The sequence below is a fragment of the Balearica regulorum genome, chromosome 2, assembly GCF_011004875.1.
Source record: "Balearica regulorum gibbericeps isolate bBalReg1 chromosome 2, bBalReg1.pri, whole genome shotgun sequence".
NCBI classification, from domain to species: domain Eukaryota; kingdom Metazoa; phylum Chordata; class Aves; order Gruiformes; family Gruidae; genus Balearica; species Balearica regulorum.
The window spans coordinates 14,653,090-14,797,268 of NC_046185.1; the positions used below are offsets into that span (position 1 = coordinate 14,653,090).

General features: G+C 41.3%; 3 protein-coding genes and 1 long non-coding RNA gene across 14 annotated transcripts in view; 3 read left to right on the plus strand and 1 right to left on the minus strand.

The window, feature by feature from the left end:
- Positions 1-229: 229 nt before the first annotated feature.
- Positions 230-75,399, minus strand: DEPTOR (DEP domain containing MTOR interacting protein). 3 transcript variants are annotated; one of them, XM_075743431.1, is made up of 10 exons: positions 75,116-75,399; positions 74,842-74,937; positions 47,346-47,524; positions 45,209-45,332; positions 39,125-39,303; positions 25,278-25,463; positions 24,533-24,667; positions 21,326-21,396; positions 20,555-20,659; positions 230-1,663 (listed from the first exon to the last, which is right to left on the minus strand). In XM_075743431.1, exons 2-10 carry the CDS (start codon positions 74,925-74,927, stop codon positions 1,535-1,537), a joined length of 1,194 nt encoding a protein of 397 aa, XP_075599546.1. In that variant the 5' UTR covers positions 74,928-74,937; positions 75,116-75,399; the 3' UTR covers positions 230-1,534. The 3 variants fall into 3 exon arrangements, with proteins under 3 accessions (XP_075599546.1, XP_075599548.1, XP_075599547.1); XM_075743432.1 differs by lacking the exon at positions 230-1,663 and adding an exon at positions 17,334-18,318 and having other exon boundaries at positions 75,116-75,251; XM_075743433.1 differs by lacking the exons at positions 24,533-24,667; positions 25,278-25,463; positions 75,116-75,399 and having other exon boundaries at positions 1,395-1,663; positions 74,842-75,076.
- A 9,041-nt stretch (positions 75,400-84,440) lies between these two features.
- Positions 84,441-88,695, plus strand: LOC142600707 (uncharacterized). 2 transcript variants are annotated; one of them, XR_012834267.1, is made up of 4 exons: positions 84,441-85,174; positions 86,746-86,909; positions 87,322-87,412; positions 87,977-88,695. It is a non-coding gene; the product is annotated as an uncharacterized LOC142600707 (long non-coding RNA). The 2 variants fall into 2 exon arrangements; XR_012834266.1 differs by lacking the exon at positions 87,977-88,695 and adding an exon at positions 87,518-87,662.
- A 2,438-nt stretch (positions 88,696-91,133) lies between these two features.
- Positions 91,134-107,206, plus strand: DSCC1 (DNA replication and sister chromatid cohesion 1). 4 transcript variants are annotated; one of them, XM_075743426.1, is made up of 10 exons: positions 91,492-91,648; positions 91,747-91,873; positions 93,355-93,523; positions 96,815-96,949; positions 99,343-99,433; positions 101,952-102,090; positions 103,052-103,104; positions 104,292-104,449; positions 104,990-105,138; positions 105,927-107,206. In XM_075743426.1, exons 3-10 carry the CDS (start codon positions 93,419-93,421, stop codon positions 106,033-106,035), a joined length of 939 nt encoding a protein of 312 aa, XP_075599541.1. In that variant the 5' UTR covers positions 91,492-91,648; positions 91,747-91,873; positions 93,355-93,418; the 3' UTR covers positions 106,036-107,206. The 4 variants fall into 4 exon arrangements, with proteins under 4 accessions (XP_075599538.1, XP_075599541.1, XP_075599540.1 ...); XM_075743423.1 differs by lacking the exons at positions 91,492-91,648; positions 91,747-91,873 and adding an exon at positions 91,134-91,384; XM_075743425.1 differs by lacking the exons at positions 91,492-91,648; positions 91,747-91,873 and adding an exon at positions 92,150-92,235.
- A 2,845-nt stretch (positions 107,207-110,051) lies between these two features.
- TAF2 (TATA-box binding protein associated factor 2) overlaps positions 110,052-144,179 on the plus strand; it is a 63,184-nt gene continuing 29,056 nt past the window's right edge. For 3 of the 5 annotated variants that reach the window (XR_012833730.1, XM_075743428.1, XM_010308194.2), the window contains exons 1-17: positions 110,052-110,254; positions 111,734-111,788; positions 112,613-112,773; positions 121,813-121,931; positions 123,293-123,434; positions 123,786-124,017; positions 124,879-125,063; positions 125,638-125,751; positions 127,024-127,123; positions 128,894-128,979; positions 133,626-133,761; positions 135,185-135,339; positions 137,290-137,404; positions 137,505-137,614; positions 138,402-138,467; positions 140,384-140,636; positions 144,056-144,179. The exon at positions 144,056-144,179 is cut by the window's right edge and continues 17 nt beyond it. Coding sequence is in view for 4 of the 5 variants with exons in the window: in XM_075743428.1 (XP_075599543.1) it covers positions 110,202-110,254; positions 111,734-111,788; positions 112,613-112,773; positions 121,813-121,931; positions 123,293-123,434; positions 123,786-124,017; positions 124,879-125,063; positions 125,638-125,751; positions 127,024-127,123; positions 128,894-128,979; positions 133,626-133,761; positions 135,185-135,339; positions 137,290-137,404; positions 137,505-137,614; positions 138,402-138,467; positions 140,384-140,636; positions 144,056-144,179 (2,206 nt within the window). In the remaining variant the exon portion in view is untranslated. The remainder of the gene's footprint in view (positions 110,255-111,733; positions 111,789-112,612; positions 112,774-121,812; positions 121,932-123,292; positions 123,435-123,785; positions 124,018-124,878; positions 125,064-125,637; positions 125,752-127,023; positions 127,124-128,893; positions 128,980-133,625; positions 133,762-135,184; positions 135,340-137,289; positions 137,405-137,504; positions 137,615-138,401; positions 138,468-140,383; positions 140,637-144,055) is intronic. The other 2 variants (XM_075743429.1, XM_075743430.1) reach the window with 1 other exon arrangement.

Consider the following 144,179-nt stretch of genomic DNA (forward strand, 5'->3'; position numbering starts at 1 on the left):
CAACCACAGATATACTGTATCAGAAACTTCTACCTACAAAGCCGCAGGCATATGTGATTTTGAAGACTTGCTGTATCTCTGATGTAAAAGTGTTTGAGTGAGTGAAAAACATACTGCAAGAGCAATGTATTTACTGAGAACAATTTTTAATATAAAACATATTTCAAAATTATTTGAGGAAAAAATACTTTCCCCACCCCATAATTGAAGGATTTGTGGTATGCTCATATAGAAAGTCAAGCTTTAATTGTAAAATTTAGACAGCAGAAAAAGTCTGCAACATATATTTATAATTTTGTGGACAAGGGTGTATTTATTCAGTTCAAAGATCAAAGAAAGTCCATGCAATCCACTTACCATTGAGTTGAGGAGTCACCTAACTGCAGAATATGGAATTTGTATATACATTTTTTAAAAAAAGATTTGTTTCATTAATTCGTCAACCAAGAAATCCTACTGTTTGAAAAAGATTAAGAGTCAGTTAAATACAATGTTTTATTAGTCATAGTGTCAAATGCAGCTCATGTGGCAAGTCTGTAGTTTGCAAAACATTTGATGATTGGAAAGTGCTAACAAGCTTAATGTACATTCAAGTACATTGCTTCAGCTTGAAGTGTACTTTCTCTACTGGAGCATCTGGATGTATCATTGCTAATGCTAACACTGTGAACTTCCCACTTCAAGCCACCAATTCTTCTTCTTCTTCTAGGAATAAACGTGTCCAAAATTTCTCCACAGTGATGAACAGCAAGGCTGAGACACCTTTCCTTTATAGATAAGGAAAAAACCCCAAATCAACGTTTTATACTTCAGCATCTAAACCGGTACGTAGGCATCTAAACAAAAAGCCCCATTTTCAAAGGCAGATTTTGTAAAAGTACCGCACGCTTTTAAATTTGATTGGTTATTCTTTCTAGACTAATCCGTGTATTCGGTCAGGCCCAAACATTCATACCAGAGTATCCTCTACAGAGAATGGACACCTTTTTTTCATGCATTTGCAGTTTGTTTGTGTTTGATTGCAATCAAACCAGCATTTAGTCAGCTCTCCTTCGGCCCAGGGAGAGAGCAACTGCGACAGCACGTGCTCCTGGGACAAAGCTGGACACCAGGAGGATGTTTACCAACATAAATATGTCATGCAAACCATCTGTGACATCCTGACCCCACAGTGTTTGGTTCTTTCATCTCCTGAAGTGCTTTGATCCAGTGGTGGACTGTGAGGAAGCCTGCACGGCCTCTTAGGTTGGAAAACATTCTGACCAATGCAGACGTGGCTGGACAGACAATTAAAGGCTTTAACCTTGTCGCTGTCAGGCAAAGAAAAGTCCTTAGTGAAAATATGCTGGTATCTATTGTTCACTTCTTTGCATAATCACCACTGTTATTATTGTTAAAAGAAAGAGAGCCCCCCTCCCCTAAAAGCAAAATAATCTATTTAGACACAGCAACATTCTGCCTCCTTGTGTCATGCTGCTCCACGGTCGTCGCTATTTCTCTCACAAAAATGTCCACTAAGAAGGATTTTTTCTTCTCAAGACTCTATTTCTTCCATCACTTCCATCACAATTGTTCGAGGGCCAGTCAAGATGAGGTTGCTCACTGTCCTGTAATCCACGTGGAGAACATTGAGGCCGTTGACAGACACGACAAATTGGCAAACCTGAGGAGAAAAGCAAGCAGCAAAAGTTATGCATTAGACGCTTTTGGTAAGGTTATTTACACAGATGTACTATCACCTCCTGGGCATGCAAACCCTCCAGAACTCTTCATACCATCTCATTCAGCACTCTTAAGAAAAACACATTTCTCAGAATTAATCTGGCAAGTTAATTTTCCATAAAGTCTTTTTAAATATCTCTGAGATTTTCAAATCTGTGGAATTTTGAAGTCCTACATTAATCATTTTTCTTATAACAATGGTATTTTCTGATATCAATTGTGCTTTGCAAACAATATGAGACAAGACAGCTCTGGCCATTGCAAAAAGTCTGTTATCCTTAGTTTGTCTTAAACACTTTCATAGAAACCAGTGACTTCACTAGATTCCGTGCCAGAACTTCCACTGGTACAAACTGAACCCAAAGAATCCAAATTCTAGGAAATAATATCATGAAAGATGAAGTCAGTACTAGGACAGATTAAAATGCTACTGCCATTTGCAGAGATATATCCCTACACAGATTTAGTTCTTTTTACTTTTTGTGTGAACAGTTTTTTGTTTTCTTCAGCAAGTATGGCTCCTTAATTAATTTCAAATATGCTCATATTTTGTCTTTAAAAGCCATAACAAATCCAAACGTTGAAAGTCTTGTATCATCAAAGGCTGTTTTCTGTCCAAAAAGTCTTGATAGAAATATTCTGACCAATGCCACGGCATGTGGTAAAATAGTTAATCAAAGAAAAGCTCACATCAACATTGTAAAAAACTGAGGAGGAAAAGAAAGATAACAATACTGATTCCTCAAAAACATGAAGCCTTCTCTGTATCTAATCATAATATTAGAGTATTTGGTAAAAAGGCCAAAAATATGTAGTGTCTAGATCTGTGTTTTTAATGACAAAAATATGGAGACTAAAGTAACAATGATATTGTCCTGATGTTTCAATGAAAACCATACATTCACGAGAAGGTAATCTTATAAGTGATCTTGAGTCTGTAGAAAGAAGCTATGAAGCAAGTATCACTAGAAATCTTCACACTTTATTGTATATTTTTACTTTTCCTATTTAGGCAGAAACACAGTACAGAAATGTATGTAGGAGAGGTGGGAAGCAGCTCTGGTGCCTTCCAGTGCTAGCTCTACAACAGACTTTCTCGCAAGCCAAGCCATTTAACTGTTGTGCACCAGCTACCTTCCCTCTCAAGTACAACGTGCGGTGAAACTCAATTTGTGTTTGTGCAAAATGTACAGAATGTAGCTATCGATGTTCCATTTAAGGAAAATTATAGAGGAAGCAAAGCCAATCCACAAATGTAACATTTCATCAAAAATACCACCAATGATTTTAATCTTTGCTCTGTAGAGTTTCTGCACAGAAACAGTGGTGGCGGCAGCCCCTGAAGAGAGGGCAGACCTCTCTCTTGCACCTTACCCCTTCAGACTCAGAACTCCTCTGCAGAGCTGAAGATCCTGGAAGTTGGCCTTGCTGGTAGCCTAAACGATCATCGACGTATGGCAATCAGCAATACCACGTAGCCAAATTCTGTGGTAGTATGGATGTATCTTTCCTATACATTCATATGCTGTATTTTAGCTGCAAGTAGCATTGGGAAAACAGTTCAGTTTTCGCATGCAGACAAAGCCTTCTGAATTTTAAGGATTTGGGTTGAAAAGGTAACCATCATCCTCTGCAGTGTGCCTCGATTAGTATTTAAGAGGCATGTCTATTTAGTTTAAGATGCAGATTTTTGCAGTATCTATAGATCTCTTAACTCCCAGCAGTATTTCCTAACACTTTCTATGGTTTTCCAAGATTGTATCAAGTTTTACTGAATTATAGCTCTGGCTCCAGAAGAATATTTGGGTTGATTTAAAACAGACCTGCAGAAATAACATTGTCTCTTCTGGCTTAATGCAATTTTTGGAAGTTGAATGGCTCATGTTTGTTTTACCGCTGCGTATTCTCAGACTTCTCGAGTTACTGGAATCCCAATGCATGGGATTTGTGTTTGGCCAGGGACAGGCATGCAAGCGTGTGATGGATAGATCTGCATGCTGGATCATGTCAGGGGCATTCAAGGGCCTCCAGGGAACGACCCTGGCAGAGGAACAGACTTTCCAGACCAGCCCGCCACTCGCACGAGGGCTGCAATGGTGGAAATGCGGATTGTACAGGCACCGCAGTAGTGAACAGCAATTTGGATGCCAAAGAGTGAGTTTCTTACGCAAAAGACAAGAGTGGACATGTCTGCGTTCTTGGTGTGTTTGTTTCAATGTATGCCCTTGGCGGTATTATTAATCAGCAATGTGTATGGGCTGAGAACAGTCCCCTTCATGCCGTCCTTCGCACTGGATCCAAATGGCTTAGTAGTTTCACCATTTACAGAGGGCAGGATTAGATGCGAAACGTCCACCCAAGCCAGATGAGAAAAGAAATGTAGAGAGGAGGACAAGGCACAGAAGAGAGTACTTCTGTCCTAAAATTGCATGAAAAGACCTGCGAGGAACAGGAGATGATAATAAAGAGCCAGTCAGCCTAGGGGCAGAAAGCTCCATCACTTGGCCAGTGCCCCCAAGGGCTGAGTCTCTGCAAACTCCAGATCCAGCTCCCTCAGGGATAAAGAAATGTGGAGCCATTTGCTGCATCCTCCAGCCCTGCCGAGGGGAGAGAGGTCTGCACAGACCTGAGCCCTTTGGTATGCTGGGGGCTCTCAACTCACCCAGTTTTCTTCTCCCCACCCCATTTTTCCACCCAGCCAGGGGAAATGAAATGCAGTGCTGCTTCGTGCATTTTGGCCATCATCAATCCTGCCCCAAAAAAGCCAACATTGTGCGTTGCTCTCTCGGTGGAGTTACAAAATGAGCGAGAGCAAGCGAGTACCCACAAACCAGCCCTGACTGAATATATCAACCCACATATTATTATCTCAGGAATTTTCTTAAGGAGACTGGTTTACAAAATCACAATGATTTAATGTTACATTTATAAAAACACATTTCAAAAAACTGTAAGTGCTCAACTCATAGCTACAGCTGTTAAGGGCTTTGTAACTATAAACATGTAAAATTTCTCTGTTGGTTTCCACACATCAGTAACTATTATAGACAATAAACTAAAGCTAAAAAAGCCTCAAAGAGGCTTTTATTGCTCATTTCCTCATAGCTCTCCAAGGAACTTGACAGGAGATAAGCATCCATTTCTTTCTCTCAGACTTCAAGAAATGACAAAGCCCAGAATAAATTCCAACCATTTTGTTGGTGGCGATCTAAAAACCACAGAAAAAATAACAGTTAAATAAAGGAACACCAACGTGAAAAGACTCCCTTAATTAAATTCCAACCATTTAAAAGTTACAGTAATAAACATTTATTGTGAAGTATTTCAATTTCCCACCCTGGCACACCGCAGCCCACAGAGGTAGGGACAGCAGAAAAGGCACCTCTGTCTTTCTGCGGGTTTTCACTGGCACATAGAGAAGGTTTAACCAAATCCAGGTGTTCCCAGGGAAAGGAAAACTTCGGCTTTGGACAGAAAGGATCTGGGAACCTATTGCTTAAAGAAGTTAGCAAAGATTTGTCATGCCATTTATCATCAAACTGAAGATGGTGAGAAGAGGAATTATTAGTTCCCATAATGTTTAATGGCCAAAATCAGGATTCTGCTGTACTTGGAGCTGTACAACTCCCTCCTACCCCTCACTAGTAACTGTCCTCTTCCCTCCATGTCAAGCTTTGGCTGCCCTGGAGATGTCCATCCACACATCCCGATTTTCCTGCTGGGAGAACTGCCCACTGGCCAAAGCAAAGTCCCGCTCCTTCGCAGGGGGCTGCCTGCACCGGGGCTGGGCGGTGAGGATGACTGTGGGATGGTCCCGAGGGATGTTAGAGACCGGCTGCAGGCATGGGCATGGAATTGTACAACTACCTTAAAGCCAGTTATCGAATAAAAACATAACCAGCAATGTGCCCCCGTGGCCAAGGCAGCCAATGGTATCCTGGGGTGCATTCAGAAGAGTGTGGCCAGCAGGTCGAGGGAGATTATCTTCCCCCCTCTACTCTGCCCTGGTGAGGCCACATCTGGAGTTCTGTGTCCAGTTCTGGGCTCCCCAGTTCAAGAAAGACAGGGAACTACTGGAGAGAGTCCAGCGGAGGGCTACAAGGATGATGAGGGGACTGGAGCATCTCTCGTATGAGGAAAGGCTGAGAGAGCTGGGGCTGTTTAGCCTGGAGAAGAGAAGGCTGAGAGGGGATCTCATCAACGTGTGCCCCATTTCAGTGGCTGTGTGTTAAGGCTCTTATTCTCAATGCATTTATAATTTCCATTTTGGCCTCAGGATCAATGTCTGGAATCCACTCTGCTTTTTTTTTCACTAACTTTTATTTAAGAAAGAGAGTAGAAACACTTGCAAATAATGATCTAATAGGCACCAAAGAAATCAATGTTACCTAATACAACATAGGCTTGAAATTCTTGAATACAAAGCTACATTATGCAATGACACATTAAAGACAGTGGCAAAAATACTGTTTTTCAGGAGTACTGATGCTTTAATTATCTGGGCAGTGATGGGACCGTTCAGGGTCTAAGACTGCAATACACAAAGTCGCTACCAACACACCGGGAGTTTTCTCCTCCACCACCACCAAGGGCAACCAGCCGTTGAGGTTTGTATGGGTGGTTTGACACTCATACCTGCTCTGGCATCAGGTGCTAACAGCATAAAGAGATGCTGAAAACATTGTGACCAATGCATTTCCATTGAAGGTGTGACTATTATTGTACATGTGGCAAATGCGTGAAGGAAAATCTTAAAAACTGCTGGAGAGAGAGTGAAATCCAGCCTTGCACTAATCTTTCACTCCAGAGCAGCCAGGATTTCGCCCCTGAACTCTGTGCAGATCTGAAACAGATTTCTAGCAGCTGCCAGCTCAAACCAGGGCCTCGTCCTGCTGCAAAGCAGATCCCTTTGAAACCAAGGTACTCCAAAAGTTATTAGCACATTGCACAGAAACATACAGTTGTTGGGAAAGCTGTGTGCGAAGCAGGGCTGGCTCAGTCGTCCACCAGGAGACAAACTGGATTTAACCCTTCGCTCAGTTCATAATTTGGATGCACACCAGTTTACATATAGTTATCGGATAGTTTAGGACACCCTCCCTTGACTATTATTTCTTATCATCTGATGTGATGCCAAAGTCACACAGATAATTTTTACTTTAAGAAGACAAGCCATTCCCAAAATACATGGAAAAATGTATTGGTTTCTCTTTGGTCTTTTAAAAAAAATCTTATTAACATCAAATAGAAATGATGAATACAGGCAAATGTAGGAGTTATTTTCAACCTTGGAAAGTTCTTCAGCAATTTGCCTAAGAACTAAAATAAAAGCTTCTAAGTGTAACTTCTTTCAGACCTGTCTAAAGAAAAGTAAGAAGTAGCGCTGAGTAAAATTTTGACAATTTTACAGAATAAAATTGATACCAGAATTGCAATATAACTATTTCAAAAAGAAAAGAATAGTCCTATGTTAGTAGTTTTGCTTTTCTTCTCACTAATGAAAATTAAAATGAAATCCATTACAGAAACAGCCTGCTTACATTTCTGTTATAGAGATATCCTCAATAATTACAAATAAATGCTTTTTTCATGTCCTACTAATCCTACAGGGACAAGGATCAGCTGGCCAGTTTGAGTAGCTCAAGCTTATAATTGTTTCATTATGGTATTCTGAAACTCACTGTGATTCTTCACGTGTGGTTAGCAAACCCATCATTTTCTATGTGTAATCTGCGTGAGAGACCTGTGAGATCCTGATTTCTATTAAATATCAGGCCACGGTGTCAGTAAGAACCCTTCCTTATGGGCACCCATGCAAACTGGGGCTGAAGGATTAACATTTGCAATTGTCAGTGACCTGGAGATGTCTTAAGCAGAATAATCAAGAAATCAAGCTCTTAACATTTTATAGATGCTTTTTTAAAAACTCTGGCCCAGTTCTAAGATAGAAAACTTACTGGTTGATTCTTGTGGCATGTCCACAGGTCTCACCTGTGAAGGTTACTGAACTGCTGATACTGAGAAGGAAAAAGCAAAGCAAAAAAAAAGAAAAAGTCTTCTTTATCATCGCTTGTCTAAAAAGGTCATATAGCTGCTTTGGCTTTTCTTGTCTTGCTGACAGATTTCAGCAAAATTTGGAGAAGGCTCGGTGCTACAAGAAGGTAACATCTGAAAGACAGCTTTCCAGCCTTCAGCAAGGAGGAAGGGGACAGCCAAGCTTCCAACATTTTGAAGGAAGAGTTCTGCTTCCAGTGAGATTTCCCCTCCCTCACATTCCCCTGGCTCGTCTGGGGATGCTGGGAACCGCTGCTCCCGTTCCTGCCTCCCGAGCACCACTGCGCTCTCAAGCAAACAGATGGACATCAAGGCATCATTTTTTTACATTTAATTTAAATATGAAACATGAAGGAGTTGAGGAATTAGTGAAAGTAAACACTTACTCCCTTCTAAGGCTGTCATTTTGTCGCTGAGGAACAAAAAATGGCACTGCTGCTACTTTTTATTGCAGTTACCATTGAAAAAGAAGATATTCACAAGCAGGTAACCACGCGGGTTTGCCATGCTGGTGGTTACGTCTCTTGAATAAATCTCCTGAGCTAATTGCCACATCATCACCTTCTACCTCACACACCACGTCACAGGTTGGTACACAAAACACCAAGTGACAACACCAAGAAGAGGGTTTCCCTCTCCTTAGGGATTAAAGAACTAATCTTACTTTTAAAAGAAATGGGGGGGGCGGGAGGGAGAGGTTTGTTTATTAACAGCTGGGTGAGTATCCTGATCTGGGACCCACAACCCCTCCTGCCAGCAGACAGGGACACCCTCGGCCTGAACCGCCAGGGATTCTGTGGGTGCAGACATCAAACCTCTTCCAAAGGGGAGGAGGGCTCGTAGCAGGACTTGGTGCCTGCACTCCCCAGAGGTGCTCCTGTCCCTTCGTGCCGGCTCCGGGGAGCAACGCGCCAAAGCCAGGCACCGCTCCCTTTTAATCTTGTGCCAGCAAAAATAAATAAATGAAAGGACTTGTCTCCAAGCAAAATAAGTTCCCTGATGTGCCTGACATGGTTGGAGGAAGGAGGCAATAGATACGTATCTGGGTGGAGGCAAAGGGAAAGAGGAAGGTGAAAAGGAGGTGAAGATAGGATCAACCTTTCTGGCAGCAGCTCCCACTCAGATCAGTAAACTGCAGCTTAAGTTTTCAGATAACTTAAAGTCCGATGAAATCAATGGCAAGATGGATGTTAGGGTAGAAGGAACAAGCGCAGAGAAATCTGAGGCAGGAGAACGGGGGAGGAGAGACGGCACAGGGCTCGACTTCTTGTACACCCTTACACACACAACCTGCATTTATGCTGATACAGGGACTCTTCTATTTTAATAGGTAACCCACAGCCAGAAAGCAGAGGAATCCTCGTGCTCAGCAAAGAGCCCAGGCCACAGGGATGCTGAACGTGCTGCCACAGCAGAGCCTAAGACACAAGACTAACCGCCTAAATAAGAGCAAACATGGGCAGCACTGAAGTATTTGCTCCCGCTCTGCTAAGCTTTACATTGTCACGCTGGAATGAGGAAAAGAGATCAAAATCAGAGGTCCTAAAAGCTATGTTTCCAGTTAGATTTTTATCTTTTTTTTTTTTTTTTTTTTTTTTTTAAGAATTCATGCAATCTTGCTAGAATTAGTAAATCAAAGCTGGAATCTAACAATTCAAAACCTACTGCATGTCGCCAGAAGGTTAAAAAATCATGCAATGTCCTTTTCAACATAACTGAGGTTGCTGGATGAAACAGAATAAATTGCAGCTGTGTGTTCAGCTCTGTAACTATCTCTAGCAAATGTGTAATTGGCTGTAGAGTGGGTGGTGTGGGAGTAGGCAAGTATCCAGGTCTTGCATAAACACAGGATTTTCTCTCTGGAGGGACGCATTTCTTGTTCAATCTTTACACCCGTGTTAAGCTGGCTCACGGTCCCGTCAGCGGGCTGGAAACTGGGTACCAGCAGAGCATGGTACAGCGCATAGCAGAGAAAACCAGCTCCACTTCCAGCATTATAAACATAAGCGTGTAATTCTGGTGCTCCACCTTGGTCTGTGGCTGCAGTCTGGTATGGATGGTTTGCCTGAGCAAGGCTCCAATACATACTTTCATTACATACATGCATGACATACTTCTTTTTTATTTTAAAAAGGAGCTGATTTTTTTATAGTATTCCAAACTCATAGGCCTCTAATTAAAAAAAAAAAAAAACCACAACAAACCCCCCCCCCGAAATTAAACAACATAATATAAAAACTACATGATATGAAAATAACAAATACATCTAATAATGTTTTTAACAACATAATATAATAATTCACATAACATAAAATTCAGTCATAGATTCTCACAGGACCTCATCATTGGTTCAGATAGTGTCTCCCTCCCTCCCCACTGATGGGAATCAATGGAAATTTAAGTCTATTTTTTTCCACCAGGAATAGAATGAAACCATTGCTGTCCAAACTCCACAAATAGAGTGGATAAATTAGAGGAGGGAAAGAGCTGACCTAACAGCCCACGAGAACAACTCTTGTTCTGAGGTGGGCAGCTTTCCGTCTGTACGCAAGTCTCAGCTCTGCGGCGGCAGAGGTTCCCCAACGGATTGACTGAGCGGTCAGACACAGCAAATGGGAAATACGTAGGTAAATTAAAGCTATCCGTAGATACCTGGAGGGTAATAAGGACCTAATAGCCTGACATGCAAACCTTCCATAAATACGAAACAGGGAAATATAGGTCACTGCTGCTCATGGCCCTAATTGGGAATTGGTGTGTAAAATGGGTGACTGAATCTGAGTCCCACGAGAAACAGCCACAGGTAAAGCTGAGCCGGGCTGGGCCGCGTCAGCAAAGGAAACCAGTGCCCGCGTACTTAACTTCATCAGCGGTTTTATTGTATACTGCAGTGTGATACCTACCACAGAACAGCTCTGAAAATGTTAAATAACTCGAACGGCTAAAGGTGGCTCTGGGTGAAATACTGCATCAACAGCAGAAAAACATGGTGTCTTAAGTCAGAAATAACGTCTCGTTATGCTTGGGTTGACCTTTTAGTGTTCTTTTTTTGTTCTTCTGGTACATCTATACCTAAACTAGAGCTGCTAAAAGAAAAAACACACATAATGAATAAAGAACTTAAAAAACTATACATCGGTTTACTTACAAGGTCAAATATAATTAGGTTTAACTAACTAAAGGTCATTTGTTTAGGTCCCATATTACTTAAACAAAAATATTCCCTAAAGTAGCCCAAACAAGGGAGTTCGGAGGGCAGTAGCTCTATGCAGGGCACCCTCAGCACCCTCCAGAATCAAGACTGTAAGGAGCAGGAACGGTCTGCGCCATTGGAGACAAACAGCTGCTCTCTGTTTGCACAGACAAAAGTGCAATTGTTTTTCCATGTGTTTGACTAGCTAAACAGAGCCTTGGCTTTAATGCAACATGTTTCCCGAGTCATTCACTTATATCATGAAAGGAAGCCAGCTTGTGTCTTGAGCAGCAGCAAGAAAAGAGCCGGAGGAGCACGGGGAAGGGTCTGTCAAGCGGGCAGCTGGGGAGCAGCAGCATCCCTGAAGCGCTCAGGGCAGAGAGCTGCAATGGCCACGATGCTGTAAACCCAAGAGCACCTGGGGATCCCTTCAAGGCTTCCAGTGAAATGGGTATTGCAACTAAACCTAATAATACAAAGTGCTTTCCATGCTCTGTTGAGAGCAAAAGCAGTTCAAAATGTCGGAATTTTGCTGTGCTGACCTCTAATTTTCTGTCTTTTTTACAGACACTGAGGATCTTCTTTTTAAGATTGCAGCCATTCTGCAGATAAGTTTTGCAGATGACAGTCCTCTCTTTAGAGAGCCTGGTCTACCTAAGAGTGACCTGCAATAGCCTAAGAAAGCTCGAGCAAGGGTAAGATCCCAGCTGTTCTGGCTGGCACTAAATCTCGCCGTTCAATGGGCTATAGACCACGCTGGAATTTGGAAGCTGTATCAAAACACAGGCGCAGCCCTGTTTTACACTGCAGCTGAAACCAAGACTGCTTTCTCTCCTTCTGAATGGCTACAGCTGTAAGACTTCAGAAACAATCAAGAAAGCACTTTCATATATGCAGTGTGTTCAGATATCTGGGTTATCCTGCCATAAAACTCCACTTACTCAAAAACAATTTTTAAACTTTACTTTTTGTTAAAATAATGTGACTAAATTGAAAAAAACACCCAAATGCTGACCTCCAGTTACGAAACTGCAGACAAATTTTTTTTCTGAATTGTATTTGCTATTGATGAGAAGGAGCCAACGTACAGACACAAGCACAGTAGGTCACTTGTTGCCCAACAGCATTTTAGGTGACTGGCCTACAAACAAGTTCAATTCTAATGTCAACTATACTGCTGCGATTGCAGAAAAAAGAGCTCTGAGGTATTATGAAACTTTCTGTATTTGCATAAGGTTTCAGTTGTTGCAAAGAAAAAAAAAAAATAAAGAGTCATTTTATTGCCCAGTAAAACTCTCTCTCTGTTAAAAGAGTCTTTAGGAAAAAAAATCACACAGAGTTATTGGAAATGTAATACTGTTCTGCAGGCCAAAATTCAGGTCTGGGATAAGCAAGTAAAACCTTGCTAAACATGTCCCCTATAAGTTTTGGAGGGAAAAAAGGAAATTCAGTGTTAAAGGTGAAATTCATACTCAAAAAGCTAAACCCACTCCTTTTATATTTCCGTAGGAATTCCCACTGCCTTAGTTCCTTTCTCTTTAGTGAATAACATGGATCCTGTTGTTCAAAAACAGGACTGAAAATCAGGAAAAGATTTTTTTTCTCTGTTTTCTTTTGTGTGTGCAGTTTGCAGTTTACATCCTGCTGGAGTGATGTTTGAGCACTGCGCTGCCCGTCTGCACGGGAGTGGGTCTGTCCCATGCTTTTGCGGTGGGTTGATCAATTTTCTATACTTCAGAGGGGTGATTTTTCACATGCGGAGTTTTGATTTCTTTATCACAAACCAGCCCCTGATAGCCACAGCAAGCACCTAGTCTCTAGTCCAATACAAAGCTGGCTGGTTTTTTTAGGTGATTTTACGCCCACCGACTGAGAAGAACAGAAGCCCATAGTCCACTGAAGCACGTGCAGTCCCACACCCCATCTACTTGGTGGTGACCGTCCACTCAGAGACATCTGCACAAGGGTGGAGTTCACTTAACCACCCAGAACAACTTCAACAGAAGTACTGGGGCCTCGGAAGAGATGTCTCCAAAACAAACTGATCCTTAAACAACTCTGTGGGGTAAGCAGCAAGGCAAACCAAGGGAAGAAGCAGAAAAATGGAGATCCACCGAAAAAAAGTAGGAATGTAGGATGAAATGATGTCTGAAGATGTCTGAGCTTTATCATGGCTTTAAAAGAACCAGAATGCCATACTTAAGGGTCTAATGATTTATTAGTGGAAAACAGAGCAAAATAGAGGAGAATTTTGGTAAAGATTAGCAGAGATTAGAATATGGTAGTGCTGGAAATAGAAAGTCTCTACTCCCAGAACAGTTACAACCTGGGCAGGGCCGTATGTCACAAAGAAAGTATTTGGGGTGAATACAGACAGAAATTTGTCATCAGGAGCGGGAGGAGGATGGCTTAGAAAGAGGACAATTGTACAAACTGAAGCTTGAAGCTCAGTGGAGCCTGTGCTGGTGTAACATTGCTGCATGGGGGTCGGTAGATCCAGTCTGTAAATTTGGATCTATGTGTTGCTCTGAGACTGGAAAACCTGGACCATACGCTGTGAACCACAGCCCCAGAAGACACAAGGAAATGTTAGCGAACCTGGAGGTTTTTTCATTCGTACTGGTACCAAATTGGATCTATTCATCAAACTTTTTCATTACGTCAGCTTTGTTGGCATTTTTCCGTCTGTCTAATCCCACAGTACTTTACAAGAATACCTATGTATTCTGGTAGGAAAATGGTCAACGTAGTTGTACAGAGGGTTTGTGACAGGGTAAAGAAGAGAATCCAAATCCAAATTGTGTCTTCCATGTGGCCACCATGGGGCAGGTTCCACCAGAAGGCCAGTGGTACAGCAGCACTAAGATAGTCTCCTGTAACTCGGAGAGGTCCAACAAGGATAGGGCTTCCACCATGGAAGAGGAATAAAGCAGACCGAGTTGCTGGTGCAGCAAAGGGGCAGAAGAGAGACAGATTCACAGCTCATCCAATGCTGCACTGGGATTCCCAAAGGCAAGGGGAAAGGGGGACTGCTGAGAAAACATTTGATGATTTCCATCAACCTAAAGGCACTGTGCTAATGCAAAGGATGATCAAGGCCATAAGGACTCCGTTGTTGCACTAGTAGTATTCTGTAATGAAAGCAAAGGGAAGATTTGCCAAACCTGGTCTCCTTTTGGCAACCAAAGTTCTGGCAGTGACACACAATGCGATCCCAAAATCACATCTGCCTTCAGTGAGAGAAGACCCTAGTTGGTGAGAGGGCTGAATTCACAAAATCTCAGACAAGAGGAGATGGGTACGATGCAGCCCGCTGCCCAGTACTCATAGAACTATGTTATTATCATAATTTTGATGGGAATATAATAATCCCACTATTGTTAGAGTACCGGGGTTTTAGGGTAGGTCCAACCTATTGAAAAGTGGTGACAGGACTCACTCTAAAAAATCTGGGACCTACTCAATGAGGTTAATTAAACACACCCACTGGAAACGGAACCTTTGGGACAGTTACAGAGGCATCACCGCAGCTCACCAGCAAACTCCTTGAGCAGATGATGACCACAGACCAAAAAGAAAGGCAGGCGCAGAGTAGGAACACCCAGGCACAGATTCATGCATCAATCAGGAAAGCATGGTGATTGCTATACATGCTGTTAAATGGCTGTCAAGGACAACCAACCACTATTCCATTTTTCATGTTGATGGCAGAGTTGAGTATTTTCACATTCACAAATATTTGATCTCTTCCAACTTCTGTTGAATCATCATTCTACTGACTAACACAGCTGCCTTACTAATTTTTCTTTAGAGTCTTTTAGAAAGATTTCTGCTAGAGATTAAATGAATAAAAAAAATAGTATCCAAGGTGTTGACCATTATGTTCTTACTACACTCTTAACATGTCTTAATGTGACAACCACTCTTTTAAGCATGACTTACAAGATGGTCAAGGCTAATGGCTCCCCTCCTCAGCTCACTCTCTCCAATCTCTGTGATGGATAGTAGCATAGAAAATCTAAGGTTCTGGTTAAAACTACATAAAGACAAAGACAGAGCTACTACTTGTTTGAATTTTCTTTGGTTTTGCAAAACCAGAGTTGATTTTATGGTAAAATATCAAATCTAATTTCTTAAAATTAGATTTCTCTGAAGTCATAGGTGCTTGAATACAGCTTCCATATTTCTGTGGAGGAGAATGGACATTTATGTTATAGTTTATAATTAAATACTATCAGAAAATGAGGCACTCACTTACGGAGATGTGTTTGAAACTTATATACACATTTATATCCAAGCCCTACAGTAGTGGCAGTCATCGCATGCAATACTATGCACATTTAGTTCTGCTGTTTCTCTATTTATGGACAAGCTATGAAAGCAGTTTGTCAGCAACTTTTTTTGAGTGTTCACATTACCAAGTACATTCATTCTGAATTCACTCTAATGTAATTATCAAATTCAGCAGTGAGCTGATAACACAGCTAAAGGAAAATACCAACCTGCCCCTGTGTTTTCATGCTGTAATTGAAAACAGATGGCAACTCGCGTAATTTATGCTTTTCTACATTCAGTAACATGTTGGTATAAGATAAGAATTCTAAGACTGAATTGCATCTGCTTCAACAACACCATATGCTAGTGCACAGTATAAATATTTATCCAAACCTCCTTCATCTTCTCATTTAAAGCTCAGTCACAGGAAAGAGTGAAAGTACCCTTCGGATACCTTCAATTAGCACTGGAGCATCTCCCCAGTGCTCTGAAGAGTTAGAGTGCCAGCACAAAACACTGAGGGAACTTCCCTTTCCTAAGCTTCATGGAAAAGGTTAAACAGAGGCATGTTTGTTGTGCCTTATTTATATAATATAAATCCCAGTCTTTAAGCTCCTACTAGGCTGCCTTTAGCTTTTCTACTTTTCCCACTATCCTATAAAACATTGGAGATTTGCCACAGCCATAAATGGGATATTTTTTCCTGGGTGAATAATCTATTTTATTTAGGATTTTATCTTGCTTGTCAAACAGTTGAGCAATCACCAGTTTTGAGGTCAGATTGGCAAGGACCATGGAGTGGGTTTTGCATTTCCCTGCAGCATGGTTCAGCCTCCCGAGAATTTCACAGTTCAAATTCTTCCTACTGCAGAAACTGAAGGCACTGGCAATTCCTCTGCCATCACATGCTCTTGGGTTGCTTTTTCCCCCACTTGGCACCTTATAATGCATAGTTTTCAGTCCTTTATGTTACAAGCCTGTAATATTTTGTGACTGTGGCGGTATTTGGACTTTGAGGACTAATCAGATGGTACTTAGGTTCCTCTGATTGCAGGGAGACTGGGCTTGATGACCTCAATGGCCTGATAATCCACTCCATGAAACAGTGGCTACTCAATTACACTTGAGATTTGGCTCTTCATCATTTGAGAACCTGGACCTGAAATAATAATTTGTGAATGCAGAAGATGATGGCACAGGCAGAAAATTTATGAGGCTGACCTCCTCCCTGCACCAGCTTTTAAAGATCAGAAGGAGAGCAGAACCACACTGAAATGATCCTGGGTGTATACCATAATCCCCAGGCAGAGCTCGGAAGGGGTTGGTACCAGTGATCATGCGTGGTCCCCCAAAATCCCTGCTACTCATGGAAAGGAGGAAGAATTAGAAAAGGGTAGAAAAGCTTGAGTGGCTGTTGGCAATTTCTATGAAACAAAGACCTTAGGTGTAACAGCTATAAATACTAATTTGCTCAAAATCAGTTTAGGGAATGAGATACTCTTTAGCATTCCTCAATAGTTAGAGCTGGGCACTGACTTGTCCAGCCAAAGGGAAGAACAGATAATCGGCAAAATGGGTGATTAATTTGTTTCCTTCACAAGCCTCACAGTAAGCTAGGTCTGCCTGTTTTGTTGCAGTGATGTCACTGTTGCAGTGATGTCACACTAAATAACAACATGTGAAGCATAATTTAAGTCATTAGTTTGAAGTCAAGTTGCGTAACTTTTCAAAGAATACTTGTACCTTAAAACCAGAAATTAACTTACAGAATAAAACACTGAAAAAGGGGGAAAAGCATTACCCTGACAACAAGTGGAAACATTTAGCAGTGTCATCTGCAGAGACCTGAATTTTGCAGCCAGTCAGTACTGAATATTAGAGCAACCTGGGAACTTCAAAATCCTGCTGTTCTTGTCTTCCACTGCTGATGACAGCAGACAGCAAAACAGAGCTGCAAATAACTTAGAAGTACGCATCGCAACACTGACTCCTTTCATAGCCCCGTGTCGCCTCCAGCTCCCACTCGTTAATGTGCTTACAGCAACCACGCTCTTCACAACGCTGTCACAGGCAACCGCACTTCAACAAACCAGGTCTAAAAATACTTTAATAAAGCTAATTGACAAGATATTTATTAAATTGTTTGCTTGGATTCATACTTGAAACCTCAGAGTGTAAATGGTAATCCTGTTTACCAGCCCCAGAAGACTTGAAGCCAAAACCATTACACCCTCTCACACGTCTTCCGCAGACCATGCTAGTAGGGATTTTTTCACAATTAAATTGAAAATTCCTCCAGAAGAGGATGTATAATGAGATGGCAAGCACTGCCATGCAGAGGTGCACGTGTGCGACGGAGACCCGTGCATCCCAGGCGCCCAGCGCCGTGCCCACCACACAGTTGCTGCGTGTGGCCAGAGCTCTGTCCCAGGCTCATTGAGATTTCTCCTCAGACTCCCAAATTCACAGCGCCTTGGAGCCAGCCAGGAACCCTGCCAAGGTCCGACTGAAAGCAAGACCTCACAAAGCCCTTCAGGTAGGTTGAGCCTGTAATCTTTACCGCTTTATATAATATGTGATAGAGTTTCAAGCGCACAAAGTGAGCTCCTACAATGAGATTGTAGGCAGCAGTCCTCTTGCAACAATTTGTCCAGTGTAATGCAGAGATGGGAATATAGTCTTCTTCAAGAGAGATAAGCGTAAAATCACAAGCTTTACAAATAAAGACACTTCCAAAAATGATTACACTGGATACATCTCCTTAGCAGGAAAAACCCTGCTGCTACTGCCAAGAACTTCTCTACAAACTGCAACGCCAAGTCTTGGCTCTTCCTCAAATTCTTGCCCTTTTCATCATAGCCAACTTTCCTTGTTAGCGCTTCTTTGGTGTAGCACTCAGAGCAACGCTGGCAGACAAATGCCTCTTGCACCAACCCACCAGAAGTTACCGTGCCCAACAGTCTATTTTCAAAGTGCCCCTCCTGCAGCTTCCACACAGGGGAAGGTTTATTTTCAAGGAGCTGTCATCTAAAGCCTGTCATACGATTCCTTTAAATTTGCCAGATTGAAGAATTCTGTAAACAGATGGATTAAGTGACATAGATTTTTAAAAATTTCAAATACTGCACTATAATTTACATACCTATTGCCATGGGAATACCTCAACAAAGCCCCTTATTTTCAAAGAAAACTGGCATTTCTTCACCAGAGGAATTCAGCATTTCTGAAACCGGAGTGACAATTTTGGTGTCTAAACGGGGACCCTACTAATATATGGCCATAATGTTTTATGTGCAATTCTGCTCTGAAAAGCGATGTTATATAAAGATAGCATCTTTGTAAATAATCAGATTTGTCCTTTGTGCAAATGCAAGGCAACAGATCCCAGTTTTACTGCCTAAAAAGACTGTTTGCTCCCCTCAGCACAGCAGACTATTTTACATTCCTATGTCTTAAATGGTTTAGGTAAACCTCTGTAACCCCATCAGAGTACATGAACACATGGAAGACACGAGGACATCATTTGGTCCATAAAACCAGTTTCAGAGGTGAAATATGAAAGAACCGAATGCCCTACTGTGTAGACACAGGGCTGTCAGCATGAAACCAAAAGTAAGAACAAACCAAAGCCCCACCATATTCAGCTCTAAGCTCCTGAGTGCAGAAGTGAAATCTCTAAGATTATACATATGACACCACAGTGTTATTTTTACAAGTCAGGTTTCAGAATAGATCTACTTTATTGCTAGCTGCTATATTCAGAGAGTAAAAGATGCTGCAAAGTACTAAACTCCCAAGTTCAGGATCTAGAACATATAAATGAATAAATTCATTATTTTTAAATTTAAGTCCCTTAAATTTTAAGCAGGATTATTATTTGGAAATTATACTCATCATATAAAAATTGAAACTGTATATTATATTTAGGTATTGTATGAAACATATAAAAAAATTCCAGCTCCCTCATGAATCAAGCTGTTTGCCAGCAGGATGTGTCAGGGTGCTGCATGCACCAACAGGCTCTGCAGCTGCCGTTCCCCTTCCCTGAGGTTTGCCTGCCCATACTCAAAAAAAAGTAAATGTTTCAAAGACAGGACATTCTTGCAAGTTTCATTTAAAAAAACCCCAAACCAGCCCAGCAGCAGGAGATGCGAAACCCTTGTATTGCAGTTGCTAAGGAGGGTGCCACGGCAGGTCTGGCATCAGGCGGTGGGCAGGATCGCATCCCTGGAGTCGTGGCAGCGCACGCTGCCTCTAGCTTGGTGGGTGTGAATATATGGGTGAGAGACACCTGGCTGAGTGTGATGGGAAAGGGAGACGAGTCAGAAGGCAGGACAAAATCTGTGGCAAACTAGGCTGCATGTGGAATACATCTGAAACCTTCATCTGTGTTGTTACCGTACAATAAAACATGACATAAGCTGATAATTTAATCTTTGTGTCTGGCCCAGCCTGGACATTGGAGTAGGTGTAGCAGCTAGTTTCCCCTTCTTGCTTTTATCTGTAATTGGCATAATGCTTTGCTTTTATTTTCCCCACAGTACAAGACAGTGATTAATTCACAGATATATGCAGGATGTGATCCAAACCTGCAGGTAAGTCCATAGGCTCTGCATTAGCAGTACAAAAGCCTTCACGTGGAATTTGTATTTATTTATTCTTAAATCATGTATGAAACTATTTCAACTCTTTATGAAATATGAAAGTATCATACATTCCTCTTTCCAAAATGTTTCGAATCTTAGCTGCCTTACAGTGAACAATGGGTTATGCTAGCTTCGCTTGCAATAGGTGTCTGACTTTGCCCTTTGCCTCTTCCTATATAGGCAAAGTCCAGAAGCTGTGTACCAGCAGCCACATAAATTGCAAAGAGGGAAGCTAAAATTGTGCAGAGTTGGAAAAAGGTGAAAATACAAAAAAAACCCAAACCCCAAAACCAAAACATCACCACCACCAAAAGCAGCCAACCAACAACAACAAAAAAAACCAACCCAAAACAAAACAAAAACCAAACCCCAAACAAACAAAAATACCCCCAAAACAACCAAAAAAGGGAAAGGATCAAGAAAGCAACTTGGAAAGGATAAATGAGTTTCATGTGGAAAAGGGACTTGAAGAATCTCAAGGACAGAAGAAAAGACAGAGGAGGGGGGTGAGAGGCAGCAGAACTCACTGGGCACAAATGCCTGAAACTGAGACAGAGATAATCCTGGAGACAAAAGCACCTCTCCCTCCCCAAGCACGGGCAGCCCAAGACCTTCACGAGCAGCACAAATACCTCCGGCAAATCGTCCCAAATTGAAAACCCACCTTCATCCCAGCCGCAGCTGCCGGCCCGCTGGGGTCCACGGCCTGGATGTGGCAGGGCTTGCTCCCCCGCACCACAAAGCCCCAGCCCACCGCGTCGCCGACGATCTGGAAAGAGAGAAGAAGGACGTGATCACCTTCAAGCAGCTCGGTGAAATTCAAGCGGATAACATCTAAATGGTTCAAGGCATAATTTCAACATCTCTATACTTCCAACACATAGTAAAGGATGTTGTGTAGAGGCTGCTGGATCACTCATGGGAAAGGTTCTATCCAAATGACTCCTCTTGCTTTTAATGAACTCTTTTTGTCGAACTAGGAGGCTGTAAGAAGCAATGCTTCCAATGACTAGGTTAAAAAAGGTCTTTACAGACAGGCTGTCTCTAATAGTGAATATGAATCAAAATTTATGTCCCATCATAGTCTAGATAGTCCTAAGTAGAAAACTTCAATTTGGGCAGGTAATCCACTCCTGCAGTGCACATACTACCAGAAGCACAAAGTCTAGATGAGTTTGTGTAATACAAATGTTATTGGCTTTATGTAATTTTACACTCCATTTAAGTCAGCAGTACTACATTGGCATAAAGACAGGATAAACAAGTGCAGAATCAGACCTCAAATGTGTGGAAGTACTGATAACGGAGTTTGGGATTTTAAAGTACAACCCTTAGCAAATGCAAATAAGCCCTAATTATCCCATCAGAGAATGTCTGTTTGGATTACCTTATGCATACAACATGCAGAAAATAAAGAAAAATACTGGAGACATACCGTAAAAGTTTTTCTTACGTATGGGGCTCCAGGCATCAAAAGCTCATCAGCAGTCACGGGTCTCTTTAATACTGTGGAGGTACATAAATGAATATTCAATATAAACATTCTTCTGGAGTTTCTCCTAATAAATAAGATACAGCGTTGGTATACAACATCTTTGTGTTCCCACTTCCTATACACTCTTTCAGTTCTTGCAGACTTGCTTGAAAGTAGTAAAAGAGCCAAGGAAAAGCCTGCGGAATAACTCTGAGTGCACATGGTGAGATCTTTGGAAAATCGGGGCATGTAGCAAACAGACTTTGTTGTCTGCAATCCACTAACCACTATCAGAAACATCAGAAATGGCTGTTCCCATGTCCAGTGTCGAAACAAGTGACCAACCTTCCTGACATGGAGCAGCTTTTCTTCCCGGCTCGCTCTGTGCATGTTGGGTGCTCTCTGCTATTTCATCTGAGCTTGGCTGGAATCAGAGAATTAAGTAATAATAAAACTCTACTTGAGTCAGGGATTATCCCCCACAAAGAAATTTCTGCAATTGTAGGCACAGACATCTAACTCCATCCTATCCAGGGACAGCCTACGTAACCTGTAGCTGGCTGGGATTTTACATGAAAGGAAATACCAGTGAGTTTCTGCAGGTGATTCCCCATTGCCTTGCAATGCATTGGGATAATTTTCCTCTGAACAAAGTAAATGTAAAGTTCTGCCAAATCAAATTGTTACCGTTCTGTGTACCGTCTTTTATCTGCCTAGAAATGCTTCACAAGATGGAGGACAAGGGAAAGATATATGTTTTTCACTGTATTTGCCTGCTTCACTTCTAAAATTACGGCTGCTTTTCTTTTAGTGATAAATAATTTTGATGTTGTCTGCCTTTTCAGTCACAGGTGGAAGACAAAATTTCCCACAGATGGTATTCGAAGATGTTCATGAGTTTCTTAATGACATTCATGGGATCAGGGAGAATGCTAGCATACAAACCAATAAGTACTTTTTTTTACTTTCCCATGGATTTTGTCAAACTGTCGTTTAGCCAGCATTACACTTTGCAGAGCATGCCTGGTCAACATAAAAAACCTGAGTGAGTAAGCTCCTTCGACGAGTCAGAATCAGGTAAAATCATCTACGTGGGATTCCCTTGCATGCCTCCCTTCATTATACCTCCAGAATTATTTTTTTTTGCTTGATGATTGTTTTTCTACATAACCGGTCAAGTCATGACCTGGGTTTTTTTTAAGTGTTTGCCTGCAAGAGAACTCATCTGACAATAAATATACCTCTGCCTTGTGTTTATTAGCACGCAGTTCGGCAACATGCTCTGGGTCTGGATAGCAGGAAACTATTTGTGAAAAAAAATCACTTTATAGTCCAGCGAAGGATTAAGAATTCCTCTGTAACATTTACATCGGATGGCCTTATGTTAACCTAAGCGAGATGACGTGTGGATCTGTACTTGTGCTATGGGAGAAATTACCCTACGTTGCTGGTAATTGTGTAATTCTTAAAAATAAGTCTGTTTATAAGCCCATTGCTGTCTTCTTTCAAATATGAGTCTGTTAAAGCTATTCAGAGTTTGAAAACTAAGGGAGAATTTCTTTTAAAAAATAAAGAATTTATGCAAGGGCAACATCAGCCTATCCTTTTTCTTCCAGTAATCAGCTGCATTAAAATAAACTTGTTCTCACTACTCATGGGTTGACACTCCATATAAAATCAGAACCATAAATGAACGGAATAGTTGGCATACTTCAGATAACACACACGTTTATGGACAGCGCATGAATGCTGTTTCATCTGTCCCAGAAAACTTTCCAGGATGTAATTAATGATGTACTGGGGCCAAAGAGCTCCTCATACAAAACCTGTCAGAGCGTTTCTGGGAACTATACCTGAGAGATAGTTTGCCAAAACATGATACCGTGGCAGTCTTCATATAGAGGCAAACCCATAACATATGGGGGTAAACACATCGGAAGGTGGTGCCCAATACCCAACAGCAATGTACTCCAAGGATGCCATGACCACCAGCACTGAGAGCGTTCCCCCAGGCTGGACAGCAGGTCTGGTGTAGGGAGTTATGGCTTCTGGGCATGCGGTCCTGCTGAGTCCTTCAAATTATTTTAATTTAAAGCCTCATACTGAATTCCCAGCAGAGCCTAAGGAGAAGGAAGGAAATGTGCCAAAAGGAGAGAGAAACAAAATATCCCCGTAACTACACCTCTCCTTCTGATGGCCGCTCTGCACAGCAGGACTGAGATGCGCTTTAGCTCGCTCATCTCCGGAGTAAATTCTCCATGTTTTGATGAGGATTCCTACAGTGCTTGAGGCACTCTCTAGAAATCACTTCAAATGCCAGCATCCCTTTGAAAGCAAAGCTTACACAGATCCACCGAAGCCTTCCCCTGCTGCACAACACTCCCCAGACCATCGGCAGAGACCCGCTAAATTTCAAATAATAAGGAGCAGAAAGGGCAGCGGAGACTCTGCTCTGAAATTCAGGGCCATTTCTGAGGGAAACAGAGAGGCTGAAACAATACCTATCCTGGTCTGTTTTCCCCTTCCCAGATGTACAGTAAGAAACAATTTTAAGTGAGCTGTGGAAGAATGGGTGTGTTTAACCTTGCGGCGTGGGATAGGAAATCCTTTCAAAAGGAAAATAAGCTTCAACCCTACTTTTACCTTCCTAAACAGACCGGTGTAAGACCTAAACAAACAAAAACGTTGAAATGGTCCCTGACAGGCTGAAACAATGCCACCTCTTTTTTTAGAGGCTGCTGTTTTCTGAGCTGTGTTATTTCATAGCAACTCAAGCGGCCACTGGATAGTTAAAGTCTCCTCTGACTTGCACTGAAGGAATGTCTCTAGGAGGAGATTTGAATCGGTTCAGAGCTTGGCAATGAAGAGGCAAATCTTGGTCTCTGACTGCATGTCCTCCTAAGAGATAAACTGCAGCTCAAACCACAATTATGGGCTTGATGCAGAGATTATTGGAGGCAGACGCCTGGCTTGTGTTCAGCAGGACTTCAGGCTAAGGAGATGATAATAGTCCCATCTGGCCTACAAAACCTGTGACACTGTGAATTTTTAATGTATCCTTGAAAAGATGAACTTAGATGCGATGCTAGGCATTCTTCACGTCGTCTTCTCCGCAAACAGATGTCTGCGCCCTGGCTCCTGTGCATTGTAAGCGACCCTGGAGCTCACCAGATTTGGGGTTGCAGAGCACGGGGGGGCTGCTGCTGAGCGTTGGGCTACTGCTGAAGTACCCGCTGCTGCCACAGCTACTCATGCTGCTCCTCCGTACTGCCGACACGATCTTTATCTCCTTGGTGGGACTCACTACAAACAGAGAGAAAATACAGAAAGGGAACTGATATCAATTACTGAGCCCATTTCCTTGGTTTCTTTCGCTGACAACACAGACAAGGGGTTAGTGTGTTTTCCATAGTTAGAAGTGTCATTGCATGACTATGATATACTCATGTATACTGTAGCTAACATGATGGTTGCACTGGTCCCATGGCAGTGTCTTCTATTAGGCATTTCAATATAGGGAAATAATTTTTTTCCATTTTTCCTACTACTTCCTCTTTATTCTTTTGGTTCTCGCTTGATATTGCTGTACAGCAAATGCTGCAGGACCTCTTCCCCTCACTTTTACTCTTCTTGAAAACTCCACATAAAATATATGTCTAATTACTTTGGGCTGGGGGGCATTTTAACCTGTTCTGTTTGTTCATGGACACTGATTTTTGATCAGCATCTGACATGTTATTGATATAGGAGCTAAAAATTTGATAAATTGAGTGAATGGACAATCCTTATGAGCAGGGACACATGATACCCTGCCCTGCTTTTTTCAGATAACCACTACAACCCCTCGTCTGAAAAGGATTGTTTAACATCCCATGGAGTCGCCCTACCGACAGCAGTATAGTTGATGAGTCACCTGAGAGAAAACTGGTGTGTTTTCTGTTGTCATGGTTCTGCTTGCGCAGGCAAAACGGGCTGTCGTGGCTTTCTGGCATCAAGCGAGATTTCTCAGTGAGGAGCTCCATTAATCGTCGCCGGCGGCGGAAATTCATTCTGCACTGGTAGAGCAAGGTGCTGTCCATAAAATGGTGCTTGTTGGACACTGGGAAAAGAAATGGATAGAAAGTCCATGCCTGGTAGGACTGAAATGAGAGCATACCTATCTGCAATGTGTGCACTGCCCGCCTTGGTGCAAGGAAGCAAAACCCAGAGCTCCCCCTCTGCAGACTCAGAAAAAGGAGGAAGGTGGTCAGCTTCATGCAGGTAGCTTCAATATACAGGCTTTTATAGCGTCGATAACAAAGTAGAAACTTTAGTGGCCATTGCTGAGAGGAAGCTTTTACACTACCTTGATTAATGGCAAGCACTTCTTTCTGTCAAGTGGAAATGGAAGTACTTTATCTTTCCGTGACAGGTTGGATAACGGTCCATCTCCAGGCACACTCCCTCTGTATGCCGTTAGGTGCTGCCGGTCACTACAGACCAGACTCAGCTCCTTACATCGATTTTTTTTTGTATGTTCATCAGTCTAGGGCAGCCCCTGGGAGCTCTGACTGACTACCTCGTTCAGAGCTACGAGACCTGTGTATTTCCTCTGTCTTGTTCACCACAGACACCGTGTCCCAGACACTTCCTGCAGGCCACTTCCTCCCCTTCACACGGATACGCAAGGTTTGGGAACAGGCACCTGGCCAAAAAAACATTTCTTACATAATGAACAGAAGTCTTAATTACAACCTGTTTTGACGCTGAGAGCAAATCCCAGGTTGCCAGTGTGAGAGCAAGTGCGCCGAGCCAACCCGCAGACTGCAGCATCGCCGTAACATCTGCGTGTTCGCTGCCGCTGATGCTGCATCTTAATAGCGATGAAAAGTGCAGCAGTTGGACGGAGCTCCATGCCAGGCCCCAAAACTGCTCTGTCTCCTTCAGGGCTTGATCGCAGGAACTCGCTGCGTTAGTACTGCAGGATCTTAAATTGCTGCAGTAGATGTTTTGGCGGCGTTTTCTCTGTCTTCATCTAGCTCCTGTGATCACACTCCACAGAAATAATTTCCCACAGTTGACCTTCTCCATGAAGGATCTGAATTCTGGATTTACCTAGTTTATAAACTGCATTTCTTCCAATACTGAATCATAAGAACTGGTGGGTTATACATATTTATATGTAAAGTGTAAACAACAACATAGATATGCACTCAGACATCAGCCAAGTCTTACACTTGATTTGGCCTCAGCCTCCTACCACAGACACGGAACTTTTGCCTTGCTCTTGGCTCTGCCCGGCACATGAGGTCCAAAAGCAGCAGAGCCCAAGGCGTTGCAGCAGATCCGGAGCCTGGAGCCACGCTGGCCCCCTCTGCCTTTGTCCTCATCCCCAACACACTCTTTCTAGCTCTCATCCCTTCGTAACGCCTCTGTGTATCTCAGACTGCTCTCCATGAGCCCCACAGAATTACACCACGTACATGATAGCCTTGCGAAAAAGGCAGTATTTAGACATGAACTTCCAGGATGTGATTTGATACGTGAGTTGAAGGAATAACTTCAAAGAGGGAAAAAAGCTCAGTCACCTCCTGTAGCAGCTGGTGGTCTCACAGAGAATATTCATGCCAGGGATGTCAAGTAAGTTATCATGATCTAGACAATAAAGAGACGATGGTCCTAGCCACGGTCCTCAGGACACAGCCCTCCGTATGGATACAGAAACCGCCATATGGGTCAGACTGTAAGTCTACCTTGCAAGGAAGCCTGTCTCTTGCTTGCCTGTGCCACTGTCAGAGAGGGGACACTCTCTGTACAAGCGGACTTTTGCCTTTGGGACACAAGGAATAAGCAGGACACAGGAGCTCTCTGAACTGCACGTGCTTGTGCCCGAGCTGCCAGGCAGACCATCTGCCCCAGCGTCCCACAGCGTGGCCCAGGCTGGAGGGCATTTCTTAGAGTTTTGGAAAAAGGTAGAGTTTTGAAACACAACCTTTTTTTCATGAATAAAGCAGAAAGATCATGCCAGTCAGCCAAACTGTGATGTTTCAAGTGCCATCTACACAAAAGATGCCTGTTACCTCGATTGCCCAATTCTGTTGAAGAATTTCAGGAGAGCCAGTGCCACTTGGCTCCTCTCTGCTTCACTTTGGTGCTGAACCTCTTGTTTCCTCAAATCGGCTGTATACATCCTCCATGAGCAAAATGGCTTTGCTAAGTCAAATTTAGCATTGCAAGCAATTCATTACTGTGTTCTGACCTGCTGCGGTGCTCGGCATTTTGGACACATATAGTACGCAATACTATTAAACAACGCTTCCTAAGGATCACTGTTTTTGAAGAATGGAAATACAGGAGGAGAGATTTGGAGACGTGCCTATATCCACAAAAGGATTTGTTATTAGAGGCAGAATTAATACGTAGGTGTTCACAGCTACTAGTTTCATTTTCAGACCACTGACACATTAAGTAAAAGCAGCGATAGCTAGCAATATCCTGTGACATTGTTAGAATAACCTGACACAAATACAAAAACCTTCCTTTATTATTTTTAATGACATCTGAAAGAGTTCCCTGAAACTTAAAAAGACAAGCTCTGCTTATTCAGCACGGTACTGGGATTCATAACGTGGAGTGAGAAAGGGCCCCACAAAGACTCACTTGGAAGCAGAACTACTGTTGCCAACTGTTTACAAAATAAGAAATATCAGTATGGTTTCTGATTCAAGTTAAATATTATGGCACTACAGTTCTTAAGTAAAACTACTCCGTTCTGTTTGTGTCATTAACTGAAGTGCTCTGCCAGTCTTCAGAAATTATGATAATCAGAGATCAACAAACAGCCGCGCTGCAGACATTGCAAAGCACTCTGAAATTCTGGAATAATCATTGACCATGAAACTACCTAATATAAACTTTTTTACGCCAAGATACAGACCGTATTTTAGAATAACAATACTTGTTTTGACTGAAATCTTGTAACATTATATACTTAAAATAGCGAAGCTTAGATCTTACATTGAAGTAGTTCATCCCTGCTGGAACTATTTTAGTGCATGGAAGGGTGAATTTTTATACAATAAATGAATACAAGTGGAAAAGGTAAGACCAATGGCTGTATGTTGTAAAATATTTGTATATGATTTACACATCAAAGGGTTTGTAGCCAGAATGTTTATGACAAGTAGTATTAGTACAGACACTGGAGTGCTCATTGATTTTCATAGTTTAATTTCTCGTTTCTACTGAGAGTTCACATTTCATGTGAGTGTTAGAATAACAGCATGCATCCTCAGTTTGAGCAAATAACTTATTTGTAACACCATGTATCTTTTTGCATATCGCTTGACTAAAAGGTAATATTTACGTGCATTTAAGGAGAAGCTAAAAAAATAAATAGGAGTAGTTAGCTCCAATGCCTCCTTGTACATACATCAAATAAAATATCTCACCAAAATTACTGGTGTGCCCCATGGGGCTTTTTTTTTTTTAATCATCAACTTTCTGACATACGCATGATTTGGGATGAAATTTCCATGCAGGGACTCTGCCTAAGGGCAAGCATATCTGGAACAGTGTGGAAAAAAGGGTTTTCCACATCACGGATCAGAAGGCAGAGGTTGGGGAGCTCTCCTCAGGTGCAGTGGCTGACTTCCAGCATTAACCAGGAGGAGCTACGCGTGCCCTCGCCCTTGATAAATCACAATACGTGAATGCCAGATGCAGAGCACGGGCAGAAGGTTGTTTTTGTTACGCTTGGAACATGCCAGGTGAGAGGTGCCAGCGCAGGTGTGGGTGCTCAGCGCGGCTGCTTTAACAGTCCGTGTCTTGCTGCAGTCAGCAGAGAAAAGTGGGAGTGAAAAACTTTTCCAAACTGATTGCAGAGTGCTGGGAGGACTGCACAGACTTGCTCGGGAGGGATTTCTTTGAAGGTAATTCAGAGGTTGTTATCTCGAGCTAACGTGGAGTGTTGACTCAGAGGCAGCAGCAGATAAACTCGTGGCAGCTGGCAAAGCTCTGGCTCCAGGTATCTGTCTCTCTCATAGAAGTTGCTGCCTCCAGATAGGGACTGACTTAACTACTCCTGAATTAGTTCACTGTGCTTCATAATGCAGCATAGAAAAGCAAACTGGCACCCATTTCAGTTTGTCTTAGATAGTCAAGCCATGGCTGACAAGTATCAGGACCTGTATTTGTACGTGAGGGATGTAAAGAGCAAGGTGGGGTGACTTCATGGGTTTCTCATTCCAATTTAATTCACCGGTGCTCATGCGGCAACATGTTCAGGTTACGATGTGCACCTTATGAAACAGAAAGAAACTGTACCAATGAGAGTAAAGAAAATATATGGTGACTGGCAATTTCCAAAATCACAAAAGTGAATTAAGAGAATTTCTGGTCCTGGAGGGAAAGGCACCGACATTAATTCATAGTGACAGATGTCAAACTTTGGAGGTACGGTCACAACCCACTGGTCTAATCTCCCACAAACACAGGCCACAAAATTTCTCCCAGAAACAGAATTAAAAAACTATCTCTTAATCTTACGTAACCACAGTTTAATCTTCCTTTAAAGCAGCCCATAATGACCACTTTACTCTTCCCCTTACGAGCTGTTCAAGCACTCTCCCTGCCAGGCAATAAAGATTTAACTCAAAGCTCAATGTGTTTAACTTTAGCAGCTAATCCCTGGACTTTGTCACCCCTTCATCAGAAATCTGGTCAAAAGTCTTTGTAAAAGAAGTCTGTGAAGTGATGAAGCCAACTCTCAAACATATCTTTGATCAGCTGAATAAATAACACCCCTTAAATCCTGACTTTTTTTTAACCCTCCTCAAATTCTCTTCAGACTTTATCCTTCCTAAAATCCGGCTCTCAGAACTGGATGCTCACAGTTACAACCTCACTCCCCTTCTCTCACTTGCTGTTGCCCTTTTTGTACATCTCAGGCTCACAGTAACAGTTACTCCAACTGTACTGCAGTAAAAGCGTAAGCTGGGAACTATTTGTGGCCTGTACATCCTCCTTTCCCTGCGCAGCGTTACTTCATGCTGAGGAGCGGAGCCTGTGTTCTCATTTCCTAGAGGTATTGCCTTCTAGTTATACCATTAGTTATAGGAAAACACACCTCTTCTGGGGTAATGACCATTTAATTAGTGGAGTTCAACTGTTTACTGTGTCATCTATCCACAGAGTTTGCAAACTTCATCGGCAAGGATTGTAGCTGGTCATTCCCCATTTATATTACTATTAAGAAGAGAAAAATCAGACTATTTATTTTGGAAGTTCTTTGATCGGGAGCACCTAATGTTGTGGCTTCGGTGCTTCTTGTGCCTCGTTGCTTCACAGTTCCTGTCCAGATACATAAAATATAAATTGCAACGTCCGCGCAAATCTTCTTTCAGCTTCTGATTCTGACACAAAACCCGGGGACCTGCACGGGCCTCAGCCAGCCTTTTCTTTTTTCTTCTTTTGCAAGGAGGCTGATGCACAGCAGAGATAGAAACATTAGCTTTACATTGATTTCATAGAACTGAGGAGGCTTTAGAAAGTACAAAAGCCTATTTTAATAAATGGTGTGACTCATGCCTTAAAAATCAGGCCATTTTCATAACTGGCTTTTCCCCTAAATCCTTCCCACCACTTCAATTCCCCATGATTTTTAGCGCTGATAATCTGTGTACGTCTCCACCGCGGTGATGAATGCTTTCTACCAGCTGAAAGCCGCAGTTCCCAGTAGGCCCCAGGCAGCGATGAACTCCAGCTGCTCCGCACGTCCCCAGAAACACGACGCTGTCACCAAGCTTGCCCGTGGCTGGGGCCGGGGAACGGCTGCTCCGTGTCGAGGGGAAAGAGATCAAACCTCCCCGAGGAGCCGGATGAGAAGCTTTTCTCAAGAGAGCGGAGGACATGCTGAAGTGCGCGCTTGTTTGTCTGTGTGAGCGTGTGCTGGTGCCGGCACTAAGAGGAAGAGGTTATAAAAGCATTAGCAGAGTATATGGAGTTCTCAGCGCTGATATGTCTTTCCCCACTTACAGACAGAGGCAGCACTGGACGCTTTCCAGCGGTGCACAGCACATTCCCGAGCCTTTCGCCGCACGAGGCAGCGGCCCCAGTCTATTCGCAACTATACTGCATCTTTTTACCGAGGTAGTTTCCTCTATTAAAATGATGTGAAACCCAGTTTGAAGCTGCAGGAGATCATTCTGGACCTTCGCTATTACTGGCCGCAACAGTCTGTGTCTTCACATAGCAAGTCACAGACGACCATACCAGTTTTGACCTCTGAAGTAACAGGACATTGCCCCCACAGAGTTGACGTCGTATTGAAAACAAATGCAGGGTGAGAGACACACTGGCGGGCTGCAGGGAGTGACGGGGGCTGCTGGTTCATCTGAAGGAGGGGATGGCCCGAGCTGCTCCCGCCAGCTCCCAAAGCGTGCCCAGGGAAGGGTCTGGCTCCAGTCCCGTGGCCTTTTGCTTCCTTGCTGCCCTCTCCTAAGCAGAACCGGTGTTTAAAAGGGAAGGAAACAAATCAATGCTGTAAAATAATGCTTGCTGCGCCCATCTCCTCTGTGCCTCAGGCCTTTTGCCAGCTCGGTCTCGGTCCCTTGCCAGAGAAGCGGTGGAAGTGTGCGTGTCCACTTTGCCTTTTGCAGAGCGAGGGTGAGCCCACGAGCTTGGAAAACACTGACCAGCTGCTGAGACGCGCGCAGCGTGGCTGCTGGGCTCTCAGCTGATCCTCGCCCCGGCTTCATGCTGCCCACCGCTGCCGCGCAACCCTGCCACTCCTGCTCATCTCTCTTCCACTCCTGCCTTGCACCAACGCACGTGCAGCCAGAGAATAACCAACACTTTATTCTGCATTGGACAATGCTTTTCCCACTCCTTTCAAAGCCTTCCTGTTTTTCTAAAGCTAATCTGGCATCTGCAAATGCATTTTAATAATGGCACCTATTCAGATTTGTTTCCTTTTGCACATTGATGAATTCCACCTGCTTGGAGCTCCCTCAAATCAAGGAAGAGAGACTACAGATGTTCAGTGAGCACAGGGCCTTCATCTTGGATTCCCTGCACCATGTAAACACAACACTTGCATTTCCATCTTTTATGAATGTATAAATGCTACGTAGAGTGTAGATAAGCCCACCTGCCAATGTACTCAACTGGCATGTTGAACTCTTGGCACTGCAGCTGCACTAAATGGTCTTGTTTTCTCATTCGGATTACAAGGAATTCGCTTTGAACGGACAATGGATCTAAGCTTGAACTGCTTTCATTTCCACTGACCCTCTCGTATAAAACTGCAAGGCAGATCCTGGCCTTGAAGTACGAAACCCAGAGAGCTGTTCCAGCTCATCCTAGCTAAGGGTGAAGCCAGTAAGTGTGTCCAGAAGTAAGCAGGACCTGGACCTGTAAGTAAGTAAGTCCAGAAAAAAAGCTGTGGTATAATCAGAGAACCATGTCTCCCGAGCTGTTTCAATGAACTGTGGCATATTCATGTAGCACAAAAAAAGTCTAGACAACTTCTATACTGCCTTTAAAGCATTAGGATTGTGATAGACCACTGTCAAAAGTTCCTTGGGAACTGAAATACAGAGTATCGCATTAAAGTGGTATGTTCTGCTCAGTGTATTAACATTTTATTTCAACTGCCTTAAAATAGGTATATAGATAAGTGTTTCTATATACGTTTTGTCTTTCCATTAGGTTTGCCATCTATTTTCAGTTTATTTTCAAACATACGCGACTTACTCTAGCATGAAAAGCCAGCGTTGAATCACATGCATTTCAGCAGTCTTTTCAGTTTGTATATGAGGATTTATTGTCTTTAATTTAGCAAGTTTACAGAACATAGCCAACTGCTTTTCTTTGCTTCCAAATAAAGTATGGAAAGTACAGTCTGTGGCAAGGGAAGCAGAAGATGAAAAGGCTCATCTGGGTATCTTTTTTTCTGTTGCAGCTGTTAAAAACTGAAACCCATTCTCTGTCAGAAAAATAGAATTCGGTAGTTAATATGAAGTCTTCATATGTTATTTACGTAATGCATAGAGCATGTGGCTCTTTCAAAAACCAAGCGCATTCCTGCTTTAGATAAAGACAACTGCAAGAAGAGCACAATGAGAACTTGACAGAATACGAAGCTGGAAGATTATACAGTCACATGCCAAGTTCTTATTCTCCTACTTTATTACCAGGGCAAAATAATGAAAAACATGCAAAGCGGTCTTCAGATTTAGCGTAAGTAGTTGAATTCCGTCAGTGAGGTTACTGTTCCTATGCATGGGAACTGTCGAGGAAGAACTGCCACACAAGTAAACAACCAAGTTCCTCGGCATGGCATAGGCTCAGGGGGAACTGGGCTTGTAACAAAAACAAAGTTGTGTTGCAGGACTTCAAAGATGAACTGAAGGCTTGTGTTTTACTGAGTTAAATCAAGGCACCATCTGTAAAAATGGGGCGGTTTACAATTTTTTGCATAGAGCATACACAATGAATGTTTGGATATATCCAACAGCTGATGTGATCCAGGTGTTAGATCAACCAGAAAAATTATATAAAAAAATCTATGGGTTAATTTTGGAGGAGAAAACCTATAACCATTTAAGTCAAGGATTTATGGGATGGTTCAATGGCACGTATACATTGGTACCTGCAGTTGATATTTCCAAGAAAAGGGGTTCCAAAGAAAAACCTTAAATTAAGGAAGAAGTGTATATTTCACATATATAGCAAGTTTTCACTTACAAAGTAAGAATTGTCAGTTAATCATAATTGCTATTGGACATCTAAAGTAAATGTAACAACACATACTTTACAATTTTCAGAAATTTTAGATGAGAGGAAAATTTTTTCAACAAAAGCAAAAGAAATAATACTTTGTTAGATACTTAATCTACTTCCACAATTATAACAAACTTTCAACTGCATCATGCATCTTGATCTTAAAACTAAATGCACTGATCATCCTGTTAAAGGAAATTTTGCTGTATAAATTCTTTGCAAGTACAGAGTCCTTGCAAAGAACAAGGAAAATTAAATACAGGTTTTAAGACTTTTCTGCAGAGACAGGGAGATAGCATATGTCAATATTTACTGTTCTCACTAAGTCATTACAAAATGTTTGTTTTCATCTCTGAAAGTAGTTTGCACAGTGGAGTTTTGCTGATAAAAGATTAACTCTTGAGAGGTAGTAACCACCTGCTTCTGCGCTAAGCCAGCAAAACACGTCCCTACCTTGAACGCACCAGGTCTGGCCAAGTGCAATTAACTCAATAAAACTTATTAAAATTGAAAGCTGTTCTATGGAGGGTGGGGCAGAAGACACATATCATGCCTAGGACATCTTACCACATATTTACTATCATAAAATCCTAGCGCTGATAAAAAAGGAAAATAACTGCTAGCCAGACATCTCCAAAAAAGATTTTTCCACCCCTAGCTCATTCAGGAAAGCAAAGTCTATGGCCTTTCCAGAACCCATCACAAGTGTTCTTCTGCTGGCCTGAGGTTGGGAATCTGCATCCCGACCTCCCTGGAGCAGAGTGGGCAGCCATGCAAACCACCTTGTGCTGAACTCCGCTGTGCTCACTGCCTGGGGGCGGTGCTGGAGGGATGTCAGAGAGGAAATAGCACCAAATACATGCACTTGAAGGTAAGCAGCAACTTGGAAAATAGCAACAGAAAAGGAGAATGTCATCTGGCACGGGAAGGCGAGCGCTGCTGCTCAGACTCTCATTTCTCGTAGGCTCAACCGGGAAAGTGGCACACACCGTACTGTCTGTGGTACAGGGCAATCGGTACGCGTTTACACTCTACAACATACTGAAAAGTATTTCTAAATGTGCTATGGTTTGGTCACTGCCACAAAGGAAATGCAAATATTCATCTTGCAATGCACAAGATGCCAAAGAAGGCATAGGTTCCTCTTAACAGTATTAACCAGATTTTAAAATGGAAAGTATTTACCACTTGAGATTCCAGACCTTAAACCTTTCTGCAAAGCAGGCAGATGTTTCTCCATCCCCCCAGCTTCTGTACCCACCAAGTCCTCGGAGGAGGACAGGAGGACTTACCCTGTCATGTCAGTGGTGCTCTGCTGCTGGGGCTGCAGGTGCAGGGTAAGCGCTGCAGCAAGTGCCATAAGGAAGTATGAACGAAAAAATTATGCCAGGAAGGGCTGTGTGGATACCCTCTTTCCTTCTTGGACATCTCAGTACCTCTGTTTTCCAGACTGAGCAAGGGCTGTGACTGTGTGTGGATGCTCCGGCTGCCCTCTGCCTGCCCTTAGCGCATCCTTGCTTGGGTCTGATCTGCCCCAGAGCTGGCAGAGAACTTCCTCCTTCTCTTGCTGCACATGAATTTAGACCACAGTAGCTAATCTGTCTCACCGTTTCCATATGGAGAAGAACTAGGAGAGATCCAGTCTGCTAGAGGAAAGTCTTGTCTGTTAATACTACAAAGCTCTACATACCTCACCGTACTAGAAAAAGGCTTTCCTACAGCTCAGAAATGTGTTTGGTGCACTTTTTGTCCCTGCCCTTACTGGATGCGCATCACTGTGTTTATAATTCATGGTACAACCTTTATTCTGGGGAAGACCATCAGTGTTCACAAATGCAAAAAAAACCTACTGGCAATTTCACTGCCGAGACAAGCCTTCAAGAAATGTACAGTGCATAATACCCTGCTGCTTTTTTTTTTTTATTATTATTATTCCATAGTACCTGGGGGTACCGTCCATGGGAAAGGACATCTGGCTCCTATTTGTGAAAACTGGTGGTTTGTGGGTTTCGATTTGCATGCGCCAGTGGGATTTTGGAAGGAAGCAATTCAGCACTTAAGCACGTTTCATCATTTTCATGTATGGCAGGGGAAATATGTATAGTTATATATGCCCAAAGAGATCAGGAAGATTATTTTAAAACTGAAACATTTGATGTTTTTACAGCATTTATGCAATTCCTCTTAAACCGCTGTTTTCCTTTTTAAAATTAGCATCGGTGTTTGTTTCCTGTGTGAAACCTGGTTTGTGTCTGACCAATTAAAGTGAAGATAAATGTGACAGGAAGCTGTTTTGAATACAGTACCTCAGCTGCAGACTACAGCTTCTCTGAGTAATTGAAATGAAAGTCAGTATCAGTAAAAATAAATTGCACAATTTGGTTGTGGCTGGAAAATTACTACTGAGATTGGCAACTTGATGCAACTATTTCTATTACTTTCTATTGCATTAGGTAAGGCAATAAATACTTCATAAGAATAGTACAGCAGGCTTTATTTTGTTCCATATTGTGGATATCAAACCATACTGCTAGCAAAAGATTGCCTTTAGGGTAGGAAAATCTTTTATTCTCCACTCCTGCACAGTTGAGAGTCTTTCTGCCGGTTCTGCCAACAAGGATGTCAATTAGTGTCAAGTAACATTTTGGTACTGCTGATGAGATCCAAAACAAAGGGAGCATAGTCTGATGAACTTAATTCACTGTACTAAGAGATAGAAAAATACCTTTTCCTTTTTTTTTTTAATTGGACCTAGAATTCAGTGAGATGGGGGGGTGGGGGTGCGAAATGAGAATACCATTCCTGCCATTTTACAGTTTATATCCCCAATTCTGTACTGGGAGTTCTCATTTTGAGCTCTCTTCTTAGAAGAAGCCAGCATTACATGAATCTTCAAAATGCACAGATTGTATCTAGTTGCTAAGGTGAACCCCAGACCAGTTGTGTGTTAATTCTGCCAGTACTTTCATCAATATTCCTAACAAAATCTAGGCAAATTGTTTCAGTGAAATTCAGAGGAGAATGGAATCTCCTGTTTAGGAGTGTGCACAAAGCGTGTCCACTCATAAAGATAAATCTCAAGGACATCATTCAGTTTTATTTTACTTCCAGCTTCCCCATCAAGTCCGTGTGAAATCCCCACTGAGATACCTTTGCCCCAATAACAGCTGAGTGAGGAGGATGATGGTACCTTGGAGTGAGAAGGCCACTTCCTCAGCAATCAACCAATTCCCAGCGCCCCGTTTGCGGTCACTTCATGAGTTTCAGTCTCTTTCTAACAGGGCGCATCGCATGTCTTCTTGACTGCTAGAAGAGGATGTGCAGGGAAAAATCTGCAAAACTGGCCAGAGCGATCCATAAAGGTGAGCAGGGCCAGCGTCGCTCAGGAATCCTCCCAGAAACCCGGCTTGACGGGGGCAAAATTATTTCCCTGCCAAGGCGCACTGCTGAGCATTTGCCTTAGTTCCTGAAACAAAGGTTGATCTGCAATACAAGCCACATCCTGACTTTCTTAGCTCTGCAAAGATTTCAATAGCAAAGTAAATCCAGCCTTGCACCAAATGTCAAGTCCTGACTTTACTTCCTCTGCAAAAACATCAATAGCAGTGTAAATCTCACTTCCGTCTTTTTTTTTTTTTTTTTTTAAGGAAGGTTTACCATGTAAATAATACACAGAAAATTCTTGGGTAAAAATAGGAATGAAGTCATTGCTACTATGAAAAGGAGGAGTTGCATACCTTCCCTGTCCATCAAGCTCCAAGCAGTTGGCACCCTATAAATCATAGGAAGCAGCGGGGTAATTATAGAACTGGAAGCTGATTACTGTAAACATTCAGAAGTAGCTCCTAGTAATTGGAAGCTAAAGATAATGTGAGCATGATTACAACCACGAAGGAACGGTACAGGTCACTTATACCCCCTTTATCCTCTATTCCTTAAAACTAGGTTTTTCACAAAGCAACAAGCAACCTCGTCAATCTTGCACCTTGTATATTAACAACCTGTTAATATCGTGAATTGTTTGTTCTCTGTCAGAATTAGCGTTGATGTGACAACACTCGGATCACCAGGATCTGATTACTTTCCCCGTTGTGCATTAAGCAACGTAGCAAACAGCTTCTGCCAGCTTGTTCTGTCATCTCCTGGCACCCCTTCATCACTCTCAGAGGCACTGCAACGCTTTCAGGGTGGAAAATGCCTGGTCACAGAAGGGAAACTTGCAGTGAGAGTGTTTATAACAGAGATGATGGCAACATGTAAAATGGGTTTTAGCGCCAGCAGTGTTCATTTCTTCACCCTTCGGGCAGTATGGACAGAAAACTCTTGTCTCCTTCACCCTTAACAGAGGGAGCTCCTTGGTAAAGGTGCATCTGCCAGACACATTGGACTGGACCATGAAGAAATATTCAATTCTGGCCCCAAAGAAGTTACACCACCAGCACAAATAGAATAACACTTCAGCTGAAAGTGATACCCTCTTTCTTGCCCAAACATACTAGAATGACTCTGGAACATGACCAAGAGGGAAAGCTGCTTTTCTGGCATCAGATTGTGCTCCACTCCTGTCCTCAAGAAGGAAAATACACAGAACCTGTCATTTTTATTCTACATAGAGAATTTAGCTTATTTATGGCTTTAATCCCTACTTGATCCTTGCAAAGCTATTTACCTCAATTACACATATCATTGATAACAAGTTCTACAAGTTAATTACCACAAGTGTAGGAGTGTTGATTTTCATCCACATCCTTATGTAGTTATTCTACAATCCCAAATTCTAGCAGTATTCTGCATTTGAGGCAGAATTTTCAGAACTAATACAACGAGCTTTTGAAAAAGCCCCCCTTTTATTAAATAAAGTTACCTAGACTCCTATTTGAAATTATTTAGAACTTGGATATATTATGACCAAGAAAACAAGAGCCCCTCTACATGATTTGACCTGAAGAAAGTGCTACAAAAAGTGTAGCTTTTGCTACCTGGTAGTAAATTTCTCACCGTGCTGTATAATCCCGTGCTCCAAAAGTCTGCGGCCGAGCTGCTCTGCTTCAGTCCGTGTCGTGGCCTCTCCTTCCTGGATCAGCCAGTCAATGAACTCCGATGCCACGAAGGTCCGTTCGTACTTGACTCCTTCCTCTTCCCTGGCTTGCAGAAGAGTGTTTTCAGAACTCATCAGCCTGGTATGGAGGGAAAAAAAAATTGGTAGGGAAAAAGATTCTTCAGAAAAGCAACTCCAGATCTCTTCTGGCAAATCTCACTGATATTAAGCAAACATATGTGAACCTTTCACTGACTTACTAAATCTTTCCTCAAGCTATCAGTCTAAACTTAGGATGTGAATTATAACTGCTTAGTCAAGAAATTTAGGCTTTATATCCCTGCGTGAAGTTAATGCTTTCTTGTTTTTTTCCCTAAAAGAAAACAAGGGTTTCAGTTTCACATTTCCCCTATTTAGTTCTTTAGCTTCTTTAAAAGTTACTGTATAATCAATTTTGAAACAAAATTAGCCTAAAAGCACCAGGTTGTGACTAATGTGTTCAAAAATTCCTACTTAATTTTTACAGTTAGCAGGACTATGCCCCAAAGTCATTTAGATGGTTTTGAAAATTCTCCCCATTAGCTCTAAAACAGCTGCAGAAAAATTCAAGAGGAAGAAAAAAAAAGGTAGTTCTGTGGTTTGGGTGGTTGCTAAATATTTAGTGCCCAACACTTAGTGATGCAGCTGCAATCAGTGAGTTACACACCTGAACACATTTTGACATCTGAGTCTCAGAGCCTCAGTGCCTCAGTTGGCTCTGTGTAACACCAGAGTTCAGAGGAACATCGTGAGGTGCCTGTAAATCTCCCAGCAATTGGTATGTACCTAGATTAAAGATGTTAATAAAATTCTTCTCCATTCAGGTAACCTACACAAATGACACAGTATTACAAAAAAAAAGAATAAAAAAAACCCCCCTCAGTATTTTGTTAATGCAAAAGTAAGGTTGACGGTTCAAAAGAAGAAATGAGAATCGCTCCCTTTTAATACAGAATCCCACTTTTTTTGTTTTGTTGGGAGACTGGGCACCATAGGCTCCTTATTTACTAATTTCATTTTTCTTCAGAATTATTTTATTTATTATAGGCTAATAATAGGACTAGTGCTAAGACTTTCAGAACAACAGCTCAAGAATGGCATGGTTATTTCTTCCATGTAAGACTAATAAATCCCCTCCCTTCACCAACTATTTTGAAATTAAGGGCACAACTGAACTACCACAGGAATATTCTGGAAGTGCTTAATCTTTGCCTTTCTGATCAAAAATTTGAATTTCATGTAAATCTGTACATGAGCCATCTCCTTCTTAAACCGCCAGCACGTCCAGAGATCATGGAATATAACTTCACCTCCTTTGGGAGGCATCAGAAAAATCAGTGCCATAAGGACACAGAGAGAAGTTTCATTTGAAATTACAATGAAGAAGTTTGACAGGATACAGCCCCTGTTATTCCACCTGAAAGATTTATTCCCTTGACTTTGAAGACAGCTAACCAGAAGCCTGAACTGACTGGATCTGACCACCAGGCAGCAGATGATCAAACCAGGCATGGCTGCTCAACCACGGCTGTATGTCAGTGGCAGATATAACGAACCACTTGCTTAGGTGTTGGTGCAGCATTGCCAGCACCTCTGAGCTGAGTAAGAGCTAAGTCAAAATCAGCTGAACTCAGGGATGAGGCCAAAAGCAAGAGTATGTGCCACAGGGAACAAGGTATTGACTCCAGAACTCTTGCAAAGGTTTATTCTTTTTTCATATTTTGATTTACAAGCATCTGCATGCAAAGGAACATTGTGTCCCACACTAACCACTTCTAATACAGACAGCATTCTGAGGGGCCATCTTTAAATGTATCTCGTTCTCCAGGATTTTTTAACCCAGAAAAAGAATGCAAACCCAAAGCTCGTGTCTTTTCGCACCATCTGCTGCATGGTTACCCAGAACTGGTTACCCAGGCTCTGCAGGCACTAAATAAAAAATCCTTGGGATTGTGTTAATTGCTCTTTGATGAGTCTATAATTAGTTGACCAGCTCATTGAAGTCGCAGATAGAGAGGTCCTTGAAAAAGAGATGCTAATCATTAGATTTTTACAGAGACACAAAAGAAATTTGGAAAAACATCAAGTGGAAAAACACTCAGCTTGACATTTCACACCCTTCTGCATGCGCCCAGAATAGCGCTGCAAAGGATTTGGACTTGTGAACAAACAGACACGACAAATTGACAGTTTAACAAACCCAGAAACAGCAATCCATAGACTTACATCGCTAACTGAAGTAAATCACTGTAACTCCATGGCTGTCAACAAAGCTGTACTGATTTACATCAGGCAAAAACCTGGCCTTTCATTAGCCAGAATTGGAAACTCTCTCTATTTCTTCCATTTTCTCCTTGTTTCAAAAAAACATGAGGCTACTCATGTCAAAACATATTATTTGCTAAAACTGGTGTTATCCTGCATTACGAGAATGTGTTTAGCCAAACACTGAAATTCAGATTCCTTTCAAAAGAAAATTTTAACCTTGTTTTATCTAAATAACTGCACCGAAGGCTAGATAAATTTGACTTAACCACTGATGAGTTAAAATGAAAGTGATTCAAAGAATGCCGTCTCAAAATTATCTGAACGATTTCCTGAAAATAAAACCATAAATCTGCGCTTCTTTCACTGTGAAATTTGGATGAAAAAATCTTAGTTGAAGTCAACATCATGAGATGACTTATAGCTCCTAAACCCGACTGCACCAAACCCAACAATCCTGTGTGCCTGACCAAAACCTACTGAGAATTGCAAACATCATAAAAATGGGATGCCTGCACAACTTCATTTTTTTTAAAGGCCATGAAAGGTCTGTGCTGGATTTATTTAAGATTTGCAGGGAGGGTTTTGTTGAACAGAAAACATGTTTATCTCATTCGATCTACTTGGCAAGTCCTGTAGAGTATAAAAACTGATACCATCCTTGGACCTAATAAACTATTCAACAATTTTCAGACAAGTCTGTAGGAAATCCAGTAGGTTTCATGTCTAGTTGTAAACTTGAACCTCAAAGCACCTTTACAGAAAGGATTACCAAAGTTTGCAATGATGTGCAGGGAATCTGAACTGATTTACGATTTTCAGTCCAAATGAAGGGAGAATACAACCAGAGACTGATTTTAAATCTTCGAATCGCACAGGTACAGCCACCGAAGATGTCCACAGTAGGTGAAGGAGGTAATGCCACAAGAGAAGACAATCCAGGCTACAAGGAGCTTTGCGGACACACAGAGGGAGACAGGGAAAGGGAGGTCCTCAGTGGGGGGACGGTCCTAATGTCCCTGTGTCCCAGGGGAAAGCACGGGGCATTTACCCAAAACAGCTGTCTGAATGCAGGGAACCTGCCTAACACATCCATTCCTCCGCCCATGCAACAACCTGCTGATCCTCCTCAAGCATTTTGCTCATTTTACCCATTGAGGGTACAAATCTGCGTGGACTGCTGGTGGATAACGTGTTTGCAATTTTGGCAAGCACAAACTACATTGGCTTCTGAATGTAACGGTACTCCAGCCCTAATGTGGTGGGTGGAGAAGAGCAGGAAATAGTATTATAATGTCTATCTTAAACTAGCAAAGCCTAGTGAAGATCAACAACATCTACAAAATTAGACAGAGATTTTTTTAAATATATTGGATTCAGACAGATTTCCTTTGGCATAGTTGCATTTCTCTTGAAATTAAGCCTACAGGCATTTTGATAAACAGGTTGAATATACTCGTAAGTGACTTCACATCTGTGCATGAATACTTTTCTCCAGCTGTTGCCATTTAATAACTATTTTAATTGCAGTGAATTAATATTTTCTTTATCAACACTATCAGCAAGCTGATACAACAGATATATTACACATACACACATTTTATTGCAGAACTCTTTCTGTAGTAGTCTGACTTTCAGTATTAGATTTTGAGTTTAAAATGCATCCAATTAAACTGTGAAGGTGTTGCTAATTAGCATGTATGGACAAAGGATCTAATGAAATCCAAGTGCTCCGCACGCTGGATTTGCTCAATAAACAAAGTGAAGCCCAGATAGCCCAGGTATGTGTTCTTAGCTCCCATGAATATAAAATACTTCCAATGATCCATGGAGAATTTTGACTAGCTTTGACTGTCACAGACTGGTTTTGAAATACCATGTATTTTTAATCTATACTATATTTAGCACTCAGGGCTGGTTTTAAAAGTTTCTGAACCCTTTAGATACGTTGCCTAGGAGCAACCACTTCATGACGATGCTGTTATATTTAGATATAGGTGCTGCTTTTGGCATTAAATCCTTTTCCAAGATGAACAATCTATACTGTTATGAACATTTTTCTGCTAGTATTGTGTTGGACAAATGGACACTAGACGTTGGTTTGGGGATAATTTTCCATGCAGAGAAATGGGGATGGAAGCAGACGCTGGTAAAACAGAATTCTTCCCACCATAGCTCCTTTCATGCAGAGGACTGTTATCAGCCTCACCAACAAAAACTTATTTTTCTCACAGAAGAATAGAAATAGAAATATGGAAACAAATAGAAAAAAAGGTTTGCTACTGTAGACACACCAATCAGTTCTTCATAGTATGGGCCAGGCTTGCAGGCACCGAGTGCTACAGAGTCTAAATGTACAAATGCTGTGCTTAGTAAGGCACGGGAGATTTTGGAGATGGGTGATCACGTTGCATCCAATGAAGGATTTTTTCCCATGGTGTATTTTCTTGTGTCTTTTTTTTTTTTTTTTTACTTTAAATAGTCACAGTCACTGTGTCTCAGGGAATTTTATATGATGGGTGCAACAAAAGGAGTGGCATTTACAATTATTGGTTTATATTTCAGTTAAATTACTTTTTCACCAAATTGAGCTTCAGAGCCTTCTAACCTTGAAAACAATCACCTTTCAAACTTGGGATTGTCCTGATACCTGTTACAGAGTTTCAGTAAAAAAATACCCAGACTCCGTAGATCTTTCTACTCGTCTCTAGGTCTTTGCACAGGTAGGAATTTTACTCATCACACCTGACCATGACAACACCTTATGAACTTACACTACCGATGAAGGGTATGTCTGATGTGTGGGGCTGAACCTACTTTTCAGAAGCTGGTATGACTGCAGGAGAATGCATGCTTTATTCTAAGAGGGAAACAAAATTCCTCCAGCCAGAGGACACGGCATCTCTCCTGGCTGCTGCTCTAACTGAGCAGGAGAGTGAGCAGGATTCAAGCTGGAGCAATGCTTCACGCTTTTGGGTAAATAACACATCACAACTTTTGCATTAGTTTGTAGCATATGCCAACATGCATTTTATTCCCTCTGCTTGAAAGTACCGTGTCACAATCTCTACATCCTGAATAAAAATGTCATTAATTATAGATTGGGAAGTATGGTTAAGCTGCCTAGTTATTTGATGGAAGTAATCCAGTGGGATATTCGGTATCCAGCATAATCATCTGTTTCAAATCTTAATTAGATGTTCTTGGCTGCGTTTTTTTTGAAACTACTTTTAGTATAACCTTTCTGATGTAGAAGCTTTGCAGACTGGAACACTGAAGATTAATTTCAGTTATTATTTAAAATCATACCTCCTGGTGAAGCTGTAGATAAGGAGTCTCAACAGATATATAGCCACTTGTTCAGTGCATTTTGATGTACTAACGTTTTAGGTTTTGTGATTACAATTTTACATGACAAATCGTCCTTTAGTAATTTTTTTTTTACAGAATAGAGTGCAAGGGCTTAAATTTACATTGAGTTTTCATATAGGATGTATGTGCAACCCAGAAGATCAGAAAATGCTCTTTCATTTTAAACAAAATGCTACAAGTGAATATGGTAGAAAAGCAAAAGAGAAATGGGAAAGAGGGAGAAAGATTACCAACTAAAGTCATGGGATGACCCAGACCCATTCCTCCATGAGTTGAAAGCCTCTGGCTATTCAAAAATAGATTAACAAGTATCATTTGCCTCCCGTGGTACTATTATCAACACATTATGGATACTGAATGCAACATACTTTTCATACAGTCTTTGTCCTCTCATGAACACCTTCACCTCATTGTCCAGCGGAAACGTCCCGTCGTCTTTTCGGAAGCGGTAGAACAGTTTGACATCCTTGAATTCCTTATGCTCGTCGCAGACTGAAACGTAAAATAAAATAAAAACCCTGCATATAGATGTTAATGAGTTGAGGATCCATCTAGCAGATATCACTGCTGAACTTCAAGGCAAGTGCGCATGGAGCATAACCCCCTGCATTTCTGAGCATACGACTTTATTCAGTTCTAGTAACTGATGAAAGGCTGGAGAAAACTTTCAGATAGGTAACCAGATTTCTAGGTGAGGGTGATAGGTGTTCATCAGGTTTGTAAGTATTACTGCAAACATAAAGAGGAAAAAAACCATCTGTCTGCATATACCCGGAAAACCTCTTCATGAAAACAGTCTGTTAGCTTGCTTGTTTGAAAGGCCACCAGCATAGAACACCCGATAATTTGATTGGCAAACTTCTTAAAATTACTAGTATCAGTTGAGCAATGCTGTAGGAAACCTGAGACTTGCTGCAGAAACAATTAAAATCACAGCCTTCTGCCCTCTCAAAATTGTCTCAGTTGCTCTGCCCTGCCAGCTAGCAAATGGTAGGTACAACGGGAGCACACAGAGAAACACTACATAAGGTTTATAAGACGGCAGCTGACAATGGGCTCTTGTAAATGCAGAACAGAGCTCCAGCAAGGGCACAAATTAATGGGAAAGACATCCCAAACAAGTTGCTCCTAGCAGAGTTGTCACCCCACATACCTGGGCTCACCTTCCGCAGCAGGAACGGGTACCCCCTTCACTTGACACGGGAGTTGAAAGGATGCTCTGAGCATCCTGCAGAACCTGATTGAAGCTCTCTGAATTTGCCCTAGCTCAATTCGCAAAAGGTTTTATTATTTGCGTGGAATACATGAACATTTTCAAGAAACACCTGCTCTATGTGTAATATATACACACATATATATAAAATTTGTATGGAAGTTACAGTGTGCAGTTGGATCCTCAGGTAGAAAACATCTGAAGGTTGTTAAAGCTTTAAACAAACATTCACCTATAAAACATCTATTGCTCAATTAAATTAAGTCACTCGGGCATCCACGCAACTCTTCACTGACATTTTCTCAATAGAGGATTAAGTAGTCAGATTTGAATACCCTATAATTACTTTATTCTTTAACTATCTACCATGAGTCCCAGTTTCCATAACAACCCAGAATTTTAATTTAATAGTCAAGCAGAAGCTGTAGAAGTGGCACTCATCCAATATGTGCATTTCTTTCTTTAATTAAGGTGGTGTTAATGTATTGCAGATAGCAGCAGTATTGCTGCACATAGAGTGACCCCTGCATGAAGTCGACATTCGTCTGTTCGCAGTCGTTCAGTTTTCTCTTAAAAAAAGAAACAAATGGTACATTTTGCCTTTTTGAAATGGGTAATACTTTAAGTTCAAAATCAAGGGATTGGATCTGCTTTGTGTGCTTCCCAGCTTTTTTGTGCACCAAAAGGCAACTAAATGCTACCACTGAATTGGAAGTCTCCCTTTCATCAGTGTAAATTGTTATTCAAGAAGCTGAAAGGAACAGATCTCAAATAGACAACAAGTTTAGGAGAAAATTAATCAGGGCACAGTCGGCCCACTAACTTTCTTGCAGCTGTACCAGCACTAATGTTTGTGCAGCTGGTGTGAGGACAGGGCCGGAGAACTAATCCACGTGAGAAAAATGACCTTTTTTTGCCGTCTGATTTTTCAGATGGGTTTTTCAGCTGGAAAACTGTGCTCTGGGGAGCACGGAGGTGAGGGCAGTGGGGAGACAGAGGACAGGATCCAGCTGGGGCTGCTCTGGAGCCAGGGAAGCAGCAGCACAGCCTCCAGTGCCTTCCCCCTGTCCTGACATGGGGAATGTCACTCCACACCTCTTCAGCCTCTCCGTGTCCCTCGGGACATGGGGGACCTTGTGGAGCAGACCGTTGAAGGGAGACGCTCCCTTTCTGGCAGGGAAAGGATCCTACCTGTCCTATACCTGACTGAAGAGCAGGAGCAGGATTTCTCTGTTTCACCACAGTCAATAAAATTGGGCTTAGGACTTTTTAGCAGCTAATATTGCACTTACCATGGTGGATAATACTGTGATCCAGTAATTTTTGCACCAGTTTAATTGCCGTCTCTCGGTCGGAGGCCTCTTTATGGTCAATCAGCCAGTCGATCAGCTCTTTGGCTACAAAGCAGTTTGGGTACGTCTTGAGGTGGTGCCGCCGATCTTTAATGACCTTTTCTTCGTGCAGTCGGAGCCTGGGGGTCAAATGACCTTATGAATATCGGGTGCAAAGAGCCTCTGTAACCAGCGAGATTGAGATAAGAGTGGAGCAGAGGCACCCAAGCCCTGCTCACCAGGTGGGCTTTGCCAGTGTCGGATGGAAGGGGAAGATACTCGGTCACACATCCAGCGCTGGCGTCTGACCACCACAGCAATCATTTGTTACAACTTTAAACCTCATGCTTGGAAAAACTGGGTTTCTGCCCAGTGGAAAAGATTAAAAAATGAAGAACAGCACAGCATACTAAGCCCATTAAATACTTCCTGTAGGTCAATTAAAGTGTCAATAATTTGGAATTAATTCTCCCACATTACCACTAATACATTCCATGTTACTCCTTTATTTTGTGGTATCACTGCCACAGATTTTTTTTTAACCTCATTCATTTTTTTAGCTGTAGTTTCTTCCTTGGTTGGGTAACTGCATTTTGCCTCCAGCTGGAAAACAAGCATAGCTTTTAGGATGTAAAATTCAGGTGCAAAGCTGTTCCAACACAACAGTATCTGGCATTAAAAAGTTGCCTCCTACTCTAAATAAAGGGAAACTGATTTCTCATTCAGGGAACTGTTAGTAAATGTTATCTATTTGCAAAATCTCCCCCATCATCTTGAAAGCAAGTTGGTTGGCTGGTTTTGAGACGTTTGGGTCAAAATGCGAGATCCTGATTAAAGTATTACCTGGTTAGTAAAGGTTCTGGGGTTTTGCATCTTTATTTTTAGTCATTTTTTTCCAAATAAACAAAATGAGTAACATTATCAATAAATTAATGGATAGAGGTTTTTTAAAGTTTTTTAAAGTTTTGAAAGTTTTCTGCTTTCTTGTTTCAATTCTAATTAATAATTTTAATAATTCTGGTTTTGCAGTGCGATATCAGTTCAGCAGTTTTCTTCAGCAGTTCTGAAGAAAGCTTAGAAACCACAACGCTTGGGCTCCTATCACAAACAGAAATATTGCCGTTCATTTTGAAGCGGCCAGGATCCTAGCTTGTAAACATTCTCAGTGACTTCAGAGAAGTTCTGAGTAATTGTAGGGGGTACAACTATCTCTATTTTCTAGAGAGGGAGATGGTGCAGAAGGGCGTTAACATGAGCCTCAAGAAGCACAGAGCAGGAGTCCAGCCAGAAGAGCAATTTTCCTCTGAATGTGATTCCGGTATAAAACGATTATTTCTCTTTAGAATCAAAGAAGGGGAAAATATTTGGCTGAAATTAGTGAAGAAATTATTAGGGCATTAGACAGGCTTACGTAGGCTTCTACCTAAAAATAGTAGCTAAGCACTGTTTTTGTTTTGCAGCATTTAGCCTTGAACTACACTGGAATGGCCAATCTGTGATACAATCATAACATCATTAAAAAAATGAAGAGTTTTACATTAAAAATACTGATAAATGAGATTTGTATTCTGGAAAGAAGTGCTGGTAAATATCCCATGCATTGTGAAATTCTCTGAGCTAAAATACCTTTGCTCAAAGCATATTTTCCAGATGTGCTCTAACAGCTGTTGCCATACTTAGAAAGAAAAGCCTACACAGACTTCTGTTGCACAATAATTTGGAAGAATAAAAATAGGGCAAGAGTGTATAATACATATGCAGACAGCTCAACCCGCCTTTCAGTCATCAATGTAAGTCTGAACGGAGGAAGTTCATCTGACACAAGAGGGAAACCCCCTTCTATGAATTTTTTGGTCCAAACGCTGTGTAGGAGTGTGCCCGGACTGGTCTGGTATTCCACAAACAAGCCAGTAGCCAAGAGCCCCAGAACCGAGTATTTATGTCTTAAATTCTGACTGAAAGACTTCCTGCAGTTGGTGGTCATAAGTATTTCAAGTTCTCTGTCATGTCAAAAGACATGCCTTCCCTCCACAACCTTTTTCCTCACTCAGAGCACTAACAGGGTCTCTCTATACCTTTTTGCCTATATTCATAAAAGTCATAGAAATTTCATTATCTTAATTATCTCCACCCATTTGCTAAAGTGGCTCCAAATTTGCTAAGAGGTTATGAAATCACTTAAGTAAGTCAAACAGTGCATGACCACATAAGCTTCAAGAAACCTAAAAAACCAAATTTATCCACAATTTCCAAATGGAAGTGGGAACTTACTCTGCAGTGTATAACAATTGTATCCATACTGAATAATGTGCAGGCTAACTTATTTGTGATAAAGAATAGAAAGTCAATTCAGTTTTTCTCCCTGGTAGTATATGCTGTTCTCTCTGTCAGGGCTCCCTTACCTCTACAAACCTGCTAAAAATCAAAGTTTATGGAGGAAAAGTAGCTGAATGAATTGAAATTGTACCTAGGGTAAACTACAAATAAAAAAGCCTCAGGTAAAGTTATTGAGCATATATGGCAGTATGCAAATCAAAAGTTTAGGCAGGAATTCTAAAAATGTGTCTATGTTCAGAAATATTTACCAAGAGCCAAATCAAATGGGATAAAAAGGAAAAAACATGTAGCGTTGAATGCAATTATACACTGGAACCAATGCTCAAGTGAAGTGGTAAATTCTTTCTCCCTTGGCATTGGGAAACAGGCTTCTCATCAAAAGACCTTGATGATTTTCCTTTAAGTAATGTTAATCACTTTTCATCAGCAAGTCCACATGAGGACTGGAGAAGACCTAACTTGACACCAGTCACATTTCTCTCACTAGAAGAAGTTTTTCCTCAAGAGCTGCTTAGGAGAATTAGCTCACTGATAAACCCTGACTGGTTTGAGGGGAGAAGGGGAGAAGTGGGATGAGGGGTGATGGGAGGACACTTTGATTCAAGAAGCCTTTAAAAAGTTGTCTCTCTTTCTACAACTTAATAGCTCAACTAGAGAAAACAATTTTATGTACACCAGTACACCATTCCTATGTAATTCCATATATTATTCAAGATAACCTGCCAGATTTTGTACTTGGGGCCACAGTCTCCCCTACCTGCAGAAAACAATGTGAGAACTAAAGTGTCTGAGCAATTTCCTGTGACCTGTAACAGGCATGTGCAACCCTTTAATATTTACAAATTGATATCTATGGCTCTTATTCATGCATACCACAAATAAGGACAATCTGTATTTGCATACATGCATGTCAGAACAGTTTTCCTGGGGGCTTGTCTGAACAGGAGTTGCTCCTAATTAACAACATGTAGGGACTCTTGCTCCAAATAGAAGTGCCTTCCCCCTGCGTAACATGGACTAGGCTAACGCAGAACACGATGCTCCTGTTTCACGGTAAACGTGTTTAGAGTTAATCAGGAACATCCTTATTTGTTGAGAGGCCCTTAGGCTTTTTCTTTACCAAGTGTCAAAAAAGTCATGATAATGGGAATATTAAAATCTTTGCTTAAGAAATGAAGAATCAGGCACTAACTTGGGAAGAAATCGCTCTCGCAGCTACATGAAACTTGCATTTTCTTTTCCACCAGGGAAATTACACGTTTTGAAGTTTCTTGTATCTTTTCCTGAACCAATGAGTAAGGATTTTGCAAAGGCAGTTGCCTGCACAAGAGTCTAGCTTTCCTTTTATGCCATAGAAAAGGCCAGCCTGCTGGCTGAAGACAGTAATGATGTCACTAACTGGACCATGGTCCAAATATCTCACCCAACTATTTCCCTCTATTAAGTGTAGTAGCTTGTGCTTGGCTAACAAAGACATTGCAGAGCACCATCCAGTCCTGATTTTCTATGCATGAAAAGAGAAAATTGGTAATTTTCTGAATAATTCATCTAACATTTCCTAGTACATCCTATATAGTCCCTATGTTTGTCTTAGCAAGGCTCAGTAAAAATGTGCAGGGAACAGTTTGGTTCCTGGCACTCGCTGGACAACACGGTATGCAGACTTTCATACTGGGCTCCCCTCATTCACCTCTTTTAACCAGTAAAACACCTTCCTGAAGCAATCATCATACACACACATACATATATCATGGAATCATAGAATGGTTTGGATTGGAAGGGACCTCAAAGATCATCTAGTTCCAACCCCCCTGCCATGGGCCGGGACACCCTCCATTAGACCACGTTGCCCAAAGCCCCATCCAGCCTGGCCTTCAACACTTCCAGGGAGGGGGCATCCACAGCTTCTCTGGGCAGCCTGTGCCAGTGCCTTAGCACCCTCATAATAAAGAATTTCTTCCTAATTTTCAATCATCTAAATCGACCCTCCTTCAGCTTAAACCCCTTACCCCTTGTCCTATCACTACATGCCCTTGTAAACAGTCCCTCTCCAGCTTTCCTGTAGGCCTCCTTTACATACTGGAAGGCTGCTATAAGGTCTCCCCGGAGCCTTCTCTTCTCCAGGCTGAAAAAGCACAACTCTCTCAGCCTGTCCTCATAGGAGAGGTGCTCCAGCCCTCTCCTATGTATAGGTATGTGTGCACACATATTTGTGTATATATGACATAAAAATAAATCATATATACACACAAGAGAGATAATATTTGTATCATATATTCATATATATCATTTATCATAAAATATCATATATATCATAGAATACATCATTATGGAATGAGTTTGTTTTTTTAATGGAAGAACAAAATGCCAGTGAAGAGACCATTTAAAAAGGAGATTCTTAGCAGAACTCACTAATTACTAAACAATATACACTGATGTTGTAATTAGTTATGGCATAAAGCACGTCCTGCCCCAGAGTGCTCAACCGCCACTGATGAGTTCCAGCATGATGATGAGTTACTGCTGCATTACACTTCGCTTTAGCGTATACTCTTGGTTTCAGTGACTGTGTCTGCACAGCCCAGCTTGAGCACTGCCAGTCAGGATGCATTGAACTTCTTCAGTTTTATCACCTTAAGGTAAACCCTGAACAAAGCCACGTTGGATCCCTTAAAAATGAATAGCGATATGCAGAGGGGAAAAGCACTGCAGGCGGTTTCTGCCATCTTCAAATTAATTCACAAGTTTCATATATTTGGAACTTCTGTCAGAGAGGGATTTACTTATTTCCAAGTAAAGCAAGTCACGATGTCCTTTGTGACAAAAAGATACAGACAGAAAAAAAATACCTTGCCAAAGATAAACCTGGTCTAGTGGAAGGTGTTCCTGCCCGTAGCAGGGGGGTTGGAACTAGATGATCTTTGAGGTCCCTTCCAACCCAACCCATTCTGTGATTCTATGATTCTATGGAAGATAAGAATAATTCATAGTGGCTAAAGAGCATGGGTTTTCCACACCTGTTCTCAAGGGATATCATAGGTTCTCCACTAGCAGGTAGAATTGCCTCTTTCTGTTGGAAACAGAACAGTTTTGTATTCTCCCAGAGGTCACAAAGTTTGGCTGTTTTCTGAACGTAAGCGTATGACCTGTCTACAGCATGGTAGACAGGCATCTTACTAAAGATGGCATTTTCCAAAGTGTCTCAGTGACTTGGAAGCATAGTTCCCACTGAAAGTTAAAACTCACAGGTCAGCTGCAGACCTAATTCATTACAAAATAAGTGAGCATACGGCAGCATTTGTGTCTATATACACACCCAGAAAAATACAGAACTACATGAAATGTCTTTTACATTAAACTTTTGCTTTTGCACTGTCAGCAAAAAAAAAAAAAAAAATAGGTCAATGATGATATAAACTTTGTACACAGAGGCGCTCGTGAAGGTACTCTGCAAATGCGATGTGTATTGCTGGGACAAGCATTTCCAGCTGGGCTTGCCAAGTCTCAGCTGAAGTGTCAGCGGTTCGCTGCTGCCTGTTCCTCTTTCTATTTATGCTTCAGCTCTGCAATCTTAGTTCTGTTACTTGATATTCACAGGAGCTAAAATACCCTTTAAAACACGGGGTCGTACTGGAAATAGGATGAAGATATTTCTATGTTGGTAGCTGTGGCAGAGAAGGAATTCTACCATCTGCAACAGGGTTAGAGAGAGTGTCTTCAAAGCAGCTCCTGATATCAGTTCTCATCACTGTGTTTATCTCCACTTTTTTGCCCACAGCCATGTAGTCAATATGAGAAGATGCCAGAACACAAAGCCAGATAGAGAGACTTCAGATAAACCATCTCTTGGTGCACTGCGGAGGAAAGACTAATGCTTCCAAAGAAGTGATGGTCCACCACTGCCCCTGTGGCTTGAAATAAAACATCGGGGCTGCCTCTTTTATTAAGTAAGTCCTTTTTTATAAATTCAGAAAGCAATAATGTCACTGAGCCTGCAACCAAGCGTGCAGAGGGACATCCCCAATACTCCTCACACCTTACTAACACCGGTGGGGATCAAAGCAAACTCTAGGGAACAGACCCAGGCGCGGCTCAGGGTCTAGGATGAAATCAGAATGACGTCTCTTGGACACACTTTTTTGGCCCACAAATTCAGGCCAGAAATTCAGATGCACAGCCTCCCTTGTGAGTACTCTAAACTGCAGAGGAAATTAGATCTGTGTGTTTGTATCGATCTGTTCTAGAACTAGAGACCACTCGCAAACCCAACGTTCAGATTTTTAAACCTCAAAGGTGGATAATCCAAGCCTGTATCTGGTCTTCATTTAAAACAACACATCATAACTCTGTTGATCTGGTAAAACACTGAATGTAAATAGGATCTTTAGATAACTTTCATATCAAGTTTTGGTATGTTTATGTTGGCATTTTTTCCAGGGTTTGACCCCCTAAAGAAAAGGAACATGCTCAGTAGACTGCTGACTCCCTTCCACTTTTCTCTCCGGGCTGTGATAAACCCATACCTGCGAGCAGTCTAACAGAATCACCAAATTGGAACAGTATTTGTTCACTTCTCTTTTTTGAGAAGCAGGAAAACTCAGTGTCTTGCAAAGTTACAGATCTAATGACACTTTCTCCTCATATGCCCAAGAAGCTGTGAAGTGGCTAATCTCCCCGCCTGCCAAGCCATTTCACTATCATTTCACTTTTAATCAAAATCTGTACAAATACAAATAATACTTCCAGCTGCCTCTGCACTTGAACCTTGAGAGCTTGTCTCACTGGAAAGCACAAAACCAGGTTTTGCAAAGACAAAAACACAAAATGCAGGGAAGTTATTATTTCACCTGCCCCTAGGCATAAGGAAAGTGGAAGTTGGTTTGTCTCACTCTGGCCGTTTGCTTTCTGGGCTGAGCCTGCCAGAACTCAGGAACTCACAGTTCTCCTCCTGCATAAGGAAGTCAAACATAACTGTGCTTCTCCTTCCTGTATGGATGAGCACACATGGGAGGAATGTATGCAGGTCGAGGTCTATGTGATACTACTATGTGGTAGTATCCCCAAAAGAACCAAGGTACTGTTCACTGAAGAAAAAGCCATCTTTGCTCATGTCCATCAACTAGATTTTATTCACATTATTTTTCTCCATTGCAAGGATATTCTTAGGGTTAATAAATCAATAAGTACTGTGGGGACTAATTTTCTCGGGGATGTCTTCCCAAATATAAACTGAAGACTTCTAACATAAACCACTGAAATTTCAAAGTGCAGACCAGAAACCATAGGACAACTGTTGTTATAGGCATCCCTTGCCTGGATTAACACAGTAGCTAAAATCTCACCAACTCTCGTGGACTTATGCTGAAAATCACCATCAATAAAGTATTTTACGGATAGAAAACTGAGGAAGGAGCAGTGCAAGTCTCATGGGAGGCCAGTGAAAATCAATGAAATTTGTGTCAGGGAACGCAGACCTGTTATCATCTCAGTAATGTGGCTGGGAGAGGTGGATGTTCCTTTGAAATGCTAAACGGACCAACCGGGGCAAATGCAGGTCAAAGAGCCCAAGCCCTACTGCTGCAGCTATTCCTGCTAGCACTGCCGTTCAGGAACCTGGAGACACAGCCTGCGAACTGGGGAATAGGATGCTGGACTACAGGTCTGCATCGCTGGAGTCAAGAGGGGCTGCAGCAAGGACACAGGGGCTGTGGATGCCAGAAAGCCCTGCTGTGCGACAACCGCTCTCTTGGATGCATGTTACATCCCAAGGGGGTAGGGGACCCAAAAAAAAGCTACAGGCTGAGGTCTCTTGTGCACCCAGGTTGACATCTTTCACGCTTACCCACAGGGAAAAGCTGAGTATGACCTTGCTACGCTCTTGCGCTGCATGCAGCAGGTTTCAGACCTCCTGAGAAACGAGGAGGTCTTCCCACCCACCCATCTCCCAGCGCATCTGGGGAAGAGCAGACCTGTAACGCCCAGAAAGCGCTGAACAGATTGGCACTGTGAACAGTAAAAGGTGTCATTATCTGCCAGAGGGAACTCAAGAAATCCATGGGAGAACTGAAATTAGCCAAGTGCCTTATCTCACGTGCAGCTGCGATATTTCTCCCACCCTGTCAATGAGTGACAAATAGTTTTGCTGAGACTTTTTATGGCATTGGATAACCTTTGATCTCAAAGTCCTTCCAGGCATGGCTGCTCTCAACCTGAGCACCGCAGACCTGCAGGAGAGCTTCTCCCCAATATGCTATCCTCCTCAGAGGGGCACCAACTGTTTGCACTCTTTTCAGCAATCCTCGGCAACCCTGCTGAAAGCAAGAAAAAAAATTTCTGCCTTCATCATTAATAATATGCCCTACTGCAGTAATATCTCAATTGCTTTCAGCAATTGTTTTCCATCTCTACACAAAACTCTTATCCAATTACTGTGCTGCGTAATCATGAGTGTTATTAAGCACAAATAGCCAGTACCAGACAGGTAATAAAATGAGTAATAAAATACTGAGTGCTATGTACTATTATCAACAAACCGAATTTTATATTAGGACGACAATTCAAGACTTTTTACTCACTTCCAACAAATACGTAGGTTCATTTTAAAATGAGTATAGAAGCAATATTCTTTCAATATACAGTATGTTGTATTAAAACCATCACACTTTGTTTATTTCTTCCCATTCTAAAGGAATAGCTTCCTTTTTTTCATGTTTAGTATAACTGCATTACTGAGCTTTATTTTTATTTTGAAAGAAGCTGTGAAAGCAGTAAGTGAAAAAATACTGACTAGAAAAGGCACTCTGTATTGAGTGTTTTAAATAAGATAAAACTTAACATATTTTGACACTGATGCATGCTTTTTTTAACCTCCTGTAGCTGGCAATACTGCAATATGCAGGATGTTGCACTGACAGAAGACGTGATTCAAGGGAATTCTTTCCACTGTCTTCCAGAAGTCTATTGAAATCCAGTGGTTGACCACTAAACTATAAAATAAAATTGGAACTGATGCAAATTTTTAAACACTGAAAGTAATGATCCATTTGACTAGATCACCTAGAGGTGATTAAATTGTTACTGGATGACTTTCTCAGTGCAAAAATGGAAATGGAGGAACAGGTAAGACTGTAAAGTGCGAGGTCAGCACTAGCAACAAAATGCTCTGCTGAAAACTGGGAACTTGGAGGCTGAAAGCAACAGAGAGTCAGAAATAACTGAATATGCAGTGGCTAAACTTTCACTGATTACAGGCTACCCACAGGCTGAGACCATACAAAAACCAAGGGCAATCTTAGGTTGTACTAACTGAGATGTTTCTAGAAATGAGGGGAAATCCAGCTGTTCATGTCATTGCATATGATACTACAGGATACCACCATAATACTGTGTATTGTTCATGCCATTCTCATTCAAGAACAATAAGCTCAAAGAAACACAATGAAGCAGCACTACGCTGGTATGAGAAATGATGAGCCAGTCCCATGAGCAGAGAGAAAAAGATACTGGCTTGGGAGTCAAGCTTCAGCTTTTAAAAAAAGTGAGAGGAATGTAATTGTTGTCTGTAATCCTTCAGGGGAGTTATAAGCAGAGTGCCAGAAAAACTATTTGAGTCATGCTGAATGATCCTACCGTAAAAATTAGACAAAGTCTTGGAACAAAATTTTCTAATTGTTACTTGAGGCAAGGACTTACCTATGATAAATATGCCAAAGAATCATGTGTTATAGAGTATTCTGCAGAAGACCTTCCTCTCCTGTATTTTAGAATTACATGACTTAAACGGATTTCTACAAACAGCCTTGGGAATACTACAGGGAGGAGGACTAGCAGAGGCTGGCCTTGGAATGCACTATGCCAGGACTCATACCCTTTTCAAAGTCCTGTTTCATGTCAGCTGCAAAAAAGAAAAGTTCAAGTGCTGCCTATATTAAGACATTTTCTGTTTCTATTAAGGCTTTTAGTAAAAGTGGGTATGCAGATAGACGGACATTCTTCATGTGCTTGCCAAAGCACAGGAGCTGTAAGTATGATGAAAGACGTCCGCATTTGTGAGCATGCTTCCTTGATTTTGCAACAGCGTATTACTTGTTTTCCATTTTTACTATATAAGCATACAATAGTCCTTATGTGGCTGACTGGAGGGACAGGTATTTAACTGGCCTCTTGTACAATCAACATCAAACTAGTGGCATGTTTTCCTCCAAAGTCTGAGGGAAATCCTATGACCTTTGTGACATACAACTGTGCCAAAAAATAGCTGGGCAATTGCTATGAGGAAACCCCATCAGAGAGCTAGCAGCAGCATGCAGAGAGGCCAAGGGTCTGGTCTGCTTCTTTGTTAAATCAAAGCGTAGAAGCCAGGAGGAGCTGCAATGGCAGAGGATCCCTCTGCCAGCTCCATGGCCCAACTCTGCATTTTACCCTTAGGTGAAGTCTCTACATGTCTGTACTCAGTTGGCTTTCTGGCCTCCACAAGCAACACCTACTCATCCCACTGAGACCCAAATCACCTGGTTTGTAGAAGCCTTCCATCCCCTCAACTGAGATCTTGTGAAGCTACTACAAAGAACCTGACTATATAGTCATAGTCACCCTGGTCTTTTCGAGACTGGAATTTGTCTAATTTTATATAGTGGCATATGATTTCTGAAAAAAAAAATTATTGAAATAATATAGAGTATGTAATTATTCAAGTAAATAAATAAAATAGGATAGAAATCTAAATACACTCATGTTATAGCCTTTTTCAGTTCCCTTAAGTTGTCATGTTTGCTTAAGAAAAACATTGCTTTGAGTGTAAAATATAAACCAGTATGACCTTCATAGCCAGCTGGAGGTAACAAATCAGTATAAACCTAATTAACATTCTGCTCATTTATATATGTTTTTCTTAAAGAGAAATCTGTAACATCCAACAAGGTTTCACCACGAGTGCCAAATCAAAAAGTAGAAATGAATCACCATCATCTCCCCCAACATAAGAAGGACATGGAGCTGTTGGAGCAAGTCCAGAGGAGGCCACAAAGATGATCAGAGGGCTGGAGCACCTCTCCTGTGAGGACAGGTTGAGAGAGTTGGGGTTGTTCAGCCTGGAGAAGAGAAGGCTCCAGGGAGACCTTCTAGCAGCCTTCCAGTACCTAAAGGGGGCCTACAAGAAACCTGGTGAGGGACTGTTTACAAGGGCATGTAGTGATGGGACAAGGGGTAATGGGTTTAAGCTGAAGGAGGGCAGATTTAGATTAGACATTAGGAACAAGTTCTTCCCTGTGAGAATGGTGAGACACTGGCACAGGTTTCCTAGAGAAGTTGTGGATGCCTCATCCCTGGAAGTGTTGAAGGCCAGGTTGGATGGATGGGGCTTTGGGCAACCTGGTCTAGTGGAGGGTGTCCCTGCCCATGGCAGGGGGGTTGGAACTAGAAGATCTTTAAGGTCTGTTCCAACCCAAACCATTCTATGATTCTATGATCTACAGAGAAAAAATAAAATATGTCTCAGAAAACTATTATTGCCCCAAACTACACTGAATGAGTTCCAAATGCATCTATGCCAAATGGTAACAATGATTTTACTCAACAATTCTGCAACATAACACTACTGTATTCATTTTTTAAACACAGAAAGGATTGCTCTCTGACACAAGTATTTTAATGATAAAGAACTGTCCAATCCGCTTTAAATCTCTTTATCTAGATCATACAAACACGTAACATGAAGAATTATGGTCTATGAACTTCAGGGGATTACTCAATGGCACGAAGTTACTCACTGCTTAAATTCTGGCAGGCTAATGAAGAACTTTAAGGAAAATGTATTAATAAAAATCCTAGTTAAAGACTAATTCTATTTAAAGGATTTTACTTTTGCAAAAGTCTAGCCTGGGGATGTTTTTTTGGATGAGGTCAGCATTTTTCTACATCTGATATATGATTTGAACAGATACACAGCTGCTGCATAACCACTCTTTATGAATAGTTCCTTCTGTCTATCAAGGATCTTGTCTTGTTTGATTAGGCCTTGTTAAATGTTCAAAAGTAGATGAGCTTTGAAAAGATAAATATTACAGAAGCGTTCTTCCTCTGCTCTTAAGATTAAATGGAAATTTTCCTTTAAAAGAATAAGTAAATCAATAAGGAGCCCTGAGAAGTTCTGCAGCTCTACTGAACAGCTTGCTCCCGTTGCCGGGCCATGTGTTTGCCGTTTCTCATTTTAGGCAAAATTCTCTCTCCACGCATGCAGAAAGCTCAGTAAACAGGTATTTATGTGCTCTGACAAGAAAATCAAACTGTGACTTCCTACCTCTTTAATAACTCAGAACATGCACTCTGACCCTTATTCACCAAGTAACGGCTTTACATATGTTATCAGCCTTAGCTGAACGTTGGTAGACTTAGACTGCAACAATATGGTTATGTTTACAGCATGCTCCAAACTCTGGGTCAGGCCTGGACTTGAATCCAAAACACATGTTGCACAGACAGGTAGGGGTAGGTTTTAGATGGGCAACAGGACAAGCGGAGGTGAGAGGTTAAGCCTGCACTGTGCCTTTACGCAGACTCAGATATTCACCTATCGTCGGTGTAAATGGCCCAACACTGTGTGTTAATCCTAAATCCAATTCACTTACTGAATATGAGCCTTGACATCACCTGTCCTCAGGAAAGGTAGGATCTGTAGGAGCCTGGGTATGGTTGGTCCTCAGCTGGTGTCAATGACCACGGCTGGGCAGATGGACCAGAAGGACTTCTGGTTGTAAGTACCCAGACACACGGAGGCATGCTAAAGGGCATGACAAGGTTTAGTCCATTGCTCGCCCTGGCTGTCAAAGCACAATACAAACACTGCCAGTGAGGTCTTAATTTGAACGTAACTACAATGAGCTTTCTGAATGCTGACCTATACAAGACTTCAGTCCATATGTAAGTAGGCTGTGCATATGTGAACTGCTGAAACTGCAAAAGGTTTGTGGCCACTGAAGGCGTGAAATCATTGCTCAAGTGGCCAACACCTTTCTGAGCCTTTTTCTATCTATCATTGAGAAAATGAGGTCTGTCATTTTCTGAGGTGGAATACTGATATTTTACCTGAAAAGGTGTGCTGTGTACAGTCTGCAAGCAAAATGTCTCAATTTCCAGTCCACTGGAACCTTTCCTTAGCCATTGTGTGTTTAAATAAATTATTCTCTCCATGTTTATTGTGCTTCTCCTAAACAGTTTACGCAATTCTTTTTTTCTTCCTCCTTTGCCCCAGTAATGTGTTTCCCAAGAGTACTGTTGTTACTGGCCTCATGTAAACTCAGATGTTCCATATTCATCAGAAAAGAAATCAACACAGAGTACAAACATATTTCATGTGAAATTATGTAGGATACACTGTTTCAGCTGGTGTTGATTTACAGATTTAACCAAAATAAGTCATATGAAGTTCTTAATATGTTGGTTTGGAGCAGCTCTAGCCCCTCTGTAGCCAAACAAAGTGAGTGCAAGCAATTATCTTTCAACCACCACTGTTTGATTCATTACAGTAGGCTCAAAGTACAGCACTTGGAAAAAACATCACTTTACAGAAACCTAAAATGATTGGATTTTCCCCCATTATTAAATATTTTTAAAGGATCTAGGTCTTGCAGCAATGTGATAAAGCACAACGGCACACAGACAAAGCAATAAATCTCATTGCTTTGAACGTGTTGAAAGAAATACTACTGTTTTCAAAAAGGTGGGATAATGGTTGGGCACATGCCTGATTTAATCACGTCTTTGATCATATCTGTAAAGGCAAGGGAATATATCTCTTTACCTTCCAAATGGATTATCGGATGAGACATACCCCTCCAAGGGAAGACAGTGTTAACAGTTCCAATATCTTCTTCCCTCAACACAGGACTGAAAATCCACTTTCCACAAGCAAAGCTGGAACTGCTGGTCTATGGAAAACCAGGATTTTATGCATACAAATAAAACTCCCAAACTGGGCCATTTGTGCACAGTGTGAGAGGATCTGAGAGCGCTCGATCCATTTGGTCTATCGTCGTGCAGGCAGTGAGAATGGAGGAGCAGGTGGCTTGCCCTGAGTCTACTGTTCCTCTTGCAATGCCAACACGACACAGCCAGCAGGATTTCTGGCACGAACGTGATCTCCTGGCCTTCCAGCATGTACTATTCCACACACTGCCCCAATCTTTTCTCTGTTCTCAGGTTTAAGCTGAAGGAGGGTCGATTTAGATCAGATGTTAGAAATAAATTCTTTACTGTTAGAGTGGTGAGGCACTGGAACAGGTTGCCCAGAGAAGCTGTGGATGTCCCCTCCCTGGAAGTGTTTAAGGCCAGGCTGGATGAGGCTTTGGGCAACCTGGTCTAGTGGAGGGTGTCCCTGCCTGTGGCAGGGGGGTTGGAACTAGATGATCTTTAAGGTCCCTTCCAACCCAAACCATTCTGTGATTCTATGATGCTAAAATGCTGATCTGAGTTAAGACAATGTGGTCAAGGAAACCAGGTTCTCACCTTCACATCTTTATAAAAATCTGTTGAAACTGAGAGATTTCACATGTTCTTGGGCAGTCATTTGGAAATTGATAGATTTCTCGTCCTTAAATTTGCTTGAATAGCTGGACATTGTGAAAGGAGTGGTACTGTCAACCTCCACATCTCTTGTACAAACTACCCCAGCTGATTTTGCACCGAAGTAGGCTAGGAAGTATTCTCACAAGCCCTCCTACCAGTGCAACAGAGTGGATAATAATCTCTGGTTACCAGCCAGTAACAAAATGCTGATAACATCAGCTACCACAGCTTAAAGAAGACATCACACTATGCCTTCATGAACTACAGAGTCATTCAGGTTGGAAGGGACCTCTGGACCTCCTTACCCTCACAGTGAATAATTCTTTCCAAACCTTAGAAATTCCCTTGCAAATTTTGCCTACTGCCTCTTGTCCTATCCCTGTGCACCTTGGAGAAGACTCTCCCTGTTTCCCTCCACCTTCCAGCAGCAAGATCCCCCTGAGCCTTCTCTTCTCAAGGCTGAGCGGACCCAGCCCTCAGTATCTCCTCATACATCATGTGCTCCAGCCCAACCCACCCTGAAAGCCAGCCCTCCTTGGGGCTTGCTCCAGTGTGTCAATGCATTTCTTGTAGGAAGATACCTTTTTGCTGTCTATTTCAGATAATTGCATAATTTTGAGTAAATTAAGGTTAAGATAATAAGCTTTTAATAAATCTTGTTTTGTTTCTTTTGTTCAGTGTGCTTTTAAGAACCTACTTTCATCGCTTTGTCTAATTAGACAAGCAGCAATATGATAGCAATTGCTCCTATTATGGAGCCATTTTTTTCATCACAGAGATCTACTTATTAATTTAACCTCATCTATTTCTGTCTTTTCCCAAAAGACTTGAAAGGTCTGAGTTTGTCCAAATGCTAGAGTTTTCAAAATACTTTAACTGTACACGTCAAGTCTTCTAGCCCCAAATAATTCTCAAAATGGTGTTTGTACTATCTCTTTTGGGATTTGTACATGATAATGCCACTTTGAGCTTCTTCACATCACAATCTCCCTCTGTTTGTACTGACCAAGCAGCAAATAGCAGTTTAAGCTGGGAGTTACTCTTTCTACATCTTACTAAAAATACATGAATTTCAGCTAGAGGAAAGTATAAGTTAATTACATCCTGAGCATCAGGAAACAATTAACAGCTTTCTATTATATCACCCTGATTTCTAAGCTATACAATTATATGCTAGTGCAGAAAAGGATGTGATTATCAAGAGAAGGATCATTTCTGCAAAAAATGAAAGGAAATTCTTCCACTGCTGACAATCAGCGCTATAAATAATGCTTAGCTAATATCCTTTCAGAAGTCAGTTCCACTATTTGCAATCCTAGCTTTGAGTGACGTGTTGGCCACGTGCTGGTCAGATCCTCCTCCCAAAGAGGACGAGTGTAACTGCTGGACTCTGATTCCTCAGACAAGCACTCACAGCTTCAGCTTCTTAGGAATATTCTGCAATACTCATTGGAATTAAATTAAAAATCATTGTTTTTACAAACCATTTTGTAATTATGCCTTGCATTTGGTTTGCCTCTTACATCAGAGCTGAGAATGGCTTGAGAAAACACAAAGGAATACGCAGGCTTGCTTTAAGCATCCCCAACGCTTTGAAGACATGAGTAACAATGTGAAAAGCAATGGATACAACATATGAATGCTTCTTTTTAACTCCTGCCAATAAACTCATTTGGCCCAATATGCGGGAAAGTGATGCAAACACAGAGCCAGCAGATTGTACAACAGTTCAGCTAAACACTAATGGAAACATTACGGCAATATACCCACTTTGGCAATGGCCCTTAGTGAGAGAAGCAATGAAATAAACCCACATAAACCTCCACAACTCCAAACCAAAGGCCACTGTGCTAGATGGCAGCTGTGTTACTGGGCGGTGGGAGAATATTCCCAAATGAGAGTCGGGCTTGTTCAGCCTGGAGAAGAGAAGGCTCCAGGGAGACCTTCTAGCAGCCTTCCAGTACCTGAAGGGGCCTACAAGAAACCTGGTGAGGGACTGTTCACAAGGGCATGGAGTGATGGGACAAGGGGTAAGGGGTTTAAGCTGAAGGAGGGCAGATTTAGATTAGATATTAGAAAGAAATTCTTCCCTGTGAGAATGGTGAGACACTGGCACAGGTTTCCTAGAGAAGTTGTGGATGCCTCATCCCTGGAAGTGTTGAAGGCCAGGTTGGATGGGGCTTTGGGCAACGTGGTCTAGTGGAAGGTGTCCCTGCCCATGGCAGGGGGTTGGAACTAGATGATCTTTAAGGTCCCTTCCAACCCAAACTGTTCTATGATTCTATGATTCTGTAATATCCATAAAGGATAAATATGGTCGTGTTAGTGCTGCTTATCAGCAGAACTTTGGTCTCTGCAGATTCCTCATGCAATGCACCTCCAGGACAGCTGTACCTCTCCCCCAGAAAGTTCAAATTCTGTTCCAAATTCTCCTTTCCTATTATCTTATAATTCAAGGTTTCTTCTATGCACTGTCCTTGACAAGCATCATCTTGCCTGGCTCTTAGCTAGCTGGAATGCTCTTGGAAAGATAGTTTCCACAGCTCTTGACTGCAATCACATTGCCCATCTCTCTGATTCCTTCCGCTGCCTCCTCCTCTTCTGTCACAGCAAAACCAATATTACCATGTTTATCTTCACTTTCAAGCTCCCACCTTTGCTATTATTGTCTGTTGGCTTTTGCTCTGACTGGCCATTTAGTTCCAGTTTTGCCATGCAGTTTTAAGTCTTCAAGCGAGCATCTTTGTGCTCACTGCCTTAGTACACAGGAGGCCCCCTCCCCCAAACAGCCACAGAGCTGTCTGGATGTAGTCCCCCAAATCCTGCCCAGCAGTGCTATGATCTCTACCAAAAACGTGACACCTAAGCAGGTGTTGGGCAGGGGAAGAATGGATGAAAGGGGTGAGAAGGGGCTCCTGGGCTGGTACAGCTGTACCTTGACATCAAGGTTGGACTCCACAAGAAGACAATCTCACTGTGAGGTCCCCCAGTAAAAAGGGGATCTGTGGAGCTCCTCAACCCCTGACCCTAGGCAGCTGACCTTATCCCTTGCACTGTCATCGGTGCTTAGTTTGACACGACAGTAACCTAGGTGAGCTCCCCAGACCACTTGTCACAGGATCGGACACACACCAGTGCAGGTGCACCAGGCCAAGTAGCAGGAGCCCTGGTCCAGGGAAGCTAGGCTGTCCTTTTCTGCAGCAGCAGCTAGACACATCGGCTCAACACCGCTTTAAAACCCACAGCATAACCTACAGTCCCCTGGTTCTCCACAGAAACCAGAAAACTCTCATCTGCCTGCAAATCCCTGTGACACAGCTGTGATAGCCCATGTAATCACCCACACAATTGCAAGGGAATGGAGAATTATGGCCTTGTTAAGTGAAAACCAGCTTCTGTAGTTGCTCTGAATTAGCAAGCCCCATCAGGCATATTTTTTAATTATTTGTAAATGCACCTTTGAGATCTGAATGCATTTACTGGATTGAGGCACTGTTAAGAAGCGAACTACAAAGACTGTAAAAATATTGGGCTGATAATTAAGGTAGGGGGTGGCATTCTGAAGTAGTGCTGTCACCTTGGTAGCACTGTGATGTGCTGGTCATACAGTTACATAGTACAAATTTCAAAACATATGAAATGTCAATATTTGCCTCCATTCATGCACAATACCCTGAGAAGAGCGCAGAAGTAAAGGTAAAAACCTTGAAAGAGAAATAATCCAGGCAAATTGCAAACATAGTTTCTGCTCCTAACACATGTGCATGAGGGATTTAAACTCAACATGTTTTTTATAGTCTGTCTTCTACTGGACTCTGAAGTTTTTTAATGGGAATCCAGCCAATGTTTGACCCACATTGAGTTTAGGCAAATTTAGCCCTTGAGGAGGTGGTCAAGCCAACCCAGCAGTGGTTGCTGCCACCGTTCCCTCCCTCTATCCTTGACCATGCGTTTCTGCCGGCTCCCTCACCCCCGTGCTGGCACTGGTCTGACCTCACGCTGAGCCTGTTTAGAAAGTTAAGTTTTTCTTATTTGACTTCAGCTGCTTTAGTTCCTTGAACTTCTGGTTGCAGACAAACACACGTGCAAAGTGCAAGGGAAGCGATAAGAGCGGGGCAGTTGCAGCTTGCATTTAGATCCGCTGTATCAGAAAACCACAGCCTTAAACCATAGTTCAGTGACAGGGGTAAGCCAGCACCCATTCCTCCTCCTGCACTTCTTCAGAGAAAGCTTTTATGTGGTCATGTGGTAAATCAGTTTGTAAAACTGACCCAAGTGAAATACCAGCCATCCAAAAGCCCTGCTGATCCCTCCTCCAGTGCAGGTCACCGTAGGGTGATGATCCAGAGATGCGTACGCCAGTGCGAAGGAGGGGAAGCACAGAGGAGGGAACCAGGAGGCAGAAACACCTATGCCAGTGTGGATACATGAAAGAGAGGACCGCTGCTTTCAGTGGCAGTATTACTCCAAGTTGTGGCCATCCAAACCATTAGCCCCTCTCCACTCCTCCAGCTCCTGGCAAACCTGGCTCCCTGCGTAGCTGTACCACGACGAAGAGCCCAGCCGAGGAACAGAGAAATAGATGTAACAGAAGCAGACCTGCTGATGGCTCCTGCCCGAGGAGGCTCCTGCGGCTTCACAGGTTTCTCTAGAGTCTGAGTGAGCCTGTGACACAGTCTGCGGGTTATCTTTTCCCTTTCTCCATGCTCCATGCAGCACAATGCTTCAGAGTTTTCAAAAAATAAAGGAGCAAGACTGCACATTATTTTACTTCCCCTCCTGCTATCTCGCACTCTCCTGGCAGTGTAGGTTTAAACATTTTATTTTTCTTTAACTCAGACATCATTTTTATTCTTTCTGCTGCAAGGAACAAAAGCATATTCACAATGCAGTCGTTTCTCCTTAAGGTCACAGGAAGAATGTGAGATTCAAGGGAAAGGTCAAATCTCCAAACAGTTTAAAAAAAATTTGAAGTCATGACTGTTATTGATATTTACGAAATTGACTAAAAATCTGTTCTCAGCTTTCCTTCTGCTAGCTAGTGGAGGCAAGCTGCCTTTGTAAATCTGTCTCTCCATTCTATTACAACACCAATGGTCTTGGTTGAATCAGTGTAACTAAGGATCCTTGTGAGCCTGTGTTCAAATAGGTTTAAGCTGTATTTACTTCCAGTTGTTTAGACATTAAAATTGTTTAAAATATATGGTTTATATGTCTTGCTCTTGCTTAAGAAAAAAAAAACCCAACAACCCATGACTAACATGTGAAGCGCATCCTTCACTCAAGGAATGCCAGTGGTTCTGCCGAGACCTGAAGTTTTGCAGTTTCTGTCTTTAGTAACCTTTAGAGTCTCGATGCAGTTTTTCTTCAGGGACCACCTACACGAACCAAACCTGATTAGCTCTTGTTTCTTACCCAGCCTTTCGTCCCCTTTTCCAGTTCTTCATCAGCTTAATCTCTTCCCACAAAAGTATATTTTCAGGAGATGACTCTATTCAACCCTGGCCTTGAGCACAGGGGAAAAAAAAGCTGCTTTCACTTAGCAAAAGGACTCACACAAGCCTGCTCTGCCAGGAAGAAAGAGGCAAAAGAGTTAACACAACCACAATACGAGGGTTACAAAAATAAAAAGCCGAATAAGTGGCAAAAAGGTAGAAGGGCCCAGGCTCAGGAGGCAATGTCTGTTTCTGAGAGCAGACCCTAAGCCAAGAGCTACCACCCAAGCCAGCACTGGGTGCCTGGACATTAGCGATGGGGATGAAGAAGTCTATGTCAGGAACTTAGCTGGACTGTGGAGAGGCTAATGTTTGCTGCTGTGATAATATCCTTCACTTTCTCAAGTTTTACATCACAGAAAGGACTGAAATTCTTTAAGTTTTACACTTCAAAAAGTACTGAGATCTACAGATATAAGAAATACCTCAACTTAAATGAGATGCACTGATTCTTCCCTAGTCCTTGTCCATTTATCCAACAGTGAAAGCTGGATGACCCCCCTCCTGGCTTCAGTCTGGTCTCTCACTCTACAGACGTGACTTTGGAGGGAGAAAAGAGCAGATCCTTTCCTGCACATGGTACCCAGAGCTCCCCACCCATCCCAGCACACACACTGTCACCTCTGCTCTCCACACTTGGGAGGTATTTTTCTCTGTGCTTTCAGGTTGCCACTCTTGGGCTTGGTGTCTGACCTCCCAAACCAGAAATCCCAATCCTGACAGAGTCCCACTTTGGTTCCCCAAGTTTGGTGGCTTCACACAGACCTTCCCTCACCGGCCAGAGCCCACTACTGCTGCAAGAAACCGCTACCAGTCGCAGCCAAGATTTGTGTTGCAAGGACTTTATTTTTCTTCAGAGCATACAGTGCCTAGCCCTGCTGGGACTCAAATAGCTCAAATTCCTAGGCGCTATCGCTACACAAATAGTAAATAATAATGACAAGTGATAGGAGGACTTCTCTGTCACGGCGCCAGCCTATGGCCACTGTCCCCACAGGAGCAGGGATCGTGCAGTAAATGCAAAGCTAGATTATTTTTGGAACATTAATTCTGCCTTCCCTGCATGAGCATCGACATCAAAACAGTTTCCTTCACCTGTTCAGATCCTCTAATGTAAAATAAATAAAAAATATTCTTGCACATGCTACATACATCCAGGATCCTTCGCTTGCCTGCTGATCTCTGCTAACCTGAGACAAAAGTTAATGATTGACTCCATCTGGAGTGGAATACTTAAAATATACAGCACAAACCACTCATACAACATCCGCCTTCTTGTGTACATAGCGAAAGAGCGATCGCTATTTGCACACATGTTGTTAACTACTTGATCTCTGAGTTGTGCTTGAGGAAAGCTGCTGACGGGAACGACTGAATTATTAAAAGGCATAGCTTAAAGGAAAGAACTGAGCAAACAAAAGCCTTACATCTTGATTTCTAGAAATGTTGAATACCCACAAATGGCGATTCCTGGCCCAGGAATCATATATACATATACACATACACACATATATACGTATCTATGCATGCATGCATGCTTATATATACATATGGGACTTCATGTCATTAAAATTAGTACAAATGGGCAAGATTGAAACATGTGAGAAGGTGCATCAGGTATCAAAGATTCTAAAAAACTGAACATATACATTTGAGAAACACATGCTTTTTATAAAATTAAAATAATTTATATTAATTAAAATATATAATTGAAAGTGTTGTGATAGGGTAGAGTTAGTGAGCAACTTCTTGATTTCAGAGCACTTAATTTTGCAGCTTTACCAACCTTCACTTTGAAACCTTTTCTTTCAGTGTATTATTCTGGTGGAACTTCACAGAGAAGATATTGCCAATTTTTTGGTTGCTTGATTTTGGAAAACAAATTAATGAAACTGAAATTCTTGGGACAGAGAGTTCTGGAGCGCTCTGTTCCACAGAGATCTGATGATACAATCTCCTGTGTCCTATCTGCCCCCAAGAAGTTAGCAGACAAGCACCTTCTCAAGTGAGACGACTAAAAACTATTTCTTTGGGGTTAGTTTTGAGCCCGATTAGTAGCTCTTGGCTAAGGGCAACCACTGGTGGAGAACTAAGGAGGTTGCAAGAACAAGGGGCAGGGTGTGGAAAAGCACATCAGCCCTTTAGGTGGAAGTACAGTATTAGATTGGCTTAGGCAGATCACAAAGTCTCGTCTTAATGAATTCTGTCTCTAAAAATGGGATATAGGTTTGTTTAATACCTGAAGACCAGTCAGGACCTGACTTGAGAGGCAGTGACCTCTACACAATTTACATCTTAAATCCTTATGTTCCTTTCAGTGTATAAGTTTACACAGTCATACTAGTGCATCTCTAGAGTGTTAAGATAGTTTCAAACATAGTGATAGCATTTAATAAATTATGTAACTCTATGGTTAATATATATCTACATTATAGCAATATATTAATGCTAAGGTTGTCTTGATTACATTTAAACTGTTATTGTTATGTGCCCTGGGTTCTTTGCACCTTAGAGTGCCAATGAACTTTTGAACCCACCACTGTGGAAAAGGTTGACTATTTATGGCTCAGAATAAGAAAAAAATTTATGGACCTGTAGGTGCTATCATCCTTCAGAAGTTAATGACTCTGAAAGTTATGCACTCCAATATGTTAAGAAGTTTTCTTAAAGTGATAATCTTCCTGAAGTGAGATCTTTGGAAGACCAGTGAAAACTGGTTTTGACTTGTCTTGCAGCTTCAAAATACATAGCTGTTTACCATGTAAAACCTCTTTTTTAAGATGAAACTCATATACAAACTCTGATAAAAAGGCAAACAAATTTCTCTTGAATCATATCTTGCATTTTGTCTCTTCTGAAAGAAAGAAATATCTCTAAAAAACATCCTTCATATTTCCCTAAGCAGAAAGAAAGCAAGAAGATGCTGAATCATAAGAACTATTCTATCAAAATCATTGGCTCATCTACCAAGTTTCCTAATTATTTACTCAACTATTTAACAGAAGTGTGAACTGGGAAAGGTGTTGCTTCTTCTAAAGGCCAGTGATAGAGAGGTATCCAAAAGTCATTAAGACATTAAGAGACATTAAATGTCATTCAAGTTACACCTACTACAGAGAACTGCATCAAATATACAATGGCAATTTCTGATTTTAAAAAAAAAAAAAGGTGCTGTTGGTCAGCTGAAGCCTGAAGACACCCTGAATGACTAGGAGCATTTTATGCCAGAAATTAGGGACTCTTGGAATATATACCAGATTTCAGTGACAATCTGGCATCGAGGAGCAATTAGCAGAGAAGGAGGATTTCAGACACCCCTGGCTTGTAAGACAGGCAGCCAGCAAGTGTATCAAAACATGCCCATTGAAACTGTTCTTGGTTGCCAGAGGCAAGATCAGCTCTAAGTTAATGCTCAAACCCAGAGATACTTTAATCCTTCTGCCAAACAGTGCTGAAACAGGCACAACCTGCTGCTTTTGACCAGGAGGGAAATGAGCTTGGAATTGCTCTGCTTCTGATAAAATTCTTATCAACTTAAGTAGTGCCATTATATGTTCCCGTTATTATGTTTCCAACGATGACTATCCAAAGCACTAAGGCTGTGACACCTTCCTTCAGGCACACCCAGCCAGACCAAGGAAGCTCAGGGACATTCGAGTCCCCAGGGCTGCCCCCAGAAAGGTGTTCGCAGCGTGGGACGTAGCGGGGTGGAGGCTGCGAAGGGCTCTCCCAGTCCTGAGGAAGCTGAAGACCCCGTGATCCTCTTGAGCGCAGATCAGTTTCCTCAGGAGACAGGTCCATACTCATCACTTGTAACTTATAGAGCCTTTTAAGGGCAGCTCTGTTGCAGCCACCCTCAAAAGAAAGAGCTCACCACTGAACAGCTATAGGGTCTCTGAAACTGCAGCAGTACAGAGGGAAGAGCTGGGTTTTTGGGTGGTTGGAGCTGCCAGGCAGCCAGCGCCCCAGCAGTTTGTCCTTGCAGGGCCGTCAGTGCCTGGAGAGCCTACAGCCAGATGGTGCCCATCCCAGTTCTTGCCTTGCTCTTCCTAGTCTCCTGCATGGCAGTGAGAAGCTGCCACAGGGTCTGTCCTGAAGTGCCACACTGCTGACTTCTTCAGCTTTGTTTCATGGCTGTCAGCCTGATAATTGAAAGGCTCGCCAAGAGCCAAACTTCAGAAGTCCTCACCAAAGCTGGCGGGTACAAGCCCAGAGCCAGCGGGTGCCAGCAGCCAGCTCTCCGCGTGCCAGCAGCCATGGCACACACCGAGGCAGAGGCTCCTGACCTTGCAAAGGAGAAACACAGATCACAAGCAACTGAGGGACAGTAACAAGGAGAAGGAAAAAGCTCTTTGGCCTCCTCCTCTCCCTCCCCTAGACAGTGTGCACTCGCCTGGGGAGAGGAAGGGAGCACAGGGCTTCCTCCCCCACTGCCGGCACTGCCAGTGCGCAAAGCCGGGCTTGCCAAGGTGCTGCTCGGATGACTTCAGCCCTCACTGCGTGAAGAAGTCCCTGCCAGAGAAGGACAGACGTGCAACAAACAGACCGCAAGAACACGGACTATGAGGCAACGCATGAGGCTGGGGTGAGACAGGCAATAGGAACTTTGTAAGGAATTTAAATCAAGCAGCTCTCCTAAGTATCTGAGTTTAGACACGTGCTGTTTGGTCTAGTGCAAGAGTGCTTTAAATACCTACACTTGGTTGGTTTTGTGTAAGCAACACCATGCTCACAGCTTCATTTTACACTTTTACTCCGAAGTTCTGTGTTCATCTTGCAGTATGCAACACGTGCTCATATGCACTTTCACCCAAATACACACATAATCACCTGTCTGGCTGCATCACTCCCGCTGAGGGCTTATCTTGCATTTGTAAGCATCACTAAGAATAGAGTACTGTACGTTTCCTTGAGTGTATGTGTGTGCTGGTTTTCTGTCATCTGTTTGCCTGCCCCAAAGGCTGCTGAGATAGCCGGTCTTTGATCCTGAAAACCCTCCACGTTTTCATTTACACACAATTACACACTTATCTCGGACAGGAAAAGGGAAACTTTAAATGCAGGGTTGGCTAAAGCTTGTCTACTGGCCAGTTTTCTATCACATATTTTGAAGTTTTATTGTCTGGAAAACTGAAGAAAACTAACCCTTTGCATAGAGTATCCCAACAGAGGAACAGAACAAAGCTAACAAAAAATTGGGGAAAGAGAGACAGTTTTGGGTGCAGTTTCACAAGAAGGTTCCAGTTGACCCAACAGTTCACTGCTGCCAAAATGGGAGAGCTCGCTTCTCCTCCCCTACCTCCTCTTCCTGCTCCCGGCTCCACATTCCCACCACCTATCTTCTGTGGGTTGGGCAGTCAGCAGCTCAAAAAACTAACCTACCTGCCAGATTGCCACATTGGATCTGCTCCCAGGAAGGTGCAAGAAGTACGCAAGCGGCCACGAGGGAGACGGTGGGACCTCACGGCCAGGAGCGGGGAGCAGTAACAGCATCAGGGGGAGAGCAGATCTCCCCGTTCAGCAGTAGCCAGACATTATGCAGGCTGAGTTGTCCATGAAACCACAGTGCAAGGAGATCTAGGCCACTTTCTACAGATTCACAAAGGAATGTCTATAGGTAACTTCGCAGGACGGGGAATCACTATTTTGTATCTGTAGATCATACTGCCCAAAAATAGCACCATGTTTCATCACCTTAATAAATGACAAATGTTATCGTTGATTGTGAGACTAATGAGCTGATTTTAGGACCCAGATTTATTGAAGTTTCCTCAGCCTTCTCCTTAGGAAAAGATAACAAAGCTTTTGCTTTTACATTTACTTCTAGTGAGAGAAATTAGGAATGGCTGGATCCTTATCAGGGACTTGAATGAAGAACTTTGCACTAAGTCCACCATGCAGAGCCTGTGTGCCGGTGCAGCCTGTCACCCTAGGTTTCACTTCAGGCTACTTTGAAGATGAACCTCAAGCTTGGAGCAGACACCAGTGTGTACTGGAGCCAGACCGCAAAAGAAACATTTACTCCCCAAGCATGGGTATCACCGCTGTGCATCACAAGGTGTCAACAGTCCTCACCATACAGACGCCACCAGTGACAATGTCAGTGTCTGTTCTAGCAGCAATGATGGCACCTCCCAAATCAAGCAACATTTCTATCATTTTGCAGTGTTCATCTGGCATTTGAGCAAAAAGTTCACAGAAAATTCAAGCAAAAACCACTGGGAAAATATTGCTACAATCTTTTTCTAGTTACACATAGAACACACAATAATAATAAGATATTTCTTCGTGAAACACAAGATGTTCCATCAACAAACCGAAAGCCTTAAAATTACTTTTTCTCCTCTGTAGTGTATGGGTACAGATGGCACACTAAATACATCACAGAAATTAAAAATTATCTGAGTCAGGCATTTTTGTTAACGGTTTCTGTGCTGCGCACAACTCCAGTCACACAGCACTGTTAATTACTGCTGGCACTGCCAGTAGGGATCCCCTTCCATCTGCTGGGACCAGCTGATGCAAAAGAAAAACAAGCCCTTGGAATAAGGAGCACCTCGGCAGGGTCCCTGCCCGGCCCCGCTGCGAGAGCCGGCAGCACGCACGGGTCGTGCAGGAGCCGTTTTCTGCGCTCTGCTTATTTCTCGCTGGAGTGCTCAAACACTAGTGCTTATGGTTTGTTTGGTTGTGGGCTTTTTTTTAATCTTTAAAGATGCAGCTCTCCTTCTGCATCGCCTGATCCTTTGTGGGGTGCAGCAGCCTCTTCTCCAGACGCCTCCTATCCCACGCAGGCAGCAAAGGTGCCCGGGGCAGAAGCCCCCCGAGGCCGTGACTCACCTCCCGGGGTGGCAGCGCCGGCTGCCACCTCCCCTCCTCCTCCTCCTCCCCCTCCTCCTCGCTGCGGAAAGCGGGGCCGGAGCCCGGGGACGCGCTGGCAGCAGGGCAGGTGCTCCGGTGCAAGGGAAAGCCCGAGGGGACAGCCCCCCCCAACCCCCCCTTCAGAGGGGCTGCCGCTGACTCCCGGGATCGTGTCCCCGGCAAAGCGGGGGGAAGGCACCGCTTACCGGAGCTGCTCGCCGGTGAGCAGGACCTCGGCCATGTGCTCCAGCTCCGCCGCTTTCTGCTGCATACTGCTCATGCCCTCCTCCATCGCCGCCGGCCTGCGGGCACAGCACAGCCGGGTGAGGGGGGACCGGGGGGACCCGCCGCTCCTCCCCGGCCGCGCTGCCCCCGCTGGCAGCTCCGAGGGGCGCCTCCCGCCCGGCCCCGGCGGCTGTAGAGCTTGTCGCCGGGGGTGGGGGAGACAGCGGCAGCCTCCCCCCCGCCGCTTCAGCTCACCTGAGCGGGGCAGGTCACTTTTCCCCTCGGTAGGCTCGGATCCCCCCCCCCCCCCCCCCCCCCCCCCGCCGCCCCGCTTCCCGTGTTATTGTGTCACAGGCAGGCGGAGAAACACATGGCTGCAGCCGCCGCAGCCGCAGCCAGGCTCGCCGAGGCAGCAGCGTCCCCCCCCGGCTGTCACACGGCAGGGTCGGCGCTGCCTGCCCCCGCGGGAAGGGGCTGGCTCCCCCCCGGGGCTGCGAGCCAAGCGGCTGCCGCCGCCTCGGCTGCCCGCCAGCCCCGCTGCGGCCAGGGCAGCTCCGCCGCTCCGCTCTCCTCTGCCCCGGCGTGGCGGGGGGGGACGGGACAGAAGGCGGCCGCAGCAGCTCCCCTCCCGTGACTCCCTTCCCGCGGGTGCGAAGTCCCCGCCGCCTCCCTTCAACGCGGGGAGGACGGGCTCAACGGAGGAAAAGCGCGCCCGGGAGAAGCCGGGCCGGCTGGTGGGTGCTGGGCTGCCGGGTCTGGTGGGATGCTGCTGCCGCAGGTCCTGCGCGCTGTGCCTCGGCAGCTACCCTTGGCGATACGAGGCGGGGGGGGGGGGGGCACAGAGGGAGCTATTGGTCCGGATTTTCACCCTCAAAAACTGCTCCTGCTCTCTCGCCGTGCGGATTTCTGCTCATCTGCTACCCCGGGGTTGTTTTCAGACATTGGTCCCCTGCCCACCTCACCTCTTTGTCTCCAGGCGACAGCGGATGCAGAATTCCTGAGAGGGCAGAGGAGCATTCCTCTCAGCATTTACTCTTGGCAATGGGAAGTAAAATGCAAGGTCATGAGTGCTGTTTGTCAACATTTTTGATGGGGAAAAAAAACCCCAGCCTTTTTGAAACAAAAAAAAAGTCCAGGAGGCATCTTCTGCAGTGGTCCAACCATGGTTTTCATTTACAACCACGTGCAATTAAGATATACCTTGATTGCCCACTCCTTGCCTTTACTTCTGCCTGCACATACTCTGTGTGCATGGAAATTGCATAAGCTTAAGTGTGTGCAATATTGTCATCAATTCAGGACCCAGACCATCATTTCAGTACCAAGAGAAGAAGTAAGAGGGAATGAAGTGAATCTTGTAGCAACCAGGCTGCAGGCAATGGGAAGAAGATGGTTCCCTGCACAGCCCATAGTAGAGCTGCGGTATTTATTACCAAAGGAGGCTCTGGATGTAAAAGAATGGACTTGGCATCAAGGAAAAAATGGACAAGTACTTGGAAAAGAAATCTACAGAGGGTTACTAAGCAGACAGCAGCCACATCCAGCTCAGGAAATTCTCTGTTCTAAAAATAATCGGAAGCTAGGCAAGCACTTGCAAAATGTTTCATATATGCTTTCCTTGCTGTTCCCTAAGCACCTGTTTACAGCCACTGAGATAAATACTGGACTAGATGGACCTTTGGTTCCACCCGGTGTAGTCGTTCTAATGAGCACCTTTCCAAGTCTCAAAGAGCACTAGAGATCCATGGATGGCAAAGGCAGAAGAACTGAATCTGCCTTCTTTTCATTCAGGGAACGGGCCAGCATGAGAGGACACCTTAGGCCTGTAAACACTACAGCTTAAGCTTGCTTGCTGTAAATTTGGAAGACATGTATTTAATCTAAATACTTGCAAACTCCCTCTAATTCCACTCATACTACAAACTTACCAAGTACGGATTGACAGACCTGGAAACAAAAAGGGAATTGAAACACCCATCTCATCTGACCTTATCTTTCAGACAAAGAATTTACACAGCAATTTTTATCTAGCACTTCATCACATGACTGAAGGAAAGATAATTTCAAGAGAATATTATTGTACACTGCAGACCATTTCTGGGTAAGCCCTCGGCTCCATCACCTGGGGTTGGCTGATTCAGCTCTTCACCACTGCTGAAAGGCGATACACCGTTCTTCTTGGCTCTGGCGGCACAATCTGCAATGTGTCTTATGCTAGTTTCCCCACTTTTAGAGCCTCTGCTTGCTGCGATTCAATTCACTTAACAGGAAGAAAAGTACCAGAAAGTGGAGGTTTTCTTCTGGGCTAGTGCGCAGAGCTGTGCAGATGGCTGTAGGGTCCGAGTGCCAGAGCTGGCACCGAGGTGGAGTGGGCCTGGGCAGCTGGGAGCAGGAACGGAAAAGGAGGAAGAGGGAGAGGAAAAGGGGGACAAAGCTGTCTTTGGGCAGTGACAAGCTATTGGCTTGACGCAAGGTGCTTGTGGAGCTGCAGCCTGAAATGCGCATCTTCCCTTGCGTAGTCTTGCAACTTAGAAAATGCAGGCCAGTGCAATTTCCTGTACTGAATCATTTAATGATTATACATGGCCATGTTTGCCTTTGCACACTGATATCCCATTTGTAATTTGTTCCACACTGAAATTTCTTACAGTTACAGTGTGCCTAAGAAGAGGGAATTGGGTATCGGTCCCTCTAAGCCTGCTGTCACCCAAAAAATGGTTAATTAATATAACCCCAAAGGGTCACATTTCAGCCACAAGCCAGTAATGAGCTACATAAAATAACCTGTTTAGATGTTTGTAGCTTGTTTGTTTTGAATGTACAGAACATAAAGTCCAGCAAAAGATTACACTGTCTTGACCCATCCTCCCAGGGGAGACTGTCCACCAAGACTCAGACGCTCCTCTAAGTGGTGGGACAGCACATGCAGAGCCTGAAATCCTGACAGCAAGAGAGAGAGACATCTGTCTGAGTTAACCTCCAGGAAGTGGATTGATGTCTTTTTTGAGAAATACAGAATCAGTTTTAGGAGTTGATGTCTATTTTAGATCTGAACATACCATCTGAACATGCATTTTACCATAGCATGGCTGGAGTTGGGGGAGATGAAGGTAGATAGCTAACAGTACGGCATTCCTCAGCCAACAGCATGGCAGATCTTTCAGCTGGAGCCCTGGGACACTTTAAAACTCATCTTCCACAACATCAAGAGAGTAAGAAGAGCTGTGTAGGTCTGGCGGAGAGTTGGTACCTCAGGCATGAGGGAAAGATCAAGTGTCTTCCAGTGACTTTTAATGATGCTGGAGGCTCTCTGGCATGCAGTAAGGTATTGGGCTATACATTCGAACCCTCGAGGTCATGATGCTCTGTGGAACATCATGCATGAATAGGACATTGTATTAGAGTACTGGTTTTAAAAAACATTCTAGTAATTTATATAAACTTTCTTATCTCACTGAGTAAATGCCCAAGTGGTGAAACACTAAATGTTTACATAGTGAAATAAGAATTTTGCTTTCACTGCTTTAAAGAGTATTGCCTCTGTGACCTACATTTAGATTTGATTAATTAATCTGAGATTTCACAAATTAATTCTGTAGTCTCACTAATTAATTTTCTGCAAGCTTATTTTAGCATGAGACATTCGTATGAAAAAATTAACCAATATTCGTGTGTGTACTTCTCATTTCTCCTATAACATTGTTCCTGACTCCCATATAAGGTTGTTTGTCTTTCCTTTCCTGGGATGACTAGAGCTTTTTAAACAGGAAAATGACAGACAAATCATTAAGGCATTGATCACCTCATGCAAAAGACGGTGAAGCACTTGAGGGAGAAAAGACCTTAGCAGGTGAGGTGTTCCATAGGTTAACAGTTGTGTTTTTCTTAACATCTTTTGTATAGGAGCCAGCATTATACAAACATCAAATTTAAAAATACTTGGTCCCTCTTAGTGAGGAAGACAAATACAAAATAAGTTTTGGGCTTTCATTTAAGTAGGTCTTGCAACCCTCATGGAAAATGAGTGTGGGGTGTTTTGGGTTTCTTTTTTTTTTTCTATATTCCCATGTTTATTTGCAAAGAGAACTCACTGGTCTTTGTGTTTCAACTGGTTCACTTCCTCAGCACTAGGGGCCTGGCAAGAGGAACCACAGGAACTACTAGGTATTGTCCAGTCTCCCTTCTACTTTTCAGGCTACGTACAATAGTATTTCCCATTCTTGGCAGAGCACAGATTACATTCATTGCTGCTCATTTGCTGCTCTAAGTTTGAACAATTTAAGTTGTCTGCTAGGAACCGGTCAGAAGAATCAGTGCTTGTGTGATTCAAAGGACTGAATGCATCTGGCCAAGCTAATTTTACTCTCGTGATAAACCACAGGAAAAGTTAGTAAGTTTTCAGAAAAAAAAAAATTGGTATGTTTTAAACTTCTCTTTTTCTATTATAATATTGAAGTTTCTGCAAAAGCCACCACGGTGAGATAACAGGAGGAATTTACCACAATCTGTCCAATATTTCAACACCAGAGTGAGACTCATATCTGTTTAGATTCTTACATTTCATGTGTCACTGACCTGGTAATTGTTGTGAGCTGAAGTGCAGAGAAAAAGGCAGTTTGATCCTGAGATATGCAGAGACAGTCTGAAAGGGGCTTTCTAAGCCTGTCCTTACTCAGCTTTTCCATTTTGTGTTAAATGTTCAAACACTGTGCCAGAGAGAGATGGTGAGACTCCTGGGCAGGGTGACAGTTAAAGCATGACCAGGAGGTGGGTACATGTTTTAGTGCTTGCACCTGTGAACAGATAAATATTTCATGGAAACAAACAGCTTCAATAGGATAAAAGATCAGAAATTCACATCAGACCAGTAGACCAAATAACTTTAGTTGACATTATGGTCTGCTAAACCAGCATTTTGCACTACCCGGTGCCGGCAATGCCATTTGTTCTACACACTTGAGCCTCTCTACTTATGTATTATACTTGGAATATTTTCTAATTCCTCTTATTTCATATATTCAGTAGTTTTACAATAATTTCTAATTGTGAGCATCACAAAAGTATTTATCTGTCAAAAAGCACCTGTAAAACTGGCTGAAACCTTAATCTTTGGAGATTTCGTATATATTTCCAGCGGTTCTTTTTTGGTTTGTTTTCTCTTTATTTTATTCTGCATTTAACTGATAGCAATTATGAACTCATTCACCTGAGCTATGTCTACATCGTACGTTTAGCCCAGGTTGTAGGCCAGGGCTTTTGTAGTATCCAGCTTAGTGCATGGGCTGGGAGGTGTGAGTCAGCTGGGAAGTGTGACTAAGAGCTGAGAAGGAACTGCTTTCCAAACCACATCTCAAGCGTGAAGACAACACCTAGTAGCTAAGTGGTAAAAGCCAGCTTCTTAAGCTGTCCCCAGCTATATCGGCGCTAATGCGCTCTGATGTCTGGTTGCAAGATCAAAAAGGTTTGCTTAAACCGCTGTGGCTTGACCTGACGCTTTGACTCTGCGCTGTAACCAGCCCTGAACACTCAGGCACTTTTTTTTTTTTCTCTTTTGGGAGGCAACACCTAAGAGCTGAGATTCAGTCTAAGACACTGTTCCTTACTAGTCCTTTGCTACCTATCGTTGCTTCTCAGCCCGAGTTTCTGATGACTGTTGCTCTTTCCACCCTTCCCATGACGGAGCACACTCTACCTTAGGTGACTTGGCTCTTCTGTGCCCTAGAGTGAGCACCACAGCCAGGGTTTGGGGTGGGTGGTGGGTGTGAGCGTGCAGTGCCCACGTATCTCTGCATATGTGGTGCTGGTGGCCGGAACGGATGCAAACAGTTTGACAGGATGCCAAACAGCTGCTGCCGTGAGATACAGAATCATATTCCTATATTACTGATGAGGCTTTTTAATAAAGAAAAACAATCTTTGTCGAACAGTACTCTACAAAGCGGAGGTTTCAGCATTGTCTCCATCCTTAACCACATCACATCCTGTCGTTAGGTGAGGCTGTGTGGCACACAGAGACATCCGTGGCTGAGGAACGCCCGCCAGCGAAGCTGCTCCTGGGGCTGACAGGCCTCTCTGGGGCCCCGCCAGCAGGCACGGCGCATAGCAAGTATGCCACCATTGCCACGAGAAGTCAGGAAGGCTACAAACCCACGGAATCACTCAGCTCCACCGGGATGATCATCACCAGCAGCTACTGCGGGGTGCCTAACTCCGGCCTGTTTATGTCTGTGAAATGAACTGTCTCCAGCAGATATGTTTTTAATCACTCTGCCACCCTGTGGTCCTTTTAGGAAATCATGAAAATGCCTGTTAGAAAATCGTCATCAGTTGATGCTTGACAAAAGAAAAGGACTATTAAATGGAGCTCATGGTAATTTTATAAGGGAATAATCTTTAGACAATGTAATTTTTGCACAGGATTACAAAGACAAACATACTTGAGTCCATCATTAGTTTCGCTCCACAATGAACACCAAAATAACTACCCAATCTAGTCAAAATGAAAAATTAAAGCCAGTAAAATACTAGATAAGTGAATATTCTCTTTTACGAAAGCACCTTGCAAGGAAGTATTTGTCTGGGACCTCCTGGGTTCTCAAAATATTTACAGATCTCCTGGAGTGCTGAAGCAGAGATAAGCTCAGTAGAACATGTTTATAAAATAAATCAGACACCGCATTGCGCTGATTGTTTTGACATATCAAAACAATCGGATATGACCAGTCCCTTTATTGAACCAAAGGTATTTTTGGTGCTACAGACAACCAGAAATCTTTGCTGCAGCTCTGTGTCAAGGAAATTGGGTGCCAAAGGAAGTGGTGGAAGGAGGCACCAACAGAAATAACTGGGATGAAGCAGAAGCATAGCAAGGTTTTCTCATAAGAACAAATTCAGGTCTCTTGAAATACAGAACCTGGTAATAATGTTGCAAAGGCTGAACTGTACTGGAAACACTGTCCTGCTCTCAATGTCTCAGCAGAAAATCCAAAAATCAGTCTGTAGTTGTAGAAACACAGAATCACAGAATGGTTTGAGTAGGAAGGGACCTTAAAGATCACATAGTTCCAACCCCCTGCCATGGGCAGGGACACCCTCCGCTAGACCAGGTTGCCCAAAGCCTCATCCAGCCTGGCCTTGAACACTTCCAGGGAGGGGGCATCCACAGCCTCTCTGGGAAGAACTTCACCAACATGAGTTCACCCAGAGAAGTGGAGTGAAATGAGGAGAAAAAAGTATGGGGAAGAGCTGTGCAGAGAAAAGGAATGGGGAGAAGAGAGTCTCACTAAGAACAGAAGTGGGACTTGAGCAGAAGAAAAGAGGGGGAGAGAATCAGGAAGGGAAGAGAAGAAGCTGGAAGGAAGACAGGAGCAACAGAGCCAGGCTGATGTAGGAGGTGGAAGGAATAAATCGTCTTTGTGATGTCCCTCAGAGCTTTTCCCCTCTGTATTCCACTGTCTTCACAGTGGGATGCTGCCTGTCTCCACAGCAACCACCTTTCCTCCTTGACTGCACCGATTCCTCTCTCTAGAGAGGAGCCCTCCAAATCATCACTCTTAAAGATGCCAGTATAGAACACTGACCTGGAAGCATCTCAGGAGACCCACTTACTGCATGTCCCCACCACGGAATAGGATCAGCTATACCTGTACTTTTCCTATAACACAATTAGGCAGATCCCAGCACCCACTCTTCCAGGAATGGAACTTGCATAGAATTTTTAATTAAAGATTTCTAAGTTTCTTAATTGCCTTTGAGGTTTCTCTCATTCAAATTGTTAAATTTAGGGGAGGGAAACTCATTTAGGTCTCCAAAGAGGGCTTGAAGAGTGGTATCTCTCCTCAAGCCTCACGCAGCATCTCTTCTCAGGCAGTTCATGATGAAAGCAGCCTCCACTTACCAAACAATTTCCAGGGGGAAGGCAATTCTGTTAGGCAAGGTCCGTGCCAGAACTGATGACCCAACTTCCAACACCTAGAGGGGAGAAGATGAGAGGACCAGGATCTCTCCTAACTGTACAGGCAATGAAGTTATTTTCCGAGTTGAGTCACTGCAGATCTGAGAGGCCAAACATCTGATGAATGGAAAGTTACTTCTGTTGTCCCGGTTATAGCTTACCACATGATGTCAAATTGTTCAGCATCTCAAGACATTGATATACCTTGTGATATACTCACTACTTATCATTACTCACAGAGTCGTAAGGAAAAAATTCCAGCCACTCACTGACACAGTGATTACAATGGAAAAATGTTTGGCCTCATGACAAGCTCTAGTATTCAGCAGCAGGAGAAAAAAAACTACAGATGGTTAGGATCTACAAAAAAAAGAATCAAAAATACAATTGATGGAGGAACATTCATGCTTTAAGCATAGGCCCTAGTAATACCTGATGAGGAAGGTAGATGGAAATCTTCAGGACAAAGTGTTTCTTGCAGAGATGTCTGCGGAGTTTTTTTTTTTCATTTTCACGCCAAGCAGATGGTTTGGGGCTAAAAAGGACTCGAGACTAGCAGGACTTCTAGGTATATCGGGGAGCAGGATGGGGAATAGCCTGCTTATCTAACATTTCAGCACCAGGAGGAATGCTGAGAATAACAAAATTGAGCTAACTGGTAATTCTTCAAAGGGTCCACCCTGAGATCTAATTATTCAACATGACTTAGGGGGAGACTAGAAGGCCCTACCCCAGAAACAACAGAAATGACTAGAATTTAACACAATCAGATATTTGTTCTCCAGTTTATAGATCATGCCAACATTGGGGTTTTTGGAGAGAATTTTTATGATGTGCTCATTTGTATTGTTGTTTGAATTTTTCCCTGTGTAAGGCTTCTGCTCCTCTTGTGACATGAGCTTTTCCTATCTTGGCTTCTTCATGGTCCTCATTAGAGTTTTCACCTGCTATTTGTCACTGTCATTTTCCTGAACCACTGTCCTCCTCCACTGTATACTCATCACAAATAGAATATTTGATGCATCTTCCTGTTTGTTTGTTTGGGGATTTTTAATATATTTTGCATAATATGGCTATGGTTTTCACATTAATTAATCTATTTATTTATTTTAGATTCATACAGGTATTATAAGTATGTAGTTTGCTGGGATATACTTGTAATGATTAACCCTAGCAATGCCTCAAAAAAATAATAATACATTAACTGCAGAAAAACTTTCTGAGGTTACTACTATGCAGATACTAGTTAATCAAGAAGTGAGATGATACGATAACTTGCCAGACATTTAGTATATCACTATTAATAAGGTCTCCAGACTGAGCCTTGAAATTAGCCACAAAACACTCTACACAGTATTTTTTTTTAAAAAATGACATTTAATTCCATTTATCTATAGACATTTATCTCCTAGATACTAATGATAACACTGTTTCAAATAATTTTAGCAGTAGGTGTATTATGTGATTAAATTTTAGGGCCCGTAGTAAAGTATTGCTGTTAATTTTGCCAACTAGCAAAATCAGCTGAGGCTGAACTACAATTTTTGCTGTGGTAGAAGCTCTCTGGAGATCTGTCTAGAAAATGTAGATGGAGCAAAGGACTTTCATGGTGTACTCATGCATGAAATGACATGTACGCCTGTCATATACCCTAAAAGGGATTGTGTCTCTATAATTAATATAGTCTTGAAAAAAGTGTCCTGCTCTTTCATGCCAATGTTGGCAGAAATGATAGCACCTTCCCACCCACTGCATGGGTGTTTACACAGCGAGGACACGCTCTGTAGCTAAGAATGTCCTGGCTGAGTGGTTGAGACTGGGAAAAGCTATGACTGCAGCCCGGGTACCAGCTTGTTCTGGTTACCCCACCTTATCGTGAATGATGTCAGTGTAACATGACAGATCCTCTGCCTTTGTTTGCAATTACATATGCTGTCCTTGCAGATAAGTGACATAAGAACAGAGCAGGTATCTAAGCGCTAGTTGCCTCATAGGCATTGGGCATCTGGGTTCTTGTTTGTCACAGCTGAGTACCGCAAAACTCTCAAAGTAATTTTCCAAATATGCTGAAGGTGTTTGTGCCCCTGCTAATTTAGCATGTGCTCTCCAGCTTCGTGCTTGAGTGTTTCTTCTCCAGTGTTTCCAGCACAGAACCAATTTGATGTCACTGAGATACTCCAAGCTATTGTATTGTTTACACAAATGTTTAGGTTTGGTTACATCTGCTTATTTTCTCCTAATTTGAATGTAACTGTTTTGCATGTCCCTGTTGGCCTACTGAGAATGACAAGACAGCACTTACCTGAGGTAGCAATGAGTGATCTGGTGCTTTGTGGTACTTTGCTGGCTGACATCATCACGTATTATGGTTTTACTGGGACTTGATATAGAAATAAATCAATGCCTGGAACATAGACTGTGCAAGCCACTGCTCTGCTATTTTAGCTGTTAGTTAAAAATAAAAAGTAAAAATATGTCTGTGGTGGGCTGACCCTGGCTGAGGGCCAGGTGCCCACCAGAGCCGCTCTATCACTCCCCTCTTTCATTAGACAGGGGAGAAAAGGTACAATGAAAAAAAACTTACGGGTCGAGGTAAGGACAGGGAGAGATCATTCTCTAATTATCATCACGAGCAAAACAGACCGAACTTAGAGAGGGAATTCATCTTATTTATTACTAAGCAAAACAGAGTAGAGGAATGAGAAATAAAACCAAATCTTAAAAAACACCTCCCCCCCACCCCTCCCATCTTCCCGGGCTCAACTTCACTCCTGGCTTCAACCTCCGCCCCCCTCAGCGGCACAGGGGGACGGGGAGTGGGGGTTACGGTCAGTTCATCACACGTTGTTTCTGCCGCTTCTTCATCCTCAGGGGGAGGACTCATCGTTCCCCTGCTCCAGCGTGGGGTCCCTCTCACGGGAGACAGTCCTTCACGAACTTCTCCAACGTGAGTCTCCTCCACGGGGTGCAGACCTTCAGGAGCAAACTGCTCCAGCGTGGGTCTCCCATGGGGTCACAAGTCCTGTCAGCAAACCTGCTCTGGCGTGAGCTCCTCTCTCCATGGACCCACAGGTCCTGCCAGGAGCTTGCTCCAGCGTGGGCTTCCCATGGGGTCACAGCCTCCTTCAGGTGCCTCCACCTGCTCCAGCGTGGGGTCCTCCACGGGCTGCAGGTGGAATCTCTACACCCCCTCATCCTTCCTCCATGGGCTGCAGGGGGACAGCCTGCTTCACCATGGTCTTCACCACGGGCTGCAGGGGAATCTTGCTCCGGCACCTGGAGCACCTCCTCCCCCTCCTTCTGCACTGACCTTGGTGTCTGCAGATGTTCTTACATCTTCTCACTCCTCTCTCTGGCTGCAAAAGCGCTCTCTAACTGTTTTTCTCTTTCTTAAATATGTTATCACAGAGGTGCTGATTGGCTTGGCCTTGGCCAGCGGCGGGTCCGTCTTGGAGCTGGCTGGCATTGGCTCTATCAGACACAGGGGAAGCTTCTAGCAGCTTCTCACAGAAGCCACCCCTGTAGCCCCCCCGCTGCCAAAAACCTTGCCACTCAGTAACCAACTCCAATGGAGCAGAAGAATGTATTCTTTGGCAATTTGGTTGGTCTGAGTTTATTTTGGGTCCTGAGCTACGACTAAACCCAGAACACTGTGATTAAGAGACAAGCACATCTAACTTTTATGAACATGCATAACTCTGTTGTAGATTGCACTCATTTTGACTTTCACCACATCTCACAAGTTCTACAATGTGTTGTATAGAAAGGTCTTCAATCATTCATAACTTATTTCTGTTCACTTCAATGATACTCCATAGTTCTTACATTTGAGACAGACTAGATCATTAGTCAAGATAAGTGTGCACCATGGATTTGGACAATGGCGTAAGTGTATTTTATGGTGGTTTGTTTCTCCTTCTTGTTTTCCCAGGAAGGAAATGTAGCACATTTGATGTAGACAGTTATTCTCACAGGAGCCTGGGACGTGCTGAAATGGCATTCAGAGCTCGCGTGCTCTCACTCCAGTCACACCTGCAGGTCCAGCTGCCATGGTCACCTTCGGTGTTGAAGCACACTGGCCACGTCCACTGACAGGTACTTCTAGACAATGAGAAACTGTCATTTAATAGGTGAAAATTAACTCTGTCTCAGTGAAAACCAGGATAGTAATGTAACTGTCTCATTTTAAATGTTGCAGGTGGCATTTCAGCTGGAAAAAATAAATCCTTGGACTAAGTTTTGTGAGGCTTTAATCAAACTGAGCCTCTCTTGTGGAATAACCTCCAGGAACTGTAACTATGAATTGTGTAATTATCACCAGGCTGATAACACGTTACGGTATTCAACTTTGGTGCCGTGCCAGTTTTTCCAGTGCTGGTTTTATTATCTTTTTATTTTCACGGCTACCTAAGTTGTGCTTGGAAGGACATTCAGAAGTTTCTAGTGTGTATATCTTCCTTTCACATTTAAACACCCCATTTCATGTAGCCCAATTTTCTCCCTACAGTTTACTGCAGAGTTCCCAAGCACTTGAATTGAAATCACACCTGGGAAGTCATCCTCCTAATGTGCTGCCTGATGACTAGAGCCCGACACTGGTAATGTGCACTGTTACAACATATACTATCTTGCAGTTCCTTGTTTTATGTCTTAGTTGTGGAGCTTTGGAGTTATTTGAACTTCCTTTCTTTGATTTGTCACAGCTGCCCTTCATTTATTTTGCTGTTCACATCCTTGATGTTTGAGTCCTGGGAAACATTATGAAGGGCCAGGAACTTCAAAGGCAAGACTATAATAATCTTCCACAATCCATTTTCTGTTTTGCTAACTTCACTCAATGTTAGTCAACCAGATTCTGTTAACACTAATTTCCATTAGCATTAGTCAATTGAAAAACTACATGAAAGCTTATCTTGTTTGAGACTTGACTTCATTCCTGCCTCCTCTCCCTAGCCCAGCTGAGGATGCAGGCTGTCTAGCAGTCCAGTCTACTCCCTTACACTGAGACCTGTTAAAAGAGGTGTACCTCTCAGCTGTACACTCACAGCAGTCACTTAAAGGCTCAGATGTGCACGCTGGGGGACTGACTTCAGTTGGTGATCCGTTAAGATGGGATGACTGAATTAATTGCTTCCTCAACTCTTTCTTCCATTCTGCTGCAGGAGAGTTTCATCCCAGCTTGTACTGTGATGTTACCTGTTCCTGAACCCTGACAGTTTCAGCCCACCATACCAGCTCAAAGTGGAAACAGTGCTTGTTTATCCTACAGCAACTCCAGAGCAAATAAATAATCCCACAGCATCATTATAAAATAATTTCAGGATACTACCAAGCTCCCTTACCATAGCAGGCATTTCACAGAATCACAGAGCGGTAGGGTTTGAAGGGACCTCTGGAGATCATCTAGTCCAACCCCCCTGCTAGAGCAGGATCACCTACAGCAGGTTGAACAGGATCACATCCAGGTGGGTTTTGAATATCTCCAGAGAAGGAGACTCCACAACCTCTCTGGGCAGCCTGTTCCAGTGCTCTGTCACCCTCAGAGTAAAGAAATTTTTCCTCATGTTCAGGTGGAACTTCCTGTGTTCCAGTTTGTGCCCGCTGCCCCTTGTCCTGTTGCTGGGCAGCACTGAAAAGAGTCTGGCCCCATCCTCTTGATACCTGCCCTTTAGATATTTATAAGCGTTGATCAGATTCCCTCTCAGCCTTCTCTTCTCCAGGCTAAACAGACCCAGCTCTCTCAGCCTTTCCTCATATGAAAGATGCTTCAGTTCCCTAATCATCTTTGTAGCCTTCAGCTGGACTCTCTCCAGTAGTTCCCTGTCTTTCTTGAACTGGGGAGCCCAGAACTGGACACAGTACTCCAGATGTAGTACTGTGTAAGTATTTCCTTATAAATAGTTGGATTTTTATCCTTATAAATAGTAAGGATTTCCTTAGAAATCAACAGCAATGTTGATAGTTCAGCATCTTCTCATTTTCTCTGCAATCCAAATTCATTAAATGATTCCTCTGTGTTTCAAGAAACTGACTTTCTGAATTTCTACACAAATCAGTGTTAGCCAGGTAGGTCACTGCTCTAAAGCGTTCTCAGTGAAAACAGAAGCATAATACAAGTTGTTTCCTGAGAAATGAGACATGTTTCCTATAGATTTATGTCCATGTTTTAGCTGATAGGCCAGCTGGCTGCTGCCTCTCAGAATGGATCAGAGCTGCTTTCCCCTAAGTAGGGGCTCCAATATATCGTCCAGCCACTGATTTCCACAAAACTTCTAGGAACTTTACCTGCCAAATTTGCCTGAACTTGAACAGCAACTTCCAGAGCAGTATGTGAGGGACAGGCAGAGAAAGACAGCAGGCAGCACAAGCGTACACATTTCAGCTCCTTACGAAACAAGATAAAAAGCATCTACAACCAGAATTACTAGGATAACGAAAACTGGTTGGAAAAATTAATAAGTAGTACAAATGTTCCTGACCATAGATCAGTGCCAACTCCTGAAGAGCATTCAGTGATTTTCTTCCCATTGGGTTTCTGTTACATAGCAGAGGTCTTAAGATACAAACTCCATGAATTCATGCCTTGGAATCAGTTCCTTGGCTATATCAGAATCTCTTTTTTTTTATTCCAGAGAATGAAAAGCAGAAAGGAGAAGCAGCGTGCAAGTCATTGGAAAACTGCACAAATCAAGGTATAAATTAAATGCAGCATAATTAAGCGGCTATTTAAACAGTTAGTAGCTGTGTGAGCATTTACTTGGTAGAATAGTGATTTTCTGGTTTACCTTAGAGGTGTGCAGGAACAGATTTACATTAAAGCAAAACGTAACAGTCTCAAATAAAAGCTGTACACATATCAGTTTGCACCTACATATTAGTAGAAACTGGCCAAAGTCAGAGTGCCTCAGGTTTCCTGTGTACACAATGACTGTATTTCCACCTTCCAAGAGCTGAAATAAAACATGAAAACACGATAGATGGCTGAGTCTTTGAACAAGCCACTGCGCATGTGTTAGAGGCATCTCATTACTTCAGTCAAAGTTTTCTCCAAGGCCAATTGCCTCACTGCCACCACTATGAAGGCAGAAGATGCCTGACTCAGTCACATATAACAACAGCTGCTCTCTGCCCGGCTGGGTACCAAACTGAGCCAGCTCCATCCCACCGGCTCCTGCTTCTGGTTCCAACACGAGTGTGGAATGACCTTCTCATCTAGGTGATTTGGCTTATACCAAGCACAGAGGGACTCTGCAAGCAGATATACACAACTTAGGAGTACAAAGTAATTATTTGTTAGCTAATGCAGGCGGTTAGGACTAACACACTACTAGGCCAAGCGTTAATATCCCGTGCAGCAAGACGCTGGGGAGCCTTTGGGGAGCTGGTCACCCTGGACAAGATGGTGAAGAGGCGTCCTGTGCTGCTCCTTGCAGAGGACTGTCTCCCAGTGGTGCTAAGCTGCTGTCTTCTGAGCCTCCACTTTTGGCTTTTTCTTATGGTTTAAGGATGTCAGCAGACTTCCTCTGGAATCTCTGAGCTGCAGACCATTTCCATTGGAACAATCGCGCTTGCCTGTGGTTTTTACTTATCTCTGTCATGGCTTTAGCTCAAGTACTTCCTCACAGTGTCCTCAAGCAGACAGAGCCCACGTCAGGCCACAGTGCGAACCCCGGCTGGGCCCCAAGTCCTGAGGAGCCGAACCCCTCCATGGGGGCTGTGCCATCCCTTTCCTAAGGGATCAGGCGGCGACAAGAGCCAGCAGATACTTGCCCTCGGTCAGACTATCCCCACAGCTGTTGTGACAGAAAGAGCAGGGGTGGGTGATGCCCGTGGGTGCCCACCTGCAGCTGCCTTGCCCCGTGTCTTCCCAACCACTGCCAGGCCTTGTAATGGCGGCTTGGACAGCTGGCCACTTGCTCTCATGCTCTGGTGTCAAGGAAATACCTAGAGGGTGCTGCCTCAGTCAGAGCTGGGCAGGGACTCCCATATTAGGCCTAGGTTTGTTGTATAGTTATATTTTATTTAAGGCATTTTATGGATTTTTATGGTAGTTTGTTGGCACATAGATTTTATTGCAGCCCAGCCTGGCTCTAGTACAAGCCGGACAGAAACAGGGAGGTTTGTCCTGGATCAGACCCGGCGGAGGAGCAGCAGCAGCCCCGCGGGCTGGGCCGAGCCTCACCGGGCGTGAACAGGCTGCCGCTGAGGAGAGCGATTCCCTCACTGTTTACCGCCCGCCCCGCCCGGGCGCATGGCGGGCAACCAAAGAATCAACCTAGCCTGCGCGCGCGCCGACGGCGCCCGCCTCCCCGCCCCTTGACCGCGACCGGCACTGCCTTGACGGAGGCGGGAGGGATCGCCGTGGCGCGCTTTTCGGAGCGTGTGGATCTCTTGGACGCCATGCGAAACCGAGCGGAGGTGGACGCTACGCTGCAGACGGCTAAATTGAACCCGGCGGAGCTGTTACCGGTCGTGCACTGTCTCAGCTTCGGTCCGCAGGCCAGTGCAGCCGAGTGCCGCCTGTTGCAATTGGAACCGGGTCTCTGTGCCGAGCTGGAAGCGGGACGCAGGTACCGGCGGGGTCGGGCGCCCCCTGGAGGGCGGGGGGGGTGTCGCCGGCGTCCGGGTCGCGCTTCGCCTCAGGGGGCCGCGACCGCGGCCCCCTGAGGCGAAGCGCGACCCGGACGCCGGCGACACCCCCCCCCACAGTCGCCGCTTGGGACCTGTCGGCCGTGTGGTGGTTGGGACGGCGACCCGGGGAAGGCTGAGGGACCGGGGGAGAGCCGCTCCACGGCGGGAGGCTGGAGTTTTCCATCGTTACAAGTCGCCCAACCGTGAGTGAGGGAGTCGGAGATGGAGATGAGGCAGGGTCGCTCTGTCCCATCTTTAGTGTTAAGTGGCTGATATGGCTTTTAAACGTGGCTTTTTGCAGATTTTTATTCTTCTAATCCAGTTTGCATGACTTGTCCCTTAAACTTGACTCAGTTAAATTCGAAATATAAACTAGGAACACCTATAGGAAGCTGGACAAAGCAAACATAACCGGCATTTTGTGATGGGTATTTGTAACACTTTTAGATTATTTCAGTAAAATATTTGTTGTGTGCGTTAAAAAAGGAGATGGGATGTGGGGATAGTTTGTGTATCGCTGCAGTGTGAGTCGGTGACAAGGCCAGAAAGCAATTGTGGGTCCTGCTCCCAGACTATTCAATCTGCTAGCTTATTCCATCGAGTAGCAATTTTATTATTAAAGTTTCCCACTTCTGTAGGCTGTGTATTGGTGACTGTTCTCTCTCTTTTTCTTTTTTTTTTTTGCATATGGAAAAATTGCTTCTGAGGAGACTTGTAGCAAAAACTGAGGAGAGTTTCTTGCCAGGCATATGGAGATAGATGCCTAACAATTTGGGTTTAGGAAAAGACAGTATGTCTTTAAAACAATTCCACTGACTTTGAGATTTTCCTGCTGTTACGGTCGGGTGGATGGCAGGGTGCGTATGAGTTAAGAAAGCGAAAGACATACAGCATTATCATAGGCATTTGGTAGGATGGTTATGTGATGTCTTATAACTCAGGACCAAGAACACATTCTAGATGATAGGTTTTTGATAAAATGCAATGCCAGTGACATAACATAATAAAAATGTTCAAAATTATACAATGTTAGAACTCCTAAAGAAAAATAGTCCTCAGAGATGTATGTTATTAAGCCTGTCCATAATCGGTGGAATATCATTAAGTGTCATTGGTTAGAGGCCTGAGTCATGCTGAGGACCACCTGGAGCACAGCTGAGCTTTGTTCATGCATGCATGCTTTTGGAAGCAAGAGGATTAAATTGAATCTGAGCACTTAATTTAGCGTAGCCTGGGAGGAACTAAATGTTCCCCTGTTGCGGTCCTGCTTTGGTATTATCACGTCCTCACTAAGAATCTCTATGTAATCAAGTATGTGAGTTTAAAAGGGGGGTTTGCATTGATTCTTTGTCCTGATATGCTCTAGAAGATGGCTTGCTTTTCTGCTTGGAATTACTTGCAAGAAAATGTGTATGTTTTGGGGAGGGAATTATCTAAGGGTGCTGCACAATAGACACAATTTCTGTTTGCTTTCTTGTTTCACAATGGGCCAGTTTCAGTCCTCGTTAAATACCAACTCTAGCTGTAATCTTAATTTCTAATATTAGTGATCTGGTTCAGGCCTTAATCATCACTTAATCAGTGTTTTAGGGGGGAGTGTGTGAATAGGCAAGTGAGGTGGTTTGACTGTGATCTGCATAAAAACCTTGAATGCTTGTCTTTCAGAGTGGGAAAACTCAAAAAGGAGAGGAAAAAAACCATAGTGTTAAGATATTTTAGATTATTTGACAATTACGTCTTTGTATTTTGGTATTCCGTGACTGCTGCTACAGAACTGCTATAGAACTGCAGTTTATAACTTCTTTACCAATGTATAAATGTGCAAAAATATCAGATGAGTTTAATAGATGTTCATTATGAAATAGAGGTAAAAATACATCTCTATTTTTGTGCTATTTTTTTTTTCCAGCCTAGTAATCCGTGGTGAAAAAGATGAACAAGCAGTCTTGTGCAGCAAAGATAAAACTTACAACATGAAAATAGCAGATACCTCAAATATGCTGCTGTTTATTCCTGGTTGCAAAACTCCAGAACAGCTGAATGCGGATCAACCATCTTGTAGTATTATTCATTCGCAGGTATGTCTTTCCAGGTTTTTGTTTGCTTTAATTCTCTACTTTCTTATCCTCTATAATTTCTTGTATTTTATCCAAGATGCGTATGTGAAACTCAGTTAGGATTCAGATGTCTAAACATAGGCTTCTAATGTCATTTTAGATGCCTCGTGGTATTGGTCTAGCTACAAGCTGCCACTGCAGAAGGACATGAGTCTCCTGTAGTTTCTTTGTATATTGAACAGCCCCAGGAGGATGTCTTTATAAATATGCTTTATACACAGGGGACACGCTGTACCTTAGGGCATCCAAAATGGCTCTAGGGCCCTTGTTTAGGCAACTGAACTTTATCCGTAATGTATGATGATTATTATTTCTACAAAGTTAAAACTTTAGTTTATTTTCGGTGGATAGTAATTGCTTGTAGTAGGTATTAAAAGTTTTCAAAGAAAATCTAATTTCTCAATGTTAGCAGCTATTTTTAAAGTAAGCTGCAAATTGATTTTTAGGAGTGCTTTTCCCAAAAGACAGATTATACTATGTCATGCCTGAATACTATTTTTTTTTTAAATACAGAAATATATTCAAAGGTGACTCTTTCAACTAGTGTCTGGAAAGATTTGTTGGAGTGAATGATTTTGGAGTGCTCAGTTTAAAGAATTGATTGTTCTCTGCTCTTCTGAAGCACAGTTAATACAATTCTAATAAAAATAGTTAGGCAAATATTATTACTAGGCCATTACTTGCTGTAATGGATATAATGACATCATTGAGGAATAATCCCGCTGGTCCTTAGATGAACATAGTAATCAAACCAACATAATTTCTTCCGTGAAGTCAGCAGTTCGAAAAAAGTTTATTCAAACCAAAGTAGATGAATGAGAAAACAAAAAAAAATAATATAGAAGAGTTTTACTATGTTTAATGATCTCACTAGTCCTCTGAAGTCACACATGTCAGCATAATATAAATGTGATGTGTGAGCTGGCACAGGCAGGATGCAGAACAACCTCAAAACCATGGATGAAACGCAAAGAATAAGTTTATTTTTGTTACCTCGCCAGCCAGGGGATCCACGAAGCAGCGCCTGGGCAGAGGCACACAAGCAGGGCCGCAAGCACTGTGGAGCTCGGTCCATGCTAGAGGATCCTCTCCAGGTAGAGGGGAGCAGGCTGCAGCACGGCAGTCAGGTAGCTATGGCACACCAGCTCAGCCAGAGCCACCATGCTGGAAGCATGTGTCAGGCAGAACCCAGGCTTGGCCGTATGCTCATCACAGATCTGCAGGAGTCTGTTGCAGAGCAGGTTTTGCTGCAGCTGGAAGGCCTGGCTGGTGTCAGAGTCATCTCCTGGACAGCAGGAGAGGCATGCCCACAACTCTGTGACCAGCTCACACATCCCCTCCCAGCTGTCCATCTGGGCAGGGAAATCAGCTCCTTTGAGGTGCTTCATGTGTGACACCAGACTGGTGACTTGGGCAGGGCTCCACCATCACCCTCCATGGGCTGCAGGGGGACAGCCTGCCTCACCATGGTCTGCTGCAGGGGAATCTGCTCCGGTGCCTGGAGCACCTCCTCCCCCTCCTTCTGCACTGACCTCGGTGTCTGCAGGGCTGTTCCTCTCACACCTCCTCACTCCTCTCTCTGGCTGCTGCTGCACAGCCATTTTTCCCCCTTAACTATGTAACCCCAGAGGCACTACCACCACTGCTGATGGGCTCGGCCTTGGCCAGCGGTGGGTCTGTCTTGGAGCTGCTGGCACTGGCTCTGTTGGACATGGAGAAAGCTTCTAGCAGCTTCTCACAGAAGCCACCCATGTAGCCCCCCGCCCCTCCGCTGTCCAAAACCTTGCCATGCAAACTCACTACATGTTATTTGCTTAGGAATTATTTTTAGAGTTTTATTTCTAAGAGCTTTCTTAATGTTTTCAAAATCATTACATAATGTATTGACACTGCAAATTGTGAAACATAGCAAAAGATATGGGGCTTCACTGCCCTTCTGCAGTCTCGGTGCTGTTCTTCATACCGCTTGTGAGGCTAATACAGCCAAAGCATCTGCCATTTTTTTAATCTCACACAAACCAATTCAGATATAAGCTTTGGATTATAAATTAGAATGATTTAGTTTCTTTTCTATGCAGAGTACTTTCCTGTTCATTACCAAATTGCTCAGAAAAGAACTTGGCAGGAAAAAAAGCCTAACTCTTAGGTAAATGCTGTTTGACATGGAGGGGGAAAAAAACCCTTAGAAGTTTGTCAGGAAATTAGTATTTACCTGAATTTTGCCCAAGCAACCTATGGAATAGTTAGGTTAAAAACTAAGAACTTTAGCTGTATGAGAATTTGTAGAATTTGTATAAGACTTTTACATATAGGTGGTTTGCTTATAGTTGATTTAAATGGAACATTTTAAAGTTTTTTACCAGATGACCTTAACAAAACAAAAATAAAAGTATTATGATAAAGCATTTAGGGTATTTTAAAGTACTGTCTGGAGGCTTTTTCATGGAGGCTTTTTTACAAAAGACTAGTGGTTGGATCAGGAGTCAGAAACCTAGAGCCTTTTCTGCCTCTGCCATTCTGTACCCACTTCTTTTGGTTTGGTAAATAGTAGAAACAATGCTGAAAGGCTTTAAAGAATCTTCTAGGAATTCCAAGCTGTACCCCACAAAACACCTCAGGACTACTCTAGAGGTAAAGTTTTATTAGATTAATGCTATTGTATCAATTACACCTGAGCTCCTGTTGCACACTTTATGTCTTGACTCCACTAACAGTATACAATTTATGTCTTGACTCCAGTAAGGAATAGAGATGTCTTGTTAGTTATGTGTAACTTACTGTCTCGTTAATGTCTGTTTTGCTTGAGCTTAGTGATATGATGATTCATTAATGTGTAAAAAGACCACAAAGCACATCCCAAGCATGGGAAGAAGTGGGGAAGATGGAAATGGGATCATATGGGGGGGTTTATGGTAGTAATACAACTTTGTATTAAGAGGAAAAGAAATGTTGATGAGGATTGCACAGGAATGTATCTATCATTTGTGCATAGAGGTGAGTTGTTCCCTTTGTCATATGCACTACGAATGTATTTTTATCAACCAACAGTGTTTTTTTATTCTTTGTTGCCTGCAGTAATTTTTTTTTTATTGAAAATATTACAATGATTGTTTCATCTTTAAAGTAATTACCCTATTAATACATTCTTTTCTCAGTAACTAGATTAACACTTTTTGCTGATAAATTTTGTAAGCTTCTTTGAATCCAAATGGTAGATTAAAATATTTTAAGAGTAACTGTTTTTTCTTGTAGATTGCTGGCTTCTCCAATAACTATTGGGAATTAAGGAGATGCCGACCGAAACTGAAGAAACTGAGGAAGCTTTTAATGGAAGATCCATATGAAGGGCCAGATAGTCGGAAAGATCAGTCTTTGACATTTTCAAAGGTAAATCAGCTATGTGAATTACTTTCTTGTAATTGGTAATGGGCAAATTAAAGTGAAGATACACTTTTAAGTAGAAAAATGCCGTTGCTCCCATGTTTCACAATGTTGCTTCGAGTTAATTTTTTTAAGCCTACTATTCTAAACAAGTTGGTAATTATTAGCACTTCCACCGAGTCACAGGACACTTGCATACAGTAATTAATGATGACGAGGAGGAGCAGGGAGTTGCAGAGGACGATACAAAGGAGAGGATAAGACTGACAGTACAAGAAGGGAAAACACAAATAAAGTCCTGTCCTGCTGTCCTTTTATGTTTCCGGGAAATCCAATTTAGGATCTAATTGGTAATGGAAAGGGGCTTAAATTGTCCAGAAATTATAAGCATTTACAAAGGCTAGTAACACAAAAAGATGTCATATGCAATAGTGTTTACTGATAATATTAAATTAATTTTGTAAAGACACGTCAAGTGTCTCCCCAAACATTAGTGCCTAATTTGGGGACTGATCTCGGTTTGTTTTGAAGGAGAATGTTTCACGTATTGGCTTACGGGAGAAAAACTAGATATATCTGATAAATGTAGACGAATCTTAGCTATGCTACTGGTGGAACTTTAATCTGAAAGGTCTCCATGGGAAAGCTCTCTGTCCTGTGGGACTGATTCTTACTGGAATCCCAAACAATACATGTGTAGTAAAAAATTTTGCTGTGTTGTTCGCTTACTACTTAATATTTATTGGGTGCTGGCAACTAATAAACCACCTTTAATCTGTTTGAAAACAAATTACTATGTTTTGGTGGCTTACTGTAAACTTCTTGTGGTTTTCAGTTGTTTGTACTGTATCATACACAGAGAAATACAGGAAAGGAACCAGAAAGAACTCTAGCACTATAAAGAATTACTGTAAGGAAGCCTGGTGCATGGTGATGTGATTTACAAACTACAGGAAAGCTCAGAAATAGGCTAATACACAGCTTGCTCAGGATGCACCAAATTAAAATCTTGGATTTTACAGTGAGATGACAAAACGTATTCAAATGATTGAATGTGCCTGAATCAGTGTTTAATAAGTTTCTTATCCTTATTTGGAATTTTCTGGTATGGACATGATGCAAGTCAGCCCATTCCATTTTATGTTTTCAAGGGTGGTGCAGCTGATAAAAGCATCATAGCTGAGAGCAGTGATTTCTTAAACAAGCTGTTGGAGTGCTAGCCAGGCCTCAGAGAGGGAACAAATGCCAAGGACTCCTGTGCAGGGTTTTATCTGAATGGCAGTATCTAACTTGCAAACACATTTGCATACTGATCTGGGGATATACTTGCTCTAAATTGCTAGCGGTGTTTTTTAAAGTACTGTATAATATAGTCATCCCTTGCTGAAATACTGATGTGAGTTCAGTGCTGCTTAGCCTGATGATGTTTCAATGTACTGTCTAATAGGAATGGCATAGCAAGAAGAGGGGACTTTTCTGTATTTATTAACTACTTTTTTAGCACACAGATGTTCCAAACTTGGTGTTGGTTTGTTCCATTTGTGTTCCCATAGTCTAATAGATCTCAAGTACTTAAACCATTTTGTTTCTTTTCTGATAGGAAATATTTTTACCCTATAATCAACAAAACTCTAATATTAGAGTTGATTAAAAAGGCTGTAAGGTGAATAAAGGAATTGATAAAGTCCTGTTTCCTATGAATTTAAGTCTAGTGTTCCTTCCCTTTACTTCACTCCTCGTGATACCTTCTGTTCCTCCCATGTCTCATGAGTCTTTACCACAGTATCTATAGCACCCTCCCATCTCACCAAGTAACTGTTCTGCAGGAAGCTGTATGTACTGCTGCTGGGTCTGTGCTACATGTCTGCTAATTGGTTAGCACACACCAGACCACAACACGTAACTGTCGAGGGCATGCTGGAGGAGGCTTTATCTCAGGGGAGGTATTAAGTTGGAGTTCTGACTTCTGGCTTAGCCAAAAGTGATGAGTGATTTTTGTTTTGCCTTGTCTTTGAATCTCATAGATCAAAATACGTGATTTAGAAAAGACAGTACACATTCACTTTTCCTTCTTGTTCTGTTACTTTATTTATGATGTCTACTTGTGCTAGTTTGACGTCCTGAGAGTAGAGGTATATTACCTAGGCATGGCACAAAGACTTCCCTGTAGTTAGACTGGTTTTTATATTGAATAACCCTTTGAGAAAATGTTGTAAGTTACAGGAGAAGTTTCAGAGAGTGTGGTAAAGCTTAGAAAATTCAGAGTCTGGGGATAAAAACACCAATCTTCTAAGTCTTTCTTTCATTATATCTTATAATGCATTTAGCATGCTTGCTGAAGCAGAGGAGAGGAGTAAGGATAACTTGTTTTATTCCCTTCTCTTTTTCCCTGGTTGCAGTATACAACAGAAGATTTGTTCAGCTTGATTCAAGCAAGTGAAGAAGAAATATTGCACCAACTGCAGGTTATAGATGCCTGCAAAATTGAAGGTATTTGTTTCTAAAGACTATTGTTGCCTATGAGAAATAACTCTGCTTTTTTTTTCCCCAAAATATCTGTGTCTCCTTTTTCTGAGGCCTGTTCCATCCTCATCTTTCAAGGTGCAAGTTACTTCGAAGTGCTAAGATCTGCTTCTGTATTTCCTATATCCTCTGCTGCTATGAAGCTGATCAAAAAGATAAAACTGAGCAGGCATTGACCAGTCTGACTCTTTCCAGGGTAATTCCTTCTTTGCTTCTACAAACGCTGGCATCAGAGTGTCCCACCCACAACATGAATATTTTTTGGCTGGTTGCCCTCTTCATGGATGAGTGGGTACTGCTTTCAGCAGTTCTAGAGACAAAAATAGCTGATCCTTAGGTAACCCCAGCCCTTTCATAGTCCTTTTTCTTCCTGGACTGGGTTTATCTCGGAAGTCTTCCAGCTGTGTGAGCAAGTGCCTCACCTTGGGACAGGTCCTACCTGGCCAAGCCCAAACCCTCACCTGGGCGCCAGGTGACAGCAGTCCTAGAGCCATGGAATAATACAGGGCAGAACTGAGCTCTGGAGGCTATCAGATCTGAACCCCTGTGTCCCGATCCAATGTTGGGGAGGTTTCGATACGATCCTAAGAGCAAGATTAAGACACAAACGAGGTCAAATGCCGTATACCAGAAACAGTTTTATTATGAAAAGAGTTAAAAAAAGAAAAGGTAAAGGTAACCAATAAGATCGATAGGACAGGGCAGAAAAGAAAGGCAGAAGACCAAGCAAGACTCCGGGATAGAATCGCAAGAATAGTCACCGCCATGGATCCACAGTGTCTTGGTGTGGGGGGGGTATCCAAATCTCTCGTTCTGCGACGGTGGACGAAGGCACGGGTCCACAGCGTCTCGGGGGTCCATCTTGGGAGAGTCCAAATCTCTTGTTCTGCAGCAGTGGGCAAAGGCACACCACCCTCATCTTGGCAGTCCCCTTTTTTACTGGTGGCGGTCCTCACGATGGCACGTACAACAGGGCTCCACGTTCCTGCACATGCGTACACACTTCTTGCAGTTCCAGCCCTGTTCTTCACGCGACTGTTACCTGACTTGTGGTGCATGACCCGGCAAGGCGTTTTTCGCAGGTTGAAAGTCTCTACGACCTGGCAATCATCCTTATTGTCCTTATCACACTCAGTAGCTGGAGGGGTTTCCCGCTTGAGCAAAGCGATCTTTGAGACAAAAGTTCTTACAGTTCGGTTTCTCACACCCTGCTTTAGGACAGGGCCAGCTTGGAGCTGACAGCTCAGGGCCTCAGCTGGTTGAGTTCTGAGCATTTCCAAGGATGGAGATTGCACAGCCTCTGTCCAGGCTGTAGCGGTGTTCGACCATCCACAATGAGAAAAAAATTCTCCTCATACTCAGCTGGGATTTCCCTCATTGCAACTTGTGCTTGTTGCCTCCTGTCCCATCACTGAGCACCACTGGGAAGACTTCTGCTCTGTATTCTCTATACTGTCCCATTAGTCAGGTGAGGACAATCTCACAGATGACTTTCCTTGTTGTTTACAGCTCCACAGCACCGTTGTACCAGATCTGTGCTTCATCACTTCTGGATTTCTGTGAACTTGGCTGGACCTGAACTGCCACTTCACAGAGCCAGTGCAGATAGTTCTGTTCATGCAGTTCTGTGTCTGAATTACTAGTTTTTCCAAGTCTGATTCATCTTGGAATGGGATTTGTAGTGCCTATGTATCTGTGGCTGTTAATCTATATAGAATCCTAGAACAGTTTGGGTTGGAAGGGACCTTAAAGATCATCTAGTTCCAACCCCCCTGCCATGGGCAGGGACACCCTCCACTAGACCACGTCGCCCAAAGCCCCATCCAGCCTGGCCTTGAACACTTCCAGGGATGGGGCATCCACAACTTCTCTGGGAAACTGTTCCAGTGCCTCACCACCCTCACAGGGAAGAATTTCTTCCTAACATCTAGTCTAAATCTACCTTCCTTCAGCTTAAGCCCTTTACCCCTTGTCCTACCACTCCATGCCCTTGAAAACAGTCCCTCTCCAGCTTTCCTGTAGGCCCCTTTCAGGTACTGGAAGGCTGCTAGAAGGTCTCCCTGGAGCCTTCTCTTCTCCAGGCTAAACAATCCCAACTCTCTCAGCCTGTCCTCACAGGAGAGGTGCTCCAGCCCTCTGATCATCTTTGTGGCCTCCTCTGGACTTGCTCCAACAGGCCCATGTCCTTGTACTGGGGCCCCCAGAGCTGGATGCAGTACTTGAGGTCAGGTCTCACAAGAGTGGAGTAGAAGGGGAGAGGCACCTAAACAGTTATGAATAATTGAGATAGTTTAATTTCTTTCTCCTTTACATTTGCTCTTACTATTCTGTTCTTTTTCTCAGCTTTATTCCTGAAAATGACAGAATGGTGTTGCTGTACTTTGTAAAGGGGTGACCTAGATATCCAGACTCCTGTAATGTATCTTCAGGGGAATAGTGTTAATGTTTTCCTTCTAACATTGTTTTGTGGTTTTCTATTTGGCAGGATATTGGAGAATTCTAGAATTTGACTATGAGATGAAACTCTTGAATCATGTGACTCAGCTAATAGACTCAGAGTCCTGGTCGTTAAGTAAGGTTCCTTTACGTACCTGCCTTGAGGAACTTGGATCTCTAGAGCCCACGTAAGCAATTAATTTTGGTATTTGAAATTGTCTAAAATCATTATTAATCATTAACTATTACTAATTAATCATTAATTTTTTTATTAGGATTGTAGTCTTATAACTCTAGATTCCTGTTACCATGGTGTTAACGATATCTTTTCTTTGGTCCTAAAATATACAAGGGCATTAGTAGTTTAGACAGGTTAGTAAACTGATTTTAGTGTCTATTGGTAATATTTCCATTCATTCAATAGTGGAAACATTACTGCGGAATTGTAAATGATGGAAGCAGTACGTACTTAGCCGTGAATTGCTGACCATCTTGAAATACTTGTTCTGAAGCTAGCCAAAAATGTTTATTTTACCTCTTGCTTAATGTCTGAGATGGTGGTGTGTTTTCTGGTCTAATATGGAATTCAGACCTTAAGAGTCGAGTTTATTGTACTGCCATTAATAATTTAAGATTACCATTCAAACAAGTTTACAATATGTAGGGTTTTCCGTTTATTTGGCTTTCGGCTCAAAAAGAAATCTTGCTTTACTATTAGTGTCTGCAGTTAGGTTCGAATTTTATGCTGGAGGTCTAGAAAAATGCCTGCTATTCAGCAAGGGACAATCAACTGCCAAATTCGTGACTTGCATCACTTCTCATTGGAAAGAAGTGACATTGCAAGAGTCTCTTTTCCTTATTCTCCTTATGCCTTTTAGTCTTTGCTAGTTATAACTCAAAAGTGGAAGAGACTTTTGGGGAGGACATGCTGACATAACTCTCATCTGTTCTTTTTGTCCCCTTTTGTTCTTTTCTAGCTTGCTTCTAAGTTTTACTCAATTTGTTCATTTCAGCCATCCTCCACTCTCCTTGATTTTTTTTTTTTTTACTTTACCTGTTTCTTTATCATCTTCTCGGTAACTGTTCCTGTAATGTCCTAATAAATAGTTTTAAACCTTGATTTCTGGTGTATTTTTTTTTTTCCCTCAGAGAGATGATAGAACATGTTCTTCGAAGCTATGGAAGGAAATACATTGATGATGGTAAGTTTAGGAAAGCACGCATATTTTAATTTTGCATAAAGGAAATAGTTATTCATGAGTAAAGGCAGATTTTGTGAGGATAGCTCAAACAAATGAATTTACTACAATGCCAGCAAAAGGAGGGAGCAAACCATGAGCTAAAAATCAGTAAAATTGTTAGAGGAAGTTTCATAGTGAAAAGGACTATTAAACTGTACAAGAATCTAGGGAAGACCCAGGAACTTTCAGAGATACCTGAAGTGATTTATTAGGTGTCTACAGCCATAATGTTGTGACCAAAGACAGATGACTAGTAAAATTTAGGTGGGATTTCTCTTTAGATACCCTGGGAGGTCTCAGCTGTTTAAGCAATTAATGGTGCTATTGTGAATAGTCAGTGGCGTGTAGATCTCCCTGAACTCAGCTTGCCTGAAGTCATCTGCCTTTGGTCCCTTGAACTGCACCACAAGATCCACTGATTGTATCAATCAAATCTCTGTTGCCCATCTCGCATATAGATACCCTGTTTCAGTGCCTTAACCTCAATCTGAATTCTTCCCCACAGTTGCTTTCATCTCACCTTTGGCTGAAGGAGGAGTTGCACTTGACCTTAAAGAACATAGGAAAGTAGTTGGAGTGACACAGATTGTCATCTTAGTATATTTAGGGAGGTTGCACAAGGAATAAGTTTGAATTGCAGTAAGTTCAGATGACTGAAAAAGTGGAAGGAAGTGTTTATGCCTGATGTTGTTCAGAGAATTTTAGCCTGTGAAAGAAAATAAATTCTCATTATTCCCTTCATCATCTCACATTATAAAGATGATTAAGGAAGTGAAAATGTATAATTGTTCAACCACAGACAAACACCTTAATCGCAAACACCTTAATACAAGCCATTCCGAAATAGGAGTGGAGGCTGTAGGAGAAACTGTTACTGCGAAAGGGGAAAAGATGGGAGCCAAATACATATATTGATATGAATGAATAATGTAGCACACACACGTAATATTCCACTTGATGCGTTCTTGAGAATGAGAAGATAATGTCATTTATCCAAAGTAATACGAAGTCAGGTTACTCCCCGAGGAGAAGAAAAAACAGGATACTTGGTTTGTAGAAGACTGTAGAACGGAGTGAAAATATGAGGCTGTTCTCTGTTCTTTTATCAAAAAGCAAGAACCCAAGATAACCTGTTTTATGTTTCTCAGCAGGGGACGTTTACTTTGAAATGCACGAAGACAAAATATGCAGAGCTATAGCACAAATGCTTTTGCAAAATGCAGTTAAATTCAATCTCTCAGAGTTTCAAGAAGTCTGGCAACAAAGTGTCCCTGAAGGGATGACAACAAGGCTTAATCAGCTTAAGGTAAAAACACAAAGTAGTACAGATTCTTTTGTGAGTAGGCTGTTAACTGAACTTGTGTCATATGTAGATCATCAATTAATGAGTACTGATTGTGTTATTTCTGTCAGCTTTTGAGTTAAAGTACTGCTTACGACATCCTCTATGAGCATGAGTAGACTGGAATCGTGACAATTCAGTTTCCTGTGAGTCTGAAGAAAAGTTGCAGCTTTACAGTTAATACTTCTAACTATGAAGCTATTGTCAAGCCAATTGTAGTGACAGCCAGCAGAGTAGCGCAAGCACTATGGAAATCCTTCTGCTCAAAGGAGGCAGAGACATGTTGGAACGCATTGGATTTCCCCCTCCCTCATTATCATAAAGAAAATGATAAATACGGCCTGTAAAACAGCGCCTTTGTGATACTTTTTCACTTTGCCTCTAGTAGTGCAGTTTTAGGCGGCTTTGGACATTCAAAGGGCAACTTGTATGGATTATTGCCAGAAAGAAGGAAGTTTAATTGTTTTGTCTTTACAATGTTTTCTCTCTGATGCTGATCTACAGGGCTTGGCTCTTGTGGATAAAAGCTCAAGGCCAGAGACCATCTTTCTGCTAAAAGTAGAAGACTTACCTGAAGACAATCAGGAAAGATTCAACAGCTTATTCAGCATACGGGAAAAGTGGACAGAAGAGGATATTACCCCTTATATACAGTAAGGATATATTTCTTTTTATTAAAATATAAATAGTGTTATATTTTTCCGTTTTTGCATAGCTGACTTCTTATCAGCTGTGATTGCCTCAAATACTATACTTTTCCATTTTAAACGAATACGAATTCTCTGTGAATAGAATCCCCACCCCTGGGAACTGTAGCCACGTTTGTTGGATTTAAACTTGTGTAAAAAGCTGATCCTACTGAATTTAAATGAGTGATAACTCTGTCTTATTTGCTTGAGCCAGACTTAAAAGGATAAACCTCCTGACACTTAGGGTCAGTCTCCGTATTAACACCACAGAGCAGTAGCGCTTCCCGTCCTGCCTCCGTTGTTCTTTTGGTGCTTAACACTCACACTCCAGCACTACCTGGAATACCCAGCCAGGATACGTGTCAGCAGATGCAGGTGGTAACCCAGAAGTAACTGCATCAAACCTTTGAGTGGCTCTAAATTTACTGTAATATAAGTAATTCAAAGCTAACTTTTGCTAGATTGAAAACCCTTTACAGAACAGGAATAACAAAACCCAGCCAACTCCTCCTAAAAACCAAAATCCTTGTTTCTGAAGTAAATAATGTAGTTTTGCCTGTTGCTTTAATGTCAAGCCAAGTTCTAAACTTTAGGTAATTTAAAGCGTTACATGATAGTTACAGTAGTTTGGGGTTTTTTTTTCTCCCAGTCCCCTAATCCAGTTTATTGCAACATTTACAAGTATTTCACGGATTCATTTTGTATGAGAATATCTCTAATGCCAATGTCGTCTGCTTTTATTTCCTCTTTAGAGACCTATGTGCGGAGAAGCAGACAGTTGGTGCTCTTCTGACAAAATACGCTCGCTCCTCCATGCAGAATGGTGTTAAAGTCTATAATTCTAGAAGACCCATCTCATAACAAGTATTGCTTTAAGAACTGAGAATACTGAATGGACTAACAGTGAATGTTGCTTCTTCCTGCCTTCTGGGGAAAGGAGTTGTCAACCGAGACGATACAGTGTTCTTAAGTTTAAGCAGCCGAGCTTCTTGAACAAGTTTTGTTTTCTGCTCAGAAATGTGAGGGCATTTGCCTCTTCTAAGAAACCATGGTGTCGGCAGCCCATGCCCACCTTCTTCCTTCTTTTTCCTTTGTGACTATAGTTATGCCAGGAGTCGAGCTGCTACTTGAATACACTTCAGCTGTCTATCCATAAACTGAAGTCTGACATTAAAAATTAAAACCTCCTTGATAATAATTCAGTCAATTGATTTCAACAGCAAAAAGGAATGCTTAGTCTTTTTCTCATTAGTGAGCATTCTTAAAGATTTCATCGCAGTGTTGACATTTGAATACTGCAGCCTTTGATGAGTTCAGGAAGAAATAATTACGGACAGACTACAGTAGTCCTAATTTTGGAAGGGTTTTTTTTATGGTCATGGCTGTAAATAACATTGGCACAAGCTCTTGGCACTTTAACACTTGGCAGAATTGCCATTGAAATATTACAAAAACCCAAATTGTGATCGAGTATGAGGATATGAGAGAATAGTTGGACATTGTGTTATGAACTTCCTATAAACTGCTATTAGAATGTAGCTGATGTAAAATTAATGTTTTACAGAAGACTACCTTTGCTTTTTAAAGAGCTTATAAACGTTTGTAATGCGATTTATTTTTTTAAAAAACTTTGTCATTGCAAATAACTACATGTAGAAATTGTGCCTTGAAAACTTAGGGTGGAATATTATTCTGTGTAGAGCAATAAAACAGGATATTTTAATGATATTGTCATGAAGTGCCTGAAATAGGAATTTTGTAATCATTAAAAAGGATTGTTTGCATAGTGAACCAGAGTTTAATATTAGATGTTTTTCAAATATTTTTTTAAACTCAACATTGTAGGGTTTTTATGAAAAAAAAAACATTTGCTGCATCAAACTCAGATGTAAGATATTAAAAACTTTGGAACTGGTAGTGTGCTGAATGTAGGATGAGCGTGGAGAGGAGAAAAACTATAAATGACATGTAACTCTTAAGATGGGTGTGTGCATCCTTGGAATTTTGTTACAGATAAAAAGCCAAATAACAACTAGTTTCTGAGCTCTGCTTATTCTTGCCCACTGATCGATTCCCTGGTCCTCACCTTTCTGAGGTGTACAAGCGTGGTGTTTGAGCCAGGTGCGTAGAGACCCAGCTGGCTTCTAGTGGCTCTGTGCCGGGAAGAGCAGCCTGGCGTGCTGTCTGGTTTCAGCAGCTGCGGTCCTTTTCATAGCAGCAGAAGGTTCCGTCTCAGATCAAGGGTAATATGAATGTGAAAGCCTTGGAAATAACTTCCGTTGCATCGTATATGGTTCCTTAGTTGAAATACACAAGAGAATTAAGAGTCTTGTAGTCTGTGATACAACAGTGTATATTTACATTGGGTTTTGTTTGTGAAACAAGTAAGAATTTAAGTATTACGTGAATAAAGCTGTATCATAATACCCAGGTAAACCTGAATCATTATCTAAATTATTTTTGCAGGTGTAATCATTCTACCTGTTCACAGTACTTCTGATTTGTTTTGTCAGACATCCAGAATGACAGAATGCTTTTTAAATATCAAGAACTGCTGATGCTGAAAGGGCTAACTCCATTAGCTGCTTCGATGCACGCATTTATTTTAACATCAAATAGATGAATCAAAACTTGCTTCTAATAGAACACATCTAGGTTATGAAGAAACTTCATTTTGTGTCCTCCCGGTACTGTGACTAAAGACACTCTGCAGCGCACTCGGGGTGGGAGGGCGGAGGTCACTGGACCCAATCTCATTCTGTGGCTCCGTGCCTGGTTCCCAGCAGCGTTATTGTCTTAAATCCCTTTTTGATTCAAAAGTAAAGACTGATGTGTTTTAGTATCTTCCTGTGACTCAGTGTTGGGTATGGCCTTGAGTCTGGCCCCTAAGAAAGTTCAGGTATGCCTAAGTCTACTTGAATGCAGAAGCTGAGGGTTTGTCAGTCCCTGGGAGAGGCTGACGCATGTGTAACCCTTCCGAGGTGTGCACAGCTGGAGATCTGCATTAAGGCCCCTGGTACGTTCAGCAGCAGCAACTGGGCGTAGAATGGAATAGAATCATAGAGTTGTTTTGGTTGGAAAAGACCTTTAAGATCATCCAGTCCAACTGCTAACCTAGCACTGCCAAGTCCACCCCTAAACCGTGTCCCTAAGCACCACATCTACACCTCTTGGGGACGGTGACTCCACCGCTTCCCTGGGCAGCCAGTTCCAATGATTGACAGCGCTTTCAGTCAAGAATTTTTTCCTAATATCCAATCTAAACCTCCCTTGGTGCAACTTGAGGCCATTTCCTCTTGTACCTATCGCTTGTTACTTGGGAGAAGAGACCGACCCCCACCTGGCTACAGCCTCTTTCAGGTAGCTGTAGAGAGCCATCAGGTCTCCCCTCAGCCTCCTCTTCTCCAGGCTAAACAACCCCGGTTCCCTCAGACGCTTCTCACAGCACTGGTGCTCTAGACCCTTCACCACCTCCGTCGCTCCTCTATGTTACGGCCCCTTGGCAGCCGCTTAACAGCCCCGCACCGGTAACAGCTCGCTGCCTGCGGAGGCACCGCCGCCATCACGCTGGCAGCCCCCACCAACAGGTAAGACTCCAGCTGAGGGCACTGCTGCACTCGAAATAAAGCCCAGACTCAGAACCGAGCAGCCGCCATACAGACCCGCGCCCCCGCTACCCCGGGCTTCTACAAGGAGCGGAGCGCAGGGGCTGCCCCTGGGCGGGCGGGGCCGAACACCGCCCCCGCCTGACGGCCCGCCCCGCCTGACGGCCCGCCCCGCCTGACGCCCCGCCCCGCCTGACGCCCCGCCCCGCTTGACGCCCCGCCCCCGCCTGACGCCCCGCCCCCGCCTGACGCCGCGGCCCCGCCTGACGCCCCGCCCCGCCTGACGCCCCGCCCCGCCTGACGCCCCGCCCCGCCTGACGCCCCGCCCCGCCTGACGCCCCGCCCCGCCTGACGCCGCGGCCCCGCCTGACGCCCCGCCCCGCCTGACGCCGCGGCCCCGCCTGACGCCCCGCCCCGCCTGACGCCCCGCCCCCGCCTGACGCCCCGCCCCGCCTGTCTGCGTGCCCGCGCGCCTGCCTGCTCCCGCGCTGGAGGTCGGCAAGGCGCATGCGCATCAGTACCTGACCCGGCCCCGTATAAGGCCTGTGGAATATTTTTGGGGTTTTCTTTTTTTTTTTTTTTTGCCCATGACTACCTCTGATGGGTACAACACCCTTGTGAAAAACAAGATTTCAAAAGACTTTCTATCCTTAAAAAAAAAAATAAAGCTCCGTTAAACGGCTGTGACCTTTCAACCGCCAGGGGTCAAAGGTTACTGGCAAAATGGCGGCCGCTCCGGAGGGGCAGAGCCTCGGCGGGGCCTGGCGGGCGTGCTGCTGAGGGGGAGGCCGCGCCGTGCCGGTAGCCGTCCCTGCTCTCCATGCCGGCCGGCCCCAGCCGACTGCCCCGGACGACAACGAGCCGCAGGAGCCCCCGGTCCAGCCGTCGCCCGCAGGAGCGCCCGCATCCGCAGCGACGATAAGGCCGGGCCGCGGGGGGCTTTGCGGCGGCTTCTGCGCCCCCCCCTCCCTGCCCACTCGCCCCCCGGGGGCGCCTCTCCCACCTGCCAGCGGAGGGTGCACTCCAGCCGGCTGTCCCTGGAGCGGGGACCCCTCGGCCCTGCCTGCCCAGCCGCCGCGGCCTTCCTGATCCAGTAGCTCCCACTTTGTTGCTCGTCGAGCCAGTTGGTTTACGTAGTTTCTGCGGAAAGGAAGCAGGCAGCGCCTCTGAACTGGTATCGTACCCCCAGTGAGGAGAGGGATTGTCTGCTGTGCTCATAAAAGGTTCTGTAGAAAGACTGGTGTTTGTGTGTCGTGCTTATTCGAGCTGAAGATGCTCGACAGTTGGGAGTCGCGGATCCACTGGGGAGATGAGTGATCAAATACAGCCCGGCACAAGGGAAAATCAAAGGACCCATCCAGCAAGGATGATGTTGATGCCAGTCTGACAGCCAGCGGTCTGTGTTTACTGCTGTTGTTCAGGATGAATAGGAAGAAAGGAGACAAAGGATTTGAGAGCCCAAGACCATATAAATTATAAGTATCAATTTTTTTTAAAGTTGCTATACTTGAGATCAATGCACATTTGAACCAGGCCACAGGCTCATAAGTGATTATTTACCTGAGAAGGTTGTAACTATTGCTTATGGTGTAGCTTGCACTCAGAAAATGCGTGTTGTAGGTGTATGTTTTATTGTGTAAATGGACTCACTCATGCACAGTGAATCTGTCACCTGTGCAGTCTCATAAAGATACTGACATGGTGCTCTTCAGACCTTAGAGATCTCTCCACACAATGTCAGCACTACAGACCATGTGGCCTGGTTTCATTCTTACTGCTGTGTTAAAGCCTTTTGACTTAACGGCTTTTTCATATATAAAAAATGCTTGCATTTGCAGCAAGCAGGTTTGTTAAGCAAATTGTCGTTTTTACATGTTAATTATTTTGGTTATAACCAAGCTGTAAAGCAGTTGGTTGTGGATTTCAGTGGATCTTTATGTATTTCTGTTTATACCTCCTTGTTTTCTTTATAAATCTGTAACAAATGTATTTCTAAATAGAATCACTTTTGTTATCATATACATTTTAATGTGTAGGTAATGTTTAAATCCATCACCGGATACTAGATGTTATCATTCTCTTGTGGGAATTTTTATTGAACTTGCTTAACTGAAGCAAAGTCACTTTTTAATGCACAGGATACATGAGTATGTGCATGTAATGTATGATGTGGCATAAAAGTTGAATTATTCCAAGGTTGTATCTTGAGTCATGAATAGCACTGCTCTGAAGTGTGATGAAGATACCACCTACTACAGAAAAAATAGAGAAATAACTTCCAAAGGTTTAAAAAGTTGGAATTACTGTTTTATCTTCCATTTTTAAAATCAGAGTTTTATTTACCAGGAGTTCAAATACGGATTCAAAATTTAAGCAAATATCTATCTTGATTAATATATAACCATTATTTAAAATAATAAATTCTTATGACATATGAATTGTAAAAGCACATCCTGTATATTTTTTCATGTATAGTACCTGCTTACATAAATTATGTATGAGTGACAACTCACCAGGTAAATTTTCCACAGGTCTCTGATTGTAAATATTACAGCCACATGCTGTTTCTAATACTGCTCATCACTAAAGTGTTAGAACTTAATTCTGTGCCATTAGTAATACTATATTTTTGCATACTGTTATGTGATGTTCAAAAGCGATGTTGTTCTCTTCCTGTATTACTAGTAATATTCATACTGGTTTGATACTATACTTTGATTTTATTGGAACTTTTCTGACCTTGTGTGCAATTTCTATTCATTATTTGGTTTGGACCATGTAAGAAATTTAGATCATCATGAATTCTTCGTAGAAGTATATGCTATGTGCTGTATTTGTCTAGATGTACATACATCCTGTATGAGCTCTCTATTTTTTAAAACTGGGTTAAAATATTATTTTAAATGCTGATGTTTGTGCAAAACCTTACTTATTTTATTTTTTTTTTCCAGCACAACTCACCAGGTAGTATGTATCAACAACATAAATTTTCAGAGAAAGTCTGTTGTAGTAAGTATTTTTTAATAAAATGTGAAAGTAGAAATTAAAAGTCTGGGTTTTCTTCATGCTTTTAGAGGAAACAACTGCACACACAAGCTAATTATGTTCTTCAGCTTCTTTGTATTTTGTACTGTCTAATCTGATGCCTCTCATAAGTCTGTCATTCCTTGAGATGCGTCAAATAAAGTACCTTCTAATTGTGAATGTTTTCATCTCTGTAAGGAAAAGCTTTCTAAAAGAAAGTTAATGCATTGCAAATAATATTACAAAGCAATTTTGAATTTAAAAATTGATGGACAACACGGCATTAACTGATGTTAGGGATAGGGTTATAGAGTTTTCTAGCCTTATATGTGGGTTCCTAGGGGCTTTGAAAAGACTTTCACGATTTCTGAAACCTGAAGTTGGTGAGGCTTTTTTGTGAATTTAGCTATCTGTCAAGATGGATTCTGCTTAGGTTTTAAAAATCATTGTCTCAAGCTTAGATACCAAAATGTGAAACATAGTGATGAAAAACATAGTGATGCTAGTAACTTGAAATCTAGTCAATAGAGGCAGATCATTTCCAGTAAAACAATCAGGATTGTCAGTCATTTTGAAGTTTTTTGTTTTGTTCTGTTTCATAGCTGGGAAAGTTCGCCTGTTAAATGGTATGAAAGAAAATGTATTCTAGATACCAAAAAAGGGCAAACCAATTTCCTTTTTAAATAAAAAATTAACATATTTTACCTACAGTTTTCCTTTGAAATGCATTAATAAGTTTTTTTTTAATATATCTCTGTTTTGTGAGTTGGTAAAGATTTTATAGAAGGTTTTGATTTGTTTTTTCATAGGGTTATGTGGAACTGACAATATTTCCCACAGTTGCAAACCTGAATAGAATCAAACTGAACAGTAAACAGTGCCGGATTTACAGAGTAAGAGTCAACGATTTAGAAGCAGCTTTCATCTATAATGATCCAACGCTGGAGGTTTGTCACCATGAGTCAAAGCAGTAAGTGATGCGTTTAAAACTCTGCAGTTGTAGTGTCTTCTGTTGCTGTTAAGCATGACCTATTTTATTGTACTGCACATTTTACCTGGTGATTTCCTCATGGTAACGGACGTTTCAGACAGAAACAATTAACTTTTGGCATGGCAACTTAATTTTGGGGAAAGTGTTTTGGCAATAATTTTTACTCTTAGGCTCTTCTTTAGAATTTCTTTTACTCACATTTCTTTGTATTGTTTTGTAAAAGTATCAGAACTTTTAAAAAAGTACTTTATGGGGAAAAAAAGTGGTGGATGCCAGTAGCGTTGTCAGTGCTTTCTCATGTGTTTTTTTCCTTGGTAGGAAAATATCTTTGGCTAAAATGCTTCATCTCTGATGGACTTCAGGCTTACCTATGCCCAACTTTTACACTTATTTATTCAAAGAAAATTTGGTTACATTATTGTGGCAATAGCATTTCATTTATATTCTTGCAGAGAATGTTTTACAGTGGTGCAACTACATTCATATGAGAGTTCTATGTGAGAGGATAGTCTTTAGTTTTGGGTTTTGTGGGGGTTTTGTTGTTTCTTTTTTCTTTGTTTCTTACTCCAGCACAGTTGGTTAAATCATTTTTATTGCATCTGTTTAATATTAATGTAGACCAAAACTACTATGTTCTGATAATTTGTCCTGCAAAAATTGTCCCAATTTTTATGATGTGTAATGTCAGATTGGATGATCATTTTTGTTCCTTCCTATTTTTAAACCTAGGACTATTCCTATGATATCAAAGTTTTAGATAGAACTAGTAGCTAGATCATTAAGAGGTTGTCTACTCATTGCCTTAATGACTACAGCCTTTGAGATGTTTCTTAGTCCATCACAGTTTTGAGGTTAAACCTGACTTCACATCTGTGACTGTTGTCTGAAAACTAGAGTAAGAGGACTGCTGTTGTTCAGTTACTGAGATTCAAGTGCTACTTTTTATCCTAAGTTACACATCCTAGGGTTTGTACTGTTTGTTTATGGCAGGCACTCTATATTCTTTTTTTCATCACATACGCAGGAGTTTGCAAATACAATGTTCATTTATATAGGACACTGAATTGGATATCAGAGTTCTGAAATTTTGTTTGAGTCCTGATACTGAACCACTTGAGTCTATTAGTTCTATAATTCCTGTCTGTTTTGTGACTTGATTTTTTTTGTTGTTGTTGCTGTTGCTTGATAAGTTAAAAATTCAGAATCCTTATCGGAGGGGATTCTAATTGTTCTGAAGAGCTAGAAAGTAAAGTTTTTTGTCTTTTCTAAGAAATCAAGCTTTCACTGTTTGTTAGCATCATAGATTAGAGCATTAGTCCTAGAATGTTATCTAAACTCACTTTGAAATTTGAAAGGAAAAGTTTCAAATTTATTCACTGTCTGATATTGAAGAGCAAGTTTAAGAACATGTAGCTTCCTGCATGCTTTGGGGAAATGATAGGGGAAGAGACTTGGGTAAAAATCTCACATCTGTTTGTTTTTCAGTAAGAGAAGCACCATGGGCAAATGTTTTCCCTAAGTATTCGCTTTTGATTTTACTGAAACTTATGTTCATGTTCTCACACTTTGTTTTGGCTGGCTTGCTTGAATTTACAGTTTGCTGAATTGTTAACTTCTGGTGGAAGTGCTGTATGTATTTAACAGTGGCTGATACGAAATCACGGAGTCCTTCAGGTTGGAAAGGACCTATTGAGATCATGTAGTGTGACCCTCCTGCTCAAGCAGGGTCAGCTGGAGCACAGGGCTGTGTCCAATTGTGTTTTGAGTATCTCCAAGGATGGAAACTCTGCAGTGTCTGTGGGCAACCTGCTCCAGTGTTTGATGATCCTCAGAACAGAAAAGCATTTCCTTGTGTTCAGATGGAATTTCATGTATTTTAACTCGTGTCCACTGACAGGACCAGAAGCACAAACTGAAACGCAGGAAGTTCCCTCTGAACATCAGGAAACACCTTTTTACTGTCAGGGTGACTGAGCACTGGGACTATTTGCCTAGAGGGGTTATGGAGTCTCCATCCTTGGAGATACTCAAAAGCCATCTGGACATGGTCCTGCACTACCAACTCTTGGTGGCCCTGCTTGAGCCGAAGGGTCAAACCACGTGACCTCTGGAAGATGTGAGAAAGGAGCAGCATTTAAAATTTTCAGAGTGAGCACTCCTTATGTTAAGAAAGAGATTAGGAGAGATAACTATCATTTTGTGGAGAAAGTGAGTTTCTTTGTTTAGTATCCTAGTGGTATAGTGAAACATTATCCTTTTTTTATATTATCCTGTTTAAGAGCAGTGACTGAAATTTGGGGACAGTGCACGTAAAGTGAAATACTGTCTCACACAGGGCCACAGTGGCATGTCGTTCTCACTGCTGCAGGTTTTCACATTGCTATTCAAACTCAATAGAAAGTCTCTGTATTCCATAACTCCTGTGTTATTCATAGTTATGAAAGACAGAGGTCACCAAATATTCTTAATGAAAATCTAGTACGCCTCTTCTCTTTGTCCCAGAAGTCAGCGGCTACATGGGTTATAAAGTATTACGTGAGATGTGTATTTCTTCCATTGCAATACCTGGTCACAACTTGGTGTCAAGCTTGATGGCAGCTAAATTTTGATTATATACAGCATCTCTGCTCTTAAGGCAGGATTAAAAACAAATGCTAGAAATCTAAAAACTCTAGAATTAGTACCTAAAAAAAATAATTAATCAGTGGCTTTCCTCTGCTCTTCCTTACAAAGAACTGCTTCTAGACACAGCAATGGTTTGTAGTAGTCTTTGTAACTAATCAGTCGTCGTTCTGCTGATCGTGTCTTCAAAGTTCTTGTTTGTTTTTGGAAGTTTAGCGATGATGTCCTTTGTACCCTTGCAGCTGAACTAGGAATAGAAATGACTTTGAACAGGGCACAGATTAGTTATCAGGTTTTGTTTCTAATGTTACAGGGATAGTTACCTTTTGCATGGTTTTCTTCGGTAGTCTATTGATGTAGTAAATGTGAAATTAAGATGGTTCTTGGCAACCTGTTTGTTTAAAAGAATTTGATTTATATCTTTACTCTTTCCTGTGGTGTGTAGCTAGTAAAAAATTCGTTTAAGTTTCATGGTTTTATATACAAACATTTTCTTGATTTTGATAATGCTTTTAGTTTTCTTAAATGTTAATTTCTAAAGGAATACGTAAAGTATGTAGAAAAAGTTGTTAATGGACTCTTTCATACCTTTTTTTATAAAAGTTAAAATATTTTAAAGATTTCTTACTCCCTTAGCAGCAGAATTCAATAAAAAAGGAAAATTCTATGTTTAAAGCCACTGTAATTATTTCTTTGGGAAGATTTGCTACAGCATCCATGACTTGAGAGGGTACGTTCGCCGATATGAGGTGAAGATCATGTGAAGTGGTTAATTATCACAGAATGGTTTGGGTTGGAAGGGACCTTAAAGCTCATCTAGTTCCAACCCCCCTGCCATGGGCAGGGACACCTTCCACTAGACCAGGTGGCCCAAAGCCCCGTCCAACCTGGCCTTGGACAATTCCAGGGATGGGGCATCCACAACTTCTCTGGGCAACCTGTTCCAGTGCCTCACCACCCTCACAGAGAAGAATTTCTTCCTAACATCTAGTCTAAATCTACCTTCCTTCAGCTTAAGCCCCTTACCCCTTGTCCTATCACTCCATGCCCTTCTCCAGATTTCTTGGAGGCCCCCCTTCAGGTACTGGAAGGCTGCTCTAAGGTCTCCCCAGAGCCTTCTCTTCTCCAGGCTGAACAATCCCAACTCTCTCAGCCTGTCTTCATAGGAGAGGTGCTGCAGCCCTTTGATCAGCTTCGTGGCCCTCCTCTGGACTCCCTCTAACAAGTCCATGTCCTTCTTGAACTGTGGAGCCCAGAGCTAGATGCAGTACTCCAGGTGGGGTCTCACAAGAGTGGAGTAGAGGGGCAGGATCACCTCAGCCCAGAGCTAGATGCAGTACTCCAGGTGGGGTCTCACAAGAGTGGAGTAGAGGGGCAGGATCACCTCCCTCGACCTGCTGGTCACGCCTCTTTTGATGCAGCCCAGGACACAGTTGGCTTTCTGGGCTGCAGGCACAAGTTGCTGGGTCTTGTTGAGCTTTTCGTCCACCAACACCCCCAAGTCCTTCTCCTCAGGGCTGCTCTCAGTCCATTCTCTGCCCAGCTTGTAGTTGTGCTTGGGATTTCCCTGACCCATGTGCAGGACCTTGCACTTGGCCTTGCTGAACTTCATGCGGTTAATTGTTTCTTCGTTTACAAATTTTGGCATGCAAAAAAACATAATTAAAAGAGGGTTGAGAAGGTCAAGATTAAAGAGAGCTTTATCTATGAAATATAGGCAGTGCCATCTGAAATTGTTTCTGTCTGACCATAATGTTCTCTGCTATTTCTTGGGTGAGATCTTCTGATAGATCAGCTCTTTGTGTTCCGAATTTGAACATTCAACTTGTTTTCAGTTCAAGTAATACTTTTAGGTGTTATCATCTACTGATGCAAAAATCATTGACATGTGGTCTCTGTCATTTCACATTTTCGGTATTGTAGAAGGTGAAACAATTTTTTTGTCTTGTATATTGTCACTTCTGCTGAATGACAAAAACCCCCTTACTAAAAAGGTAATTAAAAACTGGTGAATTTTGTAGGAAATGTTAGAAACCTTTAATTGGTGCATCAAACGTATTTTCAGCTTTGATGCTATTGCCATTTTATCCGTCAGTCCCAAACCATAATTTCAGGTAACAACTGGAAGAATTTTTAAAGTTTTATCTAGAAATAAAGTCAGTCTTCCAATCTTGTAATTTCCTCTTGAGGCTTCAGGACATCATAGCTTTTTCATATCAAAATAGATGGATGAAGTTATGTAGCACAGTGACTTCCTCCCTGACTGAGCAAACGTCTGAGCAGTGCTTTAAGGTATAAAACAATTCACATAGTTTTACCATGTGTACACAAGGTGGCAGAGAATCCCATTTTGCTCATAATTTTAAGGGAGAGTTTGAAATCTGCAAATAGTGTTGCAGAATGTCTGACTTAAGGCTGTTGTTGTTGAGTATTATAGCCACCTCTGTCCTTCTCATCCTCCCTCTTCCATGTAAATTGTTGCTTTTTAATTTCTGTCAGTATAAGGTAAGTGGGATTTATTTTTCTGGGCTACAGTATGCAGAAATCCCACGGTGTATCTTTTGACTACTGAGACAACTGCTTGTATCTCAGCCCCTTTTATGTTAAAACAAGTAAAGGAGATCTCTGTTTTTTTAATCCTACAGGTAAGACTGTAAACTGTTAAATAGCTGCAGCAAAAATTTGGAGTTTTGATGCAGTGGTTTGAACTGTGATAAGTGAAGTTTGTGATGATCCTGCTGTTGCCTGGTTATGTGCTTCCAATGTTTGTGTGACAACACAAATGGTGCAGGGTTGAGAAGCTGTTGCATTTAGTTATTTCTGTTGTGTTTCTGATACGTTTTTTGTATAGCTAGCTAATGTGCACATAATGCTTTCCTGCGCATAGGTACTCTATTCAGTGTAATTTTAACCTTCAGCAGTGTATACCTACCTGTTCATTCACTAGTTCAGCTTTTTTTTTTTTAATGTAAAACCTGTAGTTTTTAAACTTGAAAAATATGACGATATGTTGATATCCTCCAACTTCACTGTTGCTCTGTTGCTTTAGTTACAAGCAGCAGTACTCTGTGAGGTAGCCTTCACAGCGTCTTGCACTATTCTGTCTTCTGAGAAGTCAGTGATCAAGCCTCCAGCCTCTGCACAAAAAAGAAAAAATACTGGTGGAGTGAGCATGTGTTATTTTGCTGCAATAAGTAGCCTTCATTTCCACTGGTATGATGCTTATCTACCAAATTCATGATAGACTTTGTTAGAAATAGAGTTGTAGAGAGCTTCTGAAGAAAAAGATGGCAAAGCCCTTGACCTTGGGCAAGAATGAAAATTAGGTTTTTCGGTGTGCCAAAGATTCAGATTGTTGCCTTATTAATAAATTACCTATATCTGTACATATTGTATATCTATAAAATACACTATATATAACATATGCTATATCATATTTTGGAGTTGGACTCCAAAACCAACTGCTAATTTTAAGTAGAATAGTAAATAAATTACAGGTAATGAAGAGCAATGAATTACATGTGGATCAGATAACTTTTTTGCCAAGTTGATGTTAAATACTGTAGGAAGAAAGTGGTTTATAGATTCTGTGTTTGGGCTGTGTAACAGTTAAGTAGCACTGCTGCAGCTAGTAGTGAGTAGCTATGGAAAATTGACATGGAGGTATTTGGAATCAATGAGTACCTTGAAAAAGAAGTCTCTACAGGATTGCTTGTTTCTAGTCAGTCAACAGGCATGCACTGGGGCTGTAATTAAGTGTTTTGAGTGAATTCTGATAATAAAATGTATCTCTACCAGGAAAAACCATGAATGCATGTTACTTTTTCATTGTCAATGTACACTTAGCATTAGGAAAATTTATCTTTGCTCCTTGGGCTGTAACTTTTGGCATACACTCTGTTTTTATTAAAATGGCCATATCCACTTTATTGAGAATAGTTCAACCTATGAAAAAATTAATCTGTGGTACTAAGCCTTTAATGGATTCCTTTAACAATGAATCACCCATTTGAATTGGAACACTTCACAAAAATAGAAATGTCGGAATAGACTGTTTTCCATAAAATGTTAATCCCTGTGGAGTCTACCTTTCTTGCTATAAAATCATAATCTTTTCCTGTCTGTGAACCCATTGATGTTAAAATGTAACCACAAGCTCATCGCGATTCTCAAACGTGGAACAAATTCTCGGTGATGTATACGAAAGGGATCCATTATCAGAACTGTGAATTTTCAGAACAGGTTTAGGTTAAAATGAAAAACTTTGAGACTTTACAATCTACCAGAATGTTACTGATGTTTTCTGTTGCTAGTTTCTTTAATTACTCAGATAGTTTTTAGTCATGCAGTCTTTTTTTTAAAGAGAGTTTTTCCAATGGTATTTGCAGAGAGAGAGTTGAAAGCAACATCAGTTGGGCTGGTTATGAACCCATCGACAATCTCCCATGCCTCAGTGGTAGCACTTCTTTGAGCCCTCAGTATGTCAGATCAGGGGGCTAAAGCAACTGAAAGCTCTGTGCAGAAAAAAAAAGACTACTTGCTTTTTTCCATTGGCACTTTCAGCTGCATCACCACAGGGTCGGATGAACAGTAGTCTTAATGAGTGAGGGAGCAGGAATTTGTGGCTGAGACTAGGAGACAGCACATCAGCTGGAGTTTAAGTTGCTTTGAATTGTTCTGGAACCATAGCTGAAGTTATAGAATATTCCAGTGTACAAATTCAACCTTGTGCTTTTAAAACTTGTTGGCATTATATCCTATCTTTAGGTACACTTCAGCTATGAAAACGGAAAAAATGATTATATATTAAAACTTGGGATTTGCTCATATGCTCCCATTTACTATTCATGTCCTATTTTCAGATGCTTCCAAGCAAAGTAGACGAGTTTACTGCTCCTAACATTCTCAGTCTTGGTAGTGGTGCCAGGGAATTTGTACACTATTATTGCCAAAGATCAAGAACTGCGTGAAAATATGCTCTCAATATATTTCAATGTTTTAGCAAATTTTTTAAAATGTGGAAGGCAGGAATATAAGCATGGTGTTTGACATACCTAGACTTCTAGGATGATCCTGGCATGGTTAATTACCCTTCATTCTTCCAAGTAAGGTACTGCAATTTGGGTTGAATGCTGTTTTCTCTGTGGGTGGTGAATAGAGAATGGTTAGATGAAAGTAAAATCCTGAAATGAGATCATGTCTGCTTTGTGTGAGCTTCGGATTCCATGGAAGAGTGGAGTCCACAGCCAAACGTTAATGTACTCCGTTGTGGTGCAGCAACGCTGCAGATAGCTTTATGCTTGATTGTGGCTCTGCTCCCACAGTGGTTGGATTCATCAGTGGTACACACCTAAATGCTCAAAATTCTAGAAAAAGAGGTGGTCAGTATTCAAACGCTTTCTGTTCAGGTATGGAATTGTGCAAGCTTTTGAAGAACTCTGTGTACTAGAGGATTAGAATTAAGAAAGGTGATGCTTCCATGTTTTACAGAGCTAAAAAATCCATTTTGAAAAAAGTATAAAAGCTGTAGTGTAGAGATGCAAACCCAAGGTTATTTTTGAACTTGATTGGTCCTCCAATATCTGAACATAATCACATTAAATAATAACATCCTGCTTATAATCACTGTAACAGCAGACGCACGGATTTTCCTGCACATTTCAGTAGAAAACAGTTAATGTGAGCCATAACTGAAGTGATGGTATTACTTTGGAATGAAGCGTGCAGTCAGTTAACAGCTATTACACAGTAGCTTAAACAGCTGAAACTTGATTACAGAAATTTGTGTCTGCATCCTAAATTGTGTCAAGGGACTAAAAAGTATAATATGTATCTCTGTGGTTTAGTGTATTAAAATCAAAACTCTATCATCTATTATTTTACGTCATATTTAAAAGAACACGAAGTAAAGCTATTCCTATCAAGCTAAGAGGGGGAAAAATACCATTGTCAAGCTAAAATCTTACTACATTTGGAAAAGCAACATAAAACTGCAATATATGAGGAGGCAGATCTTCAAGACAGATGTTTAGTATAAACATACAATCTTAATCCGAAATTTTCCAAAACAAGAATTTTTAATTGCTATTCCCATAAGCATAAATATTACTTTTATTGGGAAGTAGAGAATACTGAGCATTTCTCATTTAATTTACTGGTGATTATTACTGCTTAAGTCTTTTTGATTATAGATCACTTCTATAAGAGCCTAGTTTTAAATTCTGGGTTTTGAAATCTAATCTTAACTCCTCATTTTTCCCTTTACTCCTTTAAAAACACAACAAAGTACTTGGTTGAACATGCACCATGAAATTCAGTATAGAAGTCCTATAACTTCAAAAGTTCATTTTTGTAGTTCAGCATGTACTTTAAGAATTAACTGGGTATTTCTGACAGGAGGAATCTCAACTATTTTTCCAATGCCTACGCTGCCGCAGTCAGTGCTGTGGACCCAGATGCTGGAAATGGAGAACTCTGCATTAAGGTTCCCTCGGAGTTGTGGAAACACGTTGACGGTAAAATAAAGAGACCATACTGAAAGCTTTATTTAAGGTGCCATAGATTTGTTAGCTATGAGTTTGCATAGGAAGATAGTGTATTTAAATAAATAGAAATAGCATTACATTATGAAATGGTGGTTACTGTTCCCTTTTACCTCACCTGTACCTTTCCAGTTGAAATCTGAAAAACACCTTCACGCTTCCTGGTAATATAGAGAAGTGGTTGTGAGGTTTCTCAGCATCCTTTCCAAACAAACTCTTGGGTGGTCATGAGGCCAGAAGTATACATGAGGATGTGGGTGTAATGGGGTATGTTGGGTGCCAAATTAGAAGTGTAGCTACTTACAATGTACATGAGCCAACAAATAAAAGAATTTACAAGGATATGCCTATATACATGTTGTTTAAAAAGCTATATTAATTTTTTCCCATCTTACTTTGAAGAATGGTTGGTTTAAAACTGATTCTGTAGTGAAGAGTAAACTACTTTATAAACTGGTGTACTAAATCCTGCAACACTAGATCCTGGAACAAGTAACTTTTTTAATAAATTACCCTCCAGCATTGATTATTTTCTTACATGGATTTTATTAGTTTCTTGTACTGGTTTTCTTATATGGTTGTATCAGTTTTTCCCATGGATTTAACAGACCTGTGAGAGACAAAAAACAACTGTATCATGAAGCTGACTCACACAGTGTTGTTAGATATACCTTAATGGGAAAGACACTTTTTTTATTTTAAGTTCCTGTTGTGTTGCTTGCAAGCCTAGAAGGGAAAATATTCAAACAGGTGTAATTTTTCTTTTCAAAGTTTGAATGCCAAAATATGGTGAGACTTGTTGGATAAATTTCACCATATGCCTGAATTTCTTTTCTTGCCAGCCTATTCATAGGTGAGATTTCTGTGAAACTAAACCAAAGCAAAGATACTTCAGCTAGAGGAAAAGCTTTAACTATAATAAGAGGTTTTAAGAAGCTGCAAATGACAATAACATGTCTTTTAAGAATGTGCCTGTAACATGCAGGTTTTGTAGAATATTGTTTTGGCAAGGTACAAAGGAGATTGTGGTTAGGGTACAATCACTGTGTAAAGATTCTTTACCATTGGGGAGTTGGAAGATGAAATATAACTCCAAATGCAGCTTTCGTTAATTAATAAAGATTCTTATAAATTCATATCCTGTAAGTTAAGCTTAAGACTTCTCAGTTTTGAAAGGTTTTGAGCTGTGCTTTGTGAGTGGACTTGGAGGTCCATGTGAATGAAGTAAACACATAATCGTGAAAGACAAAAGAGTCCAAAACTGGATGATTATTCTGAAATAACTTTCCTGTAAGTTGTATATATTTACTCTAATTTTTGTCTTGGTGCTGCAGAGTTAAAGGTCCTGAAGGTGCATATAAACTTTTCTCTGGACCAGCCAAAAGGAGGCCTTCATTTTGTGGTACCCAACATGGAGGGCAGCATGGCAGAAAGAGGGGCTCATGTCTTTTCATGTGGTTATCAAAATTCTACAAGGTAAGAAAACTATCTTTGAATGTTAGATGTATTTCCTATTTAATCTCAAAGTGTAGGAAATACAAGAATTCAAAGAAATTAAGTTTGAAAAATCTGAAAATTTGTGCTTGAAAGGAGCTTACTGACATGAAGTAGCATCTAATGGTTAGTAAATAGGATTTCTAGTCTTTATAGCTCAGCTGGAGGTAATGACAAAGAAACTTGTAGTGTTTTATAAAATTAATGTATAGTAGGAGTCAGTATGTCAACATTCAAAGTATTTAAGAATATAGTTTGGAACCTGAGAGAAAAATTATCTATGAAAACAAAAATAATTATTAACCATTTTTCCCGCAATCCTAACTTCCCCAGATTTTGGTTTCCTTGTGTTGATTCATATTCTGAGTTGTGTACCTGGAAACTTGAGTATACTGTGGATGCTGCAATGGTGGCTGTTTCAAACGGTGATTTGGTGGAAACTGTATATACCCACGATATGAGGAAGAAGACTTTTCATTACATGCTGACTATTCCAACTGCAGCTTCTAACATCTCCTTGGCGATAGGACCTTTTGAAATCCTTGTTGATCCATACATGCATGAGGTAATGATCTTCATAGAAGCCTCCTTTTTAAATTTTTTTGGTAAAGAATTAGTGACGTTTTTGTTACAACGAGTATATATTGGTCAAATACAGGTATGTCTAGATATGACCTCCCTTAGTACAGTTATATGATAAAACTTGTCTAGTAATGCCTGTATTTAAATTGATCCCCCAAGTAAAGCCTTTGAATGAGCAATAATTCCATTTGTGCCTGAATTTATGGGACTGATTTAGTTGGAGTTGGTAATAACATACTCACTTGTGAAAGATAATAGCTGTTATCATAAAATAAAATAATCAGTTGTTGATATCTGAAAAACCCAAACTGATAAATTTCTGTAGAGTTTGACTTCTATAGAGCCAACCTGACATTTGGTTCCTATGTCACTGCTGAAGTCAGTGTCATTGGCTGCATCATAAGTTTCTGGAAAAAACTGTCATATCAAAGATTACTTGTAGTTTTAGCTGTAATAAACAGTAGCACTGCTTGATTGATTTGAAAATAGCTAATTCTTTAGTACATAAAAGAAAAATATTATCTCCAAAAGACATTGGATTGCAAAATCAAAGAAAAATGTCGTATGTTTTTAAAGGTTAGATATTGCTAGGTAGACACTGTTATTGTACATTGTCTGCTAAAAATTATTTTCCTGTTCTTGCTCTCACGATTAAGCTGGACATCCTGGTGCACTTTTCTGCCGTGATAGTCATTACCACAGCTTGAAAATGCTTTTTTCTGTTAAATTCACAGCAGCTATTTTTGTTGGGTTGTGGAGGTTTTCTTCTGTTATGTAACATACTCAATATTTATGGATTTAAATATATTCATCAGTCTTGTACCAAATTTTCCTTTGTTTATAGGTGACTCACTTTTGCTTACCACAACTTCTCCCATTGCTCAAACATACCACGTCATACCTTCATGAGGTGTTTGAATTTTATGAGGAAATTCTTACCTGCCGCTATCCATACTCCTGTTTCAAGACTGTGTTTATAGATGAAGCTTATGTTGAAGTAGCTGCTTACGCATCCATGAGTATTTTCAGGTTAGTATTTGAGAAAATTACACCTTCTAAATCCACAGGCGTAGAAGCTGTAGATCCAAGACTATTGAGAAATATGTGAAGCTTTCAATATTTTTATAGCCTGAATTTTGGGCTCTCTAGTTTGAAAAGGCTTTTGTTGACATTGCAGGCTTCTAACACCATTTCCAATTTTATCTGCTATAAAGATGTTGGAGTTATATCTTCTTTAAGAAAAAATTTGCAGTGGTTTTCCTTCTGATTTAGAAAAAAACATGCATGAAATATTTAAGATCAAATTAATGCAGAAGTTTGATTGTTTTATTTTTCTTCAGCTGGGATAGGGTACCAGCAATCCAAAAGAGTTTCACCAGTTAAAACAAACTACTTTGGGTCTACACAGAGTTTTGTATGTAGATAATAATAGCAGGAAATCTGCCTGGATTAAGGTTATTTTAAAAAAAAAAAAAGTTACTGTCTCATTGGAAAACAAGTGTATTAATTATTTTATTTGTTTTGGCTTTTAAAGCAAGATCTCTATTTTGTTTCTTTGGAGCTTGTGCTCATATTGTGTTATTTTCTTTTTATGGGGGTCCAGCACAAATCTTTTACACAGCGCAATGATTATAGATGAAACTCCACTGACAAGGAGGTGCTTAGCACAGGCCCTGGCCCAGCAGTTCTTCGGATGTTTTATATCCAGGATGTCTTGGTAAGTATTTTACCATTATGTTCTCTAGAAAAGGTGGAAAATCTAGAAAACTCAAATCTGAATTTGCATGTTGAATTTTATCAGAAGAATAAGAGAAACAGTAACTGTAGAAGAAAGAGGAAAAATAAGAATAATAAAACCAGCTCAATAAGTGAAAATCCATGAGATTTATTTTTTTGTTGTTTGAGACGGGACTGCGAGGTATAAAGGTACCAAAGACTGTAGAGACTGAACATGTCTTCTCTCAGAAATGGTTGCTGTTGAATGCTGTAGTGTGCTTTGGCACCTGGAAATTTAGAGGGGAGACTCTCTTGTATCATCAGTAAATTTCTGTCATGTATATTGGATGAAGAAGTGTAGCCTGCATAGGAAGTACTTGCAGAGCACAGAACGAGTAAATTACAAAGAAGTTCAGGGAGGGGAATGCAGAAAATAGTGGGTAAATTCCTTGGGGTGGTAAGCTGCCTATAACTCCATCCCTCAGGAAATCTCCCCCAACTGGCTCTTGCAGTTCTGATCAGTGGTTATACTGTATATATCAGGGACAAGGAGCCCATTACATTTTTCATGGCAAAAGTGTATGTCCCAGAGTATCCCTTGCCTAAAGAAAAAAACACCAACATCTTTTAAAATTGGTGTTTGTACTATTACAAGTTTTCTTGCTCTCTTCCTTATTTCTAGTCTCCTTCCATTGTGAAGATATTTTTTTCTTCCCTCATAATGATTCCCTTTGTATCTTTATTTTATTCACTTCTTCATACTCTGTATGTCAATCTAATGTTTAGAATTCTATTTCATGATCATTTTGTGGGTTTTGTCTGTATTTTTGTCTGTTAGGACATAACTCTCAAAAGAGGTGTTTAAATGGGTTTCCACCAAATTGTGAGATGGGTATTTTGTCTACTTGCTGTCCAAATCTTTTGCATTGCATTGAGATGTTTATCAAGTAATTAAGATACAGATTAGCAGTTGTTTTAACTTTAGTGTCCATTTCCTCTGTTTTATTGTTACTGTTTCAGCTAAAATAGTTCGCTTTTATATTTTAATCTGGGCTTCTGTGGTAAAAGTTCAGTTTTCACTGGCTTTTCAGTTTCATCTGTCCTGTCCAGGTGCCAAGTTACATAAATTGGTTCACAGCTCATCAGACTCCTATTGACTTAGAGAAGTTATATAACCTGCTGAAATTTGTGGCTATTTTGAGATGGTCAAAAATATCACTCCTTACAAAATACCTTCTGAAGTGCTATAATTCATGCTTCTTTCTTATTATAGGTCAGATGAATGGGTGCTAAAGGGAATCTCTGGTTATATTTATGGCCTTTGGATGAAAAAAACCTTTGGTGTTAATGAGTATCGCCACTGGATTAAACAGGTAGCAACATAATAGCGGTATTTTCTATGTCTTTCAGACATTTTGCATTAAAGATGCCATATAAACCTAGAATATAATACAGTTTTGCACTGCAATCTAAAGAAATGTGTAATAGTGACAAAACTGAGAGCTCAAATATTTTTACCATTTGCTGCAAGGAAAAACACCAAATGTATTAACTGAAGTACGTTTCTGTGACTGCATTATGAATAATAATTTGTATTGTCTCTCTGTGCAATTAGTTTTCCTCTTTTTGTTTGGACTTTTGCACAGTAACAGAGAGAAAAAGTTTTTTAAAAAAAGTACTTTTTTAAGCACTTAGAATATGAGATTCATAAGGAGATCTATTTAGTGAATTTGTTATACGGTGATGGCCATCCATATAGCTCAGAAGCGCTTCAACGTTAGCTTGGATCAATAGTAGATCAGGTATCTTTCAATATTTAACTACTAAATGAAATAATAAAACAGTAAAAAAATCCCTGTTGAAGGGATTTCCTTTCTTGGAAAAGAAATTTCTGTCTATACATTTCCAAATGTAATGCTCTGAGACAGGTACTCTAATGATAGCAGCAATGACTCTTTGTTCTTTACCAGTTACATTCATTCACAGAAAGATGTATATCTTCTTCCTCTCGCTTTCATCACATTCTCTTACCCTTCCTTTTCCAAAAACTAGATTCCTAACCCCATGGGCTCTGTTTACATCCCTTACTTGGGGACCCAACACCATATCCTTATCTGCCTCACGTACATTCAGCTCACTGGTCTTGTGCTGTCTGTGATAAGGTTGCAGGTGCTATAGAGAACAGCAGGACTGGATGAAGGTGTGTCTGAGAGTTCACTGCTGCATGCGGCAGAAGTTGCTTCTGGATATTAGTTGCTCAGGTTCTTCCCTAGGAGTTAGTTAAGTGGTCCCACACTTAGTTCTCCTAGGAGGCGCTGCTGTCACAGCCTCCAGTTCTGCCCTTACTGCTTTGAATGTATTAGCAGTATATGAAAGTGTGTAAATTGATATGAATCAATAAATATCAATACATACTGACCTTTAGAAATTCCTTAACTAATGTTGGGTTGCAGACAGACATCAATTCACTTTTCCTGTGCACAAGCTGACCTGATTTGATCCAAAAGCCCAGAGGCTCCGTGCATCCTTGGCATACACTACCTCCGGAGAGGGTATTTCAAAGACCCAAGAGGGTACCAGTGGGCTTTTGGTATAGCTGCCTTGGAGATGGAGGAAACTGAACCAGTGATTGAATAGGTGATAGTGAACCCATGCAGACATCCCGCCTTGAAACATGCTTGTTAACATGGGCACAGCACCACACAAATTCAAACTCGTGTTCCAGTTCAGAGCCAGCTTCTGTCTGGCTTGTGCATGGGTCAAGGTGAGCTTTTGTACGCTGCAGTCTACTCTAGATACACCCAATATTACTTTCCACTGCAAGGAAAGGGTGATCACCTTCATATCTTTTGATCAGAGAACTTGTTGATTGAACAATAATACTCTTTAGATAATATTATAGTAAATATTGTGGGTTGACCCACAATCCAAACCCAGAGCAAGTGTTAACAGCTCATTTCTACTGTTTATTGTTGTTTGCCATGCCGAGGAACATCCCTGATTTTAAAATGCTCTTAACATTTGTAAACAAATTTAATTAAGAAGTATGGCTTGAACAATGATATGGAAAGCTTTCCTGTCATCTTTAAATAATTTCTCTACTTTCCAAAATTATGTTTGCTTACATCTGTTGTGCTTTTCAGGAGTTAGATCAAATAGTGGCATATGAACTGAAGACTGGTGGAGTTTTACTGCATCCAATATTCGGAGGAGGAAAAGAGAAAGACAAGTATGTTTATTTAAGCCACAAGTCATTACAGGGTATGTTTTTATGGGACCATTAATAGATGCCTTGGATGTGTTGTGTAGCACGAGGCCAAAGGCTTGAAGAACTTCAGCTGCCCAAGGCATGTATTACCAGTCTCATAAAGTACATCTTCAGTATATTGTATCATTGTTGTTTTATTTTTCTTTCACTTTAAATCTTGAAGGGAATGAAGTATAATGAATGTTTTTAATGCTGTTACAAAACTACTTTTTAGTAAGAGGATGAGAGAGGATATGGAGCCAGATTTTTGATCTGAGCTATTTCTGGAGTGGTTAGTAATCTTTAGGTTTTTTACAGTATCATCAGTTTTCTTTTTCCTTGCTCTTTTTCTTTCCACTGTCAGTTACCACCTTGCAATCTTGTACTGAGATTTCTTATCATTTGGGGGGAAAAAAGTATTAGATCAGTCATCTGTGAAGTACAATTAGTAACTGTGGACTGGCTGGGTTTGTATTTTCCTAATAATTGTGGTTTCAATATTGTTAGCTTATTGTTACCTCTTTTGTGATGCTCCTGGACTACCCACTGAGTAGTACTAATCACTGGAGGTAGAAAGTATTACCAGAAGACAGATCAGTAAGTTGATCCAGGTTTCAATGACAACCTTTAGCTGGGTTTTTCTTTTTTTGGATAAATTAACTGAGTTAAAACACAGCCTCACAAAGAGTTACTCTTTGGAAATTCATGCGTGGCATGTGCAAAACTGTGAGGTTGAACGTGTGCAGGTGGAGTGAGAGAACATGTGAATTTCTTAAGTCTTTACTGCAGCAGAAGCCCTGTATTATGAAAATACAAGCAAAATTGTCTGCCACAGTGGTTCTCTTGCATTTGAGTATGTGCAAATCCAGGTTTTGTTCATTTAAAATTAAAACTCTGGATTCAGAACTGAATCAAGTACACAAGTAACCCATTTAAAATTTGAATAGTGATCTCTCTTTGAGACATGAAAAAGAAGAAAGTGTTTTCTGAAATCAGGAATAGGATATATTGGTGAGTTTCTCAGCCAGGTGAATCCTCAACAACTGTCCTGTTTTCTGGATGTTGACAATCACAGATGCAACTTGTGTATGTGTGTATGTGCTAAGCCGTTACTCAGTTTTGCTTGTCTGCTCATGATGGATTTTGATTTATTCACTGTCCTGTTCTTTCAAGTAGTGAAGCAGACCGAGTACCTAGATGCTTTTGGTACATATACCTCTGAAAAGCAAGTTACAGCTAGCAGCAGTTACATTAGGCATCCTTTTGGTGCTGGTGTCTTTAATAAAGAAAATCTAGGGTACTGAATTAGGTCTTGGCTGTCTTTTCAATTGGCAACATACTCCCCTATACAGAGAAACTAAATTCAGGTGATTAGAATCAGATGAAATTAAACAAAAAGGGTACATCTTAAAAAAAAAAGGGGAATTGACTAAAAGTCTCTTTGTATCTGTTAATTTTCTTAGTTTTATTGTATGTGTTCTTGATTTGAACACGAATAATTGAAAAAATCCTGTTCTAATGCTCTTAAATGTATTCTCCTTCTATGTGGTGTATCCCTGTTGGACACTGTTTCTACATCTGTTTCACTACTTCATTGTTTTATGGCTTGTTAATAATCGTAATGTCACATATATAAATTACAACTTGCTGTTTCTTGTAGATTGCTAAGTTCCCTTATATGCAAATTAAGTATTTGTTCCTGACTTTGGGAAATTATTTGTATTTAGGGAGGTATTTTCATAATGATGAAACATTTCTCTCAAATAGATTTTTTGCTATGTTGTGGTTGTTATGATATGGTTTCCTGCCAAGCGTATTTGCATTACAACAGTCCCAATTAGTAATATGAAGAAAAAATTAGATTAATTAATAACCTCATTTTCCAACTAAATCAGAAGCTGAATATGGAAATAAACCACTGGGAAAAATTAACTTCTTTCAGATACATGAATTAATTTCAGTGCAAAACACATAGGTCTCACAGATTCTTCCTGTTTATGTCTAGTGAAACAGAAACATACTTTCCAGGACATTTATTTTAAAACAAAAAATCAGAGAGCTTGGGAAAATGAAAGACAGGAAACTGCAGGTTATCTGCTGCAGGGATGGAAGTTTCAAAACAAAGCTTTATGTTTGTTACATTTTCATTTGTGTCTCTTCTCTCAGATTTTGGTTCTCTTCAGTCTTTGATTGTGCTGGTGCCACCCCATTGTAAAAATTAAAAACATCAAGAAATGCATGTAGATATATTTCAAACAGAGGAAGCATATTGACAGGTTTACATTGAATGATGGGAGTGTGTTTGAGAGTATGAACATTATAAATTCCCATGAAAGAGCTAGTTTGGTTTTCACTTTGACAAAGGTTCTAGGCCCATATTTCTAATTGTAATTCTCATTTGGAACCAATTCAATAAATGTTTTAGAAGTATAATGATTGAAGAAAAATACAATCAGAAGAAATGTACTAATATTGAATGAAATACAAACAGTAACTGTCAAATGCAAACTTGTCTGTTTTGATTTGCAGTTTAATAATGTCACTAGTACCAAAATCAATCAACCCTTAGTAAATTTAAGAAGGCCAAGGATGTGGGTCCTGGCTTGGTTGTAATTCTCAAGAAAAGAATTTTACCAAAGTCAATCAACTGTATAATTTGATGCTGGATAAATAGTTTTATGCTGCGACCAAATTATTATATAATGTCTGAGCCACAACCTCAGTTTCCTCCTTGCATTTCAGTTTTTTCATGGTTGCTAACCCTTTCCCACCTCAGAATAGAGAACTATCCAAAATAACAGGACAATTTTGATAAGGAGAACTTTAGCAATTGCCAATCAACTAGAAACAGCAAGTAGTAAACCTAAGTTCCTTCTTATTCATACGCTCTGTATACCTGAGAAGGGTAGACTTGCTTAAATTTAGAAATACTTTTCTTTTTGTATCTTCTTAAGATGTTTAAGCAGACATTCATGAGGAAAGTCAAGGGAGTCTCCCAGTAAATAGGAGGATGGAAAAAAATATTTAGGTGCTGCAGCTACCTTAGTTCTTGCCATCTCCTGAAGGCTTAAGAGCTGCAGATAAGGAGCTAACTGCTGGTCCTGTCCTGGTAGAACACTTCTTGCTGGCATACATCTTTCAACTGGATGGGAAGACTGGTCAAAGTTAAAATGGCTTGTTTAATAGGTCTTTGAAGGTTCTGGAAGCCCAGTCTTATTCTGAGGTAGTTGGTATGAAAGATCAGGCTTATAGCGCTTATCTTTGATCATTACAATTCGTGAATTATTTCATTCTGTCTTGCAGTGTCATCTTCTAAAGCCGTTGGACAAATCAGGTGCCTGGTCCATCTGGAAACGGTTTAGTTAGGTTATCTGTAAGCAAGAATCACAGGGGACGAATCCAATTTAGAGTCGAGAAATTTTAAGTAGCTGGCATTTTCTGTGGTGCAATGGCCAATTTGTGATTCTCCACCAACCAGCATAAACTGAGTCTGGATTCTCACTTCTTAAGAAGTTGGCCTGACATGGTGTGGGTCCAGCTTCGTAAGATGTTTGTTATTCATCCATGGAAAACTCAAATGTGCTGTGAAAAGAACTAAAAGAAAAAACATAGCACAACAAAATACAGTTGCCACAGACTTGGTTCATAAATGAAATAAAGTCAGACTTCTCATTATCTCCACTTCTCAAATAATTGAAAAGGGGCAAAAAGATTTTTATTTTTCTCAAGAATTACAGTATTATGGCTACTTTTTCTACTTTGAAACTGGGCTATAGGTCAGAACATTTGTGTTCTGAAATGTGAAACTTGATGGAGAACATTCATTTTGAAGCTCATTAAAATTAAGTCTTTTGGTATTTTCTTGCTGGACAGCCACTAAGGCTATCCAGAAATCAGTTCTGTTTTTAAAAGATTCAGGGTTTCACCATTTGTTTGTCTTCTGATACGGAATGAAATTAAACCATTTAAAATATTTTGCTTATAGACATGCAGGGTATGTGTGAAGGAGCACCACAGATAGTTCAAGTTATGGAAACACTGTGGAAGCTGTAACATGATGCTCTGCCTAGTCTTCCTTGGCACGGTGTCTGATTTAGAAGACATCAGTTTGCCAGAGTATTGAAAGCATAAATTTGTGAACTAAAATAAAACCCAAGCAGTTCCTTTGGCTCATCACATGAAAGTCTGCTGTGACTTTTAAAACTCTTACTTTTCTTTAATTGCAACAATTCTTTATTTAAATATAAAATATTTACTATGTACAGGCGCTTTTACGTGGAAGTGGAGCAGGGGGAATGTCAATTCATGAGTAATTTCCAGACTCAAGTCACAGATTCCTTGCTTTGGTTGCTGCTGCTACTGCTGTCTTCACAGTAACACACAGCATGTATTTACCTGTCATTTCTCTCTGTATAGTCCTTGCTGTATGCCAGGTACATATACCCATGTCACTTTTCTGTACAAGCGTGTGCTCATTTTAAGCATGTCATAATTTATAACTTTAATGCAGTAGAAGAGATCCTAAATAATTGTTGTGCAGCTATAATCTTGTTGCTAAGGTTTATTTTAAGTTTCATTCCATAAAATGCCAAATAGAGAGCTGTTGGGGGTTTTTTATTGTTTTTCAGCCCTGCATCACATTTACATTTTTCTATCAAACACCCTCATACACTGTCCTGGGAATATTATACTATGTTCCAGTGTAAAGCACATCTTGTTATGAGACTGATTGAGAACAGGATTAGCATGGAGTTCATGTTACAGGTAAGTAGTTAAATGATTATGTGGAATATAGACAACTTTTTGTCTTTACTTGCATTTTTATTCATTAAATGGCATTTAAGAAAACAGAACAGATCATCATAGGATTCCATTTGTATTTTCAGTTTTTAGCAGGATAGAACCAACATAAAATCTAGTTCATTTGTGTTAGGATAAGGTTAGCCATTACTCTTCTAGATAACTTGTAATACTTATATATATTGCATATTCTCTTTAATGTTAAGGTATTTCATTGCTTGGGGTTATTGTGATCAATTGTTAACACTGAGGACCTGCTTTACTGACCCTAACTGGTGTTGCTGTGAGCTCATCTACTCGGATTATAAAGAAGGCTCTGCTGTATAAAATTTTCAGTGCTGCAGAGAGCATGGAACTTTATAGTAGAAGAAGCAGTTGAATAGAAGATTGTAATTTTATTCTGGAATGCTAAACTTCTGCAGAGTTGTAGTTTTTCTTCTTTACTAAATATATTCTGTGACATGTCTGAAAAAGGATAGGGTGCTAGAAACAAACACCCAGTTAGAAACTGAGTGATACCTTTTCCCATCAACTTTTTTGGGGGGTTGTTTGTTTGTTTTATTTTTTTTGAAGGATAACATGTATGTGCTTGTGCTAGAGCTGTTAGAAACAGTTGTCAGGTTGAAAATACTGCAGATGCATAATTTTTAAAGCTTTCCTTACATACATTTTAATTATTCTTTGCAATTAAAAAAAAAAAACTTGATGACTGTTTTATTTCTAACAAGCAGATATAGTCAGTGATCTGGTTTACTGTCGATAATTTTTGAAAGCTGATGGTCTTTTAATGGATTTTGTGTAGGTATATGGAACTTTGAGGAAGTTGGTTCTTTGAAAAGGCTCGGGTGGAAAGAATTGATTTAAAAACAACCCCCTTAGCCTCTGCATTATAATTTGGTACATAAAGGCCACAGCTCCTTGCAGTGACTAACCTCACAAATTACCTGGGTTTGAAGTATAGAGGTGCTTAGAACTACAAAATGGATGCCAAGAAGTGTTTCTATGTTTCACTTTGAATTCAACTCTGTTAAAAAGCTGCATGATAAGTTGTACCTGTAGCAGTGATGAGCAAAGACGACATTTTTAATTTAGTTTTGTTACCATTAAACGTTTCTCATGTTAAGAAGCTGGGGTTTCAGAGCTCTTCTCAGCATTGTGGATGGTTTGCCTTAACTAAAAATACATTCATGTCTGCAAATCACAGTTTCTGATATGCACAAGCAAATAATTTTCTGAAATGTCTTTATTTTGAAAGACTTTTTTGAGGCCAGTTATCAGAGAATGAGTTTATTGGCCTCTTAGTTGCAATTCCGCTGCAACTAAACAGAAAAACTTATTTTATATATTGAAGTATTTAGTGAAAGTAATAATTTTTTTATCACTTTAGGTTTTCAACAAATTGTTGAGTCTGGCCAGCACTGCTTCATCTCAGAAGTTCCAGTCACACATGTGGAGTCAGATGTTGGTTTCCACATCTGGGTTTTTGAAATCTATCTCAAATGTCTCTGGCAAAGACATCCAACCTTTAATAAAGCAGTGGGTGTATCCTTTTTATTCTTGGTCTGGATTGTTAATATGGAGAATGAATTAGTTTTTTAATTGGCACTATTAAAGGAATGTGAAGAGAGGTATGAAATATCTTTGCTTAAAACACTTAAATACATTATTCTTTGAATTAGAAATAGATGTGAGCCACAGGTTCACACTCCTTTCGTAGTCATTTATAGTATACTAACTTTTTTGGATGTTCTTTACAAGAAGGGATTTCATGATTTTAAGTTTTACTTTGAAAAAAAAAAAGCACAAGAACTCTGCTGGAATTTAAGGCCAAATTATACTAAAGGGATTCCAGAGGACACTGCCCATAGAAATATGCTGAAGTCTGACATGGAAAATGCTATAGTCTGGTGCATTTTAGGATGTGATTTCCAGTAAATCACCATGAAATAAGTAACCTAAAGTGCAGATTGATAGTTTAAAATACACTAAAATGTAATAGCTTGGTAGCTTGTGTTAATATTACAATTTCAGGTAAAATAAACCTCTGTGTGTTGATTCTTCAAATTTCAGTGATAATAGTCAAGAAATAGGATTTCTTATTTTGGATTGATATGAGAATAAATTTGAATTTGGTCTATTTAACAGGTTTAATTGGTAACTTTAATGCAACTGCAGGCTAAAATCACACATGACTGCAGCAAAATGATTCCTTACTCTTCTAACAGAAAACAAAAGTAGGTATTTATATTTAGACGTTATTTATTTGAGTTTACTGAATAATGTTGGTGCATCTCAATATCTAACTAAAAAACACTGTACAATTAATATTTATAGAGTAAGATGAGGAGTTAGTATTTTATCTGCATCAAAAGTATTCACAAAGTATTCTAATTTCCATACTTAGCTGTGCCAAGCACTTGAGGAAAATAGGGGTTCTATCCATACATAGATTCACACTGCAGCTATACCTAAATGTCAGCATTGCTATCTGAGCCAGGTTTGTTCTGTAAGCAAGGAAATATTGTAGCTCTCAGATTTGGGGATTTTTCAGCTTCTCTGGACTTTGGCACCAAGTCTGATCCTGTTAACTGTAACTTACGTTTAATCCTATGGTTGCAACCTTCCTGCCATGCTTCAAACACTGTTGCACCTGTGATGGTAGATTTTCCACCTTGTAAAATGCCTTAGGCTGTACTCGATGACGAAGTCACAGACCTTTATGAAGGCAGCCACTGCAAGCAGAAGCAGTCTGAGGTATCTAGCCAAATAAGAAATGAAATATCTTTGCTTAATATCTCCATTTTAGGAGAAAAGTTAATCATGTACAATAAGAAGCCTCTTTGTCAGCTCCTGCCTTAAATGTCAGGACATGAAAGAACAGATTTTCCTTCCCTGCTGTTGTCTCATATTGTCAGAGACTTGTTGGGAGCATGCACTAGACTAAAACACTTCATTCTAGTGTTTTAACTTTACTATAAATGAACTGTATTCACACATGTGAATGCTTACAATGACCCGGTTGGAAAAAATGCAATAAAATAACTTAGTTAAATGTAGCATGGGTAGAAAAGTGAAGCTAATTTCTGCATTTTCCCCTGAGTTTTATTTAACTGAAATGTATAGTAAAACAAATCATATTGAAATTACTGAATTCTTACTCAATTACTTTCTCTGAGAGCATGCCAAGGGCAATGGATATGGTGGGGTCCAGTATAGTTTTTCATGATGACTTTTTGCTTACTAGATAATTTTCATTGTATTTCAGTTTTTCTTCGTATGGTACATGATTGTATCTTAAAGAACTATTCAGAGAAAAAAAAAATCTTTAAAATTTAATGAATGAACATAAGTGTTTTCTTGCCCTGATATTCTGAGGATAAGAAATTCTGGCAATAAAGAAATATAAAGCAAGTGTAAAGAGCAAAAACATTGAGAATTATGTTTGCTTATAACTACTGCATTGTACACTAGAATTCCTATACTGCTTATTAGAGATCAGAGTGGAGTGGTAAAATTTTATGGCAGCTTTGCATTTAATAGAAAACGGAATGTATTGGAATTGGAAATAAAACAAGACTACACATCTCCTGGTACTCAGAAATATGTGGTAAGGTCAATTTTCTATATTTTAGCTACACGTACAAGTGTGATGCATACATTAATAAGCATAATTTTAATGGTAATAACAAAATCTTGTGAACTTGAAGGGTCCTCTTAAAGTGACAGTGCAAGAACTTGATGGATCATTCAACCATACATTGCAGATTGAAGAAAACAGTCTTAAACATGATATACCCTGCCATTCTAAAAGCAGAAGGTAAGAATTAAAATATAAACTGTAAGTATTTTTAGTATGGCTATATGAAAACATACAGTGCATTGATGATAAGTACATGCTTTTTAATTTTTGTGTTTATGTTTTGTTAATCTTACTGAATAAGATTTACTTGTGATGTAAGGGGAGAAAATAGAATTTACTACTGTTTATGGACAGCCAGAAACCTTACATTTTATAGGCAGGTCTTAATTATAAGTAGAGGTCTTACATTTTATAAAAGTTTTATGAAGAGCCTATTTATATAGAATGAGTTGAATGAAGACTAATTAGAATCAAATTATTCCAAATGCATTTAATGGGAAGGACAAATTAGAGGGAAGACAAATGTAGGTCAAAGGAGTACCTGAAGTGAAGATACATGAATGAAGCACTTGCATAGTTTTCCTTTTCTGTTAAGAATGCCAGGGCTCTTCACTAAACCTAATGAGCAAGAAAAGTAACATGCTTCGCAAATAGATTCTCTCAGTTTCCTAATGCATTTTAATAAGTACTTTGACCTCTACTTCTCGAAGTTGTACGCTTATGTGTAATTGTAAAAATAGTGGGAGTCAAGTTTAAACCAATGTAAAGTATTGGTGATTATTTGAACGAAACTGATACACAGCTCAACTTCATGAATATTTTTTGCTGGAGAAAACATTATTTTTCAGTGTCGTGAAATACACAGAGCCCTTTTGCAGGCTTAAGCTTTGTTTCTAAACATATCTTTGGTAGTATGGTAATTTTCTAAATACCTATTTTTTTTCAATTTTCTCTTTTTTAATAGAAATAAGAAGAAAAAGATTCCACTGATGAATGGAGAAGAGGTGGACATGGACCTTTCTGCTATGGAGTAAGTTAGCTTGTTGGAGTTGCTCAGTGTGAGACTAAGCTGTGTTCCCCTTGTCTAAAGCATGCTGTTTTGAAGGATTTGATAGTAATGCTGTATTTCATTACATGACTGGCAAATTTCAAGACTATACCACATTTCTTTACCTTCTTAGAGACTTTTCTTCTGTAGCTGGGAAAACACGGGTGAAATGTAAAATATATGGGTTAACTACAATAATCAGTTTTTAAAAAAAAAACAGGTATGATAAGCTGATAGAATAAATTACTTGATTCTTTCTTACATATTTCTAATGATATCTTTCAGCTGACTTTATAGGTAAAATGTAAACAAGAATTGGCTTGAAACAAAGTAAGCAATTTTTGTTGGACCTGGATGAAGAGCATTTAACTAGCACTAAGATAGACAAGTTCCTGAAATCTGTGGTTAATTCCAAAATAATCCTTTTAGATTGAAAATAAGTGATGAAATGCTTCATACTGAAATTCATACTGGCATTAATTTCAATTGGAACTGTTTAGCTCTTTGGAAGCAAATTCTTGCTCAGTGTAAGTACCCACTGTACCATCCTTGAGTTGGAGCCAGTGGTGTGCTCAGAAATATGGTGTTGGTACCTTGTGCTGGCTGAGGGCAGTAAATAATCTGCTTTTGAAAACTAATGGTGTCTCCTTGAAGAAGGGTAGATTGCTTGTTGCCTTAAAAGTGCTGGAGAGTCTCATAAATTGAACCTTCTCAAAAGTATGATGATAAATAATTTTATAAGGGATATTTTCATTGAACAATTAATTGTTATAATTTCTATATGATAGTTGACATAAGAAGAAATGTATTTAAGAGCAGTTAGCATAAATATTTGTGAGTAGTTCTGATCAGTTATGTTGAGCTAGCTATTGCATTACCCTGAGCTGAAACCTTAATGACCTTCTTAGAACTACCTTTGAACTGGAATATGATTTTGTGCAAGTCACGCTTTGTTTACCTGCTAATCTGCAATGCTGTCGTTCTTTTGTCCAGTTTGGACTCGTGCGCTCCAAGCATACATGATAACGTTCGTTCTTTTCTATTCTTCTAAACCCTGTGTATGCACTCTTCTTTTCACTATCCTTTCTTCTCTAGCTACTATCTTGAGAGTAATTCTAGATATTCTACAAATGTATATAGAAATACACATCATATTTGTAATGATGCTCTTTTCATCATTCCAAACTCTCCTAATTCCATATCTGTATTTTGCTGTTATCAATTTTATGTGCAAAACTGAGTAAGAGAGTTTATTATGTAGTTTGTGCTTGTTGCTGTGTGAGTACTAAAATATGAAATGCTCGTTTGGGTGGAAGACAGCTGAGTAATTTTATCTTTAGGAGTAAAACTTTAATCCTGTCTGATACTTTCACTTTTATTGTCATTTGATGTGGCAGTTCTGTATGTTTGCATGGTTACCCTTGTCAGCTTTCAGCCTCATAGCATGTGTGTATTTGTAAAGCGCTTTCATATCTGTTGATAAAAAATAGCATATAAAGAACCTGGGTGTTTACCATCGGATTTTCTTTGTTGGATTTTTTTTTTTTTGTAGTTTTAAACTGTAGAAGATAATAAAGTGCTGCTTGCCTATGAAAGTTATGGTGTCTGAGGAAGTAGAATTAAATATATTGAGGTTACACAGTAGTTTACCATGAACTCAGGTCTGTAGGTTAAAAATACTAAACCATTGTATTAACTTTGACGTATTAGAGGTTTGCATAGTTTGCCCTGTGAAGCTACAGAATTGCCATCCTAGAAGCAGGAGACTAACTTAGATTCATTTATGGTTCTTTGACTCTAAATACTTTACAAATAACTCATAACAACTTAGAACATCTTTTGAATTTCTATAGTCTTGAAATGTTGTAAGCTATTAATGTTTTTCATGTCTGTCTTAGTGCTGATTCCCCTTTGCTCTGGATAAGAATAGACCCTGATATGTCAGTACTGAGGAAGGTAGAATTTGAACAATCTGATTTCATGTGGCAGTATCAGCTTCGATATGAGAGGGATGTGGTTGCACAAGAAGAAGCCATTCTGGCGTTGGAAAAGTTCCCTACTCCAGCATCACGGCTTGCACTGACTGATATACTAGAACAGGAACAATGTTTCTACCGAGTGAGAATGCTGGCCTGCTTCTGCCTTGCAAAGGTGAGGTTGTGTGGATGGGAGTAAGGGAAGAAAATCACTAGACATTGTAAATGTTTGAAAATGCGTCAAAACTCATTGCAGTTCTGAAACTGGCTTGATATTTAGCCTCCTAAAAGTGTTTGCCAAGTATTTTTAACATGACTGATTTGAAAGGAAAGCTGTATTATTTTAGTCTGTAAATGGAGACTGCAGAAGGTTTTCATAATTGTTAAAATTGAGATGTCAGACATGAAAACCACAAGGGATTATTCCAGATTTCATTAAGTGGCAAAAATAAAAGACTTTTGTTTAATTTTTTTTCAGAGCCAAAATGTATTTTTCTATTTTACTGGGAAGTTCCTTGGCCTGTCTGCTGAGAACTCTGAAGTGCTGAAATTCATCTGTCTAATGTGAATTCAGATTGCTGCTCTATATCGGTCAGATTGAATAGGGGCACAAAATAAACATCATGTTGGTCTGCAATTAAATATTAGCAAGCAAAATAATTGCCTTGAAAAGGGAAGATTTTTTTTCTATAGACACAAAATTAGCATTAAGAATGAAAATTAGAGAACCCTGTAGAACAACTGGGTGGATAGACAGAAGGGTAAGAATTTCTGAAAAGGCATGTTATCAACATACTTTTATGGACATAAAGGCATACTTAGTGACAATTTGTAGAGCTCAGATTATTGGCACACAGCTTGCTTTCTGTTGTGTACCTGTTGAGAATAATTCAGTACCTCTATAGAAATAAATCCTTTTGCCGTATCTTGAAAATCAAAATCCAAGAAATGTTTGTGATAAAGTATTTTAATATTGTGAAACACTGATGTAATACTGCCAGTGTATGTGCTAGTATTGCACGTTTCATAATTAATTCACATGGAATATTTAAAAGTTTCTATTCCACAGGTGAATATTAAAAGACCAGTTGTTACAATGTTTAAATGCAATAGTTTTTTCTTTCTTTACTTTGAATTCTCAGGCAGCTGGGCTACAGATAATCATAACCAGTTTTGCTCAGTTGTAATTTTATGAAAAATCTTGGGTCTGCAGATAAGGTTGTTGACTTACAGAAAAAAGATTATAAAGCAAAGCAAAAATATGGCTGTGGCATTGAATCAAGGTGAAGGAGCATGGCAGGACAGAGTCGTAGATATGTTTATGTAAGCTACCTAGGAGGAAAGCGTAATATATTCTATTACTAGTTCCACCATCAGGGCGTTAGTAAGAATCACTTCCTGTTGTGATTAACTCAGTTTAATTTTCACAGCTTGTAAATATTCAGGATTTGTATTCTTTATTGAATAAAAGCCAAGTCCCTCATGTTTATTAGGAGGAGGGATTTTGTTTGATGATTTACAACTTCTAGCTGAGTTGTGTTTACTATTGTAAAACATTCTTGGTGTACTGATGTTGATATGGAGAGAAATGATAGGTGATAATGCAATTATAAAACTGAATTTACTACACTTTCTAAACGTACTGTAAACTTCGTTGTAAAACAGCACTTCAGTCTCTCAGGCATAAAGTGTCCAGGTAACAGATTAATCCTCATTGATAAAGAAGTTAATGGGGGGGTGGGGTGTGCACACGCATACACTTTGCTGAGTAGTTTGTGACGGATCACCCTACAGAGAAACTGAGAAAACAATGTCACAACATTAATTGCTGAGAGTACGCAGGCTGATTTTTTCCATTCAGATCCATTGCAGTGTTGGTGATGTGCTATCAGGTTTAAAAAAAGCAAAAAAGCCAATACAAACTCCCTGCCCAAACACTGAAGAGTTTTATAGCTGTGCATGACAGCTACATCTTAGGCCAGGTTTTTTTATGCTATACTGAATTGAAGGATGCAGCGTGTACCTGCCGTCTCCGTAAGCAGAAATAATGTAGGACAGGCTGCTTGCGTTATGGTGTGGGGAACGTGCAAATACATTTAATTCAGAATGGATAGCGTGTCAGTAGAATAAATAGAAAACTTGGATTCTGTCAGTATTCAAAGAGAAATTCAGATGACTCAGAACACATTATAAGACTAAAAAATACTGGAAAGATGATGATTTAACTACTATTGCTTTAATTTGAAAATACTGTTATTCATCCATAGATTTCGCAAAAATGAAATACTTGAAGTTAAAGAACACTAAAAAAATTACACCCCAATTTTAATGAAATAGTGAATATCTTGTAAATATAGTAACCTTTGATAATATTTTTGGGGTTGGGTTTTATTTTACACTGCTACATAAATTTCACCTTTGCAGTTTTAAGTTCATCATCGTGGTTTTGAAGCAGTCTTTGGAACTAAGCTTCCTCTGCAGGAAGAGTCATTAATGTACCTTACAGAAAAAGCTATACCTATGTCTTTAGTTGGAAGATTTCAGTTACTGCAAAGGGAACATCTAGTCTGACCACAGTGTTTTCCCTCTCTGACTTTCCTTTGAAGCCTGACTTTGTGGGAAAATGGTTTTCAGTCATAAAGCTCCCATCTTATGTAAGAGCAATGGTGAAGTGGATTGCTACCCATCTTCGCATGGCTTCTTGCTTTTATTTACCTTATTGCATATGCAGTACCCTTTGAAACAAGCTAAACAATTTAGAAGGAAATCATCAAATTAATTTTCTTCAGTGTGAAAGCAGATTTTTCCTCAGTTTGTGGTGGGTGTGTAACAAAGAAACTCCTGCTACATTGTAGGGTGCATTGGCCCCATTTGTTTGTACGCACACACGGTATGTCATCAGGCTTAATCCATCATCAGGCAGAGGTGTTCTTGTCTGCGGGCTTTCACTGCTCCATACAGCAACTGTGTGAAACCCGGGATGCTGGCAGGGCACGAAAGCAGTTTTGTCTTTGTGGAACCTTACCACCTAACACCAAAGCAGACTGCAGCAATAAATTTGTCTCAGTGCACAGTCTCTTTGTGAATTATGATTAAAGTTAGAGGTAGCTGACTTACCTTTGCTGTAGGGGTGGTCTTATAGTCTTCGGGTGGCTGAGGCCTACTTAAAGTCTAGGCTGAGGTTACTGGCAGGGTAAATTTGGGAAGTTGGTATTGCAAAAGCCTCTTCCGTCACTGGCTTCTGTAAAGTCAGAAAACTTGGCTTAGTAAACACAGAATTTTCATCTAAAATATAAAAGACAAAATAATGAAGAACAGAAGTTTATCATGGAAAGATATTTAGTTGCAGATGTCTTCCAAGTGGAACAATTTTCATAAAATTTACCTTCAATGTAGAGAGGATATATTGGGGATGGCAGGGAAAACTTTGCTAGTATAAGATAATACATTGATTAAAATGTGTATCTATTTGAAGGACAGTATGTTCTTGGCAATTATCCTTTTTGATTATGGGAAATGTGTGTTTTGTCTACGGCCAAACTAAAGTCTTGCTGGTGATGTTAATATGATTTCCCTTCCCTCCTAATTATACAGATTGCAAATTCCATGGTAAGCACGTGGACAGGACCACCAGCCATGAAGTCACTCTTCACCCGAATGTTTTGTTGTAAGACTTGTCCAAACATTGTGAAGACCAACAACTTCATGAACTTTCAAA

What these genes read in the sequence shown, in the direction of transcription:
- DEPTOR (XM_075743431.1), bottom strand. Translation starts at nt 74,927, where the DNA reads ATGGAGGAGGGCATGAGCAGTATGCAGCAGAAAGCGGCGGAGCTGGAG. An exon ending in CTCACCGGCGAGCAGCTCCG is followed by an intron (nt 47,525 to 74,841) that starts GTAAGCGGTGCC and finishes TTTGACCCCCAG; the next exon opens with GCTCCGACTGCACGAAGAAA. An exon ending in ACGTAAGAAAAACTTTTACG is followed by an intron (nt 20,660 to 21,325) that starts GTATGTCTCCAG and finishes CTCTCTTTCCAG; the next exon opens with ATCGTCGGCGACGCGGTGGG.
- DSCC1 (XM_075743423.1), top strand. Translation starts at nt 91,215, where the DNA reads ATGCGAAACCGAGCGGAGGTGGACGCTACGCTGCAGACGGCTAAATTG. An exon ending in CTTGGATCTCTAGAGCCCAC is followed by an intron (nt 102,091 to 103,051) that starts GTAAGCAATTAA and finishes TTTTTCCCTCAG; the next exon opens with AGAGATGATAGAACATGTTC. An exon ending in AAGGAAATACATTGATGATG is followed by an intron (nt 103,105 to 104,291) that starts GTAAGTTTAGGA and finishes TATGTTTCTCAG; the next exon opens with CAGGGGACGTTTACTTTGAA.